At 45.4% G+C, this 143,466-nt stretch overlaps 2 protein-coding genes across 2 annotated transcripts; one reads left to right on the plus strand and one right to left on the minus strand.

The window, feature by feature from the left end:
* Positions 1–2,831: 2,831 nt before the first annotated feature.
* EEF1AKMT2 (EEF1A lysine methyltransferase 2) lies at positions 2,832–25,406 on the minus strand (the record flags this gene model as incomplete). The annotated part of the gene is made up of 6 exons (XM_080694977.1): positions 2,832–2,926; positions 9,426–9,642; positions 13,352–13,459; positions 22,037–22,172; positions 23,319–23,384; positions 25,306–25,406. 6 exons carry the CDS (start codon positions 25,404–25,406, stop codon positions 2,832–2,834), a joined length of 723 nt encoding a protein of 240 aa, XP_080551103.1.
* Positions 25,407–32,990: 7,584 nt separating this feature from the next.
* Positions 32,991–68,168, plus strand: ABRAXAS2 (abraxas 2, BRISC complex subunit; the record flags this gene model as incomplete). The annotated part of the gene is made up of 9 exons (XM_080694555.1): positions 32,991–33,136; positions 42,141–42,231; positions 44,105–44,141; positions 46,584–46,650; positions 55,364–55,554; positions 58,316–58,435; positions 60,044–60,128; positions 63,592–63,706; positions 67,702–68,168. Exons 1-9 carry the CDS (start codon positions 33,038–33,040, stop codon positions 68,166–68,168), a joined length of 1,272 nt encoding a protein of 423 aa, XP_080550681.1. The 5' UTR covers positions 32,991–33,037.
* Positions 68,169–143,466: the final 75,298 nt, after the last annotated feature.

The following is a 143,466-nucleotide window of genomic DNA, read 5'->3' on the forward strand; positions in this document are numbered from 1 at the left end:
GGCGGGGGCCAGGTGGCACATGCTTGCAATCCCAGTACTTGAGAGGCTGAGAAAGGAGGATCCAGGTTCGCGTAGTGAGGCCTTTTGCAACTCAGTGAGACCCTGTTTCAAAATAAAGAATAAAAAATAGGGCTGGGAGTGTAGCTCAGAGGAAGAATGCTTCTGGGTTCCATACCCAGTACCAAAAAAAAAAAAAAAAAAGGGCTGAGGTACACGTGTAGCTCAGAGGTAGAAGGTCCCTGAGTTCAATCCCCAGTATTACATACATGCATACATACATACATACATACATACATACAATAGCCCATACTTGGCCAGGCATGGGGGTGGACACATATAATTGCAATGCTTAGAGGCTGAGACAGGAGTATCACAGGTTCGTGGCCAGAACCAACTATTTAACAGGGCCTTCACAATTTAGTGAGACCCTGTTTCAAAATAAAGAATAAAATTATAGCTGGGGATGTAGCCAGGGGTAAAACTTCCCTGAGTTCAATCCCCAGTATTGTAATCAGTCAATCAATCAATAACAAATAAATTAGTACATACTTAACCACTCAAAATTCTAAACTAAGTACTTTTTTTTTTTTTTTTGCAGGTTTGGGGATGGAACTCAGAAGCATATGATCTCCGAGCTACACCTCCTGCCCTATTTTTTATTCTTTATTTTGAAACCGGGTCTCAGTGAGTTGCAGAGAGCCTAAGTAGCTGAGGCTGTCCGGGAACCGCGATCCTCCGTCTCAGCCTCCCGAATGCTGGGATTACAAGCGTGTGCCACCACACCCGGCTCTTATTTATTATCATTATATTTTAAATTAGATTATTAGTGGGAAAAAGAATGGATCTCAATACATTGTAAAACTGTAAGTTTCTACAATTTAAGATCCCATACCTCATAAAACCAACACAATATAAAAAATTTTAAATGCATATACTGTGAGTTTTTTATTTTACATATTAGGTAAAAGCTTTTCAGAAACTTATTTTTGTTCAAAATCCATATAAATTATTTTAGCTATCTGTGCAAGGCAAGTACTAACCTTAATGTACTGATGGTCTAAATCAAAGACTCATCCAACTCCCGTCCCTCAGAAGAGAGACTGTTAGACTCACTCAATACTGAAGAACACTTATCAAATAAGCAAATATCCTGTTAGTTTTCTAACCCAATAGGCCTAAAAAGCTGAAAATGGTCAAAAAATATAACTTTTTTTTTTTTTTTTGGTGGTACTGGGGTTCCTGGACGCTCTTCTACCTCCGGGCTACACTCCCAGACCTATTTTATTTTTGGAAACAGGGTCTCTTAAGCCAGCACAGCTGGCTTCGAACCTGCGCGATCCTCCTGTCTCCGCCTCCCAAGCGCGGGAATTACAAGCTGAGCCACCGTGCCCGGCACAAAAGTTATAACTTTTTAAAGGCTTGTATACACTAAGCAGTTATTAACTGATAACCACTGTTTCACAGAAGAATGACAAAACCCAGCTCTTGATAGAGGCAGGACATTCAAGACAAGCAGGGAAGGGGGAAGAGTAGGAAGGGCGATCGATGTAAGCCCTGGCCGGCCGGCCCCGCGGAGGCCACAGTCGGCACCAGCAAGCTGTCTGTGATCAACACTGGCGGGGAGCTACCGAGCCCTGAAAAACAGCTACCCGACATCTCTACCCACATGTGGTAGGTAGCAATTCCAGGCCGCACCGGCCTGGCCGTGCCACACAGGCAGAGCCTCGGTCGGCATCTCAGAGGCAGACTGTGCAGGGAGAGAAGGTTAGAGTCAGGCAGACCAGGTGTGAGTCTGGCCTGGCTTCGCTCGGCGCTGTCTGACCTCGCAGAAGCGGCCCCGCTGCTCGCATCTTCAGTGGTCTCCTGCGTGGCTCAACAAGGCACCGGGAGGACTCGGCGGTGCGACAGTGTAACTCGGCACCGGGAGGACTCGGCGGTGCGACAGTATAACTGAGCACTGGGAGGACTCGGCGGTGTGACTGTATAACTGAGCACCAGGCCAGCATGCAACAGTACCCATAGTTCTCCTATTTCCTACTACTTGTTCATGCTTTATGTGTGTCCAACACCTTCCGCAACAAAATACACGCTCAATAAACACTTATCAGCTGATACATTTCTCTGGTTTTTATTTAATTGTAGATATGATAGGCAGGGAATTTCCCCAGGTATTAATTTTGAAATTAACCACCATTCAAGCTAAAAACAGTATTTTATGTGGGGGGCAGGGTACTGGGGATTGAACCTAGGAGCATTCTACCTCTAAGCTATACCCCCCAGACCTTTTTTATTCTTTATTTTGAAACAGGGCCTCACAAGTTGCTTAGGCTGGCCACGAACCTGCCATCTTCCTGTCTTAGTCTCCCAAGCACTAGGATTACAGACCTGTGCCACCACACCCAGCTCCAAAACAGAATTTCATACTACATTCATGGTGTGAACACACTAAGCAAGTTTTGTTTTTTTCTTCTGGTCGAATATTCATAAAGAGCTACATTCAATTCAACTTTACCAAGGCACAAACATCAAGAATACATGTGTTTTGTAAATTCATTTACTGCTTTAAAGTTTGTATAATTTTTTAGTTACAGAAACTTGTTTTAAGTGAAAAAGAAAAACATTTCATTCAAAGACAAAATAAATTTTTAAATTGTTGGTCAATATCTAAAGACCAGCCACTTACATGCTGGCCACCTTCCCACTGCCCCCTCCTCTCCACTACGCGCCTCCAGTGTACTTACAAACATTTATTCACACTGGCACTTTCCACGTCAGGCCTGCGCTTCTGTGTAGCTTCTTTTAAAAAGCTACCTGAATTTGTCCAAAGAGTCTCACGTTTTTTGGAAAACCAGCGCTGCTACACTATTACCAGACCTGCCTCCAAAACTGAATTTGGGTGTTGGAAGCTCTTCAAAGAGTTCAAAGCCTGTCAGACAAAATTAAAATACTTTTATTAGGGACTAGATCTTTTTTCTAGTTAAGGGAAACAGATATTAACACTGTACTTTTAAATTATTTATAAAATGGTGGGACTTCAAACTGTAAATGGTGACAACTTCACTTTGTGATTTTCCAGCTTTACTGTGTGTATGGCATGTGTGTACACACCCAAAACACTCTGAAATGAATAAGAAACAGATGAGACCAGAAACAAACTGCAGAAAAGAGGCCTTTGCGCCATCCCACATTTCTTTTTCCTTCCTTTCTCTTTCTTTTTTCCCTTCTTTCTTTCTTTTGTGGTATTGGGCATTGAACCCAGAGGCATTCTACCTCTGAGCTAAACCCACAGACTTATTTTATTTTTTATGTTGAAAAAGGGTTTCACCAGGATGCCGAGAGTCTCACTACTTGCTGAGGCTGTCCTTGAAGCTGAGATCCTCCTGTCTGTCTCCCAAGTACAGGAATCCCGGGCGTGCGCCCCCCGGCTCCGCCCCATCTCCCCACTTCCTGTCCCCATCCCTCCACCCACGGCTCCCCTCACGTCTCTTGTATGAAGTAGCAGCACTGTGGAATCCTTACCCTATACCAGGCACTGTTTTTCACATGGCTTTCTACGTAGAAACTCAGTTAATCCACATCACACATATAAAAGCTCTTAATACAGAAAGGATGAGAAATTTGGAAGTAAAACTAATTTGCAGAGGGAAGGCGCTGCAGATGGCGGTGGTGGTGAGCGCCCCACGGTGTGAAAGAGCTTACTGCCCTTAAGGGCGCAGCTCAGCTGAGAGGTAGAATGCCCTGGATTCAACCCCCAGTACAACACACACACACACACACACAATTTATTACAGCATCAACTGAACTTTTATACTCAATTCAAATTTTATACACATTCAAATTCATATTCTTTACCAAACTCCAAAAACTCTTACCAGCCAAATATTAAAAAGGTCATTAAAGCTGGTAGTAAACTGCATGCGCTGCACACACCTATAATCCCAGTACTTGGAGGATCACAAGTTAGAGGTGAGTCCAGCAACTAAGCAACACCCGATCTCAAAATGAGAACTAAAGAGGCAGAGGAAAGCTGGACATGGTGGCACATGCCTATAATCCCAGTAGTTGGGAGGCTGAGACAGGAGGCTGGCAGGGTCAAAACCAGCCTCAGCAACTCAGGAAAGCATACATCAACTTAGTGAGACCCTGTTTCCAAATAAAAATTTAAAAATAAGAGTAGGGGGAACCGGGTGTGGTAGCACACACTTGTAATCCCAGCCCTTGGGAGGCTGAGACAGGAGGATTGCACAGGTTCGAAGCCAGCCTCAGCTACTTAGTGAGGCTCTCGGCAACTCAGGCCCTGTTTCCAAATAAAGTATAAAATAGGTCTGGGAGTGAGTAAAGCCTGGAGGTAGAGAAGCCCCTGGGTTCCAAACATACACACACACACACACACACACACACACACACAATAGGATAGGGGGGCGTCACTCAGAAGTAGAATGCCCCTGGGTTGGATTCCCAGCATAACAAAAATAAAATACCATACTCAAATGCTGGAAGATGGAGCCGGTGTGTTGGGCACCCACGTGTATGGCCATACTTGTCTTCAGAAGATTCACATGTGCTTAAAATACAAAATTTCAACAGAAAATAAACCTGTGTCAATTTTCCAGGATTAACATTTTTTGGGGTGCAGGTGAACTACGGATTAAACCCAGCAACATTCTACCTCCAAGCTACGCCTCCTCCAATCCTTTTTATTTTTTATTTTGAAACAGAAGCTTGCTAAATTGTTGAGGCTAGCCTCAAACTTAGGACCTCCTGTCTCAGCCTCCCAAATACTCGGGTTACAGCTGTGCACCACCATACCTGGCTGAGGATCAACTTTTTAATTCATTGAACCTAACCCTACAAAATTTAAGTTTCAGTATGTAACAGACAAAACTTTTAACTCGTCATTGTACTCCACTGATAGCTAAAAAATTATTTAAATTATTTTAATCTAGAGCCGGGCGTGGTGGCGCACGCTTGTAATCCCAGCACCAGGGAGGTGAGACCGGAGGCTCATGGTTCGCGGACAGCCTCAGCTAGTGAGCCTGTCTGCAACCTAGCGAGACCCTGTTTCAAAATAAAGAATAAAAAATAGAGCAGGGGGTGTAGCTCGGAGGCAGAATGCCCCTGGGTTCCATTCCTAGACCCGCAAAAAAAATAAAATAAAATAAATTATTTTAATCTATATGCTTATATATTGAGGTTATTAACATTTTAAATTATATTCATATTACATCAGGATTACTTTTTTATTTTTGCGGGTCTGGGGATGGAACCCAGGGGCATTCAACCTCTGAGCTACACCCCCTACCCTAATTTTTAATCTTTATTTTGAAACAGGGTCTCAGTGAGTTGCAAAGGGCCTCACTAAGTAGCTAAGGCTGCCCTTGAACCGCGATCCTCCGGTCTCAGCCTCCCATCCTCGGTCTCAGCCTCCCGAATGCTGGGATTACAAGCGTGCGCCACCACGCCCGGCTCAGGATTACTTTTATAGTAAAACGGGTTGTCATAAATTAAAACACTCTAAACTGGCTGTGGCGGCGCTGTAATCCCAGTACTTGGAGGCTGAGTTAGGATTTTCAAGGCCAGTCTCAGCCACTTAGCAAGACCCTACTTGAAAATAAAAATAGAACCAGGCGTGGTGGTATATGCCCACTATTTGGGAAGCTGAGACAGGAGGACCACAGGTTCCATGACAGCCTCAGCAACTTAAGACTCTCAGCAACCTAGTGAGACCCTATTTCAAAATAAAAAATAAACTAAGCCTGTGGGTGTGGCTCAGAGGTAGAATGCCCCTCGGGTCAATACCCAGTACCAAAAAAGAAAGAAAAACACCCTACCATCTGGCAACTGCTTCAAACTGTCCCTCACTAAAATAAATGGCAACACAGTGTGGGTGTTACAAAGCGCCGTCAAGGGAAGAGCGCATCGCTGCCAAGGCGCGACGGAGGAGCCGCGGGCGCTCGGCACCGCACCTACTCCAGCGGCGCCTCCCGGGAGACTCGGGCCTCAGGCGCGTCCTCGATGCGCTCTGGCTCCTCTGACACTTCCTGTCAGAACACTGTGCTTATTTAATTCCGTTTAGCTCTAAAACTGAACATAAAGAGTTTACTCACCAGTTCTCAGACCCAGACACACTTAAGTACTCTCTACCCGGCTAAAGTCTGTTCCTCATTATCAAGGACAGACAAGTATGTTTTTGTCTGCTGATTCCAGGGGTAAAAGAGAACACCTGTACTTAAACACCAAGTAAGGGACTTGCCGTATGCAGCGTAACTCAGTGTTTATTAAAACTGTCAAGCTTCAGGAAGAGGGAAAGGCTAAGGGGACGGGGCCTCAAGAGCACTAAAGGAAACAACTTTAATGTGGAAGATAATAAAGTTAATGGCAGAAAATAAAAGACAATAAATCACATGCAATTCTTGGTTTCCAGAGGCCATGGTAATGAAGCCACATGCCCACACGTCCAGCCTCAGACACTTGGGGTTTTGCATTAAATAATCCATCAAAGCCACTGTGTGTGCACAAAAGGACACGTGTTAAGTGTTCTCCCTGCCTAGTCCCTTAATGCCAATAAGAAAACGAAATCTAGGATAGGGTGTGTGCAGTGTGGCCATAAATAACAGTACGCAGCGAACTGCTCCCTGGAGGTGACCGATTTCTTACTAGCTTGTGACAGCTGAGGTTCAGAAATCTAACCCAATATGGAGTTCCGTAGCGTTCTTTGAAGACTTCCTCCTGAAAATTCCTTCCATCCCTCCCTAGGAAAAAATTAGTATTGAACTGAAAAGGATTCTAAGGAAAAAGTACACACATACCTAAAGATTCTCAAAATACTTTCCCAGAAATTCCTGTGCCCTGCCTAAACAAACGGCAGATAAAATATTCCATAAAAGATTCAAGGAACAGTCTGCCAGGGAATGCAACATGTTCTGGGTATAGATTATAGACCCATTTCTCACCAGGCCCTGATTAGGAGACACAGAACTAGTCACACTTGGCAAACGGGAAAATAAGGATCCTGCCTCGCAACTTGTGAAAAAAGGCAGACTTCCTCAAGAATTAGGAAGTAAGACGGGCGTGGTGGTGCACGCTTGTAATCCCTGCACTTGGGAGGCTGAGACAGGAGGATCGCACAGGTTCGAAGCCAGCCTCAGCTACTTAGTGAGGCGCTCAGCAACTTAGTGAGACCCTGTTTCCAAATAAATTATAAAATAGGTCTGGGAGTGTAGCCCAGAGGTAGAAAGCCCCTGGGTTCCACCCCCAGTACCACAAAAAAAAAAAAAAAAAAAAAGAATTAGGAAGTAAACCAGGCACAGTGCTGCACGCCTGTGATCCCAGCACTTGGGAGGCTGAGACAGGAGGATCGCAGGACTGAGGCCAGCTTCAGCAACTTAGCAAGAGTCTCAGCAGCTCTCAAATCCTCAGAGAGATTCTTATTTCGAAATAAAAAATGGGTAAGGGTGTAGCTCAAGATGGGGGTGGAGGATGGGGAGCAGAGATGGAAGCATAGAATTCCCTGGGGTCAATCCTCAATACAGAGAGGGAAAAAATTAGTAGGCAGGACCTGTATCAATTCTCCATATTTTGTTTCTGTGCAATGTTAAAACAATCTCTTTTGGTGTGTGTGGTACTAGGGAGTGAGCGCAGGATTCGGAGCTAAACGCCTAACTCTATTTTCATTTTCTTATTTATTTACTTTTGTTGTACTGGGCACTGAACACAGGGGCACTCTACCTCTGAGCTGTACCCTCACCCCTGTTTTTTATTCTTTATTCTGAAACTGGGTCTCACTAAGTTGTGGAAAGCCTAAGTAGCTGAGACTGGCCGCGCACCTACGCTCCTCCTGCCTCAGTGTCCCAAGTGTTGAGATTATAAAGCGTGCACCACCGCACACAGCTTTATTTGATAACGGTCTGGGCCGGGCGTGGCGGGCACGCTTGTAATCCTAGGGCTTGGGAGGCTGAGACTGGAGGATCGCACGGGTTCGAAGCCAGCCTCAGCTACTCAGTGAGGCTTCAGCAACTTAGTGAGACCCTGTTTCCAAATAAAGTATAGAATAGGTCTGGGAGTACCTGGGTTCCACCCCCAGTACCACAAAAAATAAATAAATAAATAAATAAATACATAAAGCAGGGTCTTGTTAAATTGATGAGTCTCACTACTTGTTGAAACTGTCCTCGAACCTGCAATCCTCATGTCTCAGCCTCCCAAGTACTGGGATTACAAGCAAGTGCCACCACACCCATCCTAAAAATAATTATTCTACATACACTGAGGACAAATCCTAAATACCTACAAGACTTATAGAGCATGATATATAAAGTATCTATAAAATTAAAACTCTTGCCGGGCATGGTGGCACACGCTTGCAATCCCCACACTTGGGAGGCTGAGACAAGAGGATTGCACAGGTTCAAAGCCAGCCTCCGCTGGCTTAAGAGACCCTATTTCCAAATAAAAAATATAAAATAGGTCTGGGAGTGTAGCCCAAAGGTAGAAGGCCCCTGGATTCCATCCCCAGTACCACCAAGAAAAAAAAAAATTTAAAATTCTCATTCAGCATGAGGCCAAGCGTGGTGGCGCACACTTGTAATTCCTGCGCTTGGGAGGCTGAGACAGGAGGATCACACGGGTTCGAAGCCAGCCTCAGCTATTTAGTGAGGCTCTCAGCAACTTAGTGAGACCCTGTTTCCAAATAAAATATATTAAAAAAAAAAAAGGTCTGGGAGTATAGCCCGGAAGTAGAAAGCCTCTGGGTTCCACCCCCAGTACCACCCAAGACAGGAGGATAGCAGGTTTGAAACCCCTCGCTGGCTTAAGAGACCCTGTTTCCAAATAAAAATATAACATAGGTCTGGGAGTGTAGCCCAGAGGTAGAAGGGTTCCATCCCTATTACAATAAATAAATAAATAAATAAATAAATAAAATGGGGTTGAATATAATATACCTCAGAGGTAGAATGCCCCTGGGCTCAATCCCCAGTACCACCAAAAAAAAAAAAAAAAAATTAAACTTTCATGACTGAAGTAAAATATTACTTTCACTTGCATTATTATAAATTTGATAGTGGATCAGTATACTTAAGTCAAAAGCACAATCTATTTGCTTTTTTTTTTTCTTCTAAATAATAGATTGTGTCGCTTAACTAAAAGATTGCATTGCTTAAATAAAGAACTTGATTTTTACAGGCTCATAAATTTAGTACTTAACTGCCAGGATTTCTGGGAAATTTTTTACAAAGGCCTCTGGATCTCAACCAATGTTATTTCTCTCTGCTTTGTATGTACAGTTAAAAGTTATTACTGAGGTCATTAAACAGAGAAGAAAAACAGGCAATTCCCACAAACAGAGAAGTAAAGCACAACACACAGGGCGAGCCTGCGTAAGGAGAGAGACCGAAGCCGCACATCTGAACACCACCGCCACTCACCGTCACGGAACTCGTTTAGCAATTCTTCCTTGGTCCAGTTACATGAGGTTATCAGAAAAAAGCCTCCTTCCTTCAACACCCCGGACAGAGATTTCACGTACTGCTTCCTCTTCTCAACCGCACCATCAGGGCTGAGGCTGATGGCGTCAAAAGTTCCTTTGTCAATACAAAGATGAAATCCAGAAAGTTTTGTGGAAAGATTCAAAAAGTCTTCTACCTGTATTAAAACGCAATGCCTATATGAGAACAATTAACACACAACCTTTGCGGAATGTAAGTGGCAACCTGTAAAAGCTTAGGGGTAAAAGGGCCCTTAACTGTGATGCCATTTTATGTATAATAAACATATTTTCAATTTTATAGCTAACATTTACGAGCTCCATTCCAAGATCATTAAAGCCAAGATTAGTCAGAAAGGCTGACAGTGTTTCCTGGACATTCCAAATGTCTACAAATTCAGAAACAAATCAAAGCCAGGTGGAGTGCTACCACTAGCAGACCAGCACATTCTGGGGCCCACAAGCCCGACGGGTGAAAGAGCTGTTTCTATGTAAAAGTAAAATAGCTGACATATTTATCAAACTGACAACATTTATTTGGGCCTCAGGTCACTGGGGAAAAGGTTTTAAGTTACACTCCTAGTTGTGTGACCTAATGCAAACTTGGCAAGTCAAAAGTTCTGCACTGACTCAGCAGCCTGAAAAGATACAACAGGGTACAATAAATGGCACAAAGCGTAAGAAACTAAATGACTGCTTAAACTGTAATTACACTACTGGGGAAATACGTGCACTTTAGATTCTTAGAGTCATACAATAGCATCTCATTTTCAATCACCTGATACAATTTAAATAGTTGAAATAATGATCTCCCTCAATTCTATGAAATATTTATAAAAATTTACCAATGAACTTAATTCAGAAAAGGTATTTAAAAAATAATTAAGAGTCGGGCGTGGTGACACACGCTTGTAATCCCAGCATTTGGGAGGCTGAAACCAGAGGATCGCAGTTTGCGAATAGCCTCAGCTACTTAGTGAGGCCCTCCATAACTTAGTGAGACCCTGTTTCAAAATAAAGAATAAAAATAGGACAGGGGGTGTGGCTCGGAGGTCAAATGCCCCTGAGTTCCATCCCCAGACCCACCAAAAAAAAAAAAAAAAAAAAAAAAAAATCAAGCAATTTAAGGTTTAAAAAGAATTTTCTCTAAAATTCCTATCAACTTAAAATTGTATTTTGAGCCTGGAATAATTACAAGTGTGGTGGTGCACGCTTGCAATCCCAGCAATTTTTTTTTTTTTTTTTTTTTTGGCGGTTCTGGGGATAAGAACCCAGGGGCATTCTCCCTCTGAGAATTCTCCAGTAATACATACATGCACGTGTGCGTGCGCCCCCACAGTCCGTTCATGTTACCTTCAGAATCCGTCCTGTGTCTAAGCATGCAGAGTGGAGTGTGGACCCCCGCCCGCCTCCACGGAGTCCTTCCTTGCTTACTTCAGCGCCTCGTCTCTTCCTCCGCAGCCACACTTGAAACACTCAGGCTAATTTTTTATTCTTAATTAATTTTATTAATTTTATTCAGCCCTATTTTTTATTCTTTATTTCGAAACAGGGTCTCACTAAGTTGCAGAGGGCCTCACTAAGTAAGTAGCTGGGGCTGGCCACGAACCTGGATCCTCCTGTCTCAGCCTCCCGAATGCTGGGATTATTAGTGTGCACCACCACGCCTGGCTGTAATCCCAGCATTTGGGAGGCTGAGGCAGGAAAATCTGGGCCGCAGCCAGCCTCAACCACTTAGTGAGGCCCTTTGCATTCAGCGAAACCCTGTTTCAAAATAAAGAATGAAAAATAGGGCTGGGGGTGTAGCTCAGAGGTAGAATGCCGCTAAGCTCCATTCCCAGTACCACAAAAAAATAAAAATAAAAAATAATACCCAGTCTGCAATACAGAGTTATCGCAAGAGAAAACAGACTAAGACACAGGCTAAACAAATAACTTTAGATAAAGTGCTAATAAGAAAATAAAAAGAGCAATAAGACAGTAGGTGGCGAGGAGGAGAAAGACTTCGGAGCAAGTGGTCTGGGAGGCGCTCTAAGGAGGTCTCTGAGCAGAGACCAAATACTGAGAAGAGGGCAAAGTGCTAAGGTCGGGCAGAACAGCGCAGCAGAGGAAAGCAGACTAACACTTGAAAATTAGCCTGAGTGTTTCAAGTGTGGCTGCGGAGGAAGAGACGAGGCGCTGAAGTAAGCAAGGAAGGACTCCGTGGAGGCGGGCGGGGGTCCGCACTCCACTCTGAAGGTAACATGAACGGACCGTGGGGGCGCACGCACACGTGCATGTATGTATTACTGGAGACTGAACCCAGAAGCAGAAGCACAGATACCTCTGAGCTATCTCTCTCTCTCTTTTATTTATCTATTTTTTTTGCAGTCTGGGGATGGAACCCAGGGGCATTTGACCTCTGACCTACAGCCCCTGCCCTATTTTTTATTCTTTATTTTGCTTTTTATTTATTTATTTATTTATATTTATTTGTGTGTGTGTGTGTGTGTGTGTGTGTGTGTGGTACCGGGGTTCCTGGCAGCCCTTCTACCTCTGGGCTACACTCCCAGACCCATTTTTACAGTTTTATTTGGAAACAGGGTCTCCTGAGCCAGCGCGCGCGGCTGGCTTCGAACCTGCGCGATCCTCCTGTCTCCGCCTCCCCAGCGCGGGGATGACAAGCGTGCGCCACCACGCCCGGCTTTATTCTTTATTTTGAAACAGGGTCTCACTGAGTTGCGGGCGGCCTCCCTAAGTGGCTGAGGCTGTCTGAGAACCGCGATCCTCCGGTCCCAGCCCCCCGAATGCTGGGGTGACAGCGTGCCCACCGCGCCCGGCTTCTAAATCTATCTTAATTTTTATTCTGAAACAGATCTCACTAAGTTGCTGAGAATCTTGCTAAGTTGCAGAGGCTGACCTCCAACCTGCAATCCTCCTGTCTCAGCCTCGCAAGTGTGGGCATTGCAGGTGTGCGCCACCACGCCGGATGGCGGGACGGGTTTTGCAGGAGGCAGTTCAAGTACAAAGGGATGCTCACGCTCCTGACAGACTGAAAGCAAAACCAACAGACGTGGACATTAGGCCCGAAGGCACGAGCAGCATCAAGGACGCCTCCCTGGGTGGGGGTTAGCTTAGCAGGTGAAAGGCGCCATCATGGACAGAAATGGAAAAGACTAGAAAAAACAGGTTTTAGGAGGAAATTAAGAATTTCATTCTGAGATAATCAAGTTTACAGTTAGCTGTCCAAGTGGACTTTTAGGATAAGCAGCTTTTACATAATTCTAGAGCTCAGACAAAAGTCCTGGGCAAGAAATACAAATTTAAGAACCATCATCTCACTGATCTTAGGACAGAAAAATAAACTAAATGAGCCAAGTGTTGTGGCGCACGCTTGCAATCCCAGTACCTGGGAGGCTGAGAAGGGAGGACCGCAGGTTCCCAGCCAGCCTCCGCTAGTGAGGCCCTCCCCAACTTAGTGAGACACTGTTTCAAAATGAAGAATAAAAACTAGGGCTAGGAGTGTAGCTTGGAGGTAGCATGCACCTGGGTTCCATCCCCAGTACCAAACAAAGAAGTAACCTAAGTGACCTTGGGTGACGTATACCATTCTATGCATCTGCAGTTTTAATCTGGTCAACCGTGGGTAGGTATGAATTGCACTTTTGCAAACACGGAGGGTCAGTAGATGACAAGACAGGAGCACAAAGAGGAAGCGCCCTGAACTGACGCGAAATCCTCAGAAGCGATGTGCAGACGCTTCGATTGTACTATTTATGGTTAATCTTCAATTAAGTTCCAAAGATGTCAGGTTAATGGACTTTAGAAACATTTAAACTTTATAACTTTCATTATGAATAAAAGTACAATAATATAAATAATAGTTACCTTCAATGTAATGTTCGATAACCCTTCTTTCTCTATAATACTTCTAGAAAGCTGAATTGCAGAAGGAGAGTAATCAATTCCAGTAATATTAGAGAAACCGAATTTTGCCTAGAGACAGAAAAATAATTTTACACCTCAGTTTAAGTTTTAATATGATTTTTGGCTTATGAATTACAACATTCCCTTAGTACTAGGGTTGTTTTAAATTTGTTTTAGATCAAATGACATGTAATATCCAATAATATACAATGTTTACATTTTGTTCTAAAGTCTAAATAGAAACCAAGTTTAAAGTTATATGACAATTCGTTGCTCTTGTAATACTTGATTTCTTTTTCAGAAAGAAATTTACTCAAAGATAATGAAAGTGTATGTATAAGCCCTCAAGCAGAAAAATGTTGTATTCACTTCTGTTACTAAAATGCTCCAATTCACATCTAAATGTCATAAATGTTACTTAACCCAATTAAGTTATACTAGTAAATTAAATGCATATGTAGCAAGTTACTGATTTTTCATTTTTGCTTCAGTGTAATTATAAATTATCCAATTCTCCCCAGCCATGTGATTAGCCACCTGTACTCATACAGTACTTTTTTGTTTTTCAAATATTCCATTAATTCCATCTTTACAAAAAGCCCGTGAGTCAGGCTGGGCAGGCATTACTGTCCTCGAGCTGCGTATTAGCCATAAACCCTTCTAGGGCCTGCGGGGCCTGTGGCAAGAACTTGGTGGCTTCTACTCTTCATCCCACCATTAATTACAAGAAACATTTTTAGACCAATGAGGCTAAAAACAATTTCAAAGGAAATACAGAAAACAAAAAAGTTCCCAGCCAGGCGTGGTGGCGCACGCTTGTAATCCCAGCACTTGGGAAGCTGAGACAGGAGGATCAAGGTTCATGGCCAGCTTCAGCTACTTAGAGAGGCCTTTTGCAACTCAGTGAGACCCTATTTAGAAATAAAGAATAGCCGGGCGTGGCGCACGCTTGTAATCCCCGCGCTTGGGAGGCAGAGACAGGAGGATCACGCAGGTTCGCAGCCAGCCACGTGTGCTGGCTTAGGAGACCATGTTTCCAAATAAAAATGTAAAAATAGGTCTGGGAGTGTAGCCCGGAGGTAGAAGGGCTTCCAGGAACCCCAGTACCACCAAAAAATAAAGAAAGAAAGAAAGAAAGAGAGAAAGAGAGAAAGAAAGAAAGAAAGAAAGAAAGAAAGAAAGAAAGAAAGAATAAAAAATAGGTCTGGGGGCGTAGCTTGGAGGCAGAATGCCCTGAAAGCACAACCTGCAGCTAGCATGGTGGCACACGGCTGTAATCCCGGTAGCTGGGATTAGAGGCTGAGACAGGATGATGGCAGGACATAGCTCAGAGGTAGAATATCCCTGGGTTCAACCCGGTTTCCAAATAAAAATGTAAAAGTAGGTCTGGGAGTGTAGCCCAGAGGTAGAAGAACTTCTAGGAACCCCAGTACCACCAAAAAAAAAAAAAAAAAAAGAATATCCCTGGGTTCAAACCCCAGCACCAAAAAAAAAAACAAAAAACCCACAACCTACAACCAGGCACGGTGGTTCAGGTCTGTAATCCCAGTACATGGAAGGCTGAGACAGAGGATCACAGGGCTGAAATCAGCCTCAGCCTCAGCACTTTAGTGAGGCCCTCACCAACTTAATGAGACTTTGCTTCCAAGTAAAAAATAAAATAGGGCTGGGGGTACAGACCAGAGGTAGAAGGCTCCTGGGTTCTAGCCCTAGAACCACAAAAAACAAAACCCCAAAAAAACTCACAACCTACTCCCACCACACCAGCCATTCAGACTCACTCTTCAACCCCAAGCCACTGATACCTAATCTAAATTCAAGGAGCCAGCCGTGGTGGCGCACACTTGTAATCCCCACACTTGGGAGGCGGAGACAGGAGGATCACGGAGGCTCAAAGCCAGCCTCAGCTACTTAGTGAGGCTCTCAGCAACTTAGCGAGACCCTGTTTCCAAATAAAATTTAAAATAGGTCTGGGAGTGTAGCCCAGAGGTAGAAAGCCCTGGGTTTCATGCCCAGTACCACCAAAGAAAAAAAAAATAAATAAATAAATTCAAGGAACACACGTACCAAATATTTTCCCCAGAGCATTTGTTCCCTGATTTTTTTTTTTTTTTTTAATTGGTGGTACTGGGATTCCTGGAAACCCGTCTACCTCTGAGCTACACTCCCAGACCTATTTTTTTTTTTTTTTTGGAAACAGGGTCTCTTAAGCCAGTGCGGCTAGCTTCGAACCTGAATGATCCTCCTGTCTCCGCCTCCCAAGCTTGGGGATTACAAGCGGGCGCCACCACGTCCGGGTCCCTAATTATTTTTATTTGTAACCTCAAGGACTAACATCCCTCCCCCCTTTTGTGTGTGTGTGGTACCGTAGATTGAGCATGGAGTCATTCTACCTCTGAGCTGCACCCCCAGCCCTTTTTTATTGTGAAACAGGGACTCGTTAGGTTGCTGAGAGTCATCTTATGTTGTTGAGGCTGGCCTCAAACCTGTGATCCTCTTGTCTCAGACTCGCTAGTACAGGGATTACAGACATGCACCTCAGCACCTGGCACGTACCTTTTTTTTTTTGGTACTGGGATAGAACCCTGGGGCACTGTACCTCCAACCTACATGCCCAGCCCTATTTCTTTTTTTTTTTTAAGGCATTTTATTTTATTTATTTTTTTTTTAATTTTTATTTTTTTGGTGGTACTGGGGGTGGAACCCAGAGGCTTTCTACCTCCGGGACTCCCAGACCTATTTTTTACTTTATTTGTAAACAGGGTCTCACTAAGCTGCTGAGCGCCTCACTAAGTAGCTGAGGCTGGCTTCAAACCCGTGCGATCCTCCTGTCTCAGCCTCCCAAGCGCGGGGATTACACGCCCGGCTCCAGCCCTATTTCTTAGTCTTATTTCTGAAACAGGGTCTCACTGAGTTGCAAAGGGCCTCACCACATAGCTGAGGCTGTCGGCGAACCGTGATCCTCCAGTCTCAGCCTCCCGAATGCTGGGGTTACAAGCGTGCGCCCACGCCCGGCACATCCCAGTTTTTGATGCCCACCTCCCAACCTTTAAGCTGCTTCGCTCTCTACTCTTCAGGTTTCTTTCCTTCTCTTTTCCTCAATTATTTCTCTATGAGACAGAGAACCCAGGATGACTCTAGTAACGAATTCTTACAAGTTCTTCCTTCCGTGCCTGTTTATTCTTATAGTGCAACTTATAAGAGTTATATATACATGTTTTACATTTCTAGGACAATCAGCTGGAGCCTCAAACTATACTCAACGTTTTTCACATTCAATTTCTGGCACCAATGAAAATTAAGCAGACATTCCAAGAAAACAATAATGACCAAAAACCAGGGAGAAACTGACAAAGGAGACCCAAATAGAAGAATTACCAGACACTGAATTTAAAACAAATGAAATAAACAACAATGGCTAGATGGAGAACTGTGGAAAAGAACTAAAAACCTTAACAATGAACCAGACCAACAGAACTGAAACACAGTAATTACGTTAAGAAACTCAAGGGTGGGCTCGATAGCAGATTAGACACTGCAAAATCATTTAAAAATATGAATTAAAGAAGAAAATATCCCTCCTAAACACAGAATGACAAAAGAGTGAAAAACTAAACCCAGAAAGAACCTAAAAGATCTAAAAGGGGGCAGAATACAACTTCTAACATAAGAACATATGTAATCTGAAAAAAAAGAAGAAACTTGAAAGAGACAGGAGAAAATGGCATATGGCTGGAAACTTCCAATCCTGACAAAGAGTCTCAAGCCAAGATTCAAGGAGCTCCATGGCCGGGCGTGGTGGCGCACGCTTGTAATCCGAGCATTCGGGAGGCTGAGGCCAGAACATCGCGGTTCGCGGACGGCCTCAGCTACTTAGTGAGGCCTCGTAACTTTGTGTGACCCTGTTTCAATATAATAAAAATAGGGCAGGGGTGTAGCTTGAAGGTTGAATGCCCCTGGATTCCATCCCCAGACCCACAAAAAAAAAAAAAAAAAAGCACCATAAACTCAAAACAGAAAAGAAAAAAAAAAAAAAGAAAAGCATACACAGGTACGTCATACTAATTTTGATAAAAATAAAAAATAGAAAAATCTTGCTGGGTGTGGTGGTGCACGCTTGTAATCCCAGCATTTGGGAGGCTGAGACCGGAGGATCACCGTTCGCAGACAGCCTCAGATACTTAGGCCCTCTGCAACTCAGTGAGACCTGGTTTCAAAATAAAGAATAAAAAATAGGGCAGGGGCTGTATCTCAGAGGTCAAATGTCCCTGGGTTCCATCCCCAGACCCACACACACACAAAAAAAAAATCTTAAAAGCAACCATAGCGTGGAGATGAGGAACCCAGGAGACAGTCACCTACAAAAAGACATCAGGAAGCCCAGCACAGTGGCACACTCCCAATAATTGGGAGGCTGAGACGCCAGGATCCTAGGTTTGAGGATAGCCTCAGAACTTAGTGAGACCCTGAGCAACTGAATAAAACTCTGTTTCCAAATAAAAAATAAAACAGGGCTGGGGGTGTAGCTTAGAGGTAGGATGTCCCCAGTTCAATCCCCAGCACCACAGAAAGAAAGGCATCAGGAGCCAAGGGTGTTGGCTCAGGCCTGTAATCCCAGTACTTGGGAGGCTAAGACAGGACTGCAGGTGCAAGCCTCAGAAAGTAGCAAAAAGCTGGGCCTGGTGGCGCACACTTGTAATCCCAGCATTCGGGAGGCTGAGACTGGAGGTTCGTGGTGTGCGGACAGCCTCAGCTACTTAGTGAGGCCCTTTGCAATTCAGTGAGACCCAGTTTTCAAAATAAAGAATAAAAAATCAGGTTGCGAGTATAGTTCAAAGGTAGAATGTCCCTGGGTTCCATCCACAGTAGCGCAAAAAATAAAATAAAAATTAAAAATGTAGGTAATCAATGAAAAGGTACTAAAAATAAGCCATGATCATGGGTGGATATTAACATAGCGAAAAAAGACAACCAAACTTACATGCCACACAATGTAAATACACTACACGACCTACAAAGCCTACTCGCCCCCCATAAATTTTTTTTTTTTGGTGATACTGGGGATGGAACCCAGGGGCCTTCTACCTCTAGGCTATACTCCCAAACTTATTTTATATTTTATTTAGAAACAGGGTCTCACTAAGCTGCTGAGAGCCTCACTAAGTAGCTGAGGCTGGCTTCGAACCTGCGCGATCCTGTCTCAGCCTCCCAAGCACGGGGATTATAGGTGTGCGCCATCACGCCCGGCTCCCAAAAACAAATTGAATTGGTGGTCAGCAAACTTTTTCTATAAACAAAGAACAAACATCTAAAGCTTCGCAGCCATACAGTCTGTTACACCTACTCAGTTCTGCGGTTGCAGCCGTACACTGATGTACGTGAACAGATGTGGCAGCATCCCAACAGATGTTTATGAAACAAGGCAAGGTTTGACACACATCCTGCAGTGTGCTGAGCCTTCTTTACATCTAACTTCCAGCACAGAGAATACATGTTAATGATCCAACGAAGACGCAATTAACATCCCCAGGACGGCGCGGCGCACGCCTGTGATCCCAGCACTCGGAGGCTGAGACCGGAGGATCGCGGTTCGCGGACAGCCTCAGCTACTCGGCGAGGCCCTCGGCCACTCAGTGAGACCCTGTTTCAAAATAAAGAATAAAAAATAGGGCTGGGGGTGTAGCTCAGGGGTAGAATGCCCTGGGTTTAATCCCCAGTATCGCAAAAAAAAAAAAAATTAAATAGCTGATTGAATATAATTACATATTTTCCCCACTGAGTTCTTTATAATATGTTCCATGTTTGAGAGGAAAAGCTGTAACATCCGATGGGTTCAATCCAGTACCACACACACAAAATAAACTATTTTAAGATACTTATTGACATATTTAAAAGGCTGAGACACTACCAACATGACTAAAGGCTTCATAGGCCACTCTACACTATATAATAACAGCTATGTTGTGCAAGCATATGACCTGAGGTACATTAAGGATCCATGCACAAGTAGTACGGTCTTGAGCACACAAACTGGATTCTTTTGGTGGTACTGGGGATGGAACCCTTCTACCTCCGGGCTACACTCCCAGACCTATTTTATATTTTTATTTGGAAACAGGGTCTCTTAAGCCAGCAAGGCTGACTTCCAACCAGCACAATCTTCCAGTCTCTGCCTCCCAAGCGTGGGATTACAAACTAGCACCACCACGCCCAGTGAAACTAGATTTTTTTTTTTTTTTTGGTGGTACTGGGGGTGGAACCCAGAGGCTTTCTACCTCCGGGCTATACTCCCAGACCTTTTTTATATTTTATTTGGAAACAGGGTCTCACTAGGTTGCTGAGAGCCTCACTAAGTAGCTGAGGCTGGCTTCGAACCCATGTGATCCTCCTGTCTCAGCCTCCCAAGCGCGGGGATTACAAGCGTGCGCCACCACACCTGGCTTGGATTCTTAAAATTAGATCAGAGCCAGGCGTGGTGGCGCACGCTTGTAATCCCAGCATTTGGGAGGCTGAGACAGGAGGATCCCGGTTCATAGACAGTCTCAGCTACTTACTTAGGCCCTTTGCAACTCAGTGAGACCCTGTTTCAAAATAAAGAATAAAAATAATAGGGCAAGGGTGTGGTTCAGAGATAGAATGCCCCTGGGTTCCATCCCCAGTACCTCAAAAAAAAAAAAAAGAAAAGAAAAGAAATACATCAGGAGTGAAATGTATGAACATAAATCACTATGGCTGATGAGGTATACACCCAGCTTTATGAGGTCATCCAAAGTACTGTGAAAACAACCTAAGTCTTTTTAGGAGACAGGTCAAAACCCACGATGGATCAGCTGTGTGCTCAAAAAGCAAGAGATCAGGAAATGTTATCTTTCACAAAAGTAAATGCACAAAAGGACATTTCTTAATTTATTGAGGAAGTTTTTTTATTATTTTTTGTTTGTTTTTAGTACTGGAGATTGAACCCAGGGGTACTCTACCTGCAAGCTAAAGCCCCAGCCCTATTTTTTTATTCTTTATTTTGAAACAGGGTCTCAGTGAGTTGCAAAGGGCCTAGCTAGCTGAGGCTGGCCATAAACCTGCCATCTTCCGTCTCAGCCTCCCAAGTACTGGGATTACAAGCATGCATCACTATGCCTGGCTTTTTCTGCTTCGTTGTGAAACGGTCTCACTAAATTGCAGAGGGCCTTACAAAGTACCTGGGGCTGGCCACTAACCACCAAGCCCAACTTTCCCTGTACCTTTATCTGGAGAGTGGTTTTGGTCTACCAACTTTGTGAGTAGACATTGTCCATTTGAAAGTCTAGTTACTGTGTGGTTATTGCAATTACGCAATTTTGTTCTCATCACACCAATAATAATTACTTTCAAACTTCTATCATTTACCATTAAGTAAGCTGGCATACTTTAGTTATCACAGCTTTTTGCAATGGAACAATTTCACAGATTTCTTTCACTGTGTTGTAAAGAATACGATACAGAGAAGTGACATTCCCCTAACACCAAATCTCTGCAAGCCAGGGTTCTCCAAAGAAATCAGTATGCTGCGTATCTAGACATACGAGGGCATTCACTGAAGAAATGGCTCATACCATCATGATGGCTGAGAAGTCTCGTGACAGGCTGTCTGCAAGTAGGGGGGTCGTCTGGGATGCCAGCAGTGTGGCTTACTACCTGGCTACAGGCCTCAGAAGTAGGAGTGTCAATAGGGTTAACTCTCAGACCAAGGCCAAAAAACTCCAGGGGCCAATGAGATATGTCCCGGAGTCCAAAGGCCAGGAGTTCTGATGTTCAAAACAACAGAAGAAAACTGTCCTACCTTTCAGAGAAAGACCAGTTCACCATTTTTTATTTATTTATTATTATTTGTGTGTGTGGTGCTGGGGTGGAACCCAGGGGCTTTCTACCCCGGAGCTACACTCCCAGACCTATTTTTCTACATTTTATTTGGAAACAGGGTCTCACTAAGTTGCTGACAACCTCACTAAGTAGCTGAGACTGGCTTCGAACCTGTGCGATCCTCCTGTCTCTGCCTCCCAAGCGTTGGGATTACAAGCGTGCGCCACCACGCCCGGCTCCAGTTCATCTTCTGTTTAGTTCTCTCGAGGCCCCCAGCCCACTGGACAGTGCCCACCCATACTGAGGAGGATCTTCCCTTTCTACTCAGACTCAGACATTAATCTCCTCTGAAAACATCCTCACAGACACATCCCCAAAATAACGCCTGAGTTTCTCAGTATTCATTCCAGCTAACAGAATGCAAGGGGCCACGCATACAACTAAAAATATACTAACCTCTGTCTCAGAATTTGGCTTTTTTTTTTTCTTTTTTTCAGTTTTCAGGATTTGGGCTCCTATGATTTCAACATTCGATTGTGATTTGGGGAAACTTAGACTTCAAGACTTGGGTCTTTGGGATTTCAACATTGCAGATTATGGCATGTAGGACTGTCTTTCAGGATCACCACAGGCATTATTCATTTAGTGCTGTCTCAAACTCCACGCAGCTTCCCTCTGTATCCTCTGACTTCTTAAGGTAGTGATATGACTCCTCTACTACTTTATATGTACGTATACATACATTTAGACAGTTGAAATCCCCAATTGAAAGACTTTTTTAAAATTTCATTTCCAACTTGGCTAAAACACATAAATACTAAAAGTACCAACAAGTTCAACCAGGAAAACACCATTTCCGGTTCCAATATCGAGCACTGCCGAGTCCAGTGGGATGTGGCATCTCTGCATCCACCTTATAAGTCTATTCATACTCTCTTCTCCAAACCTGTTAGAAACAGACACAGTTACAAATAACAGATACAGAGCAAGAGTTACAATTAAAGTTCATTACAGTTGTTTACACTATGTGCTCAAGTCTTCTTTTGACAGTGAGGAGTAACATTGGACTAATTCAACTTTTTCTCAATTGTTATTTAGGAGAAAACACCTCCAAAAATAGAACAAAATAGGATGTTCAGTGTATTATTTTTAGTATTTCTCTACATCAGCATTAACACTTGAAAATATCCAACTACTACTGTCTTGGACATGTAGATAGCTCAAAACTGTACTGCTTACTGAAAAATGACAACTATAGAATGAAAGTAATTTCCTAATATTCTGATCAATCTAAAACTGGGTTATTATAAGAAAAGAAAAAGCCGGGCGTGGTGGCACATGCTTGTAATCCCCACGCTTGGGAAGCTGAGACAGGAGGATGGCACAGGTTCAAAGCCAGCCTCAGCTACTTGAGGCTCTCAGCAACTTAGTGAGACCCTGTTTCCAAATAAAGTATAAAATAGGGCTGGGAATATAGCCTGGAGGTAGAAAAGCCCCTGGCTTCTACCCTCAGTACCACCCAATAAAAAAGAAGAAGAAGAAATAGCCAGGCATGGTGGTGCCCGCCTATAATCCCAGTACTTGGGAGGCTGAGACAAGAGGAGCACAGTTTGCAGCAGCCTCAGAAACTTCGTGAAGCCCTCAGCAGTTTAGTGAGAGCCTGCCTCAAAATAAAAAGTAAGAGCCGGGCGTGGTGGCGCACACTTGTAAGCCCTGCGCTTGGGAGGCAGAGACAGGAGGATCGCGCAGGTTCGAAGCCAGCCACACGCGCTGGCTTAGGAGACCCTGTTTCCAAATTAAAAAAAAAAAAAAAAAGTAAAAAATAGGTCTGTGAGTGTAGCCCAGAAGTAGAAGGGTTTCCAGGAACCCCAGTACCACCAAAATAAATAAATAAATAAATAAATAATAAAATAGAGCTGGGGAGTTTATCTCAGAGATGGAATCACACACACACAGACACCTACACACACGTTTTAAATCTACCCACTTAAGCCAGACTCAACCCAAGATCCCAAGAGTGTTTCTTCAGTATAAAGACACACATATATACGCATACAATTTCCGAATCCTAGCTAATTTTTTTATAACTCACCAGACTTCTCCTGTATCTCCATATTCTTGGAAAGCCTGCAGTTCCCGCTCATAGACAGCATCCCAACTACATAAACAACAAAACGCAAAGCAAAATTCTAGCATTAAACTGTGCTGTGCATTAAATGTAGGTCTCCAAAACATTACAGAGCTACTACGACAAGTTTAAAACATTATTAGTGAGCCAGGCATCATGGTGCACACTTATAGTCCCAGGATTTGGGAGGCTGAGACAGGAGGATCGCAGTTCACAGACAGCCTCAGCTATTTAGTGAGGCCCTCTGCAACTCAGTGAGACCCTGTTTCAGAAAAAAGAATAAAAAATAGGGCTGGGGTATAGCTTGGAGGTAGAATGCCCTTGGGTTCCATTCCTGGTACCACACACACAAAAATAAATATTAATGTTATCTCTGTAAGTGCACATAGTTTAAAATGCAAAAGACAACTGTCCAAGGATCTCAAAGTCCCAGACCCATATCCAGGATGTGACTGTATAAGATACACTGCACCATTACCACAGACTGGTCTTCAATGTGGAGATATGGAATTTTGTACCAGTACAGCAACTGCTTACAATGATATCCATCAAAAATAAAATCTGCTTAAAGGCTAATATTAAGATCTAAGTCCTAGCCAGGTGTGGTGCCGCAAGGCCTGTAATCCTGGGTGGCTGAGACAAGAAGATCACAGGCTCAAGGACAGTCTCAGCAATGCAGCAACCTAGGGAGACCCTGTTTCAAAATAATAGGCCAGGGGTGGTGGCGCATGCTTGCAATCCCAGCATTTGGGAGGCTGAGACAGGAGGATCAGTTACTTAGTGAGGCCCTTTGCAACTCAGTGAAACCCTGTTTCAAAATAAAGAATAAAAAATGAGCTGGGAAGCTGAGCGTGGTGGTGCACACTTGTAATCCCAGCCCTTCGGAAGCTGAGACAGGAGGATCGCACAGGTTCAAAACCAGCCTCGGCTACTTAGTGAGGCTCTCAGCAACTTAGTGAGACCCTGTTTCCAAATAAAATATAAAATGGGTATGGGAGTATAGCCCAGAGGCAGAAAGCCTCCAGTACCACCAAAAAGAAAAAAAAAAGGGGGGGCTGGGAAGCCAGGTTTGGTGGGCCCCGCTTGTAATCCCAGCATTGGGGAGACTGAGACCAGTGGATCGCTGTTCTTGGATAGCCTCAACTACTTAGTGAGGCCCTCCACAACTTAGTGAGACCTTGTTTCAAAATAAAGAATAAAAAACAAGGCAGGGGGTGTAGCTCAGAGGTAGAATGCCCCTGGGTTCAATCCCCAGTAATGATGATGATGATGATAAAAAAAAAAAAATAGGGCTAGGAATGTAGCTCAATCTCCAACACCAACCACACACACGTACACACACATTCCTAAACCAGTAGCTTTCCTATGTGGACCTCTCCCTGTAGTCTAAACCTCTTCTTAAATTTTCTCTTAATCATTTTAAGTACAGTCACGCCTCTCATCTGCCTGGCTTTACTACTCCACTCTCCAGAATCCCTGCTCACTCTTACCCCTCCAAGTTCCCTCTCATCCTAACTTTCCCCCACATTCATGCATCCATCTGTCAATTCATTACATAATTACTGAACATCAGCTTTAGGTCTGATCACTTCCTCACCCGAGATGCCCACCGTCTCCACCGCCCTCCCGGCTCCCACATCAGCTCGCGGGCCCCTGGACTTTCTGGCCCCGGCCCACCAACTCTATCCGCCAATCCGGCCTCTCTCCTAGTCCCCAACCTCACCCGGGTTCTAGACCCTAAACAGCCTCCCCAAAAGCTTCGGGACGGAGATGCACCCCACCAGCCTCGAGGCGGACCGGCGAGTGCTCCTCTTCAGACCCCCTACAGCCCCCAAGGACCCCTCGGGTCACGCCCCCAAGGCCGTCCCGAGCCCCGGAGCCCCAGCCTGCGACCCTCTGCAGGCCCAGGCCCCGCGGCGCCGCCACCTCCCCTGCTCCGCGCCACACTCACTGCTCTCGGGTCCCCAGAGCCGACGGGACGAAGCCAACCTCCGCGGGGCTGCCCCCCACGGACCGTGCGGCCGCAGTGGCAGCAGCGCCGCCTGCGCTCATCCCGCTCCGCGCCAGGTCGCCGTGTGGGCCGCCATAGAGACGCGGCGGGGCAGAGTGGACGCGCGGGCCTGGCGCCTCTAGGCGGCGGGAGGACCTCCTCTCTACTGCTCCGGGCGGCTCGCGGAAGGGCTGGTGGGCGCGGCGGGAGCCAGGCTCCTGGACTGTCCGGGTTCCCAGCCCTGGCGTGGGCGGCAGAGCCTCCTCCCACCCCGCGCTCTCCAGCCAGCGTCCGAAGCATCCGCTTGGTCAACTTTATTTGGGAACTGCTGTTTGTAAAGGAGCTCTCAGAGTATTGTACTTTTGCATTATTTTGCAGTATTGCATTTGCATTTTGGAAAATGCGATACTTTGGATAAGAAAGCCACTGACTTACCTAAAGCCGGCACCTCTCAACCCAGATGCACAAGTCACCTCTTGGCTCCACATCGTGGACACACCTGGGAAGTGCAGTCCATCACGTTATTGGCTCCCCGGAAGGCTAATTTCATTTGTGACTGGGATTCTGGCTTGGAAAAACATTCTGGCCTCTTCTGGCCCGAGTCACCCGTGGAAGTTAATGCCCAGGGAAGCAACCCAACGCCCTACGACTCCCGCAAGTGCCCCAGCCTCAGGGGCTCGGTGTGCCGTGGTAGGAAAAGCCCCACAGCGGGAGTCCCGCCTGCTAGGTCTCAGCTCCGCCCTGAGCCAGGCACCTGGCCTTGTCCAAATCTCAGGCCTGCTTCAGTGGGCGAGCTGCACCACTCTCCAGATACGGCGACTTGTTCTACGGACTCGCTGGACCCGGGAACCTGAGGTTAAGTCGGCCTCTTGGTCTGGCATAGCTGTGCAGTAGAAGGCAAGAAAAAGCGTCTAGAGTACTTTCTGTAGTAGGAAAGAAATTCTTGTGGTCCAGTAGCCTAAACGAGGATCTCAGAGGGCCCTGGCAAGGCTGCCTACCAACCAAAGCGGATTATTTCCAAGGCCACATTTTTGTTACCTGGGCAGGCAGACAGACTGAGGACAATTACAAGTCCCTTGTGGGAAACAGCACCAACAGGTGCCCTTCTAGCACACAGAGACCCTGACCGATTTGGACCTTTACGGGTGCTGTTCCAAGGACTCCAAACAAGCAGTGGTGATAGAATAAAAAGGCAGATGAGAATCCATGTCTGTAGTGATTAAAGAACTCAAGAACGAGCGTAAGTAACCTTATTACAGAGCAATAAAACCACCGAATACCACAGCCAATTAGTGCTGCCCTGGGCAAAAGCTTGGTTTTGATCTTTCCTCCACTCTAGACGCTAGAGAAAGCAAGCTTGAGTGTGCTGAGTGGGTCTTGAGAAGTCTTAGGTTCTAATTAAGAAGTGCCCGTGAAAGATAAGTCCATCTTCAACCTGGCGTCTCGCCAATACTTCAGATGTTTTTGCTGTGTGAAAGCTGTAAACAGTGTTGGTATGGAGCTCTGGAAAAACCCACGGTTTATACAGAGTTCCTTCCCTGGCTCCAGGCAGGATTACTCTGGCTGTTTAGTCCTGAATGCTGTGTGAGGCACCACCTCTGATCACCCAGGGCAACAGGATTCTCGGTAGGGGGAGGAGAGGCTCAGTACAAACTGCCCATCACCAGGGAGAAGCAGGAGTGTGCCTGGAGGAAGCAGTCCTGCCGCCTGGATCCGGTACCCAGGAGGAGACTCAGCACTCAGGATTGCCCATTTGTTTCTCTGTTTACTGGTCCCGGCAGAATGGCACCGCTCGCACCCACGCCTCCTCTGAAGCTGCCCTTCAGGAGTTGCGGGACACATCCCAGTTGACAGACTCCCAGTCCAGGCGGGCTTGCCCTCCCTCAGCTGTGCACTTCCTGTCTTCCTACCGCCTCCTGCCCTGAAGTGAGCTGAACAGGGCGCTGGGCGCAGGCTCTGGAGCTGCACGCCCAGGCTTTTGGAGTTTGTTTTGTTTTGTTTTCAGGTACTGATAATTGAACCTAGGAACTGAACCTCTGAGCTACCTCCCCAGCCTTTACTATTTATTTATTTACTTACTTATTGGTACTGGGAATTAAACCCAGGGGCATTCTACCTCTAAGCTATACCCCCAGCCCTTTCTACTTTTTATTTTGGCTTTGATTTTGGTTTGGGTGTGTGTGTGCGCGCACGTGTGTGTCTGTGTGTGTGTGTGAGAGAGAGAGAGAGAGAGAGAATTGAACCCAGGAGAATTCTACCTCCAAGCTACACCCCCAGCCCTATTTTATTTTTATTTTGCAACAGAAAATTAATTAAAGACTATTTGCTGAAGCTGTCCTCGAACCTGCAATTCTCATGTCTTAACCTCCCAAGTACTAGGATTATAGGCTTGGGCCATCATGCCTGGCAATTTAGTGAGACCCTGTTTCAAAATAAAGAATAAAAAGCCGGGTGTGGTGGCGCATGCTTGTAATCCCGGCGCTGGGAAGGCTGAGACAGGGGGATCACACAGGTTCGAAACCAGCCTCAACTACTTAGTGAGGCTCTCAGCAACTTAGTGAGACCCTGTTTCCAAATAAAAAATTAAAAAAAAATAGGTCTGGGAGCATAGCCCAGAGGTAGAAAGCCTCTGGGTTCCACCCCCAGTGCCACAAAATAATAATAATAATAATAATAATAATAATAATAATAATAAAATAAAGAATAAAAAATAGGGCTGGGGTATAGCTCAGAGGTAGAATGCCCCTGGGTTCCATCCCCAATACTGCAAAAATAAATAAATAATAATAATAATAATAATAAAGTAAAATAAAAAATAAAAATTAGGCTAAGGGTGTAGCTCAGAGGTACAATGTCCCTAGGTAAAAAGGACCTTAGTGAGGTCCTTTGCAATTCAGTGAGACCCTGTTTCAAAATATAGAATTAAAAAAACTAGGGCTGGGAGTGTAGCTCAGAGGTAAATGCCCCCGGGTTCCATCCCCAGTACCGTAAATAATAATAATAGTTATAATAATAATAATTATTATTATTATCACCATACTCAAAAGCCAGGCCACAGAGAAGTTGCCCTGGGCCACGCGGTGAGTGCAGGAGCTGAGGCTGGACCCAGCAATCCTCTCTAAAGCCTTAAGCGTAGCCACTATGTACACGGGTGTCCCGGCCAATTGATACTGATGTTGAAGGTTTTCATGAGGAAGGCAGCTAAGAGACAATACTAGGAGACAATACTAGGTCTTAAAAATTCTTCGTCTCTCCCTCTCCAAAGCCCAGAATCTCACTGTCTCACTGTGGCTACTCATCTCCTCTTCTAATTTATTCTTCTATTCTCATATTTTCTCTCTCTCTCTCTCTCTCTCTCTCTCTCTCTCTCTCTCTCTCTCGTGGGTGTGATGGTAGTAAGGATTGAACACCCGAGGGCATTTTACCTCTGAGCTACACCCAGCCCTATTTTGTTTTATTTTTATTATGTCACCAGCAGATCACACAGAAGAGGAATTTACTCGGGCCCAAATGAGCGCCGGTTGTCTTTGGAGAGTCTAGAAGGACACCTGATGATAGAGAGCAGGCGAGGACCAGGGACACCGTCACCCAGCGCACCCGCTCACTCCTCCTGCCCACCCTCACAAGAGTGCCCTGTGAAGGGAAAGCCCTGCGCTCCCAACCCGTCTCTGTCTGTCTGTCTGTCTGTCTCTCCCTCCCTCCCTCTTCAAGTGGCCCACATTCTTCTTTGAATGTGTCTTTCTTTGTTGTTGTTGTTGTTGTTGTTGTTTTTGTTTTTTGTTTTTTGCGGGTCTGGGGGTGGAACCCAGGGGCATTCGACCTCCGAGCTATAGCCCCTGCCCTATTTTTTTATTCTTTATTTTGAAACAGGGTCTCACTAAGTTACAGAGGGCCTCACTAAATAGCTGAGGCTGACCGCAATCCTCTGGTCTCAGCCTCCCGAATGCTGGGATTACAAGCGTGCGCCACCACACCCGACTTGAATGTGTCTTTTCTACTTTCCTAAATAAACTTCTGTCCATGTCTCTGGAAAAAAAAAAAAAAAAAGCGAGAGAGAGAAAGAAAGTAAGTAAGTCTTGGGCTGGGTGTGTTGGCGCGTGCCTGTATTCCTGGTACATGGGAGGCTGAGACAGGCCCTTCATTTATCTCCTTTGGCCTGGCCCTGGATACTGGTGGCCCAGGAGAGGAGTGACACTGGGAGATGCGCACTCTTCCCCTGAAGACAACTCAGGAGAGGGCTAAGGACGGAGAGTGGGTGGATCGCCCACCTCCCCAGCTGCCATGCCCATAAATCCTTCAGTCCTGCAGGAGTGAGCCGGGCTGTCCCATCAAAGCAGTTATAAGCCGGGCATGCTGGCACATGCCTGGAATCCCAGTACTTGGGAGGCCGAGACAGGAGGATCACAGGTTTGCTGCTAGCCTCAGCTACCTAGTGAGGCCCTTGTAATTCAGTGAGACCCTGTTTCAAAATAAAAAATTAAAAATAGGGCTGGGGTGTAGCTCGGAGGTGGAATGCACCTGGATTCCATCTCTGGTACTGCAAAAAAAAAAAAAAAAAGGGTGGGGGCTCTAACTCAGTGGGAGAGTCTTTGCCTCACCTGTGGAAGGCCCTGGGCTCAATCACAGGTACAGCAGGAAAAACAACAACAACAAAAAAGTGAGTCTTGCAGACACTCTTATACTGTACTATTGTACTATGCAGAAAGGGCTTTCAGGCAAAGAAAAGAGCAAGTACGAGGCTGAGTACAGGATGAGTCAGGGAGGCCCAGAACGCAGAGCTGGGGTCCCTGAAGCTGAGGCAATGAAGGGGCAGTGGCAGAAAGGGAAGTCAGAGGAGGCACGGGGCATCGGAAGGTTTGGCCAACAAGCAACACGATTGTAATCTTCCTTTTAAATGTTGACATAGCAGGTGGTGGTGACACAGGCCTGTAATCCCAGTACTTGGGAGGCTGAGACAGGAGGATGGCAGGTTCTTGGCAAGCCTCAGCTACTTAGGGAGGCCCTCTGCAGCTTAGCGAGACCCTGTTTCAAAATAAAGAATTAAAAAATTGGGCTGGGGGTGGAGCTCAGAGGTAGAATGCTCCTGGGTTCAATCCCCAGTGCCACACAAAATATATTAAAAAAATAATAATAAATGTTGAAATAACCATTTTGGCTGCTGTGTTGAGAATAGATTGGACAAGGGAGGGCTGCAGGGAATAGCAGAAACCAAAGGTTTCTCAATCTCAACACCAATGATACTTTGAAAGGTTAATTCTTTATTAGGGGCCTTTCCAGAGCCATGGCACCTACCCCTGAGCTTGGTATTGGAAAATGTCTCTAAATATTGTCAAGTGTCCGAGGGACAAAATTGCTACTGTCAGTCTGGACTCCCTGAATTAGAGGACTTATTGTAACTAGGAGAGCGGTGGAGTGCTTTGTACTAGGGGAGGTAGGTGTGGAGGAGGGGAATTGTAGCACTGTAGATATCTTCTTGTTGTTGTGCTGGGGATTAAACCCATTCTACCTCTGAGCTACACCCCCAGCCCTATTTTTTTAAATTTGGAATCAGGGTTTCAGTAGGTTGCAGAGGGCCTCACTAAATTGCTGAGGCTGGCCTCTAACAAACATGTCCCACATGGCCTGGCTTCTATATATATCTTTTTTTTTTTTTCCAGTACTGGGGAGGGAATCCAGAGGCATTCTACCTCTGAGTTACACCTCCAGCTCTATTTTTTATTCTTTATTTTTAAACAGGGTATCAGTAGGTTGCAAAGGGCCTCACTAAGTAGCTGAGGTTGTTTGTGAACTGGGATCCTCCTGTCTCAGCCTCCCAAATGCTGGCATTACAAGCGTGTGCCACCATGGCCGGCTTCTATGAATATCTTTTAAAACTGTGCCAGCTGGTCAAATGCAGGTGAGAGTCAGGGAGGCATCAAGGATGAGCCCAACATTTTTTATTTGAGCAACTGTCAATAAACAGGTCCGTTTACTGAGCTTGAAAGAGATGTGAGAGAAGGAGCTTTGTGGGGAAATCAGGAACCGGTTTCAAACACAAAATACTCAACAAATTTTAAAAAATAAAATGATTACTAATTTTAGTTTCTTCTCTTGATTGAATCCAGGGGCATTCTACCTCCAAGCTACACCTCCAGCCATCCTGTGTGTGTTGGTGGGGGGTACTAGGGGTGGAACCCAGGTGCCTTCTGCCTCTGGGCTACACTCCCAGGCCTATTTTCTATTTTATTTTTAAACAGGGTCTCACTAAGTCGCTGAGAGCCTCACTAAATAGCTGTGCTCGTTTCAAACCTAGGATCCTCCTGTCTCAGCTTTCCAAGTACTGGGATTACAAGCGTGCGCCACCACACCCAGCTTTCCAGCCCTACTTTTTATTCTTTATGTTGAAACCGGATCTCGCTAAGTTGCAGAGGGCTTCACTAAGTAGCTGTGCTGGCTTTGAACCTAGGATCCTCCTGTCTCAGCCTCCCAAGTACTGAGATCACAAGTTCACAAGCATGCCGACTAACTTTGCTTTCTTTTGTACCCAGAATGCAATCGCTTTTGCCATCTTCACTAGCACCTACTAACATTTACTTTTTTTTTTTTTTTTTTTTGGTGGCACTGGGGGTGGAACCCAGGGGCTTTCTACCCCCAGACTACACTCCCAAACCTATTTCATATTTTATTTGGAAACAGGGCCTCACTAAGTTGCTAAGAGCCTCACTCAGTAGCTGAGGCTGGTTTCGAACCTGTGCGATCCTCCTGTCTCAGCCTCCCAAGCGCGGGGATTACAAGCGTGCGCCACCACGCCTGGCTACCATTCACTTCTAAACACCATCCTGAGGCTCCCTCCTCCTCCTGCCTCACCTGGCTCTAGTCAAGTCAACCTTGCAAAGTGGCCTTGTTAAAGTGGAAATCAGCCGTGGTACTGGCATGTTTGCAATCTCACTCGGAGGTTGAGACAGGAGGATCGCAGGTTCAAGGACATCCTCAGCAAGTAGTGAGATGCTCATCAACCTAGTGAGACCCTGTTTCAAATTAAAAAAAAAAAAGTCTAGGTGTATACCTCGAAGATAGAATGCCCCTAGGCTCAATACCCCCAGTATCACCAATAAATAAAAAATAAGTAAAAATAAAGGGGAAGTCATATTGCCAGTCCCCAGTCAAACCCTAAATCGTCCAGTTGCCTGACTCATCTCCCGCCAGTGAGTGAGTGTGTGTGTGTGTGTGTGTGTGTGTGTGTGTGTGTGTGTGTGTGTGTTTTCCTGGAGACTGAACCACCCAAGGGCGTTCTACCTCCAAGACACACCTGTCGCCCTTTTTAATTTTTTGTTTTGAAGCAGGGTCTCGCTTGGTTGCTGGAAGTCTCGCTGCTGTCCTCGAACCTGAGATACTCCAGGCTCAGCCTCCCAAGTACTGGGATCACGGGCGTGCTCCACCATGCCTGGTCGGCCTTTCCTTCTTCAGCTGGGTGACTGTTGGCCTTGAGTACTAAAAGTTTCGTTTGCAAAGGGGTCGTCTAGAGGAGGGCAGTGGCTGTCCAGGGGCGGCGGCGTCTGAGGTGTGCGGGGTCCCCTCGGAAGGAGGCTGCGCGGGGACCTCGATGACGCGGAGGATGCGTTTCCCAGCCTTCGGAACCCGCGCCCCCGCCGCCTCCATTTCCCAGAATGCCGAGGGGCGGCGCGGCCGGAAGGCGGTGCGCCCTCCGCGGGGCATGATGGGGGACTCGGAGATTTCCATCATGGCGGCTTCCATTTCGGGCTACACCTTCAGCGCTGTGTGTTTCCACAGCGCCAACAGCAACGCGGACCACGTAGGTGCCGGGCCCCCCGCCGCCGCCTCCGGGGCTTCAGCCTCCGCCTTGGGCAGCGCCCGCGGCCGGCCTCCGGGGTCCAGGGCCGGCCGAGGAGCCGGGGACCCGGGCGGCTCCCGCCCCGGCCAGCGCCTCCGCCCGGCCCGGCCCCGCACGCGGCGGCCCCCGGCCACGGTCCCCGACCCCTCCAGCCGGTGCCGCCCGCCCCCCGCAGTCAGGAGTGCCCGGGTGCGAAGCGAGCGCCCGCCCTTCCCCGAGAGCCAGGCTTCTAGACTTAGGAGGGGGCCCGGGTCGGGATGGAGTCCAGAGGCCGGGCTTTTAGTCCTGGAGAAGCGCTGAGCCCCGCCTGCCGGCCTTTCGGATTTGCTTGGGGTGCAACGAGTCAAAACCCTGGCTGTCACTACTCACACTTGCTCGACACGGCTATGTGTGTTCTTCGCCCCGATGGAAAAGGGAGAATGTAACAAGAGTGTTAGTGCAGGGTCTGTTTGCATTTCCTTCAAGTTGCATGTTTAGTTCCTGGGCAGATGTTCTAAGACCACGGAACTAGTTGCAGTGAACTGGGGAAGTGACAGGCCCTTGCATGAGTGGCCAGAAACGAATCGGCTGTGGAGCCCACAGCGGGATCACAGCCTCTCCGTTTGTCATTATTTAACGAATTGCCATTTACTGTTACTGGCTTCTGGTTGATTTTTTTTTTTTTTTTTTTTTTTTGGTGAAACTAGATAATTTTTTTTTTCTTAAAGGAGGTTTGCCCACCAAACTGGAGGATTATTTTAAGTGATGTTAATAGTAAATGACTCAAATTCATTGTGTGAGGATTTTCTAGATGTCATTATAAAGCAGAATGGTACACTGCAGAAGGAGGAGCTGGCTTTTTAGTTAAATGTCAGCAATTTTAGCTTTCATTAATAAAAACTGATTTTACGGGGAGGTAGATTCCATTAGTAAATTGAACGGAATTAAGTTACTGGACCATTCATCCCTTCTGTGAATGATAAGACCATATAGAACATACGTTTTTCTTTTTTCTTATATATATATATATATATATATTTTTTTTTTTTTTTTTTTGTGGTACTAGAAATTGAACCCAGGGGCATTCTACCTCCGAGCTACACCCACAGCTCTATTTTTATTCTTTATTTTGAAACAGGGTCTCACTAAGTTGTGGAGGCCTTCACTAAGCAGCCTGCTGGCCACGAACTTGCGATCCTCCTGTCTCAGCCTCCCAAGCACTGGAATGACAAGCTTGCACCACCACACCCGGCTAGAACATAGGTGTTTCAAGAGGCAACTCTGTATACTGGTCTTTGGTAGTGCAGCCAGCTATTTAATAGTATAATTTAGTTCAATATGTAGGTTTGCGATACTCCTACTCTACATGAACTATTAAAATGGGTTCAGTGATTCTTCTCTATCCTGTCTGTGCCTTGAAGTGCCTAGTTACATTACAGTGTGTTTGTAAGGTGATGCAGCTGCCTGTTGAAAATGAAGTTTTTCTACAAACTTCAGTGAGATGGTCACACTGCTTAGATTATAAATAATTTAAGAGCTATCCCCTTAGTATCAACTTCATGGTGCTAGAGTTAGTGGAAATTTTCACTAGTGCTAGGAGTTGGCAATTGTGTGTTATGTGCCCATGCCTCTTTGGTTTTTTGTTTATTTTTGCGGTTCTGGGGACTGAACCCAGGGGCATTCTACCTCTGAACTACACCCCCAGTCCTTTTCTTTATTCTTTGTTTGGAAACAGGGTCTCACTAAATTGCAGAGGGCCTCACTAAGTAGCTGAGGCTGGCTGCAAACCTGCGATCCTCTTGACTCAGCCTCCCGAGTACTGAGATTACAAGCATAAGCCCCCACGCCCAGCCTATGTCTATTTATTAACCTTGCCACAATTGTTGATGTGGAACACTTGAAAATAATTTCAACTTTAAAGTTGAAGAACCAGCAATTTACTTTTGTAATGATACTTGTTTTGTCCAGGCAATAAATTATTTAAAATAACACATTATTCTATTGAGCTAGGTTTAGCAAACTTTTTCTGTAAAGGACCAGATAGTAAAAGTACATTTTATAAGGTTTGGAAAATGATCTCTAATAACTATTCAACGCTGCTGTTGGTAGGGAGAAAACAGCCATAGACAATAAATGAGTGAGGATGACTGTGTTCCAATAAAGCTTTATTTGTAAACACTGATGAATTATATATATATATTGGGATTTGAACCCAGGGTGTTCTACCTCTGAGCTATGCCCTCAGTCTTTTTTATTTTGCCCTACTGGGGATGGAAGCCAGGGGCATTCTACCTTGGAGCTACACTCCCAGACCTAATTTTTTTATTCTTTATTTTGAAACAGTGTCTCCCTGAGTTGCAAAGGGCCTCACTAAGTAGCTGAGGCTGTTAGTGATCCTCGTGTCTCTGCCTCCTAATGCTGGGATTACAAGTGTGCCACCACACCCGGCTGGGGTCCCTTAAGTGTGATGATTGGGTGTTCATGCCATTATGTGGAATGTGAATCCTTCTAAACCTTGTTTATGATGACCATACCTTGTCAATCTGACATGGACTTGGGGATCCAGTGAAGCTTTTCATATGTGAAAGATGAACGTAAGCTGGGCATGGTGGCCCACACCTGTAGTCCACTGCCTGGAAGGCTTCAGATAGGAGGATTTCAGGTTTGACTAGGTTTGGCAATTTGGTGAGCCCCTGTTCAAAAATAAAAGGAGAGTGCACACTTGTAATCCCAGTACTTAGGAGGCTGAGACAGGAGGATTGCAGGTTCAAGGCTGTCTTTGACAATTTAGCAAGTCCCTGTTTCAACATAAAAATGAGATTGGACTGGGAATGTAGTTCAGAGGTAGAATCCCCCTCGTGTCAGTCCCCAGATCCAGGGGTGGGGGTGGGGGGGAGACAAAGAAATAAGAAAAAACCAGGGTCTCTCTAAGTTGCTGTGGGTCTCACTAAATTCCTGAAGCTTGTCTCAAACCTGCCATCCTCTTGTCACAAACTCCCAAGTACTGGGATTACAGGCAAGTGCCATCTCACCCAGGGAGACTAAAATTTGAATTTCATATAATTTTAACAGCTCATGAAATAGTCCCGTGTGTGTGTGTGTGTGTGTGTGTGTGTGTGTGTGTGTGTGTATTTCCTGGGGACTGAACACGGGCTTTCCACCTCTGGGCTACACCTCCAGCCCTGTTTTGTTTTGTTTTAATTTTGAGACATTCTCACTAAGTCATAGAGGGCCTCACTACATTGCTGAGGCTGTCTTCAAACCTGTGATCCTCCCATCGTAGCTTCCCAGACACTAGAATTACAGGCATGTGCCACTACCTTTGGCTTCCTATTTTATTATTTACTTATTTATTTTTGTGTGGTACTGGGGATGGGACCCAGGAGCATTCTACTTCCTAGCCACACCCCAGCCCTGTTTTTAACTCGTTATATTGAATAGGGTCTAAGTTGCAGAGGGCTTCACTAAGTAGCTGAGGCTGTCCACAAACCGCAATCCTCCAGTCTCAGCCTCCTGAATGCTGGGATTACAAGCATGTGCCACCACACCCAGCTTCCCATTTTATTTTTAACAACCACTTAAAAATATAGAAACAGCCAGGCATGGTGGCACACGCTTGTAATCCCAGCGCTTGAAAAGCTAAGACAGGAGGAGCTACTTAGGCTCTCAGCAACCCTCTTTCCAAATAAAGTGTAAAATAGGTCTGGGAGTATAGCTTGGAGGTAGAAAAAGCCCTGGGTTCCACCACCAGTACCACCAAAAAAAAAAAAAAATATATATATATATATATATATATATACACACACACACACACACACACACACACACACACACATATGTATATATAGAAACATACTTATTTTGTAATCTATGTTAAGCAGCAGTGGAGTGGATTTATTTCTGATACCATAGTTTGCCTACTCCTATAAAGTAACAGTGACTCAGATCATTCTAAATATTCATACCTGACTTTAGAACATTTTCATGTAACTGTTGATTTATAGCACTGTTTGTCATATGGAAAATAATGATGGTTGCCCGAAAGAATACAGAGCATGAAGACTGGGTATGGTGGTGCATGCTTGTAATTCCAGCTGCTCAGGAGGCTGAGGCAGGAGGGTCGCAAGTCAAGTCCAGCCTGGGAACCTTAGTGAGTCCCTGTCTCAAAAGATAAACAGGGCTGGGAATATAGCTGAGTGGTAGAGTGCTCCAGAGTTCAAGCACTAGTACCACACTGAAAAAGAAAGGAAAAAAAAATTATATATATTTAAAAATATATATTATATATAAATATATTATATATTTAAAAATATATATAATATATAAATATATTATATATTTAAAAATATATATTATATATAAATATATTACATATATTTATGTGGGACACTGAATTAAATTTGAATTTGGGGTAATTTTATGTAATATTTAGGATATGTGTATACCCAAAATTATTTGCTATTTATATGAAATTCAAATGTAATTGGGTATCCTTTATCTTTTACTAAATTTGTAGAACACTAGGAATCTGGCTGTAGTTTGTTTTTTGTTTTTTTTGTACTGGGGGGTGCACTCAGGGCATTCTACCTCCAATCTACAACAATGGCCCTTAATTGTTTTTTAATTTTGTGTATACTTTTTTTTTTTTTTTTTTTTGCAGGTCTGGGGATGGAATGCAGGGGCATTTGACCTCTGAGCTACAACCCCTGCCCTATTTTTTTATTCTTTATTTTGAAACTGGGTCTCACTGAGTTGCAGAGGGCCTCACTAAGTAGCTGAGGCTGTCTGCGAACCGTGATCCTCCAGGTCTCTGCTTCCCGAATGCTGGGATTACAAGCGTGCGCCACCACACCCAGGTCCCTGCCCTATTTTTATTCTTTTTTTTTTTTTTGGTGGTACTGGGGTTCCTGGAAGCCCTTCTACCTCCGGGCTACACTCCCAGACCTATTTTTACATTTTTTTTTATATGGAAACAGGGTCTTCTAAGCCAGCCCGCACGGCTGGCTTCGAACCTGCGTGATCCTCCTGTCTCTGCCTTCCAAGCACAGGGATTACAAGCATGTGCCACCACGCCCGGCTTTATTCTTTATTTTGAAACAGGGTCTCACTAAGTAGCTGAGGCGTCACTAAGTTGCGGAGGCGTCACTAAGTAGCTGAGGCTGTCCGAGAACCGCGATGCTCTAGTCTCAGCCTCCCAGATGCTGGGATTACAAGCGTGCGCCACCATGCCCGGCTAATTCTGTGTATACTTTTATTGGTGCATTATGGTCTTACATCATAATGCAGTTCTTAGTGATAGTGACACACATGCACACAGCTCTTGGTGAGCTCCCTTCCCACCCCCCTTCCCAATACGAGATTCTGAGGCTGGCATTGGTATTCTCACATATTTATTGTTGTGGTGCTGGGGATTGAACCCAGGGGCATCGTGCCTTTGAGCTATACCCCCAGCCCTTTGTGTTTGGAAACAGGATCTCAGGGAGTTTTGAAGCTGGCTTTGAACCTGCACTCCTTCTGTCTCACCCCTTCAAGTACTGTGACACAGGTGTGCACCACCATGCCTAACTTATTTTTTATTTTGAAACAGGATCTCACTAGGTTGCTGAGAGACTTACTGAATTTCTGAGGCTAATCTCAAACCCTACGATCCTCCTATCTCAGCCTCCCAAGTGCTGGGATAGCAAGCACGCACCACCACTGACACAGGCTTGTAGCTGTGTTTTTAAAATCTAAAGTCCTATGGAAATAGTAAAAATTAAAGAGAAAAAAATTTTTTGCTTGTTATAAAACAAAGCTTTTATAGTGAGAACTCATAATTGAAAGACTTCCATGGAGTAAGAGAAACTTACTCATGGTACTCATGAACTCTTTGTTGGGTCTGAGAGGGTTTTTTTTTTTTTTTTAAGAAATCTTTGTATTTAAGCTTGAGAAATGTTCCATTTGTGATGATGTGGGATTTTAGGACACTGTTCTCTCCGAGTCAGATGCAGAAGAGAGGCTGTTAGCGCCTGTCACTTCCTGCTCACCCCCAGAGTCACACTTCCTACTGGAAATGGTTTTAAGTGAATGCTTCTGTATTTGGGGATGGGGTTACTAGAGATTGAACCCAGGGGCCTTTTACTTTCCAGCTATACCCCCAGCCCTTTTTATTTCATTTACTTATTTAATATTTATAGTACTGGGGATTGGACCCAGGGGCATTCTACTTCCAAGGTACACCCCAGCCCTATGTTTTTACATTTTTTTTGGTGGTACTGGGAATGGAACCCAGAGGCTTTCTACCTCCGGCCTATACTCCCAGAACTTTTTTTTTTTTTTTTTGAAACAGGGTCTCACTAAACTGCTGAGAGCCTCACTAAGTAGCTGAGGCTGGCTTCGAACCCATGCGATCCTTCTGTCTCAGCCTCCCAAGCGTGGGGATTACAAGCGTGCACCACCACGCCCGGCTCTATGATTTTAATTTTTAAAAAAATTTTCCCAGCAATATTTTTATTCTTTTTTTTTTTGGTGGTACTGGGGGTAGAACCCAGGGGCTTTTCTACCTCTGGGCTATACTCTCAAGCCTATTTTTTTATACTTTATTTGGAAACAGGGTCTCACTAAGTTGCTGAGAGCCTCACTCAGTAGCTGAGGCTGGCTTTAAACCTGTGCAATTCTCTTTCCTCAGCCTCCCAAGTGCTGGGATTACAAGCGTGTGCCAACATGCCCAGCTTTCAGCACTATTTTTTAATCTTTATTTTGAAACAGGGTCTCACTAAGTTGTGGAGGGTCCAAGTAGCTGAGGCTGGCCACAAACCTGAAATCTTCCTGTCTTAGCCTCCTAAGTACTGGGATCACAAGCTTACACCACCATGCATGGCCATTTTTATTTATTTTTTATTTTTTTATTTTTTTGATGGTACTGGGGTTCCTGGAAACCCTTCTACCTCTGGGCTACTCTCCCAGACCTATTTTTATATTTTTTATTTGGAAACAGAGTCTCTTAAGCCAGTGAGGCTAGCTTCGAACCTGCGCAATCCTCCTGTCTCCGCTCGGGGATTACAAGCGTGCGCCACCACACCCGGCTCCCTTTTTATTTTTTATTTTGAATTTTGCTAAGTTTCTGAGGCTGTCCTTGAACCTGTGACTCTCCTGTCTCAGACTCCCAAGTCCTGGAATTACAGGTGTCCACCACCATTCCTGGCTGCTTCTGTAATTGATTCGATGCATTAACCTAGAAATGCAGGGCAGAGTACATGACAGTGTTTCAACAAATCTCTGCAACACTTCTTTTTCCGGTGGTGCTGGGGGTGGAGCCCAGGGCCTTTTCTACCTCTGGGCTACACTCTCAGACCTGCTTTATACATTTTTTGGAAACAGGGTCTCACTAAGTTGCTGAAAACCTCCCTAAGTAGCGATCCTCCTGGCTCAACCTCCCAAGCACAGGTGTGCGCCACCACGCGCGGCTGGTAACATGTTTTTGTTGAGCACCTACCTAAGTGTTAGGCCCTAGAGTAGGCACAGAGATTTAGCAGCAAACAAGCACAAAATATGTGCTCTCATGGGGCTTATGCCTTAGCTGGCGATAAGTATTTCTATAAATCTTTACTGTGGCAGGTAGTGAGAAGACTGAGGAAACAACGCAGAGTAAAGGGTACAGCATGCCTGACAAGCCTCTCTCGTGAGTGCCATCCAGCAGACCTGAGGAAGGGGGAGCAAGCCTGGGCATGTCTGGAGAGTCCAGACCTGGAGCCATCTGCGCAGGAAAGTTCCTGTGGTTTAATGTGCCTCTGCTGAGGCTGCGGCAGGTCCGCAGACAGGCGGCGGCAAGCCACACGATGGACAGGTGTTCTCCAGAGGGCCAGATCCCTTGCCGCTGCACTCCGTGAACAGAAGCTTGCCTGTGAATGATAGGACATTTATTTGCTGAAATCCTAACTTCTTACGCCAGCCTGTCCACGAGCTCTTGATTGTCATGTGTTAACGTCTTTCTCCTTTTATCATTAGCAGAGTTTTGTTTTGTTTGCGTGTCTGGGGATGGAATCCAGGGCCATTTGACCTCTGAGCTACACCCCCTGTCCTATTTTTTATTCTTTATTTTGAAACAGAGTCTCACTAAGTTGCGGAGGGCCTCACTAAGTAGCTGAGGGTGTCCACGAACCGCGATCCTCCAGTCTCAGCCTCCTGAATGCTAGTATTACAAGCGTGTGCCACCATGCCTGGCAGCAGAGTTTTTTAAAGCACTGAAGTAAATTGTTTTAGGAAAACACCCTTGGGGTAGTTCTGCTTCCTGAGCTTCTCCAGCACTGGCTACGAGACTTGATAGGATTTATGTGATGAACTTACCTAAAAACCAGGAAAACTTATAAAGATTAAAATGTTATCTTACATGGAATCCTTTTTTCAAACAGTCCAACTAATAGAGACACCTCAGGTTGCTTGAGCCTACTTGTTTTTTATTTTTTGTACTAGGGGTGGAACCCAGGGACCTTCTACCTCTGGGCTATATTCCCAGGCCTATTTTTTTTTTTTTTTTTTTTTTGCGGGTCTGGGGACGGAACCCAGGGGCACTTGACCTTCGAGCTATACCCTCTGCCCTGTTTTTTTATTCCTTATTTCGAAACCAGGTCTCACTGAGTTGCAGAGGGCCTCACTAAGTAGCCGAGGCTGTCCGCGAACCACGATCCTCTGGTCTCAGCCTCCCGAATGCTGGGAGCATGCCCGCCATGCCCGGCTTCCCAGACCTATTTTATTTGTCACTAAGTTTGCTGAGAGCCTCACTCAGTAGCTGAGGCTGACTTCGAGCCTGCGTGATCTCGAGTGCTGGGATGACAAGCGTGCGCCCACACTTGGGTTTGAGTCTACTTGTTGATTTATAAAATGATAATTCACATACCAGGCTTACTTAGATTATTGTTAAAATTACTATAAAGTCACGTATCTTAATTTTAGCAAAAAATTTAAAGTGTTTATTTAGCCTGAGATTGTTTTCTTTTGTTACTTTTAGGAAGGATTTTTGCTGGGAGAGGTAAGACATGAGGAAACCTTTAGCATCAGCGACTCACAAATCAGCAACACAGAATTTCTACAAGTAATTGGTAAGTAAGTTTATCATCAACCTTAGAAATACCCTTCTTGGAGCCGGGCGTGGTGGGCACGCTTGTAATCCCAGCACTTGGGAGGCTGAGACTGGAGGATTGCGGTTCACGGACAGACTCAGCTACTTAGTGAGGCCCAGGGCTGGAGGGTGTAGCTCAAAGGTAGAATGCCTCTGGGTTCCATTCCCAGTACTACAGGGGGGGAAAAAAACCTTTCTTGTATGTTTTCATACTGTTTGTTATGTTCTTTGTCTCTTAACTAATTTTAATCTAAAGTATTAAGAGCACATAAAAAGGCTAAAATTCTTGCATAAATAAATGAGATATTTTATGTCAGTGTAAACATGTATAGCTCTAAGTGTAGGTTCTATTCCTAGTACCAGATACACACACACACACACACACACACACACACACACACACACACACACAAGTAGATTGAGTTTTCTTTTCCCTGTCCTCTAGGTTTTTGCTACAAATGTTCCATATCTTAGTGACTCACTTTTGAAGGTGCACTGGATCATTTTTAGTGACACAAAAGAAACACTTCTAGATGAGGTTTTCTTACTTGCATTGCTGTCGGCACAGTAACCAGCTCCTCTTCCTTGGAGGTTTTGCAGCATCAGCACTAGTACAGAAGCTACTGGGCGTAGCTCCGTGGCCCTCAAAGCTGTGGTCCTGCTTGAATTGAGGAAATTCAGAGCCTGAAACTCTGACGCTGTGGCTTTCTAACAGCAGGTGATGAGTTGCTCTCAAGGAGATTGTGATAAATAGAACTGAATGGTCAATTAGTCTCATGGTTTTATAAAGAAACTCAGACCCTAAGCCCCCTGAGAAGCTGGAAGAAACTGTTGACTCTGATTAATCACGGCAGCTTCTCAGAAGCGGTTAGGATCTGCCTTACACGTGACGGTCTTCCTCAATACTGACTATGTTTGAAAGGGTTAACGAACCTCCAGAATTCCTTGTCCTTGAAACACCTGGCCAAGTTGTCAGTTGGCCACGCTGGTAGGATGGCTTGGGCCTTGTCTTAGAGGCTGTCAGAGCTTCACCCGCCTAAGTGCTTCCGGGCAGTGTTCCTCTTCCTCTGTTGCTTTGTTTAAGTTGGTGGAATTGAGTGAGGCACACAGCTGTGTGTTCTGAGTAAAAGCTTGCAGATGTGTGCTCATCGCATGTGGACAGAGGGACACAACTTTGGTTCTCCAGTCTGCTTGTTCTGAGAATGCACCCTGGGTGTGAGTATTCAGAATGCACACCGCCTTCCTCCCATGAGGCAAGGCCACTGCTTGAGCCAGCGAGGTCTGGATCAGTCCACTGAGTAGCCAGGCCACTACTGGGGCCGTCAAGAGTGGGATCGGTACTTGCAACGCGGCATGCACAGAGAAATATCGCAGAAAATATAAATCAGATGCTTCCCCTAATCAACAGGAAGAGGTTGAGCTATAGAAAGGGCCCTATAGTGAAGCAACTAATGTGACCAATCAGAGGGTATGGAATAGTGAAGGACGAGCCTCTTTAAAACACAGGAGGTACATAAACAAATGTAGCAAAGTTAATCACCAAACAAGCATAGCATGGGATCAAGGGAGGGGGAGGGAATGGGATGGGGGCTGGATGAGGGCTAATTGGATGATGTGTGCTTGTATATCCTCTCAAGTCTTGTACTCCAATGTGATTGATATGTGACTACAATGCACCAATTAAAAAATAAATTAAAAAAAAAGTGAATGCACACCACCTTCACTGGTGTACACAGCAGCTGCTCAGGAGAGGAAAACTCTGTTTTTACTGTCTGAGGTTTGGAAAAATCCTGAACTATTTTTAATTGCCTTTGTCTTATATGATAACTGAGATGTATTCTTTCTGATTACAGAAATCCATAATCATCAGCCTTGTTCCAAACTTTTTAGGTAAGCCACATTTTTCTTAGTAGCTTTTGGTCCTTATTAAAAGGATTGATTAAAAAGTAGTGCTCGAGGCCTGTCTGATTATGGCCGAGGACCCTGTTTCACTCGTTGAGTGCTATGTACGTGGCACTGTGTTGGGTGGGGCAGGCAAGCGTAAGTGGTGCCTCCATGATTTAGAGTGGAAACCTTTCCTCAGAATTCCTATAACGGACTCTGCACCATAGAGAAGAAATAATTCACTGATTTTTTTTTTTTTTTTTTTTTTTTTTTTTTTTTTTGGTGGTACTGGAGATAAAATCCAGGTACATTATACCACCAAGCTACACTCCCAGCCCTATTTTCTTTTAGGCCTTTTATTTTATGTATGTATGTATGTATTTATTTTTGCAGTACTAGTGATGGAACCCAGGGACATTCTACCTCCAAGCTACAACTACACCCCTAGCCATATATATATATATATATATATATATATATATATATTGTCTTTTTATTTTTGAAACAGTGTCTCCCTGAGTTGTGAAGGGCTTTGCTAAGTATTATCAGCACACCACCATGCTCAGCTGTACCCATATTCTTTTTTTTTTTTTTTTTTTTTTTTTGCGGGTCTGGGGATGGAACACAGGGGCATTCTACCTCCAAGCTACACCCCCTGCCCTATTTTTTATTCTTTATTTTGAAACCAGGTTGCAGAGGGCCTCACTAAGTAGCTGAGGCTGTCTGCGAACTGTGATCCTCTGGTTTCAGCCTCCAGAATGCTGGGATTATAAGCGTGCGCCACCACGCCCGGCTCTACCCATATTCTTGATCAGCAAGTCCTTCCTCCACTCCCACCGGTCCTCTGCGCCGCGGTTCCTGCTTTGTGGCCCCTGCAGCTTTCACCCTGACACTTCCTGGAACACCCACTTCCCTTGTACCCAAACACTCCTGGGGACTTGTGTCCCATTCCCCCACCTGCACCCCTACCCACTCACTGCTGGCTTCAGAGGATTGTCATCATACAAAATGGCACCCTGTAAACCAAGCCCCAGTGCAGCCAAGAACCTCACCTGGCTTAGACTTACACAGAACCAAAAGAGGAGTGGGAGTCTAGACAAGCAACCGCTGGCTCACTTGAGCGCAGGCGCGAATGAAATTATCCAGGCTCTCGTCCACATGTTGCCTGGGTCTGATTTGGTCCTGGCTGTCAGAGCTTCCCTGGAGTGCTCTGTTTCTCTTTTCTGAGGAATTTCCTTAAAACACTGCCAGCAAATTAGTACCAGAACAAGGATTTGACTGAGTTTAATTCAGACATTCACAATTCTTAGAACTGAAAGAAACCATAGTAATCACCTATCTAAACTCCTTATTTTGTATAAAAAAAGGGGGGGGGGGAATTGAGGACCAGACAGGGTAGGTGACTTGTCCCAGAGCCTACAATGAGAAGCAGAAGTGGGGCTGAGCTGGCATCTCCTGATTTGTGAGTTAGTGTTTTTTCTGTACCTTGAACTCCTTCCTGCCTGTAAGACCTGGGAGTAGGGTGGCATTCCTAAGACCATGAGCAGAGATCGGACAGGCCAGTGCTTCAGTACACCCGGCTTGCGGGCCACAGGCTCCTCTTCACATTGGTCTGTTCAGACCTGGCTTCAAACACAGCCTGTCTTCCAGCTCTGATTTGGGGGAAGTCAGTTACCTTTACCATCTTTATTTACCAAAATGGGAATAAAACTTGGTTGAATTATTGGGCTGAATTAATAACTGGATTAAAGCAAAAAAACATGCAAAATAGCATGAGAAAGCATGTAATTTAATGTGTTATTAAGCTTTCAACAGATGTTCATTTCCCTTCATTTCTCAAAAAGTGAGCTGCCTTTATCTTTTTCATAAGTAGTTGATACTTAGAAACAAAGAAAAGATGTCACAGTCATTTGAAACCACACATTTTGTAATTACTTGATATCAGCAGCCCCCACATGTGGAAGTAATATCTTTTGAATGTAGCGATCTCTTGAGTAATCTTTGATACAAAAGATACTTTGTATCAGGAAGCATTTAAACTGATTTCTCTTTACACACACACACATATATATATATATATATATATTTTTTTTTTTTTTTTTTTTTTTTTTGCGGATTTGGGAATGGAACCCAGGGGCATTCAACCTCTGAGCTACACCCCCTGCCCTACTTTTTATTCTTTATTTTGAAACCGGGTCTCACTGAGTTGCAGAGGGCCTCACTAAGTGTCTGAGGCTGTCCGCGAACCGCGATCCTCCAGGTCTCAGCCTCCCAAATGCTGGGATGACAAGCGTGCACCACCACTCCCGGCTTCTCTTTATATACTTTTGAAGGCAAGCGTTATATCTTTATTAGGGGTAGGTGCTTTGTGGACACTTGCAGGAAGGCATGTGCATATCACAATACTATGGGGTTTTAATAAGTTTTTTTTTTTTCTTTTAAAAACAGTTTTTATGATTACGCAAGCAAAGTTAATGAAGAGAGTTTGGACAGGATTCTTAAAGATCGGAGAAAGGTATGTTCTCTTTATCGTCCAATAATTAGGAATAATTCTCTTAGAACTAAACTAAAAATCAGACGGGAATGCACGGAGGGGCAGTGAGCGCTGATGCTGATGCTAAAGAGTGAGAGTCTTACTTGTGTTTTTTTTGCGGTATAGGAATTGAGCCCAGGGGCATTCTACCTCTGAGCTACATGCTCAGCCCTATTTGTTGTTCTTTATTATTGAAACTAAGTAGTGGGGGGCCTCGCCAAGTAGCTGAAGCTGGCCATGAACCTGCAATCCTCCAGACTCAGCCTCTCAAGTCCTGGGATTACAAGCGTCCGCCTCCATGCCTGGCTAACTTAGACTTTAAAGATAAATGGCAGATACGAGACCGTGTTTATAATCATTTACTTATGATTCCCCTATGTAAAAATCAGAAAAAACTACACTATAGCCTGGAAAGGTAACGATAACGAGGCTGCGTCTGGGCGATTTATTCTTTCTTCTTTGTAATTGTGAAAATAATTTTATATATACTCTGGTTTCTCTTCAGATCATACAAATTTTTTGCCTTTTACTAAAGATTTCTGTGGAGAGGAACAATGATGAGTTATTGCCCAATGTTTTGATGCACATTCTGGGGGATTAATATGAAATAATTTTATAAATATTTTATACATGTGTATTAATATCATAATAAAATTTTTTTTCTTTTTTTTTTATTGGTGCACTGTATTCATACATCATAGTGGGATACATACTTTTGTAGACATACATGCACACTTTTCCCAGTCAGCCCCCACCCAATCCCCACCCCATTCTCTCCCTATCCCTCCCTCCCATGCTTGGCTTAGTAGTTGACATCTAGTATTATGGCAATTTATCTAAAATTAAAAATGATAATCTCACATAACAGTTTCATTTGTCTGATACCAAGCTTTTGATGACTTAAAGATAACATTTCAATATTTCTTTTTGCTTTCTTTCTTACCAGAGAATATTTTTTTTCTATTTTTTAGGTGAAACTATCATATATTTATATATTTATTTTTCAGAAAAAAATCTATCCTAATATAGAATATGGAGTCTAGGTACCCAAAACGATCTTGAAAAAGAACAAAGCTAGAAGATATATATTTTCTGATTTCAAACCATATAAAGCTACAATAATTGAAACAGTGTAGTACTATTCTAAAGGCAGATCTATAAACCATTGGAGTTAAATAAAAGCCTAGAGCTAAATTCTTCCCTATATTGTCAAGTTATTTTTGACAAGGTTTCCACGAACATTTGGTGGTGAAAATATTAATATTTTAACTAAATATTGTTAAAAATAATAATTACATGGAAAAGAATAAAATTGGACCGTTACCTAATCCCATATACAAATATTAACTCAAAATAGATAATAGACCTAAATATAAATCTTAAGACTATAAACTTTTAGGAGAAAATCTGGGTCATTAAACCTCACAACATTGAAATTGGCAGTGATTTCTTGGTTATAATTTCAATGGCACAGGCAACAGAGGAGTATACAGACTCCCTAAAAAATAAAAATAAAAAATTGTATATCCAAAGACAATGTAGACAGAGTTAACAGTTACTAATAGAATGGGATAAAATATTTCCAATTGCTATATCTGAAGGTATATTAATATTCCAACTAGAAATCCTAAAAATTAACAACAATAAAGGCAAACAATACCATTTAGAGATAGGTAAAAGACTAACATAAATATTGAATCTCCACAGATAACCAATCTTAATTGTCTGTTGGATGGAAACTCTTGTTTCTCTGGTTCTGGTGTGTGTTACCTATTTCTTCTTTGTAGTTCATCTCTTTGAGTATTTTCTCTAGTGCTGGTTTTGAAGACATAAATTCCTTCAGTTGCTGTTTGTCATGGAAGCTTCTTATTTCTCCATCTAATTTGATAGAAAGTTTTGCTGGGTAGGAAATTTTTGGCTGGAAGTTGTTTTCTTTCAGAGTTTGGAATATGTTACTCCAAGCCCTTCTGGCTCTCATGACTTGGTTTGGGAAGTCTGGAGTGATTCTAATTGGTTTGCCTCTGAATGTCACTTGGCCCTTTGTTTTTGTTGCCTTGAAGATTCTCTGCTTGGCTTCCACATTGGTCATTTTGACAATTATGTGGCGTGGGGATCCTCTTCTCCGATCCTGTCTAAAGGGAGTTCTATAAGTGTCCTGGACCTGTGTATCGACCTCTTGCTCTATGTTTGGAAAATTTTCTGCTATTACTTCCTTGAAGAGATTGTTGATCCCTTTGGTTTCACTTTCTTTTCCCTCCTCTATTCCAATTATTCTTAGGTTAGCTCTCTTAAAATGGGCCCATATTTCTTCAATGTCAGATTCCTGTTGTCGGATATTTTTTTCTAGATTAGAAACTATGAGTTCATTTTTGGATTGCTCATCTTCTAAGAGCGAGATTCTGTTCTCCATGTGGTCTAATCGGTTGTTTGTGCTTTGAATTGAGGCCTTTACTTCATTAATTGCATCCTTTATCTCTTTTTGGCTCTCTCTGAGTTCTTTTCGAAGCACCTCTATTATTTCTACAGTTATTTTCCTGATTTGATCTTCTAGAAATCTCTGATTTTCTGTTTTATCGGGTTCTGATGTTGTGGGGTTGTGGGCATTCATTGCTCCAGTATTATTCCTCTTTCCCATGATTTCAGATGTTTGTGCCTTCTCTGGGTTCTTCCCTTGGGTCACTATGACTTCCCTTAAGGTGTTCTGGATCTCGAGTCAGTAGTATCTCGGACCCCACTACTCCTTTACTGGGTTGTATCACAGAGTCTCCGACCCAGAGAGTCGATAGAGGCTGCTTTAGACTGTGGGGGGTGCCAGGTTGCACGTTCTCCTATGGTGTGATATCTCTGCCACCGCCCCTACCCCACTGGATCAAGTCCCAAGGAGTACAGTACTGGATTTCTCCTCTGTGGCCCGCAATTTGACTCACTGTTCTTGAGTACGCAGATGTAGCTGTACTGGCCTCGCTGAATTCGCTGCTGCTGCTGCCGGTGGCAATATGGCGCCGCTGCTACGCCCTCGGCTATGGGGCTGGCGTTTTTCTTGATTTTGATTTCTACTCTGAATCCCTGCAGCGTGTGCTGAGCTCGGCCACTGGGAGCTTTAGATGTTCTCTGCGCGGAGAAATCCCGCCTAGCTGTTCCGCAGTGGCTCACCTCGGCTTGCTGTAGCCGTCCCGTGAATTCGCTGGTGCCGCTGGCAGTATGGCGCTGCTGCAGCGTCTGCCGCGTCCTTTGTCGCAAGGCCGGTTATCTCCTCTGTGGCTCTCTTCTCAGTCCGCTTTCTCCCTGGAGCCTGGTGATTTTTTGTTTCACTGGTGATGGTGTTTTCTGGCTATGAAAGGTGCTGATTTTGTGGTAATGGAGATTTGTTGTTAGCGGGGCTCTTAAGCCCCGCTTTTCTCGGTCGCCATCTTCCCGGAAGTTAATAAAAATTTTTTAAAGGGGGTTAAAAAATTTTTTTTGTGGTACTGGGGATGGAACCCAGGGGCTTTCTATCTCTGAGCTACACTCCCAGGACTATTTTATATTTTATTTGAAAACAGAGTCTCGCTAAGTAGTTGAGGCTGGCTTCGAACCTGTGTGATCCTCCTGTCTCATCCTCCCAAGTACTGGGATTACAAGCATGTGCCAGCATCCCCAACTCAAGTTAAAAAAAAAAAAAAAAAAATATATATATATATATATATATATATATATATATATATATATATATATATAACAAAATATATATGTGTGTATCTATATTTTTTTTTCTTTCTTTTTGCAGTACTGGGGATGGAATCCAGGGGCATTCTACCTCTGAGCTATACCCCCAGCCCTATTTTTTATTCTTTATTTTGAAACAGGGTCTTACTGAGTTGCAAAGGGCCTCACTAAATAGTAGCTGGGGCTGGACGAGAACTGTGATCCTCCTGTCTCAGCCTCCCGAATGCTGGGTATAAGCATGTGTCATCATGCCTGGCTCAAGAAAAATATTTTTAAAAATATAAATTGCAATCAAACATCATTTGATTTGGTATCAATTTCAAGCTCAACTGAAGTTGAACACAGATGTTTTTCCAAAAGGTCATCATATGTTTATTGTTTCTATCAACATATGCATATGCTGTTCTGGTTATGAATGGTAATCAAGACTGAATAAAATTGAAAATGAACCAGATTTTACTGCTGTAGTACTGTCTGATAGTTTCACTTATAGTTTACTCAGTTGTTCCATGTATATGTTTTAATTTCTCTTTTTGCCTTGATATATTAATTCCAGAAAAATTGATTTTTTTTTAGTACTGGGGATGGAATCCAGGGGCATTATACCTCCAAGCTACACCCCAGCCCTATTTTTTATTCTTTATTTTGAAACAGGGTCTCACTGAGTTGCAGAGGGCCTCACTAAGTAGCTGAGGCTGTCCACAAACCGCCATCCTTTGGTCGCAGCCTCCCAAATGCTAGGATTACAAGTGTGTGCCACCTGGTGGGCTCGTAGCCCAGTTTTTGATTATTTTTGAAACAGGGTGTCACTGGGTTGCAAAGGGCCTCACTAAGTAGCTGAGGCTGTCCTCAAACTATGATTTTCCTGTCTCAGCCTCCCAAATGCTGGAATTACAAGCTTGTGCCACCACGCCCAGCTTCAGAAAAATAGATTATTAAACCGTTGCTTGAGAAAACTACCAGTAAAAGTTCTCAGCTTGTCAAACATAAAACAACAATGCTTTCTTTAAGGGTGTCATGAGTAAGTGCGGTTAGATTAAAGCAAAGCCTTCCAGTGTTCGGATGCCTTCTCAGTACCACTGCTGAGCATCTTCTGTGTGAAGAAAAGGAAGTAAGGATAAAAGGAAAAATAGGGAGTTCGGAAGGGTAAGTCTGAAGAGAGGGAAAAATGGCCTGTGTGTGACAGTGAGACTTCATCCTACCGTCACATTAGGCTGCCTGTGCATCTGGGAAAGGGTGTAGCACAACCTCAGCCTCCCAAAGCCCAGCTCCTTTTCAGTGATTTGCCTAGGACTGTGCATTCTGCAGTCTCTGAGCAGTCCATCCCTCATCTCCCAGACTCCACCTTATTTCCTCATTCCTTTTTATATTTTAGATTGTGAAACTTTATTATATTTACTAAAATTAAAATTTGGTCCATGGAGATTCATATTGGAGTACAGTTTCAGAAGCACTCACTACATCTTAAGAGTAGCAAGAAATATATTGGTGCACTGTATTCATACATCATAATGGGATAAAAAAAAAAAAAAACTTTTGTAGACATCCATGCACACATCGCCCAATTAGCCCCTACCCGATCCCCACCCCATTCCCTCCCCATCCCTCCTTCCCATGCTTGGCTTAGTGGTTGACATCTAGTATTATAGCAATTTAACCAAAATTAACAATGATAATCTCACAGAACAGTTTCATTTGTCTGATACCAAGCTTTTGATGACTTAAAGATAACATTTCAATATTTCTTTTTGCTTTCTTTCTTACCAGAGAATATTTTTTTAGGTGAAACTATCATACATTTATTTATTTATTTTTCAGAAAAAAACTATCCTAATGTGGAATATGGACTCTAGATACCCAAAACGATCTCGAAAAAGAACAAAGCTAGAAGATGTATATTTTCTGATTTCAAACCATATAAAGCTACAATAATTGAAACAGTGTAGTACTGTTATAAGGGCAGATACATAAACCATTGGAGTTAAATAAAAGCCTAGAGATAAATTCTTCCATATATTGTCAAGTTATTTTTGACAAGGTTTCCACAAACATTTGGTGGTGAAAATAATAATCTTTTAACTAAATATTGTTGAAAAATAATAATTACATGAAAAATAATAAAATTGGACCCTTACCTAACACCATATACTAATATTAACTCAAAATAGATAAAAGACCTAAATATAAGTCTTAAGACTATAAACTTTTAGAAGAAAATCTGGGTCATTAAACCTCACAACATTGAAATTGGCAGTAATTTCTTGGATATGATTTCAATGGCACAGGCAACAGAAGGGTAAACAAACTCCCTAAAAAAAAAAATATTGTATATCCAAAGACAGTGTAAACAGAGTTAAAAGTTACTGATAGAATGGGATAAAATATTTCCAAATGCTATATCTGAAGGTATATTAATATTCCAACTAGAAATCCTAATAATTAGCAACAATAAAAGCAAACAATACAATTCAGAGATAGGTATAAGACTAACATAAATAATGAATCTCCACAGATAACCAATCTTAGTTGTCTGTTGGATGGAAAATCTTGTTTCTCTGGTTCTGGTGTGTGTTACCTAATTCTTCTTTGTAGTTAATCTTTGAGTATTTTCTCTAGCGCTGGTTTTGAAGACATAAATTCCTTCAGTTTCTGTTTGTCATGGAAGCTTCTTATTTTCCCATCTAATTTGATAGAAAGTTTTGCTGGGTAGGAAATTTTTGGCTGGAAGTTGTTTTATTTCAGAGTTTGGAATATGTTACTCCAAGCCCTTCTGGGTCTCATGACTTGGTTTGGGAAGTCTGGAGTGATTCTAATTGGTTTGCCTCTGAATGTCACTTGGCCCTTTGTTTTTGTTGCCTTGAAGATTCTCTGCTTGGCTTCCACAGTGGTCATTTTGACAATTATGTGGCGTGGGGATCCTCCTCTCCGATCCTGTCTAAAGGGAGTTCTATAAGTTTCCTGGACCTGTGTATCGACCTCTTGCTCTATGTTTGGAAAATTTTCTGCTATTACTTCCTTGAAGAGATTGTTGATCCCTTTGGTTTCACCTTCTTTTCCCTCCTCTATTTCAATTATTCTTAGGTTAGCTCTCTTAAAATGGGCCCATATTTCTTCAATGTCAGATTCCTGCTATCGGATATTTTTTTCTAAATTAGAAACTGCGTTCATTTTTGGAGTGATCGTCTTCTAAGAGCGAGATTCTATTCTCCATGTGGTCTGATCGGTTGTTTGTACTTTGTATTGAGGACTTTACTTCATTGATTGCATCCTTTATCTCTTTTTGGCTCTCTCTGAATTCTTTTCGAAACACCGCTATTATTTCTACAGTTATTTTCCTGATTTGATCTTCTAGAAATCTCTGAATTTCTGTTTTATCGGGTTCTGATGTTGTGGGGTTGTTGGCATTCATCGCTCCATTGTTATTCCTCTTTCCCATGATTTCAGAAGTTTGTGCCTTCTCTGGGTTCTTCCCTTGGGTCACTAAGACTTCACTTAAGGTGCTCTGGATCTCAAGTCTGTAGTATCTCAGTCCCCACTACTCCTTTACTAGGTTGTATGACAGAGTCTCAGACCCAGGGAGTCAATCGAGGCTGCTTTAGACCATGGGGGGTGCCAGGTTGGGTGTTCTCTGATGGTGTGATATCTCTGCCACCGCCACTCCCCTACTGGGTCAAGTCCCTGGGAGTGCAGGACTAGGATTTCTTCTCTAGGGGCCGCAATTTGACTCACTTTTGTTGAGTGCGCCGATGGAGCTGTAGTAGACTCGGTGAATTCGCTGCTGCTGCTGCCGGTGGCAGTATGGCGCCGCTGTCACGCCCTCAGCCATGAGGCTGGCGTATTTCTTCTCTGGTTTTGCACTCCACTCTAGTCCCTGCAGGGTGTGCTGAGCCCAGCCCCTGGGAGCTTTAGATGCTCCCTGCGCTGAAGAATCTGCCGAATCCCGCCCAGATGTTCCGCAGCAGCTCACCTCAGCTCGCTGTCCGTCGCTCCTCTCTGGAGCCTGGTGGGCTGTTGATTGCGTTGGTCTGGAGCCATCTGGTGAAGTCGCCACTGCCGCCGGCAGTAAGGCACTGCTTCCGCGTCCTCAGCCTTGAGGCCGGCGTATCTCCTCTGTGGCTCTGAGCTCCGTTATGAGTCCCCCTCCTCTCTGGGGCCTGGTGCTGCAAGGAAAGATGGCGCCCGCTGCTCCACGCCGTGGCTCCGGCCACAGCACTGCAGTGTGGTTTCTTTCTGTGTCTCGTTTTTCCAGCCCTCTTTTTCTCTGTCCCTTGTAATTACATTTTTTGTTTCTCTGCTGATGGTGTTTTTTGGCTATGAAAGGCGCTGATTTTGTGGTAATAGAGATTGGTTGTTAGCAGGGCTTGTAAGCCCCACTTTTCTCCATCGCCATCTTCCCAGAAGTCCCAAGAAATATTTTTTAAGTAGATTTCAAAATTTTATTTTAATCAGGTATGGTGATGCACGCTTGTAATCCCAGCATTTGGGAGGCTGAGACAGGAGGATCATGGTTCAAGGACAGCCTCAGCTACTACTTAGGCCCTTTGCAACTCAGTGAGACCCTGTTTCAAAATAGAGAATAAAAACAAAATAGGGCTGGGGGTGTAGCTTGGAGGTAGGATTCCTCTGGGTTCCATCCCCAATTCCACACACACAAAAATGACTTATTTACTTATTTGTTTGTTTGTGTATTGTGGTACTGGTTAAATAGAGTCTTTTTCCATGTACCTCTCCCACCTTTGATCTGGCTTCATTCATTTGGGACTCATTTGTGTCGTACATGCCAGTGGTGTATTCCTTTTTATTAATGAGTAGTAATCCAGTGTATGCTACAGTTTTTACCCATTCACTCATTAATGGGCAGTGGGTTGTTTCATTTGGAGCTATCACACATAACACTGCTGTGAATATTTGTGTACAACTATTTGTATGGATGCACAGAACTAAGCTTGTACATTTGTATGCAACTTTTAATACTTTATTTTTATTGCAGAAAGTTATTGGGTGGTACAGATTCCGGAGAAACACACAGCAGCAAATGTCATATAGAGAGCAGGTCATCCATAAGCAGCTTACCCGTCTCCTCGGTGTGCCTGACCTCGTCTTCCTTCTCTTCAGCTTCATATCCACTGCCAACAATTCTACTCACGCTTTAGAATATGTTCTCTTTAGACCAAATCGCAGGTACAGAAAATGTTTGCACCAGCTTCACACAAAGAAACAGATGTTGACATCAATCATTGAGACCCATGACTTTGAAAATGTGTGTTATAACTCCGGGCGTGGTGGCGCACGCCTGTAATCCCCACACTTGGGAAGTGAAGACAGGAGAATTGCGCAGGTTTGAAGCCAGCCACGCTGGCTTAAGAGATCCTGTTTCCAAATAAAATATATAAAATAGGTCTGGGAGTGTAGCCCAGAGGTAGAAGGGCTTCCAAGAACCCCAGGACCACCAGAAAAAAAAAAAAGAAGAAGAAGAAAATGTGTGTTATAGTTCATTATATAGATTCACACAAGCGTGCCTCGTGTGTGTGTGTGTGTGTGTGTGTGTGTGTGTTATAAACTGCAGATTGAACCCGGAGGTATTCTACTTTTGATCTACACCCCTAGCACTATTTATTTCATTTTAAAACAGTGCCTTGCTAGATTGAGGAGTCTCTCATTATTTCCTGAGCCTGTACTTGAACCTGTGCTCCCCATGTCTCAGACTTCCAAGTACTGGGATTACAGGCATTTGCCACCGCTCTTAGTTTTTACAGCATCTTTAAAGAAAAGCTTTTGCCTGGTGTGCATGCCTGTAATCTCAGTACTTAAAGGTAGAGACAGGAGGATTCCAGGCTCAGGCCAGCTTCAGGAACTTAGTAAGGCCCTTAGCAACTTAACAACAACTTTATTTGTTTCGAAATAAATAAAATAAGCCAGGCATGGTGGTGCACGCTTGTAATCCCAGCATTTGGGAGGCTGAGACCTGAGGAGGATCGCGGTTCGCGGACAGCCTCTGCTACTTAGTGAGGCCCTCTGCAACTCAGTGAGACCCTGTTTCAAAATGAAGAATAACAAAATAAGGCTGGGGGTGTAGCTCGGAGGTCGAATGCCACTGGGTTCCATCCCCAGACCCGCAAAAAAAAAAAAAATAGGGCGGGATGATATAATTCAGAGATAGAATGCCCTGGGTTCAATCCCAGTAATACAGGAACACACACACAGAGGAAGAAGGAAAAGGAAAGGTTTTATTGTTCTTTTAGCTAATTCTCTTTATAGAGAAGGTTTTTTCTCTCATCTGTATAAGTTAAAATAGTGTATGTGTGTGTGTTTTTATTGAGGATTGAACCTAGAGGCATTCTACCTTCGGACTACATCCCCAGCCTGATATCATTTCTTTTTGGAATCAGGGTCTCGCGAGGTTGGTAATTCTCACTACTTGCTGAAGCTGTCCTCAAGCCTGTGAGCCTCCTGTCGTAAACTCCCAAGTACTGGTAGTACAGGCATGTGCCAGTACACCTGGTAAAATAAAATGACACTTATAGGAGTAAACATAGAAATCAAAATTTGCTTTTCCTTAACCGCTATATAGAAGTGCAGCTGTATTGCTTCAGAAGTCTAATTATAACTTCAGAACATAGATCCCAAAGATAAAATTGTAAAATTGATCCACCTGCTGGTTAACGAGGGTTTTGCATTCTGAACTTGTTAAAGTGACAAATCCCAGTTACGTTGTTGTTATCTGCTTGTGTACAGCAGGATGCTTTCCCTCTGGAAAGTAACATTGTTATCAGTTGACAGTGAAAACAATCGCTTTGTTAAATAACTACTGGCAAGATTTTATTAATTACCCCATAGGTATCTTTAGCACTTGCCAGTTGCTTTGGAGATGTACAAGATGTGTAAGACATGACTTCTGCCAGAAAGGAGTTTGCAACCAAGTTTCTACTTTTAGAGAAGGAGCCAGCCTGGTGTGATGGCTCAAATCTGCAGGCCCAGTACTTGGAAAGCTGAAACAGAAAGCTGTCAGATTCTGACAGCCTCAACAACTTAGCAAGACTTAGCAACCTAGCGAGACTCTATTTCAGAACAAAAAACACCAGGGGTTGGTGTGGCTTGGAGGTAGAATGCCCCAGGGTTAATCCCTAGTACAAAAACAGCAAAAGAAAGAGCTGGCTCCAGCGGCACATACTTGTAATACCAGTGTCTGGGAAGCTGCGCAGGAGGATTGCAGTTTCAAGGCCAGTTCATGGTCACTAACAAAACTTATTTTAAATAAAAAATTAAGAAGGGCTGAGGATGTAGTTCAGTGGTAGAACACCCCCGAATCCAATCCCTAATACTGAGATAGAGATATTGATTGGCTGATTCATGCATCCTTGAGTTTTCTACAGGAGTAGGTGTTCCATGACATCTTTTGTCAGTTTAATTATGTCAGAGACTAAACATCCGATTACCAAGCCCCATTTGTAATTTGGGTTGTTTTTGTGGTGCTGGGAATTGAACCCAGGGACTTGTACATGCAAAGCAAGCACTCCACCACTGAGCTATCCCTAGCTCCCCAAGCTCCATTCTTTTTTTGAGGGGGTACTGAAGATTGAGGCCAGGGGCCTCCAAACTACACCTCCAGCCCTTTTTAGCTTTTTTTGGGAACAGGGTCTTGCTAGGTTGCTAGTCACTACTTGCTGAGGCTATCCTTAAACCTGTGATCCTCTTGTCTCAGCCTTCCAAGTACTAGGATGACAGTGTGTGCCATCACACCTGGCTACAAGTACCATTCTTAAAGTGATACTTTTAAAGCTGGACAAGGTGGCACACACCTTTAGGTGATGCACTTGGGAGTCTGGCAGGAGGATTACTAGAGCCCTTGAGTTTGAGACCAGCCTGGACAACATAGGAAGGTCCCACTTAAACAAAAAGATGGTACTTTTAACATGGTCTCAATTTTCAATTTTCTTCATAGGTATAATCAAAGGATATCACTTGCTATTCCCAATCTAGGCAATACTAGCCAGCAAGAGTATAAAGTGTCTTCAGTGCCAAATACTTCTCAGACTTATGCCAAAGTTATTAAAGAACATGGGTAAGTTGAAAGGTAAAATGAGATTTTTTTTCCTTTGTTTTGTCAACAGTATTTAATTTGTTAATATTTCTAAAGTGTATGGAGATACATGAATCAAGTTTATTATGACTGAAACTGAAGAATGCAGAAAGGTACTTCTGTTTAGACCTCACCACCGTATATCAAAATTTTATCCTTGATCTGGGCGTGGTGGTACATGCTTGTAATTCCAGTACTTGGGAGGCTAAGACAGGAGGATCATAGGTTTGAGGAAAGCCTCAGCAAGTAGTGAGACTCATCAACCTAGTGAGACCCTGTTTCAAAATAAAAATAGTTGAGGGGTGTAGGTTAAAGGTTGAATGCCCTTAGATTCCATTCCCATACTACATGTACAAAACAAATTATTTTTATTGAAAAGATAGCTTAATTTTACTTTATTATTTTACGACTGTTTTTATTTTTTTAAATAGTTGATACAAGCTAAGCATGATGGGATATACCTGTCTGTCATCCTAGTACTTGGGAGGCTGAGACAGGATTACAGGTTTAAAGACAGCCTCAACAACTTAAGTTCCTCACAGCATAGCGAGAACTGTTTCAAAATAAAAAATAAGCTGGGCATTGTGACACATACCTTTAATTTCAATACTTGGGAGGGTGAGACAGGAAGATCACAGGTTCAAAGCCAGCCCCAGCAACTTAGCAAGACACTGTTTCAAAATGAAATTTAATAAATAGGGCTAGCAGGGTATGGTGGTGCACACTTGTAATCTCAATACTTAGGAGGCTGAGACAGGAGGATTGCAGGTTTGCGGCCAGCCTTAGTTACTCAGTGAGGCCTTCTGCAACTTATTGAGACCCTGTTTCAAAGTAAATAAATAGAGCTAGAGTTTTAGCTTGGAGGTAGGGTGCCTTTGTATTCATTTCATAGTACAGAAAGGAAGGAAGGAAGGAAGGAAGGAAGGAAGGAAGGAAGGAAGGAAGGAAGGAAAAGAAAGAAGGAAGAAAGGAAGGAAGAAAAAGAAAAAGTAACAGGAAGAAAGAGAGAGAGAGAGAGAGAAAGAAACCAGACATGGGGGCACATGTTTGCAATTCCAGACTTGGAAGGCTGAGACAGGAGGATCACAGGTTCAAAGCCAGCCTCAGCAATTTAGTATGGTTGTCAGCAACTTACACCCTGTTTCCAAATAAAAAAAATAAAATAGGGCTGGGGGTGTAGCTTAGAGGTAGAATGCCCCTAGTTCAATCACCAGCAAAACACACACACGCACACACACACAAAATAAAAAATAAAATAGGACTGGAGTGTACACTGGAGGTAGAATGCCTCTAGGTTTAACCTCCAGTAACAAAAAAAGTAATAGTTGATACAAAAGTTGGATATGTGTGTTTTTAAGGCTCTCACAGCAAAGCATTGTCACTGAAAACTTTTATTAAGTTTAATTTGTTTTGATAATGTGGATTCATTTTTCTCTTTTGCAGTTCTAATGCAGTGGACATTTTATGCTTAGATACTGCCCTAGGAGTCATAGCATATATTCATAAAGTGTGATAGAAGTGACAGGAGAGTTCCTTTGGGTTCATGGAAGTTTTAACAATTGTGACATCTGTCTTCTGTGTGTCTTCTAGTACTGACTTTTTTGACAAGGATGGAGTGATGAAGGACATCAGGGCGATTTATCAGGTTTACAATGCACTTCAGGAGAAAGTGCAGGTAACCGATTTATTTACTAGTTTTCATCTTGGTCGCATTGCTCAAATACTTTTAATTCTATTTTACTTTTTTTGTATAATCTTCCAAGTGATAAGCCCTCTGCAGTACACACTCTGCCTACACCCTCTGCCCTACACCTTCTGCAGTACACTATCTGCCTACACCCTCTGCAGTACCCTATCTGCCTACACCCTCTGCAGTACACACTCTGCCCTACACCCTCTGCAGTACACACTCTGCCTACACCCTCTGCAGTACACACTGCCTATACCCTCTGTAGTACACTCTCTGCCCTACACCCTCTGCAGTACAGTATCTGACACCCTCTGCAGTACACACTCTGCCTAAACCCTCTGCAGTACACTATCTGCCTACACCCTCTGCAGTACACTGTTGGCCTACACCCTCTGCAGTACACTATCTGCCTACACCCTCTGCAGTACACTGTCGGCCTACAACCTCTGCAGTACACTATCTGCCTACACCTTCTGCAGTACACACTCTGCCTACACCCTCTGCAGTACACTATCTGCCCTACACCTCTGCAGTACACTGTCTACACCCTCTTCAGTACAGTCTGCTCTGAGTGAGGGGCCATCCCAAGCTGCCCAAGGCTCCAAACAGCTCTCTCCCTTCACCCTGGCCACTCACTGCCATGGCCCAGCTGGCCCACCGCAGGAGGAGCGCAGCAGAGTGTGTTCACTGCTCATCCCTTGCACAGCAAGTGCTTTCCTGTGTTGTCATACCTGGTGTGTTCGCAGGAGTAGTTTGCTCTAGTACCCTAGTCCCAAAAGAGCCTTTGAACTTGCCCTGGGACAAGAAGGAAAGTGGCAGAGTTGAGGAAGCCTTGCTTTAAGAAAGAGGCTTTGAGGAATCGAGGGAGGAATGAAGGTGGCTTCTGAAAGCAGGGAAGCAGATAAAATGCAGCCTGGGGCAAAAAGAGAAAGCACCAAAGGGCACTCCCCAGGGATCTTGCTCCAAGTTAGGCTCCCTGTGCACCTTTCAGGAGAGAGGCTGTACAGCTACAGGCTCGCTGTGCACCTTGCAGGAGAGAGGCTGTACAGCTACAGGCTCCCTGTGCACCTTGCAGGAGAGAGGCTGTACAGCTACAGGCTCCCTGTGCACCTTGCAGGAGAGAGGCTGTACAGCTACAGGCTCCCTGTGCACCTTGTAGGAGAGAGGCTGTACAGCTACAGGCTCGCTGTGCACCTTGCAGGAGAGAGGCTGTACAGCTACAGGCTCCCTGTGCACCTTGCAGGAGAGAGGCTGTACAGCTACAGGCTCCCTGTGCACCTTGTAGTTTAGAGGCTTTACAGCTACAGGCTCGCTGTGCACCTTGCAGGAGAGAGGCTGTACAGCTACAGGCTCGCTGTGCACCTTGCAGGAGAGAGGCTGTACAGCTACAGGTTCGCTGTGCACCTTGCAGGAGAGAGGCTGTACAGGCTACAGGCTCGCTGTGCACCTTGCAGGAGAGAGGCTGTACAGCTACAGGCTCGCTGTGCACCTTGCAGTTTAGAGGCTGTACAGCTACAGGCTCGCTGTGCACCTTGCAGGAGAGAGGCTGTACAGCTACAGGCTCCCTGTGCACCTTGCAGGAGAGAGTCTGTACAGGCTTTAGCCCCCTGGCCCCTTGCAGTATAGAGCTGTACAGGCTCATGCTGCAGGCTTGCTCTCTGGAATTTTTTGGTATTTGTGCTATGGAAGGAATGTACAGTGGAAAATAGCTTTTTGTCCTGAATTCATGACCATGCCCTTTTCAGACTATCAGCTCTGGCCAGAGGACTTCAAAAGAAGACTGTCACACATTTCCTTTTTGATTGAGGAAGGCCAGCTCTGAAAACACTAATAAATCACAGTGTTCTGCTTGTAATGGTGAATTACATAGACACAGCTCGAATACTTATCTTTTATTAAACCTTGACCTTGAAGCCTACTTTTTTTCCAGCTCTCCCTCATAATTATCTTCGCTAAATAAATCTGTCTTATCTGGCTTTTGATTGTTGTTTATAATTGAAGTTGAAAACCTCTCACCCCATTTTTTATTCTTCCCTTGTAAGCAAAACCGGTACAAAAATCCCTTTTTTATTTCAATAATAATGATAAACCAGCTGGGTGTGGTGGCGCATGCCTCTAGTCCCGGGATTTGGGAGTCTGAGACAGGAGGATTATAGTTCACAGACAGCCTCAGCTACTTAGTGAGGCCCTTTGCAACTCAGTGAGACCCTGTTTCAAAATAAAGAATAAAAAATAGAGCTTGGGGGTGTGGTGTGGAGGTAGAATGCACCTGGATTTCATATCCAGTACCACACACAAAAAAAAGATAAACCAAGGAAACCAGTTATAGTTCCTCATCTGATCCTCATTTTCCAGGCATGTATAAGGTGAATTGCATTTTTTTTTTAATTAAGAAAGCAGCTGGGCGTAGAGGTGCATGCTTATAAATCCCAGTTCTTGGGAGGCTGAGGCAGAATAATCTCAGGTTTGAGGTTAGCCTCAGCAACTTCACAAGACCCTGCTTCAAAATAAAAGGGGATAAGTATATAGCTCAGAGGTAGAATAACCCTAGGTTCAGTCCCCAGTACCACAAAAAGAAAAAAGAAAAGTTAAGAAAGCAAATTAAGCTGGGCATGTTGGCACATGCTTATAATCCTAATCCCAGCACTTGGGAGGCTGAGACAGGAGGATCTGGATTCACACCCAGCCTCAGCTACTTAGTGAGGCCCTCCACGACTTAGTGAGACCCTGTTTCCAAATAAAGAATAAAAAATAGAGCTGAGGGTGTAGCTTGAAGGTAGAATGCCCCTGGGTTCCATCCCAGTACTGCAAAGAAGAAAAATAAATAAATAAAGTAAATTATTGGTTAATAGCAGTCCTGCTCTCTTGGGCCATCATGATTTTGTTCTACCCTGCATGTTTGCATTCTTTTTTCTTTTTTTTTTTTAGACATGTGTGTGGCACTGGGGTTTGAACCCAGCAGCGTCTACCTCTGAGCTACTACCCCAGCCCTTTTTATTATTTCTTAATCTTGAAACAGTTTAAATTATTGTATGCTGGCCTCCAATCTGCAGTCCTCCTGTCTCACAGCCTCTCAAGTATTGGGATAACAGGTGTTCACCACCACGCCCAATCCTGTATATTTGCCTGCCTCCCTCGCTCGCACGCGCGCTCTCTCCTTCCTTCCTTCCTTCCTTCCTTCCTTCCTTCCTTCCTTCCTTCCTTCCTCCCTTCCTTCCTCCCTCCCTCCCTCCCTCCCTGTGATACTGAGGATTAAGCCCAGGAGACTTCTACCTCCTAGATACACCTGAAACCTTTGACTCTGTTCAGAAGCAGGGTCTCCCTGAAGTGCTGAGGCCGACTTCAGGCCTGGCTCCTCCTGCTCAGCCTCTGAGTGCCGTGGTTACAGCTGTGCGGCGCTGCGCTCAGCTTTAGAGCCAACCCTTCTGACTGTGACTTTTTTCCTCAGGCAGTTTGTGCAGATGTAGAAAAGAGTGAGCGAGTCGTTGAAGCTTGTCAAGCAGAAGTGAACAAGTTAAGAAGACAGCTCACTCAGCGGAAGAGCGAAAAGGAGCAAGAAAGAAGTGAGTTCCTTTTTTTTCTTTTTTTTTCAGTACTTGGGATGGAGCCCAGGGACATTCTACCTCCAAGTGACACCCCAGCCCTAACTTTTATTCTTTATTTTGAAACAGGGTCTCACTGAGTTGTCACTAAGTAGCTGAGGCTGGCCACAAACCGTGATCCCCCTGTCTCAGCCTCCCGAATGCTGGGATTACAAGAGTGCGCCACCACAGCTGGCAGTAAATTTCTATTTAATTCTACCCTTTGTCCTTTGGTGCCAGAAAAAGGTCTTACTTTTCTTCATTTTTAGGGTTTTTGTTGTTGTTGTTTTCTTTTTTGGTGGTACTGGGGTTCCTGGAAACCCTTCTACCTCTAGGCTACACTCCCAGACCTATTTTATACTTTTTTTTTTTTTTTTTTTTTGGAAACAGGGTCTCATGAGCCATCAAGGCTGGCTTCGAACCTGCGCGGTCCTCCTGTCTCGGCCTCCCAAGCACGAGGATTACAACCGTGCACCACAACACTGGCTCATTTTTTAGTTTTTTTGTGCTGACGTTTGAACCAGGGCCTTCTACCTTTGAGCTACACCCCCAGCCCTATTTTACTTTTAATTTGAAAATAAGGTATTGCTAAATTGATGACAGCCTCACTAAGTTGCTAAGGCTGACTTAAAACCTAAGACTTTAACTGGATATTTAAGACATTTAGCCAGGCGTGGTGGTTCATGCTTGCGATCCCAGTACTTGGGAGGCTGAGACAGGAGGATCACTGGTTCATGGACAGCCTCAGCTACTTAGTGAGGCCCTCTGCAACTCAGACCCTGTTTCAAAATAAATAATAAAAATAGGGCTGGGAGTGTAGCTCGGAGGTAGAATGCCCCTAGGTTCCATTCCCAGTACCACAATAAAAATATATATATATATAATCCAAATGAAATGTAATTTACATTTCTAAGAAAATGATGTCTGTCTCATATTTACTGTTTTATTTTTCTAGAAATAATTAGAAATGTAGACAGGTATTTCAAGTAGTTGATTCAATAATAGAATAGTTGAATAAATGGCATATATATAAAATACATAGACATATATATGTATTTTTTTTAGCGGTACTGGGGATTGAACCCAGGAGCATTCTACCTCTGAGTTACACCCCTAGCCCTATTTTTTATTCTTTATTTTGAAACCTCACTAAGTTGTGGAGGGCCTCACTAAGTAGCTGAGGCTGGCCGTGAAACTCTGATTTTACTGTCTCAGCCTCTCAAGTACTGGAATTACAAGCGTGTGCCATGATGCTTGGCTCGTTATAGATATATTTAACTATAGTTTGTCATTATTGAAAATAAAATTAAAGCTGTGCATGGTAGCACATGCTTATAATCCCAGTACTTGGGAGGCTGAGACAGGAGGATCGCAGGTTTGTGGCTAGCCTCAGCAACTTACTGAGGCTCTCTGTAATTTATCAAGGCTTTATTTATTTATTTATTTATTTATTTTTGCAGTACTGGGGATGGAACCCAGAAGTATTCTACCTGAGCTACACCCCCAGCCCTATTTTTTATTCTTTATTTTGAAATAGGGTCTCACTGAGTTGCAAAGGGCCTCACTAAGTAGTAGCTGAGGCTGTCCTCAAACCACGATGTTCCTGACTCGCCTCCCAAATGCTGGGATTACAAGTATGCACCACCACACTCGTCAGCAAGACCCTGTTTCAAAATAAAAAATAAAATAGGTCTGGGGGTATAGCCCACAAGTAGAAGGCCTCTGGGTTCTATCGCTCATACCACACGCATAAAAACATTAAGTTATATTAAAAAGTTATGGATCTGCCGGGCCGGGCATGGTGGTGTACACTTGTAATCCCAGCATTCAGGAGGCAGACACTGGAGGATTGAGGTTCGTGGACAGCCTCAGCTACTTAGCGAGGCCCTTCACAACTCAGTGAGACTCTGTTTCAAAAATAAAAATGACTAAGCCAGGCATGGTGGCGCACACTTGTAATCCCGCGCTTGGGAGGCAGAGACAGGAGGATCGCGCAGGTTCGAAGCCAGCCACGTGCGCTGGTTTAGGAGACCCTGTTTCCAAATAAAAATGTAAAAATAGGTCTGGGAGTGTAGCCCGGAGGTAGAAGGGCTTCCAGGAACCCTAGTACCACTAAAAAATAAATAAATAAAAACGACTAGGCTGGGCGTGGTGGCGCACGCTTGTAATCCCAGCATTTGGGAGGCTGAGACAGGAGAATTGCAGTTTGCAGACAGCCTCAGCTACTACTTAGGGAGGCCGTTTGCAACTCAATGAGACCCTAGTTCAAAATAAAGAATAAAACATAGGGCTGGGGGCTGGGCATGGTGGCACACACTTGTAATCCCAGTACTTGGGAAGCTGAGCCAGGAGGATTGTGTGGGTTCGAAGCTAGCCACAGCTACTTAGTGAGGTTCTCAGCATCTCAGTGAGACCCTGTTTCCAAATAAATATATAAAACAGGTCTGGGAGTGTAAGGTAGAGGTAGAAGGCCCCTGGATTCCATCCCCAGTACCACCAAAAAAAAGACTTGGAGGTAGAATGCTGCTGGGTTCCATCCCCGTACTGGGGGAAAAATTTTTTTTAAAGTTATGGTAAACTCAGCATGGTGGATAGGCCTGTAATCCCTGTACTCTGGAGGCTGATCATAGGTTACAGGACAGCCTCAGCAAGTAGTGAGACTTTCATCAACCCAGTGAGCCTCTATTTCCAAATAAGAGATAGAATCGGGCTGGGAGTGTAGCTCAGAAGTAGAATGCTTTGCCAGCTGTGGTGGTGCACACTTGTAATCTCCGCACTTGGGAGGCTGAGGCAGGAGGATCGCTCGGGTTCAAAGCCAGCCTCAGCTACTTAGTGAGGCTCTCAGCAACTTAGTGAGACCCTGTTTCCAAATATAAAATAGGGCTGGGGGTATAGCCTGGAGGTAGAAAAGCCCCTGGTTTCCACCCCCAGTACCACACACACACAAAAAATAGAATACCTTATTAGTTCAATCCCCAGTACCACAAAAAAAGACTTTTATGGGGTGTGTGTGTCTGTGTGTCTGTGTGTGTCTGGTTCTGGGGATTGCCTCATGCATGCTAGGCAAGCACTCTGTCACTGAGCTTCACTCCCAGGCCCTAAAAAAATATTTTTGGGGGGAGATGCTGGGGATTGAACCCAGGGGCATTCTAGCTCTCTGCTACACCCCCAGCCTTCTTTTTATTTGAAACAAGGTCTCACTGGGTTGAGGTTGATGAGCCTCACCACTTACTGAGTCTGTCCTTGAACCTGCTGTCTCAGTCTCTCAAGTACTGGAATTGCAGGTGTGTGCCACCATACCCAGCTCCTAATTGAAAAAGAAAAATTAAGGCTTTGCAGACTGATAAACAGACATTTTTGATACTTTCCTAAACTGGTAACATTGTGGTTTAGAACCTGGAAAATTGGCCACCAGACATAGGGCTTTGAGCTTTAAAGCAGAAGGCGGTGTGCCCACGCACTGTGCTGAGTAGCGGTGAGGAAGCGTGGTGCCAGGGGACGCTTCACGGAGACGCCGTGCCCAGGACCAGGGAAGGTGGCTTCACTTCATCCTCAGCCCCAGGCTTCTGAGCACAGTAAGCCTCAGGTCGTGAGCCCACCAGGGTTTGGCGTGGCGAGGCCTGAGTTCCACACCTCACCAGGGTTTGGCGTGGCGAGGCCTGAGTTCCACACCTCACCAGGGTTTGGCGTGGCGAGGCCTGAGTTCCACACTTCAAGGCCCCCTTCCAGCCAGATTGCTCAGCCATGCCGAATTTGGAGTTTTCCCTAAATAAGAGAAACAGTAATACTAATGATGACACTAGCGCTTCCAAAAGTCTTTATGGAGCTTTAATGAATTGCTGATAGGGAAATACAAATTCAAACATATTGTGCAGTTGGTAATAGTACTAACAGCAGCCCCCCCACTGCCCTGTTTTTTAGAACATTCTGGTTAACCATGGAGTTCCCTGAAGTGATGTTCTTCCTCTTTCACCCAGGGCTGCAGCAGGCGCTCCTGAGCAGACAGCTGCCACCTGAGAGTTTGGAGCCCAGGTTCAGTCCTCGGGTGCCCTCTTCTGGGCTCGCAGCGGAAGGCAGGAGTGTATCTGCAGACGCGGAGCCCTCGGACCCTCCTCCCCCTTACTCCGATTTTCACCCAAACAACCAAGAAAGTACTGTGAGCCGTCCTCGCATGGAAAAGAGTGTCTTCATGCCTCGCCCGCAGGCCGTGGGCTCTTCCAGTTATGCTTCCACCAGTGCCGGACTCAAGTTCCCTGGAAGCGGGGCAGACCTTCCTCCTTCCCAAAGAGCAGCTGGAGACAGTGGTGAGGAATCAGACGACAGCGATTATGAAAACTTGATCGACCCTACCGAGCCCTCTAGTGAATACTCACATTCGAAGGATTCTCAGCCCCCGACACATCCCAGTGAGGATCCCAGGAACACTCAGCCCTCCCAGATTTAACTAAACAGAAGGAACACACTTCGCACTGTTTTCTTATTGCTTATTGAGAGTGTGTTGAGGACTTCATCTGGGGAGAGTCGCTTTCTCAGACCCCGTGGCTCCCGAGAGGGAAGTCCTCGTGCACAGAGTTTGTGCCTCTGTCTGTGTCCTCACCTCCGGACGCAGCGTGCAGGGTTCACAACAGAATCGTTAAGATAATCAGTCTGTCCTCATCCTGGTGCGATTCATGGATGTACTGGTGAATTCAGGCAACATCAAGCTAATCAGTGTAGTTTCTGTTCTTCAAATAAATTGGAGGTTGCAGACTAAGCACCTTGGTGTATAAATGTTCTACAAATCAGAACTGACCTCTTGCACTATCATGCCTTGAGATTCACTTTCTCAAAGGGAAACGTGTTTAGCAGCAGCAGCCTTCAAAGAACTTCTTTCTATGATGAGCCAAATTCATCTTTGCCAGAAAAGACATTTTGTTAATTCCAAGAAGCCTGATTGGAGCAAATTGGATATACCTTCTCCTGTGCATGACTTTGTGAGAACAAAAGAGGGCTCTGTTTCAACTTTTTTCTAGTAGCCTGATATGTATTGTCACTTAAAATGGTTGCCTTTAAAAAACATGTAGAGATACTAATTACCAGTAAGTGATCATCCAAACAAGTACGTCACGAAACCAGTTAGTTGCTTTTCTTTTGGTGGGCGACAGTGAGCGCGTGTCGCGCCAGCGTGTCAGGGCCTCTGCTCGGAGCCCTGGAGAAGGAGCGGGCAGCGGCAGCGGGCGGAGGAAGGAGTTGCGGCAGGCCTGAGTTTTGTGATGCGCAGATTCCAGACCCGGCGGAGTCGGCGGAGTTCCTGTGTAAGGGATGTAACCGGTCCTAGTGTTAGTTTTATTTGTGAAAGAAAAACTTGATAAGCTGGAAATCTTGCTGAATAAAAATCTGTTTAAAACTGAATAACCATACTTAATTTCTTTTAGGTTGCCATTTGGGGGATAATTGTGGAATGTGTAGAAACTCTGTTGGGATGCATTTAAACTTTGATTTAATTACTGCCTGTTTTCTGGTTTTGCCCAGAACCTGTGAAACCGCTAAGATGTTCTTGAGTTATGTTGGGCCCCTGGTTTGGACGTGGCAGGCCCCATCGTATATGACAAGGACTGCCCGTGACATTAATACTTGGAGCTTAACGACATTTCCTTTGGACTAGTTAAAACCTGTAAGAATAAGGAAGTTGCTAAAAGAAGCTTAAGTTCGGTTCCAAGAGAGTCGTTTCATTTTATAGGGTAGACATCCACTCCCTGAGCTCCAGCTCCGAAACTAAGTTACACGGTATAATAGGAACTTAAAAACGAGACGAAGCTGCCGTCCCTGGGCGCGCGCTCTGGGTCGCCTGACTGCGGGCCTGGCTCTGTCGCCGCCGCCGCTCGGCGCAAGCTGCGGACGCGGCCTCCGCAGACGTGCCCCCGTCTGCTCACACCTACAAGCAGCCTCAGCACCAGTGTGAAGTGATTTCTTTCTTTTTTTTTTAAGTGCCATTGCCATCTCCTCTGTTCAGATTTGGACATCCAGGAAGATATGTTTATTTTTATGCCATACAGAAATCTACGTTGTATATCTGGCAGAGCAGCTAAATGTGACAATAAAAATTATTTCATCACAATACCATTGTTCCGTTTGTCTCAGTACCCAGCAAGGTCTTGCCTCAGTCCACTCATTCTGGCATCTTTATTTATTTTATTTTATTTATTCGCGGTACTGGGATGAAACCCAGGGGCACTGTACCTCTGTGCTACACTCCCAGCCTTAGTTTTTAGTCATTTTTATTTTTGAAACGGTCTCACTAAGTTGCAGAGGGCCTCGCTAAGTAGCTGAGACTGTCCTCGAACCTTCAGCCTCAGCGTGCGCGACCACACCCGGCTCAAACCCTCGTTTTAAGGAGGTTAAGCCAGAGTCTGGGAGAACATAAGATAAAAACGTAGTAGAATAGTTGCAGTTGTTAGCTGTGGCCTGGATCTGGCTTGCCATGCCAGTATTTCAGTTCTCCACTCTTTACAGGGTTCTGCTTTACCCTTTCCCACAGAATATTTTAATTTCACGAGACAGGAATCTGAGGGCCAGCAGTCCTGCAAATGCGGTGCTAATAAATAATGGAAAATGTTTACCTTTCAACTTTATGACAAACAGATTTCCGAAAAGTCTGGGACTTCGCTGTCTTCCTCTTCACGGTGATCTTTGTGATGCCCTAAATAAGGCAGAAGTCAGGACGTGGAGAACGGCCGATCTGCTTCCTCGGGTTACTCTGACGCCTAGGACCGGGGCGCGCTGGAGCAGGGACGTGGCCCTCGAAGGCCACGGTCACTCGCGGTCCAGTGTAGTAAAACGCTTAGAAGTGACTTTCTATTTGTGCAAAAGTTAATAAGAGGAAGCTGATCGCAGCATACTTCTTTGTGTGTGAGAAGGAAGGATTGTAAGCGCAGTGGGGTTCTACCTCTGAGCTGCACCTCCCCCACCCCGTGCCCTTTTTCAGTTTTTGCTTTGAAACGGGATCTTGCTAAATTGCCAAGGCTGGCCTCTAGCCTGCGATCCTCCTGTCTCAGCCTCCCACATGTTGGGATTACAGACTTGCACCACGGTGCTTTTTGTTTTGTGGTACTGGGGACTGAACCCTAATACTGAGTTACCCCAACCCCAGCTTGTTTATGTTGAAACAGTCTTGCAGACGTCCTGCACACTGACCCCCAGCTTTGAAGTATACATCTTTCTTCCTGTTTCTACCTCTGTGCTTCTCACCCCATAGAAATAAATTTCCACAGCGTTGTAAGGAAAGTCATGTGTTCGAAAATGATTCGGGAAGGCAATCTTGCTTTTTGCACAAAGGGTCTTCCACAAGTGAAGGCAGGTGAATTTTCTCTTGGTGGGATCATGGTTTCACCATCCCATGTGAATGGGATAGCGGTGGAGGGGTTGGCATTTTCAAGTTTTATTTAATTTATTTATACTTATTTATTTGCGGTACTGGGGATGGAACCCAGGAGCATTCTACCTCCAAGCTACACCCCCAGCCCTATTTTTTATTCTTTATTCAGAAACAGGGTCTCACTGAGTTGCAAAGGGCCTCACTAAGTAGTAGCTGAGGCTGGCCACGAACTTGTGATCATCCTGTCAGCCTCTCAGATGCTGGGATTACAAGCACGTGCCACTACTCCCAGCTTTTTTTTTTTTCCTCGGCACTGGAGGTGGAACCACACCCTTAGTTTCTTTCTTTCTTTCTTTCTTTCTTTCTTTCTTTCTTTCTTTCTTTCTTTCTTTCTTTCTTTCTTTCTTTCCTTCTTTTCTTTCTTTTGAAACGGTCTCACTGAGTTACAAAGGGCCTAAGTATGGAGGCTATCCTCAAATCGTGATCCTTCCATCTGAGCCTCCCAACTGCTGGGATTACAAGTATGTGACACCATGCCTGGCTTAGCATTTGCAACTTTTTTTGTGTGTGTGGTACTGGGGGTGGAACCCAGAGGCTTTCTACCTCCAGGCTATACTCCCAGACCATTTTCATATTTTATTTGGAAACAGGGTCTCACTAAGTTGCTGAGAGCCTCACTAAGTAGCTGAGGCTGGCTTCGAACCTGTGTGATCCTCCTGTCTCAGCCTCCCAAGTGCGGGGATTACAAGCATGCGCCACCACGCCCGCTGGCATTTGCAACTTTTAAAGGAATGCTAAAGCTGGGCTTGGTGGTACACGCTTGCAATCCCAGCATTAGGGAGGCTGAGACTGGAGGATCACAGGTTCACAGCCTCAGCTACCAAGTGAGGACCATGCAACTTAGTGAGACCCTGTTTCAAAGCAAAGAATAAAAAATAGGGCTAGAGGTTATAGGTCAGAGGTAGAATACCCCTAGTTTCAATTTTCAGTACCACAAAGAAAAATACTAACAGAAGGATGAAAGCTTATACAAGGATACAAAATGGCAGTTTTACAAATTAAGTTTAAATAATCGTTTGATAGAAAAGAATTATATTCTCATACCCCCTAGTCCGTGTGTGTGTGTGTGTGTGTGTGTGTGTGTGTGTGTGTGTGTAGAGGGTGGAACCCAGGAGCTCTTCTACCTCCAGGCTATACTCCCAGACCTGTTATATATTTTTTTATTTGGAAACAGGGTCTCATTAAGTTGCTGAGAGCCTCACTAAGTAGCTGAAGCTGGCTTCGAACCTATGCAATCCTCCTGTCTCAGCTTACCAAGCACAGGGGATTACAAGCGTGCACCACCATGCCCGGCTTCCCCCCAGTTCTTTTTATTTTTTGTTTTGTTTATTTGGAAACAGGGTCTCAGGATGCTGAGAGTCCCCTGATAATGCTAAGGCTATTATGAAACTGAGATCCTCCTGCCTCAGCCTCCCAAGTACTAGAATTACAGATGTGAACCACACCCAACCGCAGCATGTTTCTCATTTTTAAAAAATGGAATAACATCCATGCTAATGATAGTCAGTTACATCTTGGTGTATTCCCCAGAATAGTCTACACATAAAAATGCATTTGGAGCCAGGCGTGGTGGCGCGCACTTGTAATCCCTGCACTTGGGAGGCTGAGACAGGAGGATCGCACAGGTTCGAAGCCAGCCTCAGCTACTTAGGCTCTCAGCAACTTAGTGAGACCCTGTTTGCAAATAAAATATAAAATAGGTCTGGGAGTATAGCTCAGAGGTAGAAAGCCTCTGGGTTCCACCCACAGTAACACCAAAAAAAAAAAAAAAATTGCACTTGGGAGGCTGAGACAAGAGGATCATGGTTTGCAGGCAGCCTCAGCTACTTAGTGAGGCCCTTTGAAACTCAGATCTGTTTCAAAATAAAGAATAAAAAATCAAACCGGGTGTGGTGGCGCACGCTTGTAATCTCAGCATTCAAGAGACTGAGACCAAAGGATTATGATTCGCAGACAGCCTCAGCTACTTAGGACCTTCGCAACTCAGTGAGACCTGTTTCAAAATAAAGAATAAAAAATTGGGCAGGGGGTGTAGCTCGGAGGTCAAATGCCTCTGGGTTTCAGCCCCAGACCCACACACACACAAAAAAAAATCGGACTGAGGGTATAGCTCAGAGGTAGAATGCCCCTGGGTTCCACCCTCAGTACCACACAAAAAAAAAAAATTTGTTGAGGTATAAATAAAATGGATTTCTTGACATGGAAAGATGGTTTCCAGATACCAACTGAAAAACATACAGGTTTCCAAGTAGTATGTGAGATATGATTTCTGTGGGAAAAAGCTTATGTAGGGTTGTTTTTTTATAGGAAATAATCTGGGCTAGGTGTGGTGATAAACAATTGTAATTAATTCCAGCCACTCAAGGAGGCTGAGGCAGGAGAAATACAAATTCTATGTCAGCCTGGGCAAGAGCTTGTCAAAGCTTTTTTTTTTTTTTTTTTTTTTTTTTTTTTTTTTTTTTTAATACAGAACTACAGGTTGAACCCAGGGACATTCTACCTCCGAGCTACATCCCAAACCCCAGAAATCCTAGTCCTTTTTTTAAAATTTATTCTTAAATTGTTTTGTTTTGTTTTGGTGGTACTGGAGTTCGGACTACACTCCCAGACCTATTTTATATTTTTATTTGGAAATAGGGTCTCTTAAGCCAGCAAGACTGGCTTCGAACCTGTGCGATCCTCCTGTCTCTGCTTCCCAAGCACGGGGATTACAAGCATGTGCCACCACGCCCGGCTATTTATTCTTAATTTTGAAACAGGGTCTCATTAAGTTGTGAAGGGCTTCACTAAGTAGCTGAGGCTGGCCGCAAACCACAATCCTCCTGTCTCAGCCTCCCCAGTACTGGGCTTACAAGCGTGCGCCACCATGCCTGGCTGTCTTAAACATTTGTGTGTGTATGTGTGTGTGTGTGGTACTGGGGGTGGAACCCAGAGGCTTTCTACCTCCGAGCTATACTTCCAGACCTTTTTTATATTTTATTTGGAATCAGAGTCTCACTAAGTTGCTGAGAGCCTAAGTAGCTGAGGATGGCTTCGAACCTGTGCGATCCTCCTGTCTCAGCCTCCTAAGCGTGGGGATTACAAGCGTGCGCCACCACGCCCGGCGTCTTAAACATGTCTTAAAGGGCTGGAGATGTAGCTCAGTGCAGAAGCACGCACGAAGGCCTCATCTGATCACCAGTATTGCACAAAACAATCTGGCAGGACATTCCCTGAGCGTTAGTCTACTCTTGGTCTGATTTGTAGCGGACCCAATGGTCAGCCTGGCTGGCGCTGCGGCTTCCCCACACTCAGCCTTCATCGCATTCCCGGGGAAAATCACCTACCTGCACGTTTTTATGTATTTGTTTGTTTGCATTGACACTGATTTATTTTTTAATAAATCTAAAGCTGGCTTTTCTTAGTTCAGAATCCTTTTCCTAAATTTCCAAGGACCACTTACAAAAGGCCTTCAGAGCTGAAGGTGATTTAAGACCAGAGGGATCATTTATGACATTTCTCTAAGGCGAAGGTGCTTATTACAACATGACTCTTTTGAATCCTAAAATGTCGGAATAAGTTCCTTGATTTTCAGCTGCCTGGCAAGCTTCGTGTGCCCTGCCCGCTGTGATTCTTTGGTGTGGTGCCCTTCCTGTGGGGACACTTGGAACTGTTTTAAGTATTAGGTGTCATATTCGTTACTCAGTGCAGATACAAGTTTGGGAGGTATTCCGTTCCGAAGCAAACATGACTCTTGGGACATTTGCTGTCGCCACTAATTGTGGCTGACAGAGCCGGGTTCATTAGGTCTCGGTTGATTACGAGCCCATATGGTTTAGCTATACTAGAATGTGGATTATCCAAAGGATCTTTCTGACAGATTGTTTTGCTTTGTTTTGTTACTGGAGATTGAACCCAGGGGCATTCCACCTCGGAGCCAGATCCCCCATCTTTTATTTTTTTATTTTAAAACAGGGTCTTTCTTAGGTTGCTAAGCATCCTGGTGAGGTGGGATAGGAGAAATAAAATGTTAGGTAGAAAGGAGACAAACTGGGAAGGAGAGGGAAAATATAGTTTTAAAATCTAGAAACAGCCGGGCGTGGTGGCGCACACTTGTAACCCCGCGCTTGGGAGGCCGAGACAGGAGGATCGCGCAGGTTTGTAGTGAGGCTCTCAGCAACGTAGTGAGACCTTGTTTCCAAATAAAATATAAAATAGGTCTGGGAGTGTAGCCCAGAGGTAGAAAGCCCCTGGGTTCCATCCCCGGTACCACAAAAATAAATATATAAATAAAATCTAGAAACCTCATAACCTTAGCTTTACCTCACAGAATCTGCTCCTTCGTAGGTGAGAGCCCATGATCGTACCTTTTATCATAATGGTGAACCTGGCCTGGCCTTTTTCTCAGGCAGAGGTCTTCAGTAGGCCAGCTCTACAGTTTTTAATCATAACAGCCTCTCTTCACCCCTGAACTTTCTGGGATGCTTGCCAAGCAGAAGTCCCAAAGGAAGTCTCACGTTTCTCACGCGCAGACATCGCCCAGCACCCACCAATGGAGTGGAGGCAACCTGAGGATTCAGAGAGGGGAAAAGGAGACCGCCGCTGCGTCACCCCGGCCCCCACACATCCCTGGCCACCCCTCGTGGGGCCCTGTAAAAGGACTGTAAAGACCCCAAGGGCCTCTCACACTCTCAGGTGGCCTGCGTTCTCCCTTGAACATGGATCTCCACTTTTCCTGAATAAAACCTGTCTTTGTCTTTGATTAGTGAGGGCCGAAATTCTTTTCTGCAATGGAAACCAATGACCCCAAGGCCCTGAGGTGAGTTCCCCTTCCCCAGAACTGGGGGCTCCTCAGGACTCTCCACAGAATTACTGTGTTTTCCTATGACATTAGTACTTGCTGAGGCTGTCCTCAAACGTGTGATTCTCCTGTCGCAACCTCCCAAGTAAAGCACTGGGATTACAGGCATGTGCCACCACACCTGGCTATTTACTTGTTTATTTATTTATTTTTGCAGTACTGGGGATGGAACCCAGGGGCATTTTACCCCTGAGCTACACCCCCAACCCTATTTTTTATTTTGAAACAGGGTCTCACTGAATTGCAAAGGGCCTCACTAAGTAGCTGAGGCTGTCCTCGAACCATGATCCTTCTGTCTCAGCCTCCTGATTGCTGGGATTATAAGCGTGGCCACCACGCCTGGCCATACCTGGATTTTCTGATAGTTTTGAAGTATATGTATGGGGAAGGAATTGGGGCATGGTGAGTACCTTTCTTCCTTTCTTCTTTCTTCCTTCCTTCCTTCCTTCCTTCCTTTCTTTCTTTTCTTTTATTTATTTTTATTTTTTGGTGGTACTGGGGGGGTACAGGAGCTTTCTACCTCTGGGCTATACTCCCAGACCTATTTTATACTTTATTTGGAAACAGGGTCTCACTAAGTTGCTGAGAGCCTCACTAAGTAGCTGAGGCTGGCTTCGAACCTGTGCAATCCTCCTGTCTCAGCCTCCCAAGCGGGGATTAAGCGTGCGCCATCACGCCTGGCTGAGTAACTTTTCTTTAGAAACAATAAGCACAGCTGGGCGTGATGGCACACGCTTGTGTTTCCCGTGCTTGGGAGGCAGAGACAGGGGGATCGCGCAGGTTCGAAGCCAGCCATGCTGGCTTAAGAGACCGTGTTTCCAAATAAAATAGGTCTGGGAGTGTAGCCCGGAGGTAGAAGGGCTTCCAGGAACCCCAGTACCACCAAAAAAAAAAAAAAAAAAAGAAAAGAAAAGAAAAAGAAAAAGAAAGAAAGAAAAGAAACAATAAGCACAGGATAGATCCCCTCACACATACCATACAAGTTAATAGATGGAGTCTATGAGCTACACAATACTTGGGAGGCTTAGATAGGAGGATCACAGGTTCAAGACCGGCCTCAGTACCTTAGCAGAACCTATTTCATTTTTTAATTAACTAATTAATTAATTAATTTGTTTTACCGGGACTGAAACCCAGGGGCATTCTACCTTTGAGCTACACCCCCAGCCTGATTTTTTTTTTATTCTTTATTTTGAAACAGGGTCTCACTGAGTTGCAAAGGGCCTCACTAAGTAGCTGAAGCTGGCTGTGAACCATAATCCTCCGGTATCAGCCTCCCAAATGCTTGGATTACAAGCCTGCGCCACCACTCCCGGCTTTAGCAAGAACCTATTTCAAATAAAATAATAAAAAGCACAGGCTTGTAATTACTTGGGAGGCTGAGGCAGGAGGATTGTAGGTATGCAGTCAGCCTCAGCAACTTAGTGAGACCCTGTTTCAAAATAAAGAATAAAAAATCGGGCTGCGGTGTGTAGCTCAGACATAGAATGCCCCTGGGTTTAGTCCCTAGTACCATAAAATAAACAAACATAAAAAATAAAATAGGGCTGAGGATGTAGCTTGCCCCTGGGTTCAGGAGATGGATTCTACGCAACTTGACTCCTTAAAGAGTTCTCAATCGTCACAGTGGTCCCCGCTGTTTAAGGGCCAGCTCACAGCCCCCTCTCTTAGCTCTTCTCCATCGTGAAGAGGGTTGTGCGAGGAGCAGCTGGCACCACCTTGATGCGGCCCAGGCAGAGCCAGGCTGAGCGTGCCAGAGGCCTGGGCGGTGCAGGCCCTGGACCCTCGGGACTGACACAGTGGGACCCCCAGGCGCCCAGTGGGTGTCACAGTGGAGATTTGTGGCTTGAATGTCAAATGCAGGAACTCTAGTAAAGGGGCACTAAGTCAACAGAGTTGTCCCCTAGCCGGACTCGCTCCTGCAGACAAAGATATCCATCTGGAGAGGTGACCAGTAAAACTTCTGCTTCCATAAACTGCCTTGTACTGAAACCTGAAAAGGTCTCCTGCCTGGTCACTGGTCCATTATGCAGCACGCAAGATAAGCACAGAGAAAGGATTTGGAGCAGCCCAGCTTAAAACATTATATTTTAAAAGTTGAAGAAAAGTAAAAAACAAAATGTGATTGACAATTTCTATTCCACATTGGCAGGGTGATATAAAAATATTTAAGGGCCGGAGAAGAGTGTGGCAGTGAATGCCTTGTTATCCCAGTACTTGGGAGGCTGAGATAGGAGGATCATAGGTTCAAAGCCAGCCTCAGCAACTTATGAAGACCCTCAGGAACTTAATGAGACCCTGTTTCAAAATAAAAATTAAAATAGCTGGGAGTGGTGGCACACTCTTGTAATTTCAGTACGTGGGAGGCTGAGACAGGAGGATCACAAGTTCACGGCCAGCCTCAAGTACTTAGTGAGGCCCTCTGCAATTTAGTGAGACCCTGTTTCAAAATGGAGAATAAAGCCGGGCGTGGTGGCGCACGCTTGTAATCCCAGCATTCCGGAGGCTGAGACCTGAGGATTGTGGTTCTTGGACAGCCTCAGCTACTTAGTGAGGCCCTCTGCAAGTTAGTGAGACTCTGTTTCAAAATAAAGAATAAAAAATAGGGCAGGGGGTGTAGGTCGGAGGCCAAATGCCTCTGGGTTCCATCCCCAGACCCGCAAAAAAAAAAAAAAAAAAAAAAAAGAGAGAGAGAATAAGAAAAAATAGGGCTGGGGGTGTAGCTCAGAGGTAGGACGTCCCTGGGTTCAATCCTCAGTACAAGAAAGAGAGGAAGTGGGGCCTCTGAGGCCGGGATCGGAGCCTGCTGAGGGGTTAAGTTAGGCCTGTGCCGGGGCCAGCGAGTCCGGGAGCGGAGCCTGCCGTGAGGCAAGGCTGGTGCTGGGGCCTCCGAGGCCGGGATTGGAGCCTGTCGAAGGGTAGGCCAGTGACGGGGTCAGCGGCCGGCCTCAGAGCCTGCCTTGAGGCAAGACCACTACTGGGGCCTCTGAGCCTGGGATCGGAGCCTGCTGAGGGGTTAGGCCAGTACCAGAGCCAGGGAGGCTGGGATCGGAACCTTCCGTGAGGCAAGGCCGGTGCTGGGGCCACCAAGGCCGGGATTGGAGCCAGCCGAGGGGTTAGGCCGGTGTGGGGGCCAGTGAGGCCAGAATCGGGGTCTCCCATAAGGCAAGGTCGCTGCTTGAGCCAGCGAGGTCTGGATCAGTCCACCGGGTAGCCAGACCACTACTGGGGCAGTCAAGAGTGGGATTGGTACTTGCAACACGGCATGTACAGAGAAATATCGCAGAAAATAAAAACCAGATGCTTCCCCTAATCAGCAATAACTAGGAGGAAAGGGGCAACAGGAAGAGGTCGAGTTATAGAAAGGGCCATATAGTGAAGTAATTAAGGTGACCAATCATAGGGTATGGAATAGGGGAGGATGGAGCCTCTTTAAAACGCAGGAGGTACATAAACAAATGTATCAAAGTTAATCACCAAACAAGCATGGGATCCAGGGAGGGGGAGGGAATGGGATGGGGACTGGATGCGGGCTAATTGGATGATATGTGCTTGTATATCCTCTCAAGTCTTGTATTCCAATGTGATATATGATTACAATGCACCAATAAAAATAAATTTAAAAAAAGAAAGAGAGGAAGGAAAGAAAGAAGGGAAGAAAGGAATCACTAGTGTGACCTTTTGTTAGCACAGCGGTCACTGGCTCAACGGCGCCCCCTCTGGACCACAATGTGGCGTAGGAATTGGATCCAGCTCTTGAGGGCTTTCTCTTTAAACCGGTGACATGAAGTGGCACACAGTAAAACAAACTGGTGAGCCGGGCGTGGGGACCCATGCTTGTCATCCCAGCATCGGGAGGCTGAGATGGGAGGATCGCGGTTCACGGCCAGCCTCAGCTACTAGTGAGGCCCTCTGCAATTCAGTGAGACTCTGTTTCAAAATAAAGAATAAGCTGGGCGTGGTGGCGCACACTTGTAATCCCCGCGCTTAGGAGGCTGAGACAGGAGGATCGCACGGGTTCGAAGCCAGCCTCAGTTACTCAGTGAGGCTTCCACCAACTTAGTGAGACCCTGTTTCCAAATAAAATATATTTTAAAAAAGGTCTGGGAGTATAGTCCGGAGGTAGAGAGCCTCTGGGTTCCACCCCCAGTACCACCAAAAAACAAACAAACAAACGAAAAAAAAAACAAAATATCAAAATAAAGAATAAAAAAAAATTGGGTCTGGGAGTGTAGCTCGGAGGTAGAATGCCCCTGGGTTCCATCCTCAGTACCGGAAAAATAAAAAATAAAAAAGCAAAAAAGGAACTGGTGGCTCGTCATCATCGTCAACAGTTGTGCTCCCCATGCTAGATTGCCTTCCAGCTTCCAAACCAAAGCACCCCTGCATAGAGCTTCCCTAGCCCTCCGGGTCCCTAGGCTTTTGTATGTAGCCAGCATCTCCATCCTCAGCTCTCTTGCACTCTTAAAATGTCATCTAAAAGCCGGGCGTGGTGGCGCACGCTTGTAATCCCAGCATTCGGGAGGCTGAGACCGGAGGATCGTGATTCATGGACAGCCTCAGCTACTTAGTGAGGCCCTCTGCAACTCAGTGAGACCCTGTTTCTAAATAAAAAATAAAAAATAGCTCGAAGAAAGAATCCCCCTGGGTTCCATCCCCAGTCCTGAAAATAATAATAATATGTCATATAACATGACTAAAATGTGTGTGTGTGTGTGTGTGTGTGTGTGTGTGTGTGCGCGCGCGTGCGGCATGCATGCTATCACCGAGCCATACCTCAGACCTTTTGAGTTTTTATTTACTTTGATTCAAGGTCTTATCTTGTTATCTTGCTAAGCTGCCAAGGCTGGTCTCAAACTTTTTTTTTTTTTTTTTTTTCTGGTACTGGGGATGGAACCCAGGGGTATTTGACCTCGGAGCTACACCCCTAGCCCTATTTTTTACTCTTAATTTTGAAACAGGGTCTCATTGAGTTGCAAAGGGCCTCACTAAGTAGCTGAGGCTGGCTGCGAAACTTGACCCTGCTGTTTCAGCCTCCCGAATGTTAGGATTACAAGTGTGCCCACCACACCCGGCTGGTCTCAAACTCTTGACCTCCTGCCTCAGCCGCTGGAGTTGCTGGGATTGTAGGCGTGCACTATCACGCCCTGCTATATTGGCTAAACTCTATTAACTTGTGTTTACTTAAACTTCACAGAGTTTTGCAAACATCAGTTGGCCAACTTTCAGGATGAAATAAATTAAAGGCTCAAAGTTAATCATATTTGTTTACTTTTACTATAAAACAGGAAATATGTTCTTGTGAAATGTATTAGATAATTTAATAGTCTTTTCCTAGTAATTGCCACTTTGTTATCTCAAAAGACAAAAGACAGCCGGGCGTGGTGGCGCACGCTTGTAATCCCAGCGTTTGGGAGGTGGAGACAGAAGGATCGCAGTTCTTGGATAGCCTCAGCTACTTACTGAGGCCCCCCACAACTAGTGAGACCCTGTTTCAAAATAAAGAATAAAGAATAGGGCTGGGGGTATAGCTCGGAGGTCAGATGCCCCTGGGTTCCACCCCTAGACCCACACAAAATAAATAAATAAGTAAATGAAATAAAATATATAAAAAAATAAAAACAATCGCCGGGCGTGGTAGTTCACACTTGTAATCCCAGCGCTTGGGAGGCTGAGACAGGAGGATCACGCAGGTTCGAAGCTAGCCTCAGCTACTTAGTAATGGAAGCACTCAGCAATGTAGTGAGACCCTGTTTCCAAATAAAATGTAAAATAGGTCTGGAAGTATAGCCTGGAGGTAGAAAGCCCCTGGGTTCTATCCCCAGTACTACAAAAAAAAAAAAAGAATAAAAATAAAAACAACAAAAACAATAAAAAATAGGGCTGGGGGGTGTAGTTCGGAGGTAGAATGCTCCTGGGTTCCATCCCTAGTATCACAAAAATAAATAAATAAATAAATAAATAAATAAAATAAAATGGGGCTGGGAGCGTACCTCAGAGGTAGAATGCTTCTGGGCTTTATTCCAAGTTAAAAAAAAAAACAAAACATGCCGGGCGTGGTGGCGCAAGCTTGTAATCCCCGCGCTTGGGAGGCGGAGACAGGAGGATCGCGCAGGTTCGAGCCCCTGCGGTCAGCGCTGAGCACAGGAGGCGCTTCTCCAGGGCCACTGCAGAGACCCACGGGGCCGGGGGCCTCCTCACCGCTCTGTGTTGACTAGCTTGGGTAAGTGCCGGGGCCCAGCCCTAGCAGAGTCGAGGTTCGTGTGTTGATGAGGGGAAGCCGAGGTCGAAAATGAAAGAAGAATGACCACACCAATTAGATTCAACCTTCTTCATTTTATTCAGGATTTGTTATAATTTTTATACTTTATTTTTTGGCAGAAAAGCAAGGGCATAGCCATGCAAGCAGGATCACCAAGGACGGGAAAAAGTTATTATTTGTTATAGAGTTCAGGGCAAGGGTGCCAGACATTTAAACAATCATAGTGTGCTTTGTCTCACGACACGAGGCTGACTCAAACCCAGTCTTATACAGTGGCTCTAACTAAGGTCAGTCTGAACTTAATCTTGGGCCCAATAACTTTATCCTTGGGAAAAAGTCTTTGCTGCCTGAGTCTCTCACAAGCCGCCGCCCATCAGTTGTAGTTATAATGTTTATACATAAAATTTCAATTATGCATATTAATCCAAAGAATCCTAAGATAATTTTATGAAGAAAGGAATGCTAGGCATTCTTCATGGGGGATCTGCGCCGTTGCGGATCCCCTGATCGAGCTTTCTCAAGATCTGCAGGAGATGTGGTAGCAGGTAAGCTTTGATAAGTATGACAAAAAAAAAGCCCACCTAGCCCCAGGAGGGTCCGGCCCGCAAGCCCGGCAGTGACACCCTCTATCCTGATGAAAATGTTCTATCTCTGCACTTCCCTGCACGGTCAGTGCCTCTAGTCACGTGCAACTGGTCAAACACAGCTGGGAAATCTGAAGAATGAGGTTTGGGGTTTTTGTAGTACTGGGAACTGAGGCTAGGGACAGTCCACTTCTGAGAGCTACATCCCCAGCCCTCTTTGTATTTTAATTGGAAACAGGGTCTCACTAAGTTGCAGAGGCTGTCCTTGAACCTTCGATGATCCTCCTTTCTCCGCCTCCCAAGTACTAGGATGGAACCCAGCAGCTTTCTACCTTTGGGCTACACTCCAGACCTTTTTTTTTTTTTTTTTTTTTTTTTGGTGGTACTGGGGTTCCTGGAAGCCCTTCTACCTCCGGGCTACACTCCCAGACACCTATTTTGTATTTTTATTTGGAAACAGGGTCTCTTAAGCCAGCAAACGCGCCTGGCTTCGAACCTGCGCGATCCTCCTGTCTCTGCCTCCCAAGCGCGGGGATTACAAGCGTGCGCCACCACGCCCGGCCCTATTTTGTATTTTATTTTGAAACAGGGTCTCACTAAGTAGCTGTGAGCCTCACTAAGTAGCTGAGGCTGGCTTCAAACCTGCACGATCCTCCTGTCTTAGCCTCCCAAGCGCGGGGATTACAAGCGTGCGCCACCACGCCCGGCTAAGTTTAACCAATTTAAATCTAGATTTGACTGCGTGTGTGTGTGTGTGTGTGTGTGTGTGTGTGTGTGTGTGTGTGTGTGTTTTACTAGGGATTGAACCCAGGGCATTCTACCTCTAAGCTACACCCTCAGCCCTATTTTTTTTTTTTTTTTAATTTTAATCCCAGCATTCGGGAGGCTGAAACCTGGAGGAGGATCGCGGTTCGCAGACAGCCTCAGCTCCTCAGTGAGGCCCTCTGCAACTCAGTGAGACCCAGTTTCAAAATAAAGAATAAAAACTAGGGCAGGGGGTGTAGCTCGGAGGTCGAATGCCCCTGGGTTCCATCCCCAGACCCGCAAAAATAAATAAATAAATAAAAATAAAATAAAATAAATTTTGAAACCGAGTCTCAGTAAACACCCTCTGGCCTTGAACCTGCAATCCACCCATAAAACTAGATGTAAATAGCCACGTGCCCTGTGCCACTGTGTTAGACGCAGAGGAGACTGACCCTTACTGCACAAGAAGGAAACGGTCTTGCAAGGTGCCCAAAGTCACAGAACTAGAGTGCCCAAGGTCACAGAACCAGAGTGCCTCCTGTCTCCTCTTACAGCTGTGCCTACTCCTCCGACACACTCCCAGAATGCTCGGGACTGCGGAGATCATCTTGGGCCACATTTGTCCCAGCAGAAGTAAGAAAAGAGCAGGCTGTGGCATTTGCCCGGGAGCCCCGCAGGGCTGGCACCCTGCCCAGGAAGTGTGGCCGTCCTCCACCCAGTCTGGGATGCCCTTCCTGAGTCCTGGCACCCTGACCCAGGCAGGCCGGAACCACGCAAGGGGAAGGGTCCCTCGCCGGGGGCAGATGCCACCTCAGCGCACTCCTTCCCCAGCCCAACTCGGACAGGAAAGGTACACCAGGTGGGGTCAAGCCCATCTCTGGGGCTCGCGCACACAGCCCACCTGCTCAGTCCCTCGGCTGCCCACAAAGGTTCCCAGGTGGAGGGTCAAATTAATCCTCGCCTTTATCCGGAGGCTGGCACGCAACTCCATCCACCAGGCAGAGAGGGCAGAGTTACGGCCAGGCTGAGAGGCATCCAAGCCCTCGGGATCGGGGGCAGGTGGGAGAGAGCCCTGGCACCTTTCCATACCATCTGCTCCTGGCCAAAGCCGCCTGATACGCTGTGCCTCGGCCGCCGCCAGGAGAGGGTGCTCCGGGCACCGGGACACCAGATGGGACCATTTCCATCATTTCCAGCCCTATTTCCTTAGCATCTTCTCTCTCCTGAACTCTTTCTCTTTTTTATTCCCTATGTCTCCTTCCTCCTTTCTTCTCTTTTGTTCAAATAAGTTTTGTTTTGAGCTGGGTGTGGTGGCACACGCTTCTAAGCTCAACATTTGGGAGACTGAGACCAGAGGATCGCGGTTCGCTGACAGCCTCAGCTACAGAGCGAGGCCCTTCACAGCTCAGTGAGACCCTGTTTCAAAATAAAGAATAAAAAATAGGGCTGGGGGTGTAGTTAAGGGGTAGAATGCCACTGAATTCCATCCTTAGTACTGCAAAAAAAATTATATATATATATATATATATATATATATATATATATATATATATATATATATTGTGTTTTAGTGATGCTGGGAACTGAATCCAGGGACATTCTGCTCTGAGGGGTATACTCCTAGCTTTTAATTAATTAATTAATTAATTTATGAAGCAGGGTCTCCCTAAGTTACTGACAGTCTTGGTAAGTTGCTGAAGCTGTCCTCAAACCTGCTATCCTTCTGTCTCGGCCTCCCAAGTATTTACTGGAATTACAGGCATGTGCCGCCATGCCCGGCTCAAATAAGTTTTTATCAAAGTGTAACATATATACAGAAAAAAAGACAGTAGTCATAAACACATGGTTTGTTAGGTTTTTCACAAGATAAACCTACTTCTGCGCTTGGCACAAAGATCAAGAAATAGAACAGACCTGTGCCTCAGAATGATCCTCTCTGTCCCTTCTAGGTCATTACCCCCTCTCCGGGCTTCTCCTGACACAAATTAATTGTGTCTGTTTATAAACCACACCCCCCACCGTGTTGGCACGATCCTCCCGGAGTCACAGAGCCCAGCAGTCGCTTGACTGTTGAAGGACAGTTGAGACTTTTGGGGTGGAGATGCGGACCACGCAGGGCCCGGACGTCTTCGCCGTGTGCTTGGCTGATAAGCCCGCGTCTCTTTGGGGTGTGTGGCTGAGAGCGCATTGCTGGCCGCCGAGGATGTGGGCACTCAGCGTTAGCAGGTGCAGCCAACAGTTCTGATGCCGCCATCAGAACCCACCCACACCTGCTAGGCTCAGTTGGCAACAAGCTAGCCAGTCTGCTTGGTGAGTGGCCCCGCTAAGATTTACAGGGGGCATTCCTTGAAAACGGATGCCGCTGATAGTATTCCAGGTGTTTAGTGGCCATTTTCAGAACTTCTTTTGTGAGATTCCTCCTCCTCCTCCTCCTCCTCCTCCTCCTCCTCCTCCTCCTCCTCCTCCTCCTCCCCCTCCCCTCCCCTCCCCCCTCCTCCTCCCCCTCCCCCCCTCCTCCTCCTGTACTGGGGCATTCTACCTTTAAGCTACACCCCAGCCCTATTTTATGAAACAGGGTATCTTTAGGTCGATGAGAGTCTCACTACTTGCTGAGGCCGTCCTTAAATCTGGAATCTCCTAGTACACCACCACACCTGCCTTACCATTCTATTTCTTTAAAAATAAATCATTAGAGGCAACTGTGGTGGCACATGTTTGTAATCCTAAAACTTGGGAGGCTAGGACAGAAGGATCACAGGTGCAAAGCCAGCCTTGGTGACTTAATGAGCCCCTGTTTCCAAATAAGAAATAAAATTGGATTGGGGATATAACTTGGAGGTAGACTGCCCCTAGGTTCCATCTGCAGTACCCAAATTAAATAAATAAATAAATTAAATTAAAAAATAAATAGTCTGGGCGTAGTAGTGCACACTTGTAATCCCCGTGCTTGGGAGGCTGAGATAAGAGGATCGCAAGTTCACAGACAGCCTCAGAAACTCAGTGAGGTCCTCTGCAACTTAGTGAGAACTTGTTTCAAAATAAAATAGGAGCCGGGCATGGTGGCACACGCTCGTAATCCCCATGCTTGGGAGGCTGAGACAGGAGGATCACACAGGTTCAAAGCCAGCCTCAGCTGCTTAGTGAGACCCTGTTTCCAAATAAAATATAAAACTCCGTGCTTGGGAGGCTGACACAGGAGGATCGCGCAGGTTCGAAGCCAGCTTCAGCTAGCTTAAGAGACCCTGTCTCCAAATAAAATATAAAAATAGGTCTGGGAGTGTAGCCCAGAGGTAGAGGGCCCCTGGGTTCCATCCCCAATACCACCCCCCCAAAAAAACCCAAATAAAATATAAAACAGGTCTGGAAGTATAGCCCGTAGGTAGAAAAGCCCCTGGGTTCCACCCTCAGTACCACAAAATAAATAAATAAATAAATAAATAAATAAATAAAATAGGGCGAGAGTATAGCTCAGAGTCGGTGTGATCCCCAGTACCACAAAAATAAAGTTTTTTTTTCAAACGAAATATCTTAATTATAATCTAACCCAGTTTGCCAATTCTTTTCCTTTATCGTTAAGTGGTTTTTTTTGTTTTTTTGTTTTTGTTTTTTGGTGGTACCTGGAAGCCCTTCTACCTCCGGGCTACATTCCCGCTCCCAGACCTATTTTATATTTTTATATTTGGAAACAGGGTCTCTTAAGCCAACGAGGCTGGCTCCGAACCTGTGCGATCCTCCTGTCTCCGCCTCCCAAGCGCGGGGATTACAAGCGTGCGCCACCACGCCCGGTTATGGTTAAGTGTTTTTGCAGCTTCTTTAAGAAACGTTGTGAAATTTTTTTCTGTTGAGTTTTTTTCCCCCCTAGGAATTCTATGGCTTTAGTCACACTTTGGTTTTTTGACATACTTTTATTGGCGCATTGTAATCTCACATCAAAATGAAGATTCTTGCCGGGCGTGGTGGGCACGCTTGTCATCCCAGCACTCGGGAGGCTGAGACCAGAGGATCGCGGTTCGCGGACAGCCTCAGCTACTTAGTGAGGCCCTCCGCAACTCAGTGAGACCCGGTTTCAAAATAAAGAATAAAAAATAGGGCTGGGGGCGTCGCTCGGAGGTCGAATGCCCCTGGGTTCCATCCCCAGTACTGCAGCAAAAAAAAAAAAAAAAAAAAAAAAAGAAAGAAAGAAAGAAAGAAAGAAAGAAATGAAGTCGAGAGTGAGCAGGAGACCCCTGCACACAGCCCTTGGTGAGCCCCCCCTTCCCCACACCTGGTGCAGAGATCGTCCTCCGTGACTTCATGGGGGTGCCCAGCTTCAATGGGCGGGTTCCTTCAGGTCTCCCCCGCACACTTTGATTTTGACATCTGGTATGAAGTAAGCATCATCAAGCTGTTTGGGGTACCAAGAGGTCTAAAAGTAAAGGTTAAGCCGGGCGTAGTGGCGCAGGCTTGTAACCCCCCACCCCACTTGGGAGGCTGAGGCAGGAGAATATATATATATATAGCAGATGTCTGTAAAGCAGGTAGTACCAGGAGACATTGAGTCAGACCTGAAGAAATGGGTGGCAGTAATGTTGTTACTGTTGTTAAAGTGCTCGGGCCTCCATCCTTAGCATTTTGCCGATAGCAAAACGTGGAAGTGGCCAGGAGTGTCGTCTTAAACCTCTAGTCCCAATACTTGGGAGGCTGAGAAAAGAGGATCATAGGTACGAGGCCAGCACACCATAACTTACTGAGACTGTTTAAAAAAAAAAAAAGTAGCGGGCGTGGTGGCGCACGCCTGTAATCCCCGCTCTTGGGAGGCTGAGACAGGAGGATCGCGCAGGTTCGAAGCCAGCCTCAGCTACTTAGTGAGACCCTGTTTCCAAATAAAATATAAAATAGGTCTGGGAGTGTAGTGTGGAGATAGAAAGCCTCTGGGTTCCACCCCTAGTACCACCAAAAAAAAAAAAAATAGGGCTGGAGGTGCAGCTCAGAGGTAAAATGCCCCTGGGTTTCATCCCCAGTATTGAAGGAAAAAAAAAAAAACAAGAAAAAGAAGTCCTTCAGCCCAGGTGCATACAACTCACTTACTCCCTCAGTTTCCTGCCCCGTAAATGAGAACTGAGGAGCATCGTGCCTCCTGAGCCAGGCTGAAGGTCAAAGAAGGTCAGACTGGATCCTCGAGTGGGGAAGCACAGGCCTGATCCTTCATAAGGGCTCCGCCCCCAGCCCTGTTTTTTATCTTTATTTTGAAACGGGGTCTCACTGAGTTGCAGAGGGCCTCACTAAGTAGCTGAGGCTGTCTGTCCATAACTGCGATCCTCCCGTCTCCGCCTCCCGAATGCTGGGATGACAAGCGTGTGCCACCAAGCCTGGCTCACCCTATTTATTTTTTATTTAGAAACAGAGTCTCATGAAGTTGCTGAGGGGCTTGCTAAATTGCTGTGGCTGGCCTCGAACCTGTGATCCTCCTATCTCAGCCTCCCAAGTCCTGGGATTGTAGGAGTGTGCCACCACGCCTGGCTCTGACGAGGGCACTTAGCTGCCTTTCTAAGTGCGGTGCAGGGACCTGGTTCAGTCTCTCACATCATGGGTAACAATTATAATTGCCGGGGCCACCCTGTTCCATCTGAATGGGGTCAGTCACCTGTGTGCGCTCCTTCTCCCTGTGACTCTGGAAGAGCCGGTCCTGAGACGCGCCCGCTGTGTGGATGGGGCAGGAGAGACAGAGCTCGGGTGCACTCTGTGTCACAGGGACACGGGGCTGCCGGGACTCCTTGCTTCTGAGTTCCTGACCTCAGTCCTCCATGGGCTGGCAGGGCTCCTCTCCCAAAGTCAGACACACAGGAGACCTTGTCTGGTGGCCACGCCCCTTCTGCTCTTCAATTGGCTTCTGAAAGTTCAAGGAATCTTTGGTGTGCCTATTGTTATTTTTTTTCTTATTTGATCTTTCCAAGCTGCAATCAATCCAGTATAGGAGTTGCCCCGAAATGCAAATGTGGGTGGATACATGCAGCCCAGGAAGAAATTCTGAGCTAAGGAGATGGACCTCAGATTGTTGCTTCCAGGGAGAAAGAAGCCAGGCGTGATGGTGCACACTTGTAATCCCAGTACTTGGGAGGCTGAGACAGGAGGATCCCAGGTTTGAGTCCAACCTAAGCTACTTAGTGAGGCCCTCTGCGATTTAGTGAGATCCTGTTTCAAAATAAAGAATAATAATAATTTTTAAAAAAAGGCTGGGGATGTAGCTCAGAGGTAGAATGCCTCTGGATTCCATCCCCAGTACTGAAAAGAAAAGAAAAGGAAAGAAAAAGAAAAAGAAAAGAAAAAGCCATGCATGGTGGCACACACCTCTAATCCTAGTGCTTGGGAGGCTGAGACCGGAAGGACGGCCTGAGCAACTTCTCTAGGCTCTCAGCAATTAGCAAGACCCTGTTTCCAAATTGAGAAAGTAAAAATAGGGTTAGTGGTATAGGTCAGAGGTAGAAAGCCTCTGAATTCAATCTCTAGTACCACGGGGGGGGGGGGTATTGAGAAAGCAAAAATTATTTTACGTGTAATGAACTTTTTATTTCCCAAATGTGGTGTGTTGAATTGAAAAGCAGTTCTCACAGCTCCTCCGAGAGATGTGGGGTGGGGGTTTCAAAGACAGGGCCGGGCTCATGGAGCAGGAAGTGGAAGAGCTTCTCATTTGGGTCAGATAACAGCACAGGCTCGGTGCACTCTGCTGAGAGGTGACCCCTTTGCAGGCGACGGTGCTCCCCCCACATAGGAGCACCTCCGGCTGAGCGCAGCGTCCTCAGGCAGAACGCATTCCATGAAGTCCAAAACCGGTGGCGATGCGTGCCTGTGATCCCGCACTGGGGAGGCTGAGACAGGAGGATCGCCGTTTGTGGCCAGCCTCAGCTACTTAGGGAGGCCCTTTGCAACTCAGTGAGACCCTGTTTCAAAATACAGATAAAAAGTAGGGCTGGAGGTGTAGCTTAGAGGTAGAGTGCCCCTGGGTTCCAGCCCCAGTACCTCAAAAATAAAATAGGGGGGAAGGTATGGCTCAGAGGTAGAATGCCCCTGGGTTCAATCCCCAGTTACACACACACACACACACACACACACACACACACACGGGGGGGGGGGCGGCTCAGAGGTAGAAAGCCCTTGGGTTGAATCTCCAGTACCAAAAATAAATAAATAAATAAATGTGGTCCCACCATTCCATGGAATATGGTCCTGCCTCTCTAAAGAACCAAGTATATCTAATATTTAAATTTTTACTGATTTGTGACAAGATAGATAGATAGATATAGATATATAGATATAGTGGGGGGAGCATGGTGCATAAAAGTGTATTAGGTACGCTTTCATTTATGTAGAAGAAAAACAGAACCTGCCTGGACATCCCTACACACGCGCGAGGGACGGCTGGTGGGACTCCTCCACCCCGGCTCCGGCGGCCTCGGCCCTCGCTCCTGCCTCCAGCACCTGGCCCAGGTGAGAAGCAGAGCGAAGGCCAGGTAGGAACCAGAAGCCAGCCGAGGGCTGCGTTTCTTCTTAACCTTTCCCAGGCCAGCAGGGGGCGGACACGGCCCTGGCCTCAGGCCAGCGGGGCTCTGGTGCGAGCGGCCATGCTGGTGGGGCGGGGCAGCTTTCAGCTCCCTTCCGCCAGCTGGGAGATGTGGCACCTTCCCGCACCCCACTCTTTTTTATTCTCCGTCTCTTTTTTTCCCCAAGAAATGGCTCCTCTTCTCTCAGGGACAATGGCAGGCAGAAGTTTTCCATCTTTGCTGGGGCAGTAGAAGTGTGGGTCCCCCAGTCGTCCCCACTTGTCACTCATTGGCTCAGTGTCTGTTGAGTGACCTGTGAGTGTCCTACTATTTTTTTTTTCAGTACTGGGGATGGAACTCGGGCGCATTCTACCTCCGAGCTACACCTCCAACCCCCTTTTTAAAATTATTTCTTTTGAAACAGAGTCTCACTAAGTTGTGAAGGGCCTCCCTAAGTAGCTGAGGCTGTCTGAGAACCACGATCCTTCTGTCTCAGCCTCCCAAATGCTGGGATTACAAGCGTGCCCACCACGCCAGGCTGGTGAGTGTCCTATTGCCCGTGCAACAAACAACTAACGCAGCAGCTTTCAACAACATAAGTCTCACGCTGCCGAAGGATGGCATCGGAAACCAGGCTCGCTGGCCGGCATGGAGGCCAGCTGGTTCTCAGTTCTTTGGAGGTTGCAGGGGAGAGTCAGGCAGGGTGATGTCATCTCAGGTTGCAGCAAGGCTGTCAAGAGGAGCCAGGCGGGGAGGGAGATGGGGCAGGTGGGCGGCCCTGGGGGTCTCTGGCTAGTGAGGCCTGAGCAGGATGGAGGCAGCGGCGTGGGTGAGCTTGCAGGGCTCAAAAGCTCCTTCTGCAGTGGAACAGGCAGGGAGGCTTCCTTCCCAGCTCTGCCAGACCCCTGAGCCTCTGGGCTCTTTGTGGGCATCTGCTCCATCAGAGATCCTAGGGATGGCTGTGTTGTGTGTGTGTGTGTGTGTGTGTGTGTGTGTGTGTGTTTGCGGTACTGGGGATTGAAAAGTACTGCTGTATTTTTCGTTCTACCTCCAATCTAAGAATTTTAAAATTCTGATTTTATTTATTTATTTATTTATTTATTTATTTATTTATTTATTTTGCGGGTCTGGGAATGGAACCCAGAGGCATTTGACCTCTGAGCTATACCCCCTGTCCTAGTTTTTATTCTTTATTTTGAAACAGGGTCTCACTAAGTTGCGGAGAGCCTCACTAAGTAGCTGAGGCTGTCCATGAACCACGATCCTCCGGTCTCAGACTCCTGAATGCTGGGATTACAAGTGTGCGCCACCATGCCTGGCTCTTTATTTTATTTATTTATTTATTTATTTATTTATTTATTTATTTATTTTGCGGGTCTGAAGATGGAACCCAGGGGCATTCTACCTCCAAGTGACACCCCCAGCCCTATTTTTTTGTATTTTTTATTTTGAAACAGGTTCTCACTGAGTTGCAAAGTTGCAGAGGGCCTCACTAAGTAGATGAGGCTGTCCACGAACCGTGATCCTCCGGTCTCAGCCTCCCAAATGCTGGGATTACAAGCGTGCACCACCACACCCGGGTTTTTTTTTTTTGAACCAAGGTCTCACAAAGTTGCAGAAAGCCTCACCAAGTAGCTGAGGCTGGCTATGAACTGTGACGGTCCTGTCTCAGCCTCCCGAGTCCTGGGATTCCATGCGTGTACCACCACGCCTGGCTTTCTTCTCTCCTGTTAAATGGATAGATCATTGCTTGCCTTTTTTTGAGGGGTGTTCTTTTTTTTTTGGCACTGGGATTGAGCCTAGAGGCATTCTACCTCCAAGCTATGCCCAATTTTCTTCCTTCCTTTCTTTCTTTTCTTTCTTTCTTTCTTTCTTTCTTTCTTTCTTTCTTTCTTTCTTTCTTTCTTTCTTTTGGAAACAGGGTCTCACTAGGTTTCTGAGAGCCTTCCTACATTGCCGAGGCTGGCTTTGAACCGGTGGTCCTCCAGTCTCAGCCTCCCAAGTACCAGGATTACAAGGGTGCGCCACCACGCCTAGCTTCGTGGGGTGTTCTGATGTGTGAGCTGGGCATCGTGGTACACACCCGGAATGCCAGTGTAGGTGTGATGCTGGCTCCGGGCCAGTCTCGGCAACTTAGCAAGACCTTGTTTCAAAATAAATAATAAAATAGGGCTGTGGGTGTGGCTCAGAGGTAGAGCACCTCAGGGTTAAACCCCTCACCACACACACACATACACACACACTCTCTCTCTCTCTCTCTCTCTCTCTCTCTCACATACACACACACACACACACACACACACACACACACACACACACACTCAGCTGATGGCAGGCACCTGTAAAGAGCAAAACAGCCTTTCCATTCTCTCTCTCCCAGGAAAATCCCTAGACCCCATCATCCTGCCTGCCACATCCTGGAGGTCAGTGTGTGTGTGTGTGTGTGTGTGTGTGTGTGTGTGTGTGTGTGGTGTTACTGGGGATTGAACCCAGGGGCATTCTACCTCTGAGCTACCCTCCAGCCCTATTTTTATTTTTATTGTGAAACAGAGTGCTGCGAGGTTGATGAGTCTCACTACTTGCTTAGACTGTCCTTGAACCTGTGACTCTCCTGGCTCAGCCTCCCAAGTCCTGGGATTAGAGGTGTGCGCCCCTAGCTGGGCGTGGTGGCGACGCTTGTAATCCCAGCACTTGGGAGGCTGAGACCTGAGGATCGCGGTTCGCGGACAGCCTCAGCTTCTTAGGCCCTCCGCAACTCAGTGAGACCCGGCTTCAAAATAAAGAATAAAAAATTGGGCAGGGGGTGTAGCTTGGAGGTCAAATGCCCCTGGGTTCCATCCCCAGACCTGCAAAAAAAAAAAAAAAAAAAGAGGTGTGTGCCCCTAATGCCCCGCTTATTTTTATTTATTTTATTTATTTATTTATTTTTTTGGTGGTACTGGGGTTCCTGGAAGCCCTTCTACATCTGGGCTACACTCCCAGACCGATTTTTATATTTTTATTTGGAAACAGGGCCTCTTAAGCCAGCGAGGCTGGCTCCGAACCAGTGCGATCCTCCTGTCTCTGCCTCCCAAGCACGGGGATTACAAGCGTGCGCCACCACGCCTGGCTGCCTCGCTTATTTTAACAGAGTCTTGCTAAGTGGCCGAAGGCTGGCCTTGAACCTGCGATCTTCCTGTCTCAGCCTCCCAAGTACTGGGATTACAGGTGTATATCACTACCCCTAGCTCTTTTAGGTCACATGTGTGAGTGAGTGAGTGAGTGTGTGTGTGTGTGTGTGTGTGTGTGTGTGTTGCTGGGGATGGAACCCAGGGCTACACCCCCAGCCCTATTTTATTCTTTATTTTGAAAGGGTCTCAAGAGGTTGCAAATGGCCTCACAAGTTGCTAGGCTGGTCTGGAACCTGCAGTCCTCTTCCCTCAACCTCCCAAGTACTGGGATCAGAGGTGTGTGCCACCACGCCCCGAGATTATGGGGGTGACCCAAACTTGCCCTCCTCTAGAAGCTCAGCCTTTATCAGTCCCTCTTCCCCCAGTGGCAGCCAGAGAACTCAGCCATCCACCCATTTGGGCAGGCCCCCTGGGCCTTCAGAACCGTCCTGGATTGGCCTTGGCAAGGAACTGAAGGCCAGGCGCCTTCAGGCCACCTTAAACTCAGGTGAGCAGGGCCACTGGGGGGTCCGCCAGAGCTTGGCCTGAGACCACTGAGTCACGTGGTGAGTCAGAGCATCACCCGGGCCTCAGTTTCCCTGTGGCCTAGAGGCTGCTCAAGGGCCAGGAGGACAGATGGCTACCCACGCATCAGGGACTCGCTCCCCCCACCACCCCCGCTGCATTCGGACAAGCGAGGAGGGGTCTCCTCTCCAGCTCCAGAGCTGCCCTGCAGCCGCGCCTACCTGCCCACTTGCACAGGAATCCCAGCTCACCTGCCAGGTGCTTCCCGCCCTCCCCGGGCATCCTTCTCCTAATGCAGCCAGTGTAAGAGCCGGCGATTCCACCAGGCTGCCGTCAGTGTGGGTCTTCCCAGAAGCAGAGGCCAGGCAGGGTGAGGGGCGGGTCACTGCAGGAAATGCCTGAGAAGGAGGGAGGAAGGGAGGGACTGCGGGCGGGGCCCTGTGCCACAGCCGGCTGGGAGGCTGCGTCCTGCAGGGAGGGGCTGGCACCTGTCCCTTGCCGTCCCCTGCAGTGGGCTGGGGACCGCTAGGAGAATGAGTCCCAAGGGGCAGGGTGTGGGTGTCGTCACCCGTGCCCCCCCCCATGGCACATTCCCTTGAAAGAGACACCATGGATGTGTTTCTGCGGCTGTTTATCCAAGAGGGATGCTAGCACGTCCACAGAACACTGTTAAAGCTTCACGTGGTGGCACACACCTGCAATTCCACTGCTTGGGAGGCTGAGATAGGAGGCTGACAGGTTCAAGGACAGCCTCAGCAACTTAATGAGGCCCTCAGCAACTTAGTGAGACCCTGTTTTAAAATAAAAACAAGCCGGGCGTGATGGTGCATGCTTGTAATCCACGCACTTGGGAGACTGAGACAGGAGGATGCGCAGGTTCGAAGCCAGCCTCAGCTGGCTTAAAAGACCGTTTCCAAATAAAATATAAAATAGGTCTGGGAGTGTAGCCCAGAGGTAGAAGGCCCCCGGGTTCCATCCCCAGTACCACCCAAAATAAATAAATAAATAAATAAAACCCAAAATAGGTCTGGGGGTGTAGCACAGAGGGAGAATGCCTCTGGGTTCAGTCTCCAGCATCACAAAAACAAAGCAAAACAAAAATGTGCCACCACGCCCAGCTCCACTGTCAATCTTTTTTTTTTTTTTTTTTTTTTGGTGGTACTGGGGGTGGAACCCAGAGGCTTTCTACCTCTGGGCGATACACCCAGACCCTTTTTAATTTAATTTAATTTAATTTAATTTAATTTAATTTTATTTGGAAACAGGGTCTCACTAAGTTGCCGAGAGCCTCACTCAGTAGCTGAGGCTGGCTTCGAACCTGCGCGATCCTCCTGTCTCAGCCTCCCAAGCGCGGGGATGACAAGCGTGCGCCGTCACGCCCGGCTCCACTGTTAGTCTTGATACCTCGAATGAGGAGAGGAGGACAGGGAGGGAGTCATCCCACCAGCGCTGGTGCCCAGGTGTCACTAGCACTACGGTTTATACGAGGATGTGAGAATGCAATGCACCAGGAAAAGTACATAAAATAAAAAAGCCTTGCCCGGAATTGTTAGTGCGCTCTGTGCTGGCATTCCAAATTAGTGAGCAAAAGCTAAATGATTTAGTAAAAATATTGAAATAAAGACTAGACAAATTACTTCGAAAAAATATCCAAAAATAAATTATGGTAGATGAAAGCATGTAAATGTAAAAATTATTTTGGTGCGTTGGTGCACACCTGTAATCATAGTACTTGGGAGGCTGAGACAGGAGGGTCACAGGCTCATAGCCAGTCTCAGCAATTTAGCAAGGCCCGCGGCAACGTGGCGAGGCCCTGTTTCACAGTAAAAAAGAAAACAGGGCTGGAGATCTAGCTTGGAGGTAGAATGCCCCTGAGTTCAATTCCCAGTACCAAACACACACACACACACACACACACACACACACACACACACACACACACACAGTAAAAATTGAAACCACAAAAATATTAGGTGAAAACTTACCAAGCAAAGAAAAAACTTACTAGATGTAATACAGAGACCATAAAAGAAAAGCTAATAGTTATCTAAGTGAAATAAAACAATTTCTTAAATTTTCTTTTTGTGGGACTGGGGACTGAACCCAGGGACATTCTACCTCTCAGCTACGTCCCCGACACAATTTTATTTTTTATTTTAAAACAGGGTCTCACCAAGTTGTGGAGGGCATCACTAAGTAGCTGAGGCTGGCCTTGAACCTCTAACTCTCCTGTTGCAGCCTCCCACGTACTGAGATTACAAGTGTGTGCCTCCACACCCAGCTCAAATTTTTGTTTTACAAGTCATCAAAAACACTGGAAGAGGGGCCCACAACTGTAAACTCCGTACCTGGGAGACTAAGACAGAAGGATATCAGATTCGAGACCCTGTTTCAAAATAAAAAAATAAAAGGAATTGGGACTACAGCTCGGAGGCAGGATGGCCCTGAGTTCAATCCCCATTACAAAACACAGGCCTGGTGCTGAGGTGTATGTCATACACCGAAATAGGAGAGAATGTTAAGAGAGCATCCACTTACCAGCCAAGCAGCGTGCCCGACCCAGTCAACCGGACTCCCCCCAAGAAGCCCAGATAACCCAGGCCAAGAAAAGACAGTCAGCACAGGGGAGAGAGAGAGAGAGAGAGAGAGAGAGAGAGAGAGAGAGAGAGGAGAGAGGAGAGAGGAGAGAGGAGAGAGGAGAGAGGAGAGAGGAGAGAGGAGAGAGGGGAGAGGGGAGAGGGGAGAGGGGAGAGGGGAGAGAGAGAGAGAGGAGAGGGGAGAGAGGGGAGAGGGGAGAGGGGAGAGGAGAGAGAGGGGAGAGGGGAGAGGGGAGAGGAGAGAGGAGAGAGGAGAGAGGGGAGAGGGGAGAGGGGAGAGGGGAGAGGGGAGAGGGGAGAGAGAGAGAGAAAGGAGAGAGAGAGAAAGAAGAGAGAGAGGAGAGAGAGAGGAGAAAGAGAGAAAAGAGAAGAGGGAGAGAGAGAGGACAGAGAGAGAGAAAGGAGAGAGAGGATAGAGAGAGGAGAGAGAGAGAGGAGAGAGAGAGAAAGGAGAGAGAGAGAAAGGAGAGAGAGAAAGAGAGAGAGAGAGAGGAGAAAGAGAGAAAAGAGAAGAGGGAGAGAGAGAGGAGAGAGAGAGAGAGAGAGAGAGAGAGAGAGAGAGAGAGAGAGAGAGAGAGAGAGAGTGTGTGTGTGTCGAGCAGGGCTTGGTGGCGCACACTTGTAACCACTTGTAACCTTAGCATTTAGGAGGCTGAGACTGGAGGATCACCGTATGCAGACAGCCTCAGCTACTTAGTGAGGCCCTCTGCAACTCAGTGAGACCTTATTTCAAAATGAATAATAAAAAATAGGACTGGGAGTGTAGCTCGGAGGTAGAATTTCTCTGGGTTCCATCCCCAATACCCGCCCCCCCCCACAATTGGCACTGAAGAAGATTTCTATATTAGCTGTTAGAGAAACAGCAGAACATGTTTACAAAGATGACTTCATTCCTAAGGTTACTGGATGGAAAGCAAGCCATGATTTATACCATGGAAATTTTTTTAATCCAGTGTTACTATGTTTATCTTGATAAACTAGAATTTTATCATTGAAATTTCGGACTAAAATAATTGCTGCCTTAAAGGGTACATTACGTGATACAGTACTTTGAATCTAACTTTTTAGAGTCTCAAAATTCCTACTCTTGAATAGTGCAATTGATTCTTAAAAATAAAATTTAAGCTTGTTTACCAAAAAAAAAAAAAAAAACCAAACAGACAGCTGGGCATGCAAATCCTTTAAAAAATGACTTTACTCTGAGATAATTATAGACTTACAGAAGAATTGCACAGATCGTACAGAAAGGTCCTACATACACTACACCCAGCTTCCTGTTAGTATTATAATTATTGTTATTCAATAATGATCAGCTTCAAGCTGGGTGTGGTGGCACACATTTGTAATCCCAGTATTCGGGAGGCTGAGACAGGAGGATCGCAGTTCACGGACGGCCTCAGCTACTTAGCGAGGCCCTCTGCAACTCAATGAGACCCTGCTTCAAATTAAAGAATAAAAAATAGGACTGGGGGTAAAGCTTGGAAGTAGAATGCCCCTGGGTTCCATCCCCAGTACAATCTCCATCTCCTCCTCCTCCTCCTCCTCCTCCTCCTCCTCCTCCTCCTCCTCCTTCTTCATGTCCGTAGATATTGGTAATAATCAGCACTAACACATTAACTGTGGCGCAGTCTTATTACCTACAGTACAAAGCATATTTGCTTTTCACCAGTTTTTCTAGTACTGTTCTTCCTGGTCCAGGATCCGATCTGAGTCCTCACTGGATTTAGTTATCCTGCCTCCTCAGTCCCTCCCAGGCGGGACGGTCCTTGTCCTGCATCCCACTGACACCTGTGAAGACATAGATGTTGGTCTGTAGAATGGCCCTCGGCTTGGTTTGTCTGGGGTTTTCTCGTTGGATTGGGGTTGTACATGCTGGGAAGGACGGCCCGGCTGGCTCTGGCCAGGCATCCGCCATCAGTCGACATGTCCTACTGGTGATGTTAACCATTGCTCGCTAAAGAGCTGCGTTTCTCCACTGCACATTCACTAGATTTTTCTTTGAAATTATTAGCTATTTTGAACATAATGCTTTTTTGTGATACCAAGAATTGAATTCAGGGGCATCCAGCCTCTGAGCTATACGCCCAGTCCTATTTTATTTTTTATTTTGAGACTGGGTCTCTCTAATTTACTGAGGCTGGCCTTCAACCTGAGATCTTCCTGTGTCAGCCTCCCAAATACGGGGATTACAACTGTGTGTCATCACACTTGGTTTGGTCATAATACTCTTGAGACTATGCAAAGATCTTGTTTCTACTTAAACTTTTGCTCACTAATTTTAGCATTTATCAGTGAATTTTGCCTGCAACATTTTTTTTTTTTGTGTGTGTGTGTGTATGGTACTGGGGATGGAACCCAGGGGCTTTTCTACCTCCGGGCTATATTCCCAGACATATTTTATACTTTATTTGGCAACAGAGTTTCACTAAGTTGCTGAGAGCCTCACTAAGTAGCTGAGGCTGGCTTCGAACCTGCGCGATCCTCTTGTCTCAGCCTCCCAAGCACAGGGATTACAAGCGTGCCCACCACGCCCGGCACATGCAACAATCATTACTGTGACTGTGTGTGTGTGTGTGTGTGTGTGTGTGTGTGTGTGTGGTGCTGGGGATTGAACTGAAGGGCAGTCTACCTCTGAGCTATACCCTCGGCCCTATACATACATACATATATATATTATTTTATTTTATTTTATTATTTTTTTTATTTTTTATTTTTTTGGTGGTACTGGGGTTCCTGGAAGCCCTTCTACCTCTGGTATACACTCCCACGGGCTACACTCCCAGACCTATTTTTTAACATTTTTATGTGGAAACAGAGTCTCTTAAGCCAGCGAGGCTGGCTCTGAACCTGCGCGATCCTCCTGTCTCCGCCTCCCAAGCGCGGGGATTACAAGCGTGCGCCACCACGCTATATATTATTATTATTATTATTATTATATATTATTTTAATAGGCTCTATATTATTTTAATAGGGCCTCACTAGCTGCTGAGCCTCACCACTTGCTGAGGCCACACTCCATCCTGAAAACCTCCTGGCTCAGCCTCCATTAGAACCTGTTTACTGCGATGCTTACATGCTGATCTTGATTACTACTCTCCCCTTCCTTCTCCATTTACTAATTGGATCATTTTTCGCTCTTGTTCTGTCTTTCCTGTTTGTTTTTAACCCTTTTATTGTAGCATTACTGGGACTTCAGAAAGAATATGTCCAACTCACCATCGCATCTCAGAAGTCCTCCTAAGGTCTTCTACTTGCTCATAAAGAAGGAAATAAGCAAGGTGCGGTGGCACACACCTGTAATCCTAGTTCTTGGAAGGCTGAGAGAGGAGGATCACAGGTTTGAGGCCAGCCTCAACAGCATAGCAAGACCCTGTTCCAAAACCAAAAATAAAAAGGGCTGGGGTGTAGCTTGGAGGTAGAATGAGCCAGGGTTCAATTTCCCGTACAAAAAAGAAAAAGAGCTGGGTATGCTGGCGCACGCTTGGAATCCCAGCATTCGGGAGGCTGAGACAGGAGGATCGCGGTTCGCTGACAGCCTCAGCTATTTAGTGAGGCCGTCTGCAACTCAGTGAGACCCTGTTTTAAATTAAAGAAAAAAAAATAGGACTTGGGGTGTAGCTCAGAGGTAGGATGCCCCTGGGATCCACCCCTAGAACCACACACACAAAAAGAAAGAATGAAATGAAATAAAACTATATCCTGATTTTTCTATTCACATGTAGCAAACTTAGTACAATTTTTAAATTAAGATGGGTCCCTCTGAAATTTAAGTATGATTTCCAAGATTACTGAATTTCTTGTGTTTTTGTTTCAAAATTCATTTTCCTTTTGTGTGCGTATATGTATGTGGTACTAGGGATTAAGGACAAAGATATCCTACCACTGAGCTGCACCCCCAGTCCTTTTTGTTTTGAAATAGGGTTTTCTAAGTTACTGCACGCTGGCCTCAAATCTTCAGTCCTCCTTTCTTGGACTCCCAAATGCTGGGATTACAGGTGTGCACCACCACACCTGACTTCAAATTTCATTTTAAGAATATTGCATAAGCCGGGCGTGGTGGTGCACGCTTGTAATCCCAGCATTTGGGAGGTTGAGACTGGAGGATCCCGGTTCGCAGACAGCCTCAGCTACTTAGTGAGGCCCTCTGCAACTCAGTGAGACCCTGTTTCAAAATAAAGGATAAAAAATAGGGCAGGGGGGTAGCTTGGAGGTCGAATGTCCCTGGGTTCCATCCCCAGACCTGCCAAAAAAAAAAAAAGAATATTGAATAAAAGTCTTGTTTTGTTTTTTTGTTTGTGTGGTACAGGGGATTGAACCCAGAGGCATTCTATTTCTGAGCTATACCCGTATTCCTTTTTATTTTGAATTAATTAATTAATTGAGGTACTGAGGATAGAACCCAGAGGCATTCTACCTCCGAACTACACCCTCAACCCTATTTTTTTTTTTTTTTTTTTTTTGGTGGTACTGGGATTGGAACCCTTTTGCCTCCGGGCTACACTCCCAGACCTATTTTTATATTTTTATTTGGAAACAGGGTCTCTTAAGCCAGCGAGGTTGGCTTTGAACCTGCCCGATCCTCCTGTCTCCGCCTCCCAAGCACAGGGATTAGGAGTGTGCACCACTACACCCGGCCTCAGCCCTATTTTTAATTCTTTATTTTGAAATAGGGTTTTACTGAGTTGCAAAGGGTCTTGCTAAGTAGCTGAGGCTAGCCTCAAACCTAGATCCTCCTGTCTCAGCCTTCCAAATGCTGGGATTACAAGTATGTGCCACCATGCCTGGATTTTCATTTTTGTTTTGAAATAGGGTTTCACTAGGTTTCTGTGGGTCTTGTTACATTGCTGAGGCTGTCCTGGAACCTGTGATCCTCCTGTCTCAGCCTCCCAGTACTGGCATTATCAGTGTGTGCCACCACGCCTGCCTTTGTTGTTGTTGTTTATTCATTTGTTTGTTTGAAACAAGTTCTCACTAGGTTGCTGAGAGGAGGCTCACTAAGTTGCTGAGGCTGGTCTTGAACCTGCGATCCTCCTATCTTAACCTCCCAAATACTGGGATCACAGGCGTTTGCCACTATGCCTGGCTAAGTCTTGCTTTGCCTTCAGAGTAATTGCATAAAATGTATTGAAAAAGCTGAGTGCAAACTGGGTGTGGCACAATCCTCAGTAACTTAGAGAGGCTCTCAGCAGCCTAGTGAAACCCTGCTTCCAAATAAGAAATAAAAATAAAACGGTCTGGGGGTGTACTTTGGAGGTAGAATCCCTCTGGGTTCAAACCCCAGCCCCCCCCCAAAAAAAAACCCAACTGAACAAACAAAGAAAAAGAAAGAAAAGAAAAGCAGAAAAGCCAGGTGTGGTAGAACAGGCCTGTAATTTCAACTACTCAGGAGGCTGTGGCAGGAGAATCACAAGTTCGAGGCCAGCCTGGGCAATTTAGCAAGATCCTGTCTCAGCAATAAACAAACAAATAAAATAAAAAGGGCTGGGGACATAGTTTAGTGGTAGAAGGCCTTGGGTTCAATCTTCAGTACTGTAAAAAAGAAAGAAAGAAAAAACAATAAAATAGATAGAGCTCTGCCATTCTTCTTGGCTGAGTAGCAATGCTAATGGGGGCCTGGACACCCGGTCAGTGCTGCATCTGGGCCTCCAGTCCCTTCCTGGACACTCCTCGAAGGCCCAGCCTCCAGGAGCCCGGGCACAACGCCCCTGGTCCCTGCCAGCCGTCCTCCCAGTCCAGCTGGACCTGCGGGGCAGGTGGACTCAGCCCTGCCTGCCTGACTCCCCGCGCTCCCCTGATGCTGAGGACAGAATCCTGGGGCTGGTGACCGCGGAGCCACTGAGATTTACGCAGACTCCACTTCCAGTTCCTCCATGTTTATCTAATAAAACGTCAACATCGGCAATGAAACAAAGCCCCTTCCGTGACGCTGCTGCTGTCAAAGGGTCCTCAGCGGTCAGCTGAGACAGAGTCTCAGTTGTTAATGCGACTTTGTCCAGGGAGAGCGGTCGGCGGGTGACACAGTCCCTCACTCTAGAGAGGGATGGGACGCGGCCTAGCAACAGCCAAACTGGTTCTGCAGGCTGCCCTGCCACCCACTCCCAGCCACAAGAGCGTCCCGGGGCCGGGGAGGACGGCCAGGCTGGCAGGCAGGGTGCTATGTGACTCCTACACTCTCCTTCCTCAAGCCAGGGAGGCTGGCATGGCCAGGACGCCCCTTCCAGAAGGAGAGACTGGGTGCCCCTCTCGGGATGACACAGGAAGCCCTGCAGAGTGATGAGGTTGGAGAAGCTGTGGGGTAGGTCTCAGTGGTCCGCGTGCCACCTCGGAGTGAGTCCCTCACTCCCTCCCCCGAGAGAGAGAGAGAGAGAGAGAGAGAGAGAGAGAGAGAGAGAGAGAGATGGATGGATGGAGGGAGCACTTGGACATCTGCCACTGTAGAAGGTATTCAAATAGGCAGATAAGTAAGCATGCATTCCCATTCCTTTACTGATCCTCCTCCTCTCTGCTCCAAGCCCAGAGCTGCGGGCGAAGGGGGTGGGGGGAGCAACTGGCAAGTGGGCCGGGTACCCCTGGGGAAGACAGAGCCAGACCTCGCCCCCCTTTAGGTTCACCTTGGAGAAGCTTTGGACAGGCGATGGTATTGCAGGGTTTGTTTTTGTTTTGTGGTACTGGGGATTGAACCCAGGAGAATCCTACCTCAGAACTACAATCTCAGTCCCATTTTATTTTATTTTTTGGTACCAGGGTTTAAACCCAGAGGGATTCTGCGTCTGAGCTACACCCTCCTCCCCAGCCCCGTTTTACTTCTTATTTGGAAACAGGATCTCACTAGATTGCTGAAAGGCTCACTAAGTTGCTGAGGTTGGCTTTGAAACTGCAAACCTCCTATCTCAGCCTCCCAAGTACTGGGATTACAGGTGTGCATCAGCACACCTGGCTCTAAATTACTTTATTTTATTTTTTTTTGCGGTACTGAATATTGAACCCAGGGTCATATTACCTTTGAGCTACACCCCCAGCCCAGTATTTATTCTTTATTTTGAAACAGGGTCTCACTAAGTTGTGGAGGTCCCCAGTAAGTAGCTGAGATTGGCCATGAACCCAGATCCTCCTGTCTCAGCCTTCCGAATGCTGGGATTACAAGCGTGTGCCACCATGTCTGATATTGGGGTTTTGATTCAAATAAGATCATACTCCTTGTTACCTGAACTGAGCATGGTTGCTCAGCACCTGGAAGCCACTGGGAAGGTTTGATCTGTCACAGATGCCAGATGTAGATGGCAGAGGACATCTACAGCGTGGTGGGGAAGCTGCAGCTGGTTCTGGATCTCAGCAAGTCCAGCCTCTTCAAGAAAGGTGGCAAGCCGGGCGTGGTGGGGCACACTTGTAATCCCAGCATTCGGGAGGCCGAGACCTGAGGATCGCGGTTCGCAGACAGTCTCAGCTACTTAGTGAGGCCATCTGCAACTCAATGAGACCCTGTTTCAAAATAAAAATTGGGCAGGTGGTGTAGCTCGGAGGTCACATACCTCTGGGTTCCATCCCCAGACCCGCAAAAAACAAACAAACAAAAAAACAAAAAAACAAAAAAAAGAAAGGTGGCACACACTTGTCATCCCAGTACCTGGGAGGCTGAGACAGGAGCATTGCAGGTTCAAGGCCAGCCTCAGCTACTTAGTGAGGCCCTCCGCAACTAAAGTGAGACCCTGTCTCAAAATAAAGAATAAAAAATAGGGCTAGTGGTATAGCTCAGAGGTAGAATAAACAAACAAACAAATAAAATAAAGAATGGCCAAATGCAAATTAGCTACCAGAGGAGCGCAGGCTTGCAGCCAGCATCAGCAATTTAGTGAGGCCTCTGCAACTTTAGTGAGACTCTGTTTCAAAATAAAGAATAAAATAGGGCTGGAGGTGTAGCTTTGAGGTAGAATGCCCCTGGGTTCAATCTCCTGTAACACCCTCTTCCACATACACACAAAGATTAGGGAGACCTAGGGCTTTTCAAACCTATCCCCTGCCGGGCTTGATGGCACACGCTTGTAATCCCCGCGCTTGGGAGGCTGAGACAGGAGGATCGCACAGGTTCGAAGCCAGCCTCAGCTACTTAGTGAGGCTCTCGGCAACTTAGTGAGACCCTGTTTCCAAATAAAATATGAAAACGGTCTGGGAGTGTAGCCTGGAGGTAGAAAGCCCCTGGGTTTCACCCCCAGTACCACCAAAAAAATAAAATAAAATAAAATAAAATAAAATAAACAAACCTATCTCCAAGCGCTGTCTATGAAAGATGCTGATATGTAAATAAGGAGTCCAAAATTGCCCTGGGAGTAAAGGGAAGTGATTCTTCATCTTGGCTTATTGCACCTGCTTTGCTGTGTCAGAGTCATCGCACATCTACCCAAGAAACCACAGCATTATTTTTCTGAGCTGAAGCAGAGAAAACTGAGTGCGATGCTCTTGTGCGTGTGCGTGTGCGTGTGCGTGTGCGTGTGTGTGTGCGTGTGCGTGCGTGTGTGTGTGTTACTGGGGATTGAACCCAGGGATATTCTACCTCTGAGCTACATATTCAACCCTATTTTTTTATTATTTTATTTTGAAACAGGGTCTCGCTGAGTGCGTCTTGCTATTGAGGAGGCCCTCCTCAAGCCTGTCATCCTCCTGTTGACCTTCCCAAGTACGGGGATGACGGCGCCGGCCACCACACCTGGCTGCGACGCTTCTAAAGCGCAGCTTGTATGTAAACCCCTCATGGCGTCGCCATCTCATTTGCTTCTCAGGACAATCTCAAGGTCAGAATCTTGGCCGATGTCATCATCACCTTAATTTACCTTTTATAGATGGGGAAATTGGAGCTCAGAGAGATTAGGAAATTTGCCCAAGTCCCAGGAAGTAGGTGGCGATGCCGCCCAACCATCTCAGGAATTCTGGTGCCAGCTTCCGTGTTGATTTCTGCAGCGCCTGACGCTCATCGCAGTGCCCAGGGGCACCAAACGGGCGCACTTTCAAAACACGCTCAGAGGTACAGTGTTTGCACGTTGACAAGGTTGTTTGTTTGCTTGTTGTTTTTTTTGCAGTACTGGGGATTGAACCCAGGGCATAGCCTGTGCTAGGCAAGTGCTCTACCACCAAGACACCTCCTCTGCCCTTTTTTATTTTATTTTTTATTTATTTATTTATTTATTTTTGGTGGTACTGGGGTTCCTGGAAGCCCTTCTACCTCCGGGCTACACTCCCAGACCTCTTTTTACATTTTATATTTGGAAACAGGGTCTCCTAAGCCAGCGCGGCTGGCTTCGAACCTGCGCGATCCTCCTGTCTCTGCCTCCCAAGCGCGGGGATTACAAGCGTGCGCCACCACGCCCGGCCATCTCTGCCCTTTTTTAAAATTTTGCATTAAAAAATTTTTTTTATGGTACTGGAGATGGAACCTAGGGGCATTCTACTTCTGAGCTATACCCTCAGCCCTATTTTTAAAAGTCTTAATTTTTTAATTTTTAATTTTTTAATTTTTGCGGTACTGGAGATGGGACTCAGGGGAATTGTACCTCTGAACTACACTCTCAGCCCTATTTTTTATTATTTATTTCAAAACAGGGTCTTGCTGAGTTGCCAACGCCCTACTAAGTAACAGGCTATCTGCAGACTGCGATCCTCCTGTCTCAGCCTCCCAAATGCTGGGATTACAAGCGTGTGCCACCACACACAGTTTCTTTTATTTTGCATTTTGAGATGGTCTCACTAATTTGCCCAAGCTGGCCTTAAACTTTCAATCCTCCTGCCTCAGCCTCCTGAGTTACTGGGATTGAACACCTCTGGAAGATATTTTTATATTTATGTATTTATTTACTATTGTGGTACTGGAGATTAAATATAGGAGTATTCTACACTGAAGCTATACCTCTAGCATATTTATTTATTTATTTGTGGTACTGGAAATGTAACCTAGGGGCATTCTACCTCCAAGTGACACCCCCAGCCCTATTTTTTATTTTGAAACAGGGTCTCACTGAGTTGAAAAGGGCCTCACTAAGTAGTAGCTGAGGCTGTCCACAAACCAGGATCCTCCTGACTCAGGCTCACAAATGCTGGGATTAAAAGTGTGTACCACAAGCGCCGGGCCTGGTGGCCCATGCTTGTAATCCCCACGCTTGGGAGGCGGAGACAGGAGGATGGCGCAGGTTCGAAGCCAGCCTCGTTGGCTTAAGAGACTCTGTTTCCAAATAAAATACAAAATAGGTCTGGGAGTGTAGCCTGAAGGTAGAAGGGTTCCATCCCCAGTACCACCAAAGAAGGTTCCATCCCCAGTACCACACACACACACACACAAAGTGTGTACCACCACGCCTGGCCAGCCTATTTATTTATTTATTTATTTATTGCGGGTCTGGGGATGGAACCCAGGGACATTCGACCTCCGAGCTACAGTCCCTGCCCTATTTTTTATTCTTTATTTTGAAACCGGGTCTCACGGAGTTGCAGAGGGCCTCACTAAGTACCTGAGGCTTTCCATGTACCACGATCCTCTAATCTCAGCCTCCCGAATGCTGGGATTACAAGCATGCACCACCACGTCCGGCTCAGCCCATTTATTTATTTAGAAACAGGGTCTCTGCGAGGTTGTTGAGAGTCTACCTAGGCTGAGGCTGGCCTCAAACCTGCAATCCTCCTGTCTCAGCCTCCCATGTCCTGGAATTACAAAGGAGCGCCACTGCAAAGGCTGCTTTCTGGAGTCCAGTCTGAGTCATTTGTTGAGCCTGGTGACTCCGCCCATCCTGCAGAGAGGCCTTCTCTTAAAATGGCCTTGTGTCTTCTCTGTTTCTTGTCATTCTGCTGTTGGTCAAATTGAAGACCAAAGGCACAGGAAGTGTCTTCTTGGTTTCTCTTTTAGATTGCACGAGAGCAAATCCCACCAAGCCCGTCGCTTCTCGGGCCTTGTATCTTAAGTTCTTGATCTTTCTTAGGTGCCAGGCTCAGGGCTTAGTCTCCTGCTGCCGCTACGTGTTGTGCAGTTTGGGTTGCCATGGTGCCGCAGACTGGAAACGCCGAAACCCTGCAATTGCACTGGCGCCTCGTGGAGAGAGGATGCCGTGTTACGGGTGGATTTGGGCTACGTGTAGATTTAGCGGCTCTGGGCCTAACATCGCAGATGCGATTTCATGGCTTGCGTCACCTACAGACTGGAATCCCACCTCCATCCTGACTTGTCAGTCGCCTGAGTTACAATCAATTGTTCAAGCAGCCGCAGAGTTCATTTGCTCAAAGGCTGCTGAAGGTCACTCACTGCACTTGCCCTGCTGATGGGGGTCAGCCTGGAAGGCCCTCTCCTCTGGGGCTGGTGACTATGAATCTCCAAACACCCACTGCACCTGCTCAGCTCTCTGTCTTCCTTTCTTCTGTGCTCCCCATCATCATCATCAGCAGCAGCAGCAGCCTCTTAACTCCAGTATCAGTCGTGCTCAGCAGCCTACCCATTGGTTGGGAGCGACGGCTTTACTCCTAGCCTGGGCGGGTTTACATACTCCGAGGAAGGCACACTGTGGCACCTCATTTCTACCCTGCCCCTTTCCCGGCAGGCTAGCTGGGCAGCAGTTTGTCAAACTGTGTCAAAATGTTTGTCAAATGCAGTTTGTCAAAATGTATCCGGGTGTAGACACATTTATTAGATACACTGGCATCCCCGGAGTCTAATGGAGATGCTGTTCTGAAGCCCATGGGACCTGTGAGCAGGCCCAGCTTAGTCTCTCTGTGGCCGAGCCCTTATCTGTGAGTGGGTGACAGCCGCAGTGAATAGTGGGCACCCGCCAGCCGGCCTCTGCGGGAGCAGCCGGCACCAACCGTGCCTGGCAGCTTGGGGGACGATCGCGCCTTCCTTCCTTCTCCTATGAAGGAAGACACAGAAATGAAAACTAGCCCAATCCCTATGCACACCGTGTGCATGTGAATGCGTGTGTGCACCCACGTGTGTGCACTCTGCAGAGTATATTTGCTTCCCAGGGCTGCCGTAACAAAGCACTACAAAGGAAGGGTTTAATACAACAGAAAGAGGCTCATTCTCTCAAAGTTCTAAAGGCTGAAAGTTGAAAATCAAGGTGTCATAGGGCTATCCTTCCCCCAAGGCTCAAAGAGAGCGCCCTTCCTGGCTCCTCCCTGGCTCCTCCCTGGCTCCTCCCTGGCTCCTCCCTGGCTCCTCCCTGGCTCCTCCCTGGCTCTTGGCATTTGCTGGCTACTCTTAGTGTTCTTTGGCTTGTGGACCTGTCACTTGAATCTCTGCCTCTGCTGACACATGACCTTCTCCCCGAGTCTCCTCTCTGTGCGCCCTCTCCTCTTCTTACAAGGACCCCAGCGTCTTTGGTCTACGGTTCCTCCCAATACAGTACAACCTCATCTTAACAGACTGCATCTACGAAGGCCCTATTTCCAAGTAACGTCACATTCTCACGCTGTAGGTGGAGACCAATTCTGGGGAGGGGACCAGTCAACTCAGTACACAGGGTTGAGAAAGAAAGCTAATCTGGACAGGGTGGTGCGAGCCTGTACTTCCAGTACTCAGGAGGCTGAGACAGGAGGGAAGAAGGTCTGAAGCCAGAGAGTGATAACTTAGCAAGACTGTTTCAAAATAAAAAACCAGGTGTGGTGAGGCAGGCCTGTAATTCCAGTACTTGGGAGGCTGAGATAGGAGGATTGCAGGTTCATAGCCAGCCTCATCAACTTAGTGAGACCTTGTTTCCAAATAAAAAATAAAATGGAGCCGAGCGTGGTGGATCATGCTTGCAATTCCAGCATTTGAAAGGCTGAGACAGGAGGATCCTGGTTCAAGGACAGCCTCAGCTACTTAGTGTGTGGACCTTTGGAAACTCAGTGAGACCTTTTTTTTTTTTCAAAATAAAGAATAAAAGCCAGGCGTGGTGGTACAAACTTGTAATCCCAGGATTTGGGAGACTGACACAGGAGGCTCGTGATTTGTAGACGGCCTCAGCTACTTAGTGAGGCCTTTTGCCACTCAGTGAGACTCTGTTTCAAAATAAAGAATAAAAAATAGGGCTGGGGGTGTAGTTCAGAGGTAGAATGCCCCTGGGTTCCATCCCCAGCACTGAAAAAAAAAAAAAAAAAACCAAATAAATAAATACAAAATAAAACAAAATGGGGCTAAGGGTATATAGCTCAGAGGTAGAATGTCCCTGTAGTCAATCTTTAGCAACACACACACACACACACACACACACACACACACACACACACACACAAAATAATAAATAAATAAATAATTTTAAAAAATGTAAAGGGCTAGGGGTGTAGCTCAGGTAGAATGTCCTGGGTTCAATCTCTAGTACTACAACAACAACAAAAAATCAGAGCATTTCTTTTTTTTTTTTTTTTTTAATTTTATTTTATTGGTGCACTGTATTCATACATCATAGTGGGATACAAACTTTTGTAGACATACATGCACATACAGCCCCCACCCGATCCCCACCCCATTCTCTCCCCATCCCTCCTTCCCATGCTTGGCTTAGTGGTTGACATCTAGTATTATAGCAATTTATCCAAAATTAAAAATGATAATCTCACATAACAGTTTCATTTGTCTGATACCAAGCGTTTGATGATTTAAAGATAGCATTTCAATATTTCTTTTTGCTTTCTTTCTTACTAGAGCATATTTTTTTCTGTTTCTTTTTTAGGTGAAACTATCATATATTTATATATTTATTTTTCAGAAAAAAATCTATCCTAATATGGAGTATGAATTCTAGATACCCAAAACGATCTTGAAAAAGAACAAAGCTAGCAGATATATATTTTCTGATTTCAAACCATATAAAGCTACAATAATTGAAACAGTGTAGTACTGTTCTAAAGGCAGATATATAGACCATTAGAGTTAAATACAAGCCTAGAGCTAAATTCTTCCCTATATTATCAAGTTATTTTTGACAAGGTTTCCACGAACATTTGGTGGTGGAAATAATAATCTTTTAACTAAATATTGTTGAAAAATAATAATTACATGGAAAAGAATAAAATTGGACCTTTACCTAATCCCACATACAAGTATTAACTCAAAATAGATAAAAGACCTAAATATAAATCTTAAGACTATAAACTTTTAGGAGAAAATCCGGGTCATAAAACCTCACAACATTGAAATTGGCAGTGATTTCTTGGATATGATTTCAATGGCACAGGCAACAGAAGAATATACAAACTCCCTAAAAAATAAATAAAAAAAAATATTGTATATCCAAAGACAATGTAAACAGAGTTAAAAGTTACTAATAGAATGGGATAAAATATTTCCAATTGCTGTATCTGAAGGTATATTAATATTCCAACTAGAAATCCTAAAAATTAACAACAATAAAGGCAAACAATACAACTTAGAGATAGGTAAAAGACTAACATAAATAATGAATCTCCACAGATAACCAATCTTAGTTGTCTGTTGGATGGAAACTCTTGTTTCTCTGGTTCTGGTGAGTGTTACCTATTTCTTCTTTGTAGTTAATCTCTTTGAGTATTTTCTCTAGCGCTGGTTTTGTAGACATAAATTCCTTCAGTTTCTGTTTGTCATGGAAGCTTCTTATTTCTCCATCTAATTTGATAGAAAGTTTTGCTGGATAGGAAATTTTTGGCTGGAAGTTGTTTTCTTTCAGAGTTTGGAATATGTTACTCCAAGCCCTTCTGGCTCTCATGACTTGGTTTGGGAAGTCTGGAGTGATTCTAATTGGTTTGCCTCTGAATGTCAGTTGGCCCTTTGTTTTTGTTGCCTTTAAGATTCTCTGCTTGGCTCCCACATTGGTCATTTTGACAATTATATGGCGTGGGGATCCTCTTCTCCGATCCTGTCTAAAGGGAGTTCTATAAGTTTCCTGGATCTGTGTATCAACCTCTTGCTCTATATTTGGAAAATTTTCTGCTATTACTTCCTTGAAGAGATTGTTGATCCCTTTGGTATCACTTTCTTTTCCCTCCTCTATTCCAATTATTCTTAGGTTAGCTCTCTTAAGATGGGCCCATATTTCTTCAATGTCAGATTCCTGCTGTTGGAAATTTTTTTCTAGATTAGAAACTATGCATTCATTTTTGGATTGCTCATCTTCTAAGAGCGAGATTCTGTTCTCCATGTGGTCTAATCGGTTGTTTGTGCTTTGAATTGAGGCCTTTACTTCATTAATTGCATCCTTTATCTCTTTTTGGCTCTCTCTGAGTTCTTTTCGAAGCACCTCTATTATTTCTACAGTTATTTTCCTGATTTGATCTTCTAGAAATCTCTGATTTTCTGTTTTATCAGGTTCTGATGTTGTGGGGTTGTGCACATTCATTACTCCAGTGTTATTCCTCTTTCCCATGATTTCGGAGATTTGTGCCTTCTCTGGGTTCTTCCCTTGGGTCACTATGGCTTCACTTAAGGTGCTCTGGATCTCGAGTCTGTATTATCTCAGACCCCACTACTTCTTTACTGTGTTGTATCACAGAGTCTCCGACCCAGGGAGTCGATAGAGGCTGCTTTAAACTATGGGGGGTGCCAGGTTGCACGTTCTCCTATGGTGTGATATCTCTGCCACCACCACTCCCTCACTGGGTCAAGTCCCAGGAGGCACAATACTGCGATTTCTCCTCTGTGGCCCGCAATTTGACTCACTGTTCTTGAGTACGCAGATGTAGCTGTACTGGACTCGGTGAATTCACTGCTGCTGCCGCCGCCGGTGGCAATATGGCGCCTCTGCCACGCCCTTGGCCATGAGGCTGGCGTATTTTTTCTTCTCTGGTTTCGTTTTCCACTCTGAATCCCTGCAGCGTGTGCTGAGCTCAGCCACTGGGAGCTTTAAATGCTGTCTGCGCCGAAAGATCCCGCCTGGCTGTTCCGCATCGGCTCACCTCGGCTTGCTGTAGCCGTCTGTTGAGTTCGCCGCTGCTGCCGGCAGTATGGCGCTGCTGCCGCGTCCTCGGGCGCGTGTGTCTCCTCTGTGGCCCTGAGCTCTGTTCTCAGTCCGCTTTCTCTCTGGAGCCTGGTGGTTTTTTTTGTTTTTCTGGTGATGGTGTTTTCTGGCTATGAAAGGCGCTCTTTTTGTGGTAATGGAGATTGGTTGTTAGCGGGACTCTTAAGCCCCGCTTTTCTCGGTCGCCATCTTCCCGGAAGTCAGAGCATTTCTTTTATACTTTCTTCCTCTCCTGCCAGCTGCTTGCTTCTTATTATCTGAGTCAGTAGTGATGTTTACTAAGTGAAAGTAAAGAAACAGTCTGGGGAGTTCTGCGTAGTGTCCTGGTCACAGCCACGGTCCAGGTGGGGACCACCCCTGTGGTGTTCTGGAACTTTCCTGGCACTCCATTGGGAATGACTGGCATAGCAGTTGTGAGGCTGTGACAGGGCATCCATCTCTTGAGATGCGAAAGAGCCGCCTGCCTTCTCTCTCCCGCGTTTTTTCAGCCTGTCTAGCTAATTTATTTTCAGATAAGAATTAAATTCTCTTTTTTCTTTCTTTCTTTCTTTCTTTTTCTTTCTTTCTTTCTTTCTTCTTCTTTTTTTTTTTTTTTTTTTTTTTGCAGGTCTGGAGATGGAACCCAGGGGCATTCGACCTCCAAGTTACACCCCCAGTCCTATTTTTTTTATTCTTTATTTTGAAACAGGGTCTCACTGAGTTGCAGAGGGCCTCACTAAGTAGCCGAGGCTTGCTGCGAACTGCCATCCTCGGGTCTCAGCCTCCCGAATGCTGCGATTACAAGCGTGTGCGTGCGCCACCACGCCTGGCTTAGAATTAAATTCTAAAGCTCCTTCCACAAAACACAGCAATTTGGAGAAGGGGGATTATTTTGATGACTGCTGCTAAACAGAGCGGGAGTCAATTCTAAGAGCATAGCCTTTTCCCTGTATGAAATCATACCTCAGACGACCCGCATCGTAGACCTGGGAGTGACTCCAGCGACCCAAATCACTGTCATCGTAAAGGCCGCACATGTGTATTTACATATTTGACATTTTTATATACGGACTATAACTCATCAGACACCTCTTTTCCAATAATGATGACAAAGTACAATATCCAAGGGGGTTGTTATGGAGATGCGCACCAGCCCCCTGCACTGGGAGTCTAGGCAGTGTGCAATCGTAGGTTCTTAGTTTATCATCCACTAAGCTGATTATCCAGGACAGATTCAATTTGACCTCAAAATCTGCCAAGCAACAGGAGGCAGTCCCTGCTGCCTGCCGTGTCCAGGCAGAAACAGGGACAGTTTCCTTAGGGAATGACTTGAAATGTTACTCTGGAACTAACCAGGTTCCACAGCTCTCATGAGAGTTTTTTTTTTTTTTCCAAGACTGCGCTATATCCCTAGCCCTTTTATTTACTTTTATTTTTATTTTATTTATTTTTTGTGTGTATGGTACTGAAAATCGAACCCAGGGGCATTCTATCTTCAACTACGTCCCCCAGCTCTTTTTATTTATTTTTTTTAACAGTGTCTTGCTAGGTTTCTGAAAACTTCACTAGGTTGCTGAGGCTGTCCTCAAACCTGCGATTCTCCTGTCTCAGCCTCCCTGGGATTACAGGCGTGTGCTACCACATCTGGCTCTTTTTTCTTTCTTTCTTTCTTTTTTTTTAAGTTTTAGCCACATATGGTGCTGCACACCTGTAATCCCCATACTTGGGAGGCTGGGATAGGAGGATTGCAGGTTCCAGGCCAGCCGTAGCAATTTAGCGAGGCCTTCAGCGATGTAGCCCAGATGTGGAATGTCCCTGGGTTCAGTCCTCAGTAAAACACACACACACACACACACACACACACACACACACACACACACACAGATAGCGTGTTGCTACGTTGCCCAGGTTATCCTGAAATTTATTATCCTCCTGCCTCAGTGTCCCAAGTAGCTGGGATACGGGTGTGTGCCACTGCACCTGTCTTACTTTTGCCTATGCTGATTTTTTTTTTTTTGTGGTACTGAGGGTGGAACCCAGGGGCTTCTCTACCTCTGGGCTATACTCCCAGCCCTATTTTATACTTTATTTGGAAACAGGGTCTCACTAAGACCTGCGCGATCTTCCTGTCTCAGCCTCCTGAGCTCGGGGATTACAAATGTGCGCCACCACGACCAGCCTTATGCTGAGCTTCTTATTTCCTTTTTTTACATTTAGAGATATTTATGGATGAAATAATGTGCTGTCTGGAATTTAGTTGAAGATCACATGGGAAGTAGGAAAGCAGAGGAGGATAAAACTGAAACAAGATTGGCCATGAGTTGGGAATTGTTGAGGTTGGTAGCTGGGCGGACATGGAGCCACCAGGACTGTAATACCACAGTGAACATTCTCACCCGTGGCCAGGAATTTCCCAGTGCTGGATCCCAGAAGATGACTGCTGGGCTGACATACATTTTTAATTTTACTGGAGGCTATTAAGTTGTTCTCCGAAGTGTCTGCCCAATTGACACTTCCACAAGTCATGCATCTCTGCAAACCTTGATTTTTTTTTTTTTTTGGTGGTACTGGGGGTGGAATCCAAGGACCTTCCTACCTCTGGGCTATACTCCCAGACCGATCTTTCTATATTTTATTTGGAAACAGGGTATCACTAAGTAGCTGAGGCACATTTCTTTCTTTCTTTCTTTCTTTCTTTCTTTCTTTCTTTCTTTCTTTCTTTCTTTCTTTCTTTTTTTGTGGTGGTACTGGGGCTTTCTACCTCTGGGCTACACTCCCAGACCCATTTTATATTTTATTTGGAAACAGGGTCTCACTAAATTGCTGAGAGCCTCACTAAGTAGCTGAGGCTGGCTTCGACCTGCGTGATCCTCCTGTCTCAGCCTCCCAAGCGCGGGGATTACAAGCGTGAGCCACCACGCCCGGCCAAACTTTGAGATTGAGCATTCTAACCGGCGTGCTGGCACAAACCTGTAATCCCTGTACTTAGGAGACTGAGGCAGAAGGATCACAGGTTTGAGGTCAGCCAAAGTAACTTAGCAAGACGGTTAGCAATTTAGAGAGATCCTAATTCAAAGTACAAAATAAAATAGGGCTTGGGGGTGTGTGGTTCAGAGGGAGAAAGCCCCTGGGTTCAATTCCTAGCACAGAAACACACAATACGTAAATTAATTAAAATTAATTAATTAAAAAATAAAAGGTTTCCGGGCGTGGTGGTGCACACTTGTAATCCCAGCGTTTGGGAGGCTGAGACAGGAGGATCGTGGTTTTCGGCCAGCCTCAGCTACTCAGTGAGGCCCTTTGCAACTCAGTGAGACCTTGTAATAATAGGGCTGCGGGTGTCACTCAGAGGTAGAATGCCCCTTGGTTCCATCCCCAGTACTATAAAAATAAATAAATGAATGAATAAATATACAGTCTCAGATTCAGTATGATCTTATTTAGGATTTTTCAGCATCATGGTGGTGCAAAAAGAATATGTGTTCAGAAGAAATTCTGCTTTTATTTTTGTGGCACTGGGTATTGAACCCAGGGGCATTTGACCTCCAAGCTACCCACCTAGCTCCTATTTTAAAAAATTTAAAAATTTATGTATGTATGTATTTATTTATTTATTTTGGTTGTACTGGAAATGGAACCCGGAGGCTTTCTACCTCCAGGATATACTCCCAGACCTATTTTTTATATTTTATTTGGAAACAGGATCTCACTAAGTTGCTGAGAGCCTCACTAAGTAGTTGAGGCTGGCTTCGAACTTGTACGGTCCTCCTGTCTCAGCCTCCCAAGCAAGGGAATTACAAGTGTAAGCCATCATGCCCAGCTTTAAATTTATTTTGAAGCCAGGCGTGGTGGTGCACGCTTGTAATCCCAGCATTCGGGATGCTGTGACCGGAGGATCGCGGTTCTCAGACAGCCTCAGCTACTTAGTGAGGCCTCTGCAACTCAGTGAGACCCGGTTTCAAAATAAAGAATAAAAAATAGGGCAGGGGTGTGGCTCGGAGGTCAAATGGCCCTGGGTGCCATCCCCAGACCCCCCCTCAAATAATAATTTAATTACGACCAGAACTTGGTCACTTGTCCCATCCAGCTATGACAGATCGTTGGAAATTTAGTCACGGCATTTAGCTGAGCGACACTTTCCTAGAAACTGACATGCTGCCAGGGAGCGGGAGGAGGATGGCTGTGGGGAAGGTTTTCAACAGTTTCTGCCACAATCACTGCCTTTTCTTTATGAGTTAGTGGAGGCTATAAAATCAGGAAAATAAATCAATATCATAGGACCCTGAGAAGCTCCATTTCTAGCTATCTAAAATCTAGTAAAAAAAAACAACAACTCTGAGAAACTACTATATAAAAACTACAAAAGGAAAATAATTATAGCTGCTATAAATCTGCCAAAGTGAAGGTAACAAAATACTGACTTTCACGGCTCCATCTTACTCATCACTCTGCAATACAGGTCATTCTCTGGGCTCACTCTTTGATTTGTATGTTGTTTTGAAGCCAGTGAAATAATTTGTGTGAACCATTTTAGTTAATTTAAGAAATACTTGAGCTAGGTATGGGAGAGCGTGCCTGTAATTCCAGTACCTGGGGAGGGTGAGACAGGAGGCCAACCCCAGCAATCTAGCCAGGCCCTGCTTCAAAATAAAAAATAAAATAGGGCTGGGGTGTAACTCATAGGTAGAATGCCTCTGGGTTCAACTTCTAGTACGAGAGAGTGCGTGTGTGCGCATGTGCGCGCGCAAGTACATAGATGAAGGAGGGAAATACTTGAAAGACTTCACGAAAACTTTCAAATATATATATATATTTTAAGTTACTGGAGTCCTAGCTGGGCGTGGTGGCACGCGCTTGTAATCCCAGCATTTGGGAGGCTGAGACAGGAGGATCTCGATTCGGGAACAGCCTCAGCTATTTAGTGAGGCCCTTTGCAATTCAGTGATACCGTTTGTGTTGTTGTTGGTGGTGTTGTTTGTTTTTGTTTTGATTTTGGTACTGAGGGTGGAACCCAAGGGCTTTTCTACCTCCGGGTTACACTCCCAGAACTATTTTTATACTTTATACTTTACTTTATACTTAGCTACTCAGTAAGTAGCTGCTGGCTTCCAACCTGTGTGATCCTCCTGTCTCTACCTCCCAAGTATGGGATTACAAGCGTGTGCCACCATCCCTGGCTCAGCCCCCTCATTTTAGAATTTTGAAATAATCTCTCTAAATTGCTAAGGTTGCCCTTGAACCTGTGATCTTCCAAGCCTCCCAAATACTGGGATTATAAGTGTGCATCAACCCCTACTGTTTTTGGTGGTACTAGGGATTGAATTCAGGTGCATTCTACTTCTGAGCTATACTCCCAGCCCTTATATTTTATTTATTTATTTATTTATTGTGGTACTGGGAATGGAACCCAGGGGCTTTCTACCTCTGGGCTATACCCCCGACCTATTTTATACTTTATTTGGAAACAGGGTCTCACTAAGTTGCTGAGAGCCTCACTAAGTAGCTGAGGCTGTCTTTGAACCTGCGCGATCCTCCTGTCTCAGCCTCCCAAGAGTGGGGATTACAAGCATGCACCACCACACCTGGCTTTATTTTTTAACTTTGAAATAAGGTCTCATTAAATTACTGCTTGCTGGCCTCCAGCCTGCCAGCCTCATGTCTCAGGATCCCAGGTACTGGGATTACAGGTGTGAGCCAGCATGCCTGGCTCCCACTTAATATTTATTTTTTGGATACAGGTCTTGCTAAAAGGCCAAACCTGGCTGGGAATTTCTTCTTTCTTTCTTTCTTTCTTTCTTTCTTTCTTTCTTTCTTTCTTTCTTTCTTTCTTTCTTTTTTCTGTTTTGGTGGTACTGAGGTTCCTGGAAGCCCTTCTACCCACGGGCTACACTCCCAGACCTATTTTTTAATATATATTTTTATTTGGAAACAGGGTCTCTTAAGGCAGCGCGGCTGGCTTCAAACCTGCGCGATCCTCCTGTCTCCGCCTCCCAAGTGCGGGGATTACAAGCGTGTGCTGCCACGCCCGGCTATGGCTGGGAATTTCTGGACCTACTGCCACAGCCTCCTGGGTAGTAGCTGAGATTACAGGCAGGCGCCTCCACGCCCAGCTTGAAATATTTTTAGGATGTGTGGGGTATGAAATGACTGGGAGGAAAGGAATGAAATGTACGGAGGCATTCCAACATCACTGCTTTGGAACGACTGCTAGCTAACTTGCCCCAGTGTTGGACAAATGGAAATCAAAGCCCTAAGCATCACACGGGATGCAGTGGCTACCAGGTTCCAGAAGCACGGTGTTTTTCTTCTCTTGTGTGTGCAGGAGGATATGTGTGGCCAGGGGTGGCAGCGCACACTTGGAATCCCAGCATTGGGGAGGCTGAGACCAGAGGGTCTCAGTTGAGGACAGCCTCAGCTACTACTTAGTAAGGCCCTTTGCAGCTCAGTGAGACCCTGTTTCAAAATAAAGAATAAAAATAGGGCTGGGGGTGTAGCTCAGAGGTAGAATGCTTCTCGGTTCCATCCCCAGACTTGCGATAAGTAAATAAATAAATAAATAAGGCTGGGGATGTTGCTCAGAGGTAGAATGCTCCTGGGTTCCATCCCTGGTACGTTAAAAAATATATATTTGCAATATATATATATATACATATACACATATATGCGCATACACATATATACATATATACACATGTATGTATGTGTGTGTATATATATGTATATATACATATCATCTAGGCTTCAACAAATCAGATCTGCTATAATAAATCATTTCATTCCAAAGAGGCCATTCTGGATAGATCACCTGTTGGGTTATGGATTTAAACTTTTGGGTTTTCATTTTAGGAAGCTGTGTGTGTGTGTGTGTGTGTGTGTGTGTGTGTGTGTGTGTGTGTGTGTTGGGAAGAAGGTACTGGGGATTGAATCCAGGAACATTCTACTTCCGAGCTATACCCCTAGCTGTATTTAATTTTATTTTGAAACGGTCTCACTAGGTTGCAGAGGGCTTCATTACGTTACTGAGGCTGGCTGTCAACCTTTGATCTAGGTTTCCCTGTGTCTTAGGGATACCTAGTTGAAGATTTAGAAATATTCTCAATTTAGCCAGGCACGGTGGCATATGCTTGTGATCCCAGTGCTTGGGAGGCTGAGAGAGGAAGACCTGGTATCATGGCCAGCCTCGGCTATTTAGTAAGGCCCTCTGCAACATAGTGAAACCCTGTTTCAAAATACTGAATAAAAGTAGGGCTAGAGGTATAGCTTAGAGGTAGAATACCACTGGGTTCAATCTCCAGAACCACAAAAAATTAAATTAAATTTAGCCGGGCGTGGTGGCGCACACTTGTAATCCCCATGCTTGGGAGGCAGAGACAGGAGGATCGCGCAGGTTCAAAGCCAGCCATGCTGGCTTAAGAGACCCTGTTTCAAAAAAAAAAAAAAAGCATAAAAAATAGGTCTGGGATTGTAGCCCAAAGGTAGAAGGGTTTCCAGGAACCCCAATACCACCAAACATATTAAAAAAATATTCTAGCCCAGCATGGTGGCACATGCTTGGATCCCAGTAGGATCACGGTTCGCAGACAGCCTCAGCTACTTAGTGAGACCTTCTTTCAAAATAAAGAATAAAAAATAGGGATGTGGGTGTAGATCAGATGTAGAATGCCCCTGGGTTCCATCTCCAGTACTACAAAAAAAAAAAAAGGGAAATATTTTTAATTTAGCAGGGCATAGTGACATATGCTTGTAATTCTACTACTTGGGAGGCTGAGACTGGAGGACTACAAGTAATGAGACTTTGAACAACCTATCGAGACTGAGACCCTTTTTCAAAATAAAAATAAAGCCAGGCATGGTGGCGCAAGCTTGTAATCCCTGCGCTTGGGAGGCTGAGACAGGAGGATCGCACAGCCAGCCTCAGCTACTTAGTGAGGCTCTCAGCAACTTAGTGAGACCCTGTTTCCAAATAGGTCTGAGAGTATAGCCTGGAGGTAGAAAGCCTCTGGGTTCCATCCCCAGTACCAATTTAAAAAAAAAAAAAAAAGAATAGGGCTGTGTGTGTGACTTGGAGAATGTCCTGGGTGAATTCCCTAATACCCCAACAACATTTTAGCTTAGACGTGGGGTCGCTTTGTTCCTATGAGCATCGATTTCTGTCCGTGAGTGAGCTCAGTCCCAGCATAGATGAGGACTGGGACCAACCAGATGAGCTACATTTTGTCTCTGCCTCGCAAGTGTGTTTTGCCTGCTCCTGAGAGATTTTTTACGGGGCGGATTTGTGGACGGTATCCAGGAGGGTCACAGGAAGGTCCTGGGCTCCACAAAAAGGTGCCCTCATTCCGGGCGCCACACAAAGGACTGAGCTCTAAGTTACCTCCCTCCTGGCTTCCAATCACTCTCCTTCCTTCCTCTCTCCCTCCCTCCTCTGTTTACTAAAGTGCTCAGATATGCCCATTCTTAAAATAAACCCTTGAGAGAAAACAAACCTCCCTCTCATCCAGTGGCTCGCACTCCTCTCCTTCCTCTCTGGCTGGGCGCCCTGACGGCCAGTCCATAATCGCTGCTCCAGTCCCCACACGTGGCTCAGTCTTGCAGTCTGGCCGTCTTCCCGTCATCCTACTGAGAAGGGTTCTGTAGAAGGTCACTGCGTCTGCTGCTGTCAAATCCAGTGACCTTTTCCCGGTTCTAATTCTTCTCTCCATCTGTAGACTCTGACCTTGTTTATGACCCTGTACTCCAGGCTCGTCGCCCCCGTGGATTCCAGAACGTTGAGTTCTCTTTTTTATCTCCTATTTTCTTCCTTCCTTCCTTTCTTTTTTTGGTAGTAGGGGGTGGAACCTAGAGGCCTTCTATCTCTAGACTATACTCCACTGCCATTTTATTTTGTATTCTGAAACAGGGTCTCACTAAGTTGCTGGGGCTGGCTTCGAACTTGTGATCCTCCTGTCTCAGCCTCCCACGTCCTAATGACAGGCGTGCACCACCGGGCCCGGCTCCTATTTTCTGACCGCTCATTTTGTCTCCTTGGGTAGCTTCTTTTTCTCTCCTGCTCCTGTGGCTTCCATGGTGACGTGGGCACGCGCTCCTCCCTGACGTCCATTTCAGACGTATTTGCTGACTGTCGCCCAGGGCCCAGGATTTCCCCAGTGGCCGACAGACCCCATCAGTGGCCGACATCTGCTCTCCTCTTTCTTCTCAGGGTCTCCCTCCTGCACACACTTCTGGCAGAGTTCTCTGACTTTTGGTTTCTTTCTGCTGCCCCAGATTCTAAGTCCCTGGCAAACCCTGAAGACTCCGTTGCCCCCTTCTTCCCATTTCCACATCAGCTTCTCGTCTGATTGGATTTCCTGCCCTGTTTCTAGTTCTGCCCTTATTTGTTCAACTGACATTCCAGGTAAAAGTGGCTCCTCCCCTGTCCTCCTCCTCTTCCTACTCCGGGCTACACTCCCAGAGCTATTTTATATTTGTTTGTTTGGAAACAGGGTCTCACTGAGTTGCTGAGAGCCTCACTAAGTAGCCGAGGCTGGCTTCGAACCTGCGCGATCCTCCTGTCTCAGCCTCCCAAGCGCGGGGATTACAAGTGCGCGCCACGCCCGGCTTCCCGGTGCCTTCTTGTTGAAAACATTTTCGGGCCTTTTTGTTTTTACTATTAATAGAACCAAGTACAGATCTATAATTTGGCATTTGAGTTCTTCATAATGAGGCAGAAAAAGCAAAGCAGGATCATACCTTCTATGGGAGGGCTGGGGAATAACTGAAATAAAAGCCAAAACAGACTAAACATAAGCAAAACCAGGTCAGCCCTACACTTTAATGCCAGGGTTCTAAGGAAAAAAAATACAGTGGGTACTTTCTTTCCATGTGAAATATTTCTCAGAACTCAAATATATTTAAGTAAAATGGTAGTGCAATGTGTACTAAATAGCACAAACCAGTCTCCTTTTCCTGTGTGTGTGTGTGTGTGTGTGTGTGTGTGTGTGTGTGTGTGTGTGTTACCCAGGGGCATTCTACCTCTGTGGTACTCCCCTGGCCTTATTTGATTTTTTTTTTTATCTTGACAGGGTCTCACTGAATTGCTAAGGTTGGCCTCCAGCCTGCAATCCTCCTGTCTCAGCCTCCCAGTACCAGGATTACAGGTACGTGCAGGCCCAGCACAAGATAGTTTCTTAGCTGTGACAAGATCACCTGCTGTATTTAACATCTTTTTTTATTCAAATATGTTACCATGGAAAGAACATTGGGCCAGGGAACGACCAACTCTGTTCTAATTCCAGACTCAGCTGGCGAGGCTTTGCTAAGTCACTTCACGTCTCGTTTTCCACATCTGCAAAATTTGGGGGTGGGACTCCGTCAGCTGTTCTCCAAGCTGGCTGTGCATGCTAGTTACTGGGAGAGCGTATTTAAAACCATCCACGCTCAGGGCTTCTTGTTAGGGATCATCTTCACAGGCCTGGCAGAGGGCCAGACATCGCATTTTAAGACAGCTCCTCAGTTGATTCTAAGACGCTGGACTCGCTTCAAGAGTCTTTCCAGCTTTAACACGAAGTCGTTTTGGGATCTGCTCTTCCTCTCGATTACGGTTCATTTTCACTTTAGTGTACTTAGCCCATCCACCTTGTAATTGTGGTTATTTTTGTCTTCCCCTCCTTTCCATGCTGTAATTTCCTCAGCAAAGTGTCTTGCTCATTTCTATGTGTTTCTTATTCTTTGGTACATGGCAGATTTTTACTGGGCATTCGCTAAAGTGGGCAGAGTTAGTAGATCTTACCCCAACTAGATCACTTTTCCTTGCCGAAATAAATCCCAACTCAAACTGAACACAACACCTCCTTGTGTGATTCCTGCTAACTTGGGGATACACTCGGCAGCTCTGGTTCAGGAAGGGGAAGCTGGAGGTATTTGGAAGCGCTTAAAAATATTCTCAAAGTGAAATGTTGAATTATTGTTCTTATATAATAACATGGTGTCTGATTTGATCTACAGTTATGTTAATTATATGCTTGGTACTGGGTTTTGTAGGCAAAAGACTTTCAGTTTAAACCCAATTTATTGACAAGTTTTTAAGCAAAAAAAAAAAGTTGCTCTGGAAAGATGGAGTTTTCTGCAGACCTCTGCATCACAGCAATGGCTGTGAGGATAAAATATCCCAATGGTGGCGAAATGTTGTTGGCAAGGGGAACTAAAGAAGGTATTATTCCTTGCTGGCCATTGTGAAGCTGTACACACATCGGTACCATATTTATGCAAAGAAAAACTCAGAACACCATGAATAGTCTTACTAAATGAGTTTCCCTCCAAATTTGAAATATCTCCAAATTTGAATGACAAATCTGTCCCCTCCAAATTTGAATAACATGTTGTTCCTGTTAAGCTGGAGGTATCCCATACAACTGCTAAATGCTCTCTGGGGTTTTATTTTTTTTTTTAAACACATAACTTTTAAGGAGGTTTACAAGTTTTATGGTCTTTCAAATTCTTGAATTTTTTTTTTTTTTTGGTGGTACTGGGAATTGAACCCAAAGGCATTCTTATCTCAGAGCTAAACCCTCAGCCCTATTTTTAAAAAACGTGAGTCTTGCTAGGTTGCTTAGGCTGCCCTCCAATCTTCGATCCTGCTCTCTCACCCTCCCAAGTACTAGGGTTACAGGCATGCACCACCACACCCAGCTTTTGAAATAAAATTTGAAGTATGAAACTGTATTGTGATGTTCCACTGGAAAAGACATGTTTTTTAGCTGGAAAAACAATATAACACAGTCATTAGTAAATGGCTGACTTATTTAGGCTATTTTTTTTTTTTTTTTTTGTACTGGGGATTGGGCCCATTGACATTGTACCTTTGAGCTGCACCACCAGCCTATTTTAAAACAGAGTATGACTAAGTTGTAGAAGGCCTTATTAAATTGCTGAACCCGTGATTTTTCTGTTTCAACCTTCCAAGAATTGGGATCACAGGCATGTGCCACCATGCCCCGTTTATTTGGTTATCTTTACAGGGAAAACGACAGAAATATGCAAACTACACCAGCATAACATATTTACTCTCTGTAGAACTAGGAATTGAACCCAGGGACATTTTACTTCTGAGCTACGCCCCAAGCCCTATTTTTATTCTTTATTTTGAAACAAGGGCCGATTGCAGAGGGCCTTACTAAGTAGCTGAAGCTGGCTGAGAACCTGCGATTCTCCTGTCTCAGTCTCCCTAGAACTGTAATCCCTAGAACAGGGATTACAAGTGTGCATCACCCTCTCCAGGCTGTTGGGATTCTCCTAGCATTATTTTTTTTCCCTATGGCTGTAATTTAGTCACTGCTCGAAGAAGGTAAGACTATGTGCAATCTACAGGAAAGCCAGCCATAACAAGGTTGGGTTGACTCCAGGTGACAGAACCTACGGCTCCGCATCCCGTCTGTGCTTGAAATTATAGACACATTCAGACAAACGGGGAGCCATCCTGAAGGCGAGGATAAACAACAGATACTGAAACATACACAGCGAATAAATCTATGCCAAAGCACTCAGGCGCTTATGTTCCCTGGTGTCCTTGTCCACAGTTTGAGTCTGCCTAAGAAACCTCGAAGCATAAACCGGGAGTGGTGCAGTACATCTGTAATCCCAGTACTTGGGAGGCTGAGACCGGATGATTGCAGGTTCGAGGGCAGCCTCAACGAGTGATGAGCCTCTCATCAACCTGGCGAGACCTTGTTTCAATACAAAAATAAAAACTTGGGAGCCGGGCGCACACCTGCAATCCCAGCATTCGGGAGGCTGAGACGGGAGGATGGCGGGCGGTTCGCTGTTGGCAGACAGCCTCAGCTACTTAGTGAGGCCCTTTGCAATTCAGTGAGGCCCGGTCTCAAAATAAAGACTAAAAAACAGGGCAGGTGGTGTAGCTCGGAGGTAGCATGCCCCTGGGTTCCATCCCCAGTACTGCCAACCAAATAAATAAATAAACCTCGAAGCAACGGCATCAAGGAGCCGAGCAGTGCTGGGGAGGGACCCCCGCCCGCTCGCAGCCCGGGCACCCCGTGCCCGTCGTCCCGGGGTCACCCTCCGCCGGCCGGGGCCCCCGCACCCGAGGCGGGAGGCCGCCCCGAGGGCCCGGGGGCCGGGCGCGCGCCGTCGCCTCACAATCGGGGCGCGCGCCGCTGACGTCACGCGGCCGCGGCCCGCCTCCGGCGTCTGGAAAGAGGCGGCCGCCCATTGGCTGCGCCGCCGGGGCCCCGGGGCCAATGGCAGGGCGGCAAGCGGCGGGGTCCGGCCCTGACGTTGTGCGGCCGCCGCGGGGTTTATTTGGCTCCGGGTCCCCGGCCGCCGCCATTAGGAGTCCGCAGCGCCCGAGGCCGCCCCCTGCGCCCCCCGGCCCGCGCGTCCTCTCCGCCCCGCCGCCCCCGCCTCCGGCCGCCGGGAGCCGCGCGCGAGCCGGCGGGGACCATGTCCTGACTGAGGCGGGCGGGCGGAGGCGGCAGCAGCGGGCGGGCGGCGGCGCCGAGGGAGGCGGAGAGGGGCCGGGCTCGGCTCGTCGCCGCGGGCCGTGCGGGAGTCGCCGCCGCCGCCGCCGGGGCCCGAGCGTCGGACGGGGAGGAGGAGCGGGAGCTGGAGGAGCCGCCGCCGCCAGGTAACCCGGCCTCGCGGGCGGCGGGGCCTCGGGCGGCGGCGCGGGCCGGGCGGGCAGGCCGGGCCGGCGCGTCCATCTTGGGCCGGAGGGAGGGTCCGCCGCGCCTGTTTACCGCCGGGCCAGCCGCCCGGTGGGCCTCGCCGCCGCTCGTCCCCGTTCCCCCCGCGTCCCCCCTGCGGATGCAGTCGGGGCGCGGGCTCTGCGGCCGTCGGTCCTTGGGGCCCTCGCCACAAGTTGGTGCTGGTCTCCAAACTTGTACCGCGGCCCTTGGGCCACTTTCCCCACGCCTCCCGCCGTGGCCTCCCGTAGTTGCCGTTTCCTAGAAAATCGAGGCGGGGGGCGACGGGCGGGTGTCGAGGAGGAGCTGGAGCGCAGGGAAAGATGATCTGGCCCTCTGCGTGAAACCAGGGTTGCTTAGTGCAGCGATCTCATTCTCCCTGCTGTGGTTTGGTGCGGGTCATTTCACAGACAAAAGAACTGTAATGAATACTTGTATTAAACACAGGGATAAGGCAGTTTAGGTAAGCCTGGGAGCTTGAACTGGCTGTTATCTTTGAGATAAACTGGTGTTTTTTTTTTTTTTTTTTGGTGGTCCTGGTGATTGAACCCAGGGGCATTCAACTTCCGACCTACACCCCCAGCCCAATTTTTTTATTCTTTATTTTGAAACGGTCTCACGAAGCTGCAGAGGGCCTCATCAGTAGCTGAGGCTGGCCGCGAACCAGGATCCTCCTGTCGCAAACCTATGATCTTTGAGATACACTGGTGTTTTGAAAGTCCCTTGCTGAGAATTTTGTATTTCAGTCACTCGATTCTCCCATAATTCCGTAGACTACCAGATTAAGCGCCACCTTCACCGTTCCCAAGGTTTTGGTATCCTTGTAATTGATGTGATCAGGTTAATAAATGTACAAAAATACTGTTTTTAAGAACACAGTTTAAAAATATTTTTTGATTCTTGGAATTGTTATGTAACAAATAGTTCCTGTACCTGCGGTCTCTCTTAGTTGACTTCCGTATCACTGTGCAACCTCCAGGGTACCCTCGTGTTGATCAAACATGGGTGACTCAATGTACAAACCATAAGCTTGGAGAAACCATAGGAATTTACATCTTGGCTTCTGCCAAGGGCCTTGGGAAAGTCATCTAAACTGTTTGGGAAATATAAAGCTGGGTCTCGCCTCCTGGTTATTTTTAATTAAATGAGTAATTGAAAAAAATTCAAACTCTAATCTTAATTTTTGACTCTTAGGTAGGCAGTTTTCTTATACTAAATTTCATAACATTTTTATTGGGCTTTTTTGGTGGGGGTTAAGAGGTAGTAGGGCAGTAATGACACATTTTACTCTTTCGGGGAGGATGTTATTTCGGGAAGAATGTCATGAGGGACTTTTATTTCTGTTGCTGTTTCAACACCTTTTATTAATGCCTCGGAGCATTGGGACACCCATTTATTTACTCTTGAAATGTGCTTGGGTTAGTTTGATGAACTCATTCATGGTAGTATATTTTAAGCTCTGGCCTTGATCCAGATATGTATGCTGATAGATGTTGCAGCGCATCACATTTAAAGTCTGAGGACTAACATAGTTTTGGAGCTCACAGTCTAGTCCTACATTTGAAGTAAATTGCTTCATACCTGTAATTGATACAGTCAGCCATTTCATGTGCCTTATATTATTTTTATTTAAATGTAATCTTTTTTGTCATGCTGGGGATGGAACTCAGGGGCATTCTACCTCCAAGCTATACCCCCAGCCCTATTTTTTATTCTTTATTTTGAAACAGGGTCTCACTGAGTTGCTGAGGGCCTCACTAAGTAGCTGAGGCTGCCTTCGAACCAGATCTTTCTGTCTCAGCCTCTCTAAATGTAAATTTTAAGGAAACTGGAGTTGTAGAAGTAAAAATTGTAGCTTTTCACTTGTTCAATTTTTTTTGTGTGGTATTGGGGGTGGAACCCAGGGGCATTCTACCTTCAAGCTACCCCTAGTACTATTTTTTATTCTTTTTTTTTTTTTTTTTTTTTTAGTGGTACCGGGGATGGAACCCAGAGGCTTTCTACCTCCAGGCTATACTCCCAGACCTTGGTTTTTTATATTTTATTTGGAAACAGGGTCTCACTAAGTTGCTGAAAGCCTCACTAAGTAGCTGAGGCTGGCTTCGAACCTGTGCGATCCTCCTGTGTCTCAGCCTCTCAAGTGCGGGGATTACAAGCTTGCCCACCACGCCCGGCTTTTTATTCTTTATTTTGAGACAGAGTCTCACTAAGTTCCGAAGGGCCTCACTAAGTAGCTGAGGCTGTCTGTGAACCACGATCCTCCTGACTCAGCCTCCCAAATGCTGGGATTACAAGCATGCACCACCACGCCTGGCTCGACCTGTTTTCTATTTCATTTGGAAACAGGATCTCACTAAGTTTCTGAGAGCCTCACTAAATAGCTGAGGCTGGCTTCCAACCGGCACGATCCTTCTGTTTCTGTCTCAGTCTCCCAAGTACTGGGATTACAAGCGTGCACCATCACACCCGGCTTCTTTTTTTTTTTTTTTAATTCTTTATTTTGAAACGGTCTCACTCAGTTACAGAGGGTCTCGCTAGTAGCTGAGACTGTCCGCAAACCTGGGATCCTCGTGTTTCAGCCTCCCAAGTACTGGGATACAAGCATATGCCACCACGCTCGGCTTCATCTCTCTGAAATGGTCATCTGCTGGTCGGATATGTTCTTTATTCAGAGCTTATGTAATTGCTCTCGCTCTCTTGCTTTTTATGGTATTAAGGATTGAACTTAGGGGCAGTCTATCTTCAAGTTACACCCCAGGCTTATTTTTTCTTTTGAAACAGGGTTTTTCTGGGTTGATGAGTCTCAGTTCTTGCTGGGGCTGTGATCCTCCTGTCTCATTCTCTTAAGTATGAGGATTACAGGAATCACCATGCCTGGCTAAATGTTGTCCTGTTTTTTTGGTACTGGGGATGGAACCCAAGGGCATTCTACCTTCGAGCTATATCCCCAGCCCTATTTTTTATTCTTTATTTTGAAACGGGGCCTCCCTGAGTTGCAAAAGGCCTCACTAAGTAGCTGAGGCTATTGGCAAACCTGCGATTCTCCTGTCTCAGCCTCCCAAATGCTGGGATTACAAGCATGTGCCACTGTGCCTGGCTTAAATGTTGTCTTTTGAGAAGCTTTTTTTTTTTTTTTTTGGTGGTACTGGGGGTTCCCGGAAGCCCTTCTACCTCCGGGCTATACTCCCAGACCTATTTTATACTTTTTTATCTGGAAACAGGGTCTCTTAAGCCAGCGCAGCTGACTTCGAACCTGCGTGGTCCTCCTGTCTCCGCCTTCCAAGCCTGGGGATTACAAGACTATGCCATCACGCCCCCGGCTTGAGAAGCTTTTTTGAAAGAGATATATCCATTCACTTTTCATTTTTTTCAAATGAGACTTTGTCCCTTTTTTTCTCTCGTATTTTCTAGCCTGTATTTCAGTTGGTCTTTTTATGTTTTTATTCTGCTTCCCAGCTAGATTTTGTGTGTGTGTGTGTGTGTGTGTGTGTGTGTGTGTGTGTGTGTGTGATGGTATTGGGGATTTAGCCCAGAGGCATTGTTCCCCTGAGCTATATACCCTCAGCCCTTTTTATTTTGAAACAGGGTTTATTAGGTTGTTGAGAGTCTTGCTGAGACTGTTCCTGAACCTGCGATCCTCTTGTTTCAGCCTCCCAAGTACAGGGATTATAGTCACCTGCTACTATGCCCAGCTCCAAATAGGTTTTTAAGACCTCTGAGAAATGAGTATTTATGGAGATCATATATTTAGCATTGAAAATACAGACACATGGTACGACAAAGTATTTTTGGCTATATAGGTATTCCCAGATAAGCAATTTGTATTCTGCCAAGCATTGGAGTTTCTGGAATTTTGATGATTTTTGAGATAAGGTATTTGAAGTTATGGCTATCTCTTAAAAATGTTTGGTATATATATATGTATTTCAGCAAGGTTCTATGTCTGGAGAATCCTCAACGTTTTTATAATGAAGTCCTATTACTCAAATGAAAACCATATTTCTGTGGTTTACTTTTCAGTTGGGGGCTATTACTTTTTTTTTTTTTTTTTCTTTTGCAGGTCTGGGGGTGAAACACGGGGCATTCGACCTCTGGGCTATACCCCCTGCCCTATTTTTTATTATTTTGAAACAGGGTCTCACTAAGTTGTGGAGGGCCTCACTAAGTAGCTGAGGCTGGCCGCGGACCTCGACGCTCCGTTTTAGCCTCCCCAATGCTGGGATTACGAGCGTGCGCACCATGCCCGGCTTCTTACTTGTTTTTGAATTTGACACCAGTGACAATAAGATTAGCCATCCCATGTTTGTATATAGGTAATACAGTATCATGGCAAGGAGGGAATCTACAGCCTCAGTTTGCATTCTCAACCCCAGATGCTGGCCGCATGTGTCACGGCAAGTGAGACGGAATACGTGATTCATTGCTGCCTGTTAAGATCCTTGAAGGAAAACACAAACACGTTGGCTCATAGTATTGTTATATACAAGTATAATACATGCACTTATGCAGTACCTAGGTGGATGCCCGTGTATTTGCAAAGTAGATGTGTGTTTCTGTTGTGTTGAATGTGAGTAGGAGACGTGCTGTTTCATGGGCTGCTTGGTGGTGAATCATCCGGACTTACCCACTGCACTTATGTGGAAACTCGTCCTCTTTCAGTCCATGAAAAGACTTTTTCTCCTAAAACTGTCTGATTTTTTTCTTTTTTCTTTTTTTTTTTTTGACCTCTGAGCTACACCCCTTGCTCAATTTTTTATTCTATATTTTGAAACAGGGTCTCACTGAGTTGCGGAGGGCCTCAGTATCTGAGGCTGTCGGGGAACTGCGATCCTCAGGTCTCCGGCTCCCAAATGCTGGGATTACAAGCATGTGCTACCACACCCAGCTTCTTCTTCTTTTTTTTTTTTTTTGAAACTGGGTCTTACCAAGTTGCAAAGGGCCTAAGAAGCTGAGGCTGGTGGTGAGCCACCATCCTTCTGTCTCAGCTTCCAAAATGCTGAGATGACAAGTTGGGCCACCAGGCCTGGCTTATCTACACCTCTGTGTATATTTTGTGGTATTGGGGATTGAACCCAGGGTGTTCTACCTCTGAGCCATACCGCAGTCGTATTTTTTTTTTTTTTTTTTTTTTTTTGGGTGGTACTGGGGTTCCTGGAAGCCCTGCTACCTCTGGGCTACACTCCCAGACCTATTTTTACATTTTTATTTGGAAACAGGGTCTCTTAAGCCAGTGCGCGCAGCTGGCTTCGAACCTGCGCGATCCTCCTGTCTCTGCCTCCCAAGCGGGGATTACAAGCGTTTCGCCACCACGCCTGGCCTATTTTATTTCTTAATTTGAAACAGGGTCTCATTAGGTTGCTGAGCATTTTGCTACATTGTTGAGGCTGTGCTGGAACCTGTGGTCCTCCTGTTTCAGCCTTCCAAGTATTGGGAAGCCAAGCATGCTCCAACATACTCACCTAGAAAATAGTTTATATAGCTGGACATGATGGCTGGTTCATGGTTGTAACCCCAGAATTTAAGAGGCTGACAAAGGAAGATTGCAGGTTGAGGACAGCTTCAGCAAGTAGCAAGATTTTCTCATCAACCTAGTGAGACTGTTTCAAAACAACAACAAAAATAAAAGGGCTGAGGGTGTAGCTTGGAGGAGATAGAATGCCCCAAGGTTCAATCCCCATTACACACACACACACACACACACACACACACACACACACACAAAATGTATATAAAAACCCTCCCCTCAAGGTTCATATACCTTTTAAGTATAACTAGATCTAAACTCAACTGATAAACTTCCTGGAAAACTAGGCAGTTTTATTTAGGCTATATGCATTTGTAAAGTGTATTTTCATAGAATTATGCCAGTATTTTTTTTTCTCTCTGTGTGTTTAGTACTGGAGATTTAACCCAGGGCATTCTACCTCCAAGCTATATCCCCAGCCCTGTTTTTTTAATTTTTAAAATTTTTATTTTTTGGTACTACTGAGGGTGGAACCCAGAGGCTTTCTACCTCCAAGCTATACTTCCAGACCTGTTTTATATTTTATTTGGAAACAGGGTCTCACTAAGTTGCTGAGTGCCTCACTAAGTAGCTGAGGCTGGCTTTGAACCTGTGCGATCCTCCAGTCTCAGCCTCCCAAGCGCTGGGATTACAGGCGTGCGCCACCACAGCTGGTGTCCCAGCCCTGGTTTATTTTTAGTTTGAAACAGAGTCAATAGGATGATGAGAGTTTTAACTACTTGCTGAGGCTGTTCTTGAAGCTGCCATCCTCCTGTCTCAGCCTTCCAAGTACTAGGATTACAAGTGTGTGCCACTATGCTTGGCAAATGCCTGTAATTTTACTACTTGAAAAAACTGGATCAACAAACATACTTTGTTTTCTGAGAGGGTCGTAGTTTGGTTAAGATTAAGTTTTTGAGTCCTGCATGGTGGCACATGCTTGTAATCCTAGCATTGCTGAGGCTGTCCTTGAACCTGCAGTCTTCCTGTTTTAGCCTCCTAAGCACTGGGATTAGTGTATGAACATTTGTTAGTTTTTTTTTTTTAATTTAGTCATCTTTGTGAAGTAGCATATCCTCATTTTTATTTGCATTTCCCTAATGACTAATAATATTTTTTTACATGTGTATTGGTCATTTGCATATCTTTAAAGAAATTTCTAGCTGGGTATGGTGGTGCACGCTTGTAATCCCAGTATTTGTAATCCCAGTATTTGGGAAGCTGAGACAGGATTACGCAGGTTTGAAGCCAGCCTCAGCTACTTAGTGAGGCTCTCAGCAACTTAGTGTTTCCAAATAAAATATAAAATAGACCAGGGAGTTTAGCCCAGAGGTAGAATGCCCCTGGGTTCCATCCCCAGTACCCCCCCCAACCAAATCTATTCTAATCTTTGCCCATTATTTGAGTTGTTTACTTTTTTTTCTTGAGCTATAAGAAAACAACACAAAAAGGGATTCTTTATATGTTCTTGATATAAGTGCCTATCTCACAGGGTCCTTGAGGGTTAAACGAGTTAATATATGTAAGGTATTAGAATTATGACTGGCACAAACTAACTGCTTAGCAAGTTTTAGCTGTTATTTACTTTGCTGATTGAACAAGGCTGACCCTGGCAAAATTGTGAAATAGATGAGGTTGGCCTAGATATTCACCTCATACTACTGATTCGGGTAAGCAGTGTCTTCAGTCTGTTGCTGTCTCTGTCATTCCTTCCCAGGATGCCCTTTATTAACATTCTCCCTGCCCTACAATGCTGAAATAGCCTTATCTTTTTTTTTTTTTTTTTATTTGCAGGTTTGGGGATGGAACCCAGGGGCGTTCTACCTTTGAGCTATACCTCCAGCCCTATTTTTTATTCTTTATTTTGAAACAAGTTCTCACTAAGTTGGGGAGGGCCTCACTAAGTTGCTGAGTCCGGCCACAATTTTGCGATCCTTTCTCACCCTCCCAAGTATTGGGATTACCATGCCTGGCTCTTATCCTATTTTTGTTATTCCTCACACTAGGAATCATTTCACATTTTGTTTACATCATTAATATATAGCATTTATAAGTAACTTTTGTGTGGTACTGAGGATTGAACCCAGAGGTATTCTACTTTTCAGCTTTACCCCAGCCCAATTTTATTATTTGGAAACAGAATCCTGCTAGGTTGATGAGAGTCTCACTACTTGCTGAAGCTGTCCTCAAACCTGCAGTCTTTCTGTCTCAGCTTCCCAGATACTCAGATTATAGGTGTGTGCCACCAGGCCCAGCGGTGTGTGTGTGTGTGTGTGTGTGTGTGTGTGTGTGTGTGTGTGTGAGAGAGAGAGAGAGAGAGAGAGAGAGAGAGAGAGACAGACAGACAGAGACAGACAGACAGACAGACAGACAGACAGACACAGACAGACAGACACTGAGGATTGAACCCAGGGGCATTCTACCTGTAAGCTACATCACCAGCTGTATTTTATTTTTTAGTTTGAAAAAAGGTTTCACCAGGTTGCAGAGGGCTTTGCTAAATTGCTAATGCTCCTGTGATCAGCAACTGTTTTAGTCTCCTAAGAACTGGATTATAGATGTATAACACCATGCCTGGTTTATGAATAACATATTTATAAAATAAGTGTTCTAAATCAAATAACTTTGGTATATTGGAATTTAGGCAAACCAAAAGAGTTTGTAGAGTGGAAGGATTGGGAAAATTACACTTTTGGACCACATAGTAGCTCTGACTCGGTGATTGCCTGAGAATATTTTACCCACTTGGTTCTGCCCTTTTGCAGCTTTTTCTGTTTTGCAATTTACTGGGTATCTAATAAAAGTTCCAAGTTTCTACCTTTTTCGCTGTCATATAGGTAACACCTATAGCATTTAATTAAAAGGTCAATTTTAATTTTAGTGGGCCAGATATAGTTAGGGCATTTTGGTTCTTAATGATACTGTATAGCTGGGCCCAGCTGAGACTGGGATTGCGCCAGTTCGAAGCCAGCCTCAGCTACTTAGTGAGGCTCTCAGCACTTAGACCCTGTTTTCAAGTAAAGTATAAAATAGGGCTGGGAATAGAACCTGGAGGTAGAAAAGCCTCTGGGTTCCACCCCCAGTGCTCCACATACACACACACACACACACACACACACACACACACACACACTTTAATAATACTGTATAAATTGGTACTAGTATGTTTATAATGTAAACATAGAATGGATAGGATGATGAAGGAAATTAAATCTTGAGTATGATAACTTATTCAGAGTTCTTGCCAAGTATTTATTTATTTATTTATTTATTTATTTATTTTTGTTTATTTGTGGTACTGGGGATTGAGCCCTGAGGCATTCTACCTCTGAGCTACACTTCTAGCCCTGTTTTATTTTTTACTTGGAAATGGTCTCACTAAATTGTGGAGGGCCTCACAAGGGTGCTGAGGCTGGCCACAAACTTACTGTCCTCCTGTCTCAGCCTCCCAAGTACTAGGATTACAGGTGTGGTATTTATTTATTTATTTGGTACTGGGGTTTGAACCCAGGGACATTCTACCTCTGAGACACAACCCCAACCCTATTTTATTCTTTACTTTGAAATAGGGTCTCACTAAGTTGTTGAGGCTGGCCAGGAACCTCCTGTTTCAGCCTCCCAAGTACTGGGATTGCAAGTGTGTGTGAACCACCACACCTGGCTCTTTATGTTTTTTCCTCTTTTTTGGGGTGGTATTGGTATTGGGGATTAAACTCAGAGCCATTCTACCTTCTAGCAATACTCCTAGCCTGTTTTTTATTCTTTTATTTTGAAACGGTCATTAAATTGCAGAGGGCCTCACTGAGTAGCTGAGGATATCCGTGAACCTGGATCCTCCTGTCTCAGCCTCCCAAATACTGGGACTACAAGCGTGTGCATGCGCCACCACCGTGCCCCGCTATACTCCCAGACCATAGTATATTTTATATTTTATTTGGAAACAGGGTCTCATTAAGTTGCTGAGAGCCTCACTTAAGTCACTGAGGCTGGCTTCGAACCTGTGCAATCCTCCTGTCTCAGCCTCCCAAGCACTGGGATGCTGGGATTACAGGCATATGCCACCATGCCTGGTGGTTTACAGGTTTTTTCTAAATTTTTTTTTTTTTTTTTTTTTTTTTTTTTTTTTGGTGTGTGTGTTTGTACTAGGATTGACCCTAGAGGCATTCTACCTCAGAGTTATTACCTGAACCCCCTTTTTATTTTTTAGTTTGAAACAGGGCCATGCTAGGTTTTTGAGAGTCTTACTGAATTGTTGAGGCTGGTTTTGAACTTGTAATCCTCTTATCTCAGCCTCCTAAGTACTTGAATTCAAGGCGGTGTGCCACCATACCTGGCTTGACAGGTATGGTGTTCTTGACAGATTAAAATGTAAATTTTAAATTTTTTGTTAAGTTTCCAGGATTTAGGTTTGTTTGGAATGTATATAGATGTGCTAGTTGTAGGGGTGATTGCCTCATTAAGTATAGCTTAGTGCCAGTAAGACCAAGGTCACCCTTGCTGTTATTTAACACAAGTTTACTTTGTCTAGCTTATCCACAGATTCCCTTGGAAGGGCTAACAATTATGTTTAATTCAAGTTTACTACAGATGCCATTTATGATAACAGTGACTTTTTTTGTATATGAAGACTAGCCCCCCCCCCCCCCCCCTTTTTTTTGGTGGTACTTTGGATGGAACCCGGGGCCTTCTACCTCTGGGCTACACTTCCAGACCTATTTTATATTTTATTTGGAAACAGGATCTCTTAAGTCAGCTGAGGCTGGCTTTGAACCTGTGCAATCCTCCTGTCTCAGCCTCCTTAGCATGCGCCACCACGCCATGCCCATCTCGACCAGCCCTTTTTGATTATTGCTTATTTACATACAGTTTCATTTAGACTTAGAAAATATTTTCTTAGTCATCTCAAAATTTTTGTACTTGAGCTGGGTGTGGTGGTGCACGCTTATTAATCCCAGCGCTTGGGAGGCTGAGACAGGAGGATCACACAGGTTTGAAGCCAGCCTCAGCTACTTAGTGAGGCTTAGATTTCCATGGTGTATAGTCTAGTGTAGAACTACAGACTTTGAGAGCAGTGAGAAAAGGAACAACTATTCTGAACAATTTTTTGACTCTTAGTAGCACAGTATCATTTGTGGATGGGAAAACAGGCTCAGACATCAAGTTCTGATGAAGAGATCGGTTTTGGATATGTTAAGTTGCAGATGTTTGTTAAACATTCTACTTAAAGGCGTTGGGTAGGCAGGCAGCTGCATTTACAGATCCGGAGTTAGAGGTGAGAGCCAGCCTGGAGATTAGGTTTGGGATCGTCAGCATGTAGTTTGTATTTGAAATCTAGAGATTAAATGAGAACCCCAAGTGCTTAGAGATGTGAGGACCAAGGGCTGAGCTTTGGGCACTTAGTCAGGAACGTAAAGAAGCCAGCCAAGAAAATTAAAGAATAGCTATGGAGAAGGGAGGAAAAGAAGTATGTCTTGGAAATCAAGAGAGAACAGTATGTTTAATTATGGATTGTTGAACCAGAGAGTTCATACTAAGTCATTTAACAGATTAGTGATTGTGCTCATCTGTTTGTTTATTTTTGGTGCTGGCTATTGAGCCCAGACATATGCTATCCCTGAGTTACACTCCAACCCTCCTTAAAAATCTTAAATTTTTGTAATTCTAGTACTTGGGAGGTTGAGACCGGAGGATCCCAGGTTTGTGGCCAGCCTCAGAGATTTAAAGAGAACCTTGGCAACTTAGACCTTGTTCCAAAATAAAAAAAACAAAAATACAAAATAGGGCTAGGAGTATAGCTCAGAGGTAGAATGTCCCTGGTTCAGTCCTCAGTATCTGCTGGCCCCCACAAGCTTTTATTTTGAAACGGGTTTCCCCAAGTTATTGAGAGTTTCCCTAAGTTCTTTAGGCTGGCCTTGAACTTGTGGTCGTCCTGTCCTGTCTCAAACTTTCAACTACTGGTATTACAGGCTACACCACCATACCCTGCCTCTCTCTGTGTGTGTGTGTGTGTGTGTGTGTGTGTGTGTGTGTGTGTGTGTGTGTGTGTTTTGGTGGTACTGGGGTTCCTGGAAACCCTTCTCTGGGCTACACTCCCATACCTATTTTATATTTTTATTTGGAAACAGGGTCTCCTAAGTTATCAAGGCTGGCTTTGAACCTGTGCGATCCTCCTGTCTCTGCCTCCCAAGTGCGGGGATTTCAAGTGTGCGCCATCATGTCCGCTTGTGTGTGTTGTAAATGCTGAACTGTCAGAGCAAAATGCTTTTATAATGACATAGATCTTATTAAATTGCATGTATTTATATTTTTAAGCAGGAATGGAATGGGAGAGTACAAAAGTCAGGATCTACTGTGTGATGTTTGTATTTGTCAGTGCGGTTATGTACTTAAGTACAGACCTAACTGTCGTAATGTGAAATCAGAGGGGAACAGATGGGTTAGCTTTGTCAGTTTATAATCTGGTTGGGAGTTAGGAAGATATTACAGGGTATTGAGCATGAATCAGGTAGAGTGAAGAAACCATGTTTGTTTTCTTTAAGTCAACTTGATTTGAACTCTGAATCCTCTTGGCAGGAAATTTAAATCTGGGGCCCCCTCCTCAAAAAGCTGCTCCATTGGAAGCTTTGGTGTTGTAGGGCTGGTGTTTTGCTTGCTCTGCTTATAACACTGTCTTTCCTTGTCTTGCACAGATTCTTTCTGGATGTGTGGCTCTGCCATCAGTGGTGGACTCCAGTACCTGTGCCAAGTTTCAGGTACAGGGAGCTGTACTCGTTGTGTTGTGCACATACTTTTTACTGAGTTTATTGGTACTCTTGCAGTTGCTACCATGGAGTTGATCCCATTCTCTCTGGAATTTCCTGAGATTGCTGCAGAATTCCACTCCTTTATTTTTTGAGGGCCCGTGCAGCATGAGCTCTCTTCACAAGGTGCTGGCTGGTCTTTATTCTGTAACACTAGAATCCTTGAGATGATGTTTTTGAAACCTTGGCTACCCTAATTGAACATTAACAGGAGGGAATGACACAGGAAAATTATGTACTTCAGAGACTAACCCCAAAAGGAAATACAGTGCTGAATGTCAGTAAAGATTTGATTGCTTTATGCTTGGAGTTATTTGAAAACTTCATGTGAAGGACATAAGACCTAACTGAACCTTCAAGTTGGGTAGGATCTGCTAGAAGTGCGCGTCTTTGGTGTACTTGTGTATTTAAGGCAGTGCCTTCTTGCCTGTGTATTTGAGAGTGGTGACACGTAGGAGTTGGATATGTGTGTGTTTTGGGAGTGTGTGTGTGTGTGCGCGTGTGTGGCAGGAGGGAGTTGAGAATTTATACTGTTATAGAAGAGCTTTAGAAAGGGGATTGTTTTGGCCAACTGGGTGGCATTAGGAGGCATAGAAGTTTAGGAAGCTATTATGACAGTTTGCCCTTAGCTGAGAAAGGCTTGGTGGCAGGGGATGGGAAGAAAATAGCTGACTGTATAGAATCTACCAAAAAGGAAGTGGCTGAAGGCAGAATTCAAAGTGACTTTGAGTTTCTCTACTAAGTGTGGTGTATGAGTGGTATCCTTTATGGAAACCAGAGAAACTAGAGTAGGAGTTTGTTGTGAGAGGCAGATAAAGGGTTTAATGGGGATTTGATTAGCTGTTGGAGCCCTGAAATGAATTAGATTTTTAGGTACTGGGCTCATCATATCATCAGTCTTCTGGATCCGCTCCAGCCGTGTTTTTCTTGGTGACTACTATTGTAAGTAAGACAGTGAAAAGAAATGGCTGTTTGGGATTTTTGACTTTTAATTTTGGTGCTGAGGATTGAGCCCAGGGCCATTCTACTTTAAGCGACAACCCCCCCTCCAATTTGATATCTTATTTGGAAACAGGGTTGAGCTTGTAATCCTCTTTTTTTTTTTTTTGATAGAACCCCGGGCATTCTGTTCTACCTCTGAGCTACATCCCCAGCCCTAATGACTTTCTTAGATAATCCTTTTCAATGAATTTTAGCTTTCAGTTACTAAATTAAATAGCCTTATAAAGTTTCAATTCCCCAGGGAGTAGAAAGTACATCATTATATACAACAATTCTTTATTTTGAAACAGGGTCTCACTGAGTTGCAAAGGGCCTCACTAAGTAGCTGAGGCTGTCCGTGAACCATACTCCTCCTGTCTCAGCCTCCCAAATGCTGGGATTATAAGCGTGCACCACCATACCCGGCACCCTATATGATTATTCCTTTTTTTGGGGGGGGGGGTCTGAGGATGGAACCCAGGGGTATTGGACCTCTGGGCTACACTCCCTCCCCTACTTTTTATTCATTTTTTTTTTTTTTTTTTTGGTGGTACTGGGGTTCCTGGAAGCCCTTGTACCTCCAGGCTACACTCCCAGACCTATTTTTTACATTTTTATTTGGAAACAGGGTCTCCTAAGCCATCGCGCGGGGCTGGCTTCGAACTTGCGCGATCCTCCTGTTTCTGCCTCCCAAGCGCGGGGATTACAAGCGTGCGCCACCACGCCCGGCTTACTTTTTATTCTTTATTTTGAAACAGGATCTAAGTTGTGGAGGGTCTCACTAAGTAGCTGAGGTTGTCTACAAACCACGATCCTCCATTCTCAGCCTCCCGAATGCTGGGATTACAAGCACGCACCACTACGTCTGGCTTTTATTTCTTAATGGCAATTTTTTTTGTCATCTTTGAACATTTAAGTACATTATATCAGTACATTAGTTCCAAATGTAATACTACAAGCTGTTTAGTTGAGCTTATAAGCATCACAGTAAAATTTATCAGAGCAAGCAAGGATTTTTGAATATGAACACTTTATTTTATTTGGAAGATTCAACCTAGAGGCATTCTACCTCCAAGTTACACCATCCACCCTATTTCTTAATTTTCATTTTGAAACAGGGTCTTCTGAGAGTCTCTACTTGCTTGGGGCTGTTCTTGAACCTCCGATTCTCTGGTCTCAGCCTCCCACGTACTGGGATTACAGGCATGTGCAACCATGCCTGGCTGAATGTAAATTTTATTTATGTATGTATATGTGTGTATGTATATATGTATGTAGGTACTGGATATTGAACTCAGGCATTCTACCTCCAGACTTATCTTACTTTTTTTTTTGAAACAGGGTCTTGCTAGGTTGATCAGTCTCTCACTAATTGCTGAGGCTGTTCTTTTTTTTTTTTTTTTTTGGTAGTTCTGGGGGTGGAACCCAGAGGCTTTCTACCTCTGGGCTATACTCCCAGACCTTTTTTATATTTTATTTGGAAACAGGGTCTCACTAAGTTGCTGAGAGCCTCACTAAGTAGCTGAGGCTGGCTTCGAACATGTGCGATCCTCCTGTCTCAGCCTCCCAAACGCAGGGATTACAAGCGTGCGACATCACGCCTGGCAGCTGAGGCTGTTCTTGAACCTGCGATTCTCCTGTCTTAGCCTCCCAAATACTGGAATCACAAGCATTGGCCACCATGCCCAGCTTGAATGTAAATATTTTATTGTGGTACTGGGTATTAAACCCAGGGGCATTCTACCTCTGAACTGCACCCCCAGTCCTATTTTCATTCTTTGTTTTGAAACGGTCTTACTGAGTTGCAAAGTGCCTCACTAAGTAGCTGAGGCTGGCTACAAACCTCTGTCTCAGCCTCCTAAGCACTGGGATTACAGGTATGTGCTACCAGGTCCTGTGAATGTGAATATTTTAAATTAAATATTGACATTACTTGTGGTAGCCTTCAACCTATGCTCATTATGGCCTTTGTTCTTGTTATGGCAAGTTTCTCATGGTCATTATGATTTCCAGTAACATGATCAAGTAATTTACTTATATTTAATTCCTGAAAAATTAAAGGAAGAAACTGGCTAATGAATATGAAAATTGCTATTAAATGTGTACTGTCCACTTTATGGATGTTTTTCTGTTTAGAGTTCTCTGCCCTTAAGCATACTTTCAGATTGTTGTTAGGTTATTGTGTTATTAGTGTTTACAAACTTAAGTTAAAAGCAGGGCATGGCTGGGTGTGTGGTGCTTGCTTGTAATCCCAGTACTTGGGTGACTGAGACAGGAGGATTGCAGGTTCACGATCAACATCAGCTACTTAACGAGGCCCTTTGTAACTTAGACCATGTGTCAAAATAAAGAATAAAAAATAGGGCTGGTGGTGTAGCTTGAAGGTGGAATGCCCCAGGGTTCCATCCCCAGTACCTTAGAAGCAAGTAAGTAAATAAATAAATAAATGAATGAAGTGAGTAGTAGGTGGACTGGGTGTGGTGGTAGACACTTCTAATCCCAGTACTTTGGAGGATGGCAGGTTCATGGCCAGCATCAGCTACTTAGTGAGACCCTCCACAACTTGGTGAGACTCTGTTTCAAAATAAAGAATAAAAATAGGGTGGGGTTATAGCTCCCAGGTAGAATGTCCCTGTGTTCAGTCCCTAGTACCACAAAAAACAAAAACAAAAAACCCAAAATAAGTTAAAAAAAAGTCCAAGCAAGGTCTATTTTTGTACCACTGGGAATTGAGCCCAGGGAGATTCTACCTCTGAGCTACATCCCCAGTTCTTATTTTTTGTTTTGAAACAGGATCTCCATAGGTTGCTAAGAGTCCCTCAACATTGCTGAGGCTATTCTTGATTGCAGTCCTCTTGTCTCAGCCTGCCTAGTACTGGGATTAGAGGCATGTGTGCCACGATGCCCAGTTAAGCAAGGTAAATTTAAATTTCCTGAGAGTACCTGTATTTCTAAGAAACAAAGGAAAAACAGGTGGAATTGTTGAAGGAGAAAAAGGTTTCAAAGCTAAACATAAGTAACTTTTTTTGGTCTTTTCTACTTATTTGGATAATACTGCCTTAGCCCCTTTCAGTAATACAAATAATGTTAACATCAGTGCTTGTGTGTAGCACATATATGTTTACCTTATACTGAAAAAACATCTTTCCCATGTTTATATTGTTTGACCAGCCCAATCATCTATTTTTATTGCTTTGTTAAATTAAATCCTAAATATTCATTATTAAAATAAG

This window comes from Muscardinus avellanarius, assembly GCF_963383645.1.
Source record: "Muscardinus avellanarius genome assembly, chromosome: 4".
NCBI classification, from domain to species: Eukaryota; Metazoa; Chordata; class Mammalia; order Rodentia; family Gliridae; genus Muscardinus; species Muscardinus avellanarius.